The sequence below is a fragment of the Cyanistes caeruleus genome, chromosome Z (genome assembly GCF_971803275.1).
Source record: "Cyanistes caeruleus chromosome Z, bCyaCae1.hap1.1, whole genome shotgun sequence".
In the NCBI taxonomy this organism is placed as follows: Eukaryota; Metazoa; Chordata; class Aves; order Passeriformes; family Paridae; genus Cyanistes; species Cyanistes caeruleus.
This window is the reverse complement of record NC_141732.1, coordinates 31434499-31562314: the sequence shown is the minus strand read 5'-3', so window position 1 is coordinate 31562314 and position 127816 is coordinate 31434499. Positions and strand designations below refer to the sequence as shown.

General features: G+C 41.3%; 3 protein-coding genes across 44 annotated transcripts; 1 reads left to right on the top strand and 2 right to left on the bottom strand.

Moving 5' to 3' along the window:
- Positions 1–11298: 11298 nt before the first annotated feature.
- On the top strand, positions 11299–104903 carry MOB3B (MOB kinase activator 3B). 42 transcript variants are annotated; one of them, XM_086869659.1, is made up of 9 exons: positions 11301–11518; positions 40083–40153; positions 40852–40950; positions 47567–47637; positions 47937–48041; positions 48990–49153; positions 49789–50396; positions 87121–87323; positions 100135–104903. In XM_086869659.1, the coding sequence occupies exons 7-9, from the start codon at positions 49979–49981 to the stop codon at positions 100162–100164; spliced, it is 651 nt and encodes a 216-aa protein (XP_086725785.1). In that variant the 5' UTR covers positions 11301–11518; positions 40083–40153; positions 40852–40950; positions 47567–47637; positions 47937–48041; positions 48990–49153; positions 49789–49978; the 3' UTR covers positions 100165–104903. The 42 variants fall into 42 exon arrangements, with proteins under 42 accessions (XP_086725788.1, XP_086725785.1, XP_086725795.1 ...); XM_086869669.1 differs by having other exon boundaries at positions 11305–11518; positions 49043–49153; XM_086869649.1 differs by having other exon boundaries at positions 11311–11518; positions 48957–49153.
- Positions 18782–19416, bottom strand: LOC147648316 (interferon alpha-2-like). Its single transcript, XM_086869800.1, has one exon. The coding sequence runs from the start codon at positions 19346–19348 to the stop codon at positions 18782–18784; it is 567 nt and encodes a 188-aa protein (XP_086725926.1). The 5' UTR covers positions 19349–19416.
- On the bottom strand, positions 71604–73398 carry LOC147648315 (uncharacterized). The gene has a single exon (XM_086868233.1). It carries the CDS (start codon positions 73107–73109, stop codon positions 71604–71606), a length of 1506 nt encoding a protein of 501 aa, XP_086724359.1. The 5' UTR covers positions 73110–73398.
- Positions 104904–127816: the final 22913 nt, after the last annotated feature.

The window sequence follows — 127816 nt, the reverse complement described above, 5'->3', positions numbered from 1 at the left end:
GGACAGCCTAGTCTTGCTGTTTTGTTTTCTCTGCATGGCCTGCACCATGTACACCATGCTTAGAAACAAAGCACTGTTTGGTGTGGTACAGCGTCTTCTTGAGGAGGAAGAGAAAAGAACCAAGAGCAGAGCAACAGCATCCATGACCACACAGACTGCCACAGAGGAGAAAGGAACCAAGAGCAAAGCCACAGCGTCCGTGTCTACGCAGACTGCCACAGAGGAGAAAGAAACCAAGAGCAAAGCAACAGCATCCGTGTCCACTCAGACTGCCACAGAGGAGAAAGGAACCAAGAGCAAAACAACAGCGTCCATGTCTACGCAGACTACCACAGAGGAGAAAGGAACCAAAAGGGCCATGAGCACCTCCACACAAACAGTCACCGAACCAGAGCAGCCTAAACCGGTAGAAGTTGCCCCCATTCAGAAAAAGAAATCAAAAAGCAAATCAGTCCGCATAGTGACTGATGAGGGTGAGGCAGGACCTTCACACGCAGCGGAGGAGACAGAACCAGAGATTATCACTCGCTCTCTATCCCTAGGTGAGCTGCGTGACCTGCGGAGGGAATTCACCCGCCAGACGAACGAGTCCATCCTAACCTGGCTGCTCCGCATCTGGGACGCTGCAGCAAACGACACCATCCTGGATGGAAGTGAGGCCAGGCAACTGGGATCGCTGTCCCGGGATGTGGTCATTGACCAGGGGATTGGGAGAACCCAAGAAACTCTCAGCCTCTGGAGGCGACTGCTGACAAGTGTAAGAGACAGATACCTCTGCAAAGAAGACCTCCAGGTGCACCAGGGAAAATGGAGCACAATGGAACAGGGTATCCGATGCCTGAGGGAGTTGGCTGTGCTGGAGATCATTTTTGCAGAAGATGAGAGATTTCCTAAGAGCCCAGATGGTGTCCAGTGCACGTCACAGATGTGGCTGAGATTTGCACGGCTTGGACCAGAGATGTACTCCCGTTACCTGGCAACACTGCAATGGAGGGAAGGTGAGGACAGGGTGGGTGTCCTGGCCAATAAACTAAGAATCTACGAGGACACTGTCACTGCCCCGTTTCGCACCCATGTCTCATCTGTGGAAACAAGGCTGGCTGAGCAAGTCCGGAGCTTGATTGAAGAGGGCCATCAGAAACTAAAAAAGGAACTTAAGGAAGAAATTTACCACGTCTCCCCAGAACCAACAAGAGTCTCTGCTATTAGGAGTAGGCATTCCCCAGCCAGGGAGAAAGGATACACTCCACGAGGTAACCTCTGGTTTTTTCTCCAGGAGCATGGAGAAGACATGAGGAAGTGGGATGGAAAACCCACCTCCTCCTTAGCAGCCCGGGTACGTGAACTAAAAAGAGGGACAACTACCACAAGGAGCTCATCTAGAGCCAGCGCCGCTCCGGTCTCTCGTGGCCAGAACATCAGAAGGTATAGAAATGATGATATGAGTAATCCTCTTGAAGGGACATCAAGAGCATATTCACCGGAGGAGAGCAACGTGCACCATGACCAGGATTAGAGGGTCCCTGCCTCTAGCCAGGTAGAGGAGAGGGACAACCGGATCTATTGGACAGTGTGGATCCGATGGCCTGGCACATCTGACCCACAAAGATATACGGCTTTGGTTGATACCGGCGCTCAATGCACTCTAATGCCATCAAGGTATGTGGGAGCGGAACCCATTTCTATTTCTGGGGTGACAGGGGGATCCCAGGAGCTCACGGTACTGGAAGCTGAAGTGAGTTTAACTGGGAATGAGTGGCAGAAACACCCCATCGTGACTGGTCCAGAGGCCCCATGCATCCTCGGCATAGATTACCTCAGGAACGGGTACTTCAAAGACCCAAAAGGTTATCGCTGGGCTTTTGGGATAGCTGCTCTAGAGACAGAAGGCATCAGACAACTGAGTACCTTGCCTGGTCTCTCAGACAACCCTTCTGCTGTGGGACTACTGAGAGTTGAAGAACAACAGGTACCAATTGCCAGAGCAACAGTGCACCGTCGGCAATACCGCACCGACAGAGACTCTGTGGTCCCCATCCATACGATGATTCGTGAGCTGGAGAGCCAAGGGGTGGTCAGCAAGGCTCGTTCACCCTTTAACAGCCCCATATGGCCAGTGCGTAAGTCCAGTGGAGAATGGAGACTGACGGTGGATTACCGTGGACTGAATGAAGTCACGCCACCACTGAGTGCAGCCGTACCAGACATGCTGGAGCTTCAGTATGAGCTGGAATCCAAGGCAGCAAAGTGGTACGCGACCATTGATATTGCAAATGCGTTTTTCTCCATTCCTCTGGCAGCAGAGTGCAGGCCTCAGTTTGCCTTCACCTGGAGGGGTGTGCAGTATACCTGGAACCGATTGCCCCAGGGGTGGAAGCACAGTCCTACTATCTGCCATGGACTGATCCAGACTGTGCTAGAAAAGGGTGAGGCTCCAGAACACCTGCAGTACATTGATGACATCATTGTGTGGGGGAACACGGCAGCAGAAGTATTTGAGAAGGGACAGAAGATCATCCAGATTCTCCTGAAGGCTGGTTTTGCCATCAAGAGGAGCAAAGTCAAGGGACCTGCCCGGGAGATCCAGTTCCTGGGGGTAAAGTGGCAAGATGGACGGCGTCAGATTCCCACTGAAGTCATCAATAAGATCACTGCGATGTCTCCACCGACCAACAAGAAGGAAACACAAGCTTTCCTAGGTGCCATAGGCTTTTGGAGAATGCACATTCCTGAATATAGCCAGATTGTGAGCCCTCTCTACCTGGTTACCCGCAAGAAGAACAATTTCCATTGGGGCCCTGAACAGCAACAAGCTTTCGCCCAGATCAAGCAGGAAATCGCTCATGCGGTAGCCCTTGGTCCAGTCAGAACGGGGCCAGAAGTGAAAAACGTGCTCTACTCTGCAGCCGGGAACAATGGTCTGTCCTGGAGCCTTTGGCAGAAGGTGCCTGGTGAGACTCGGGGTCGACCACTGGGATTCTGGAGCCGAAGCTACAGAGGATCCGAGGCCAACTACACCCCAACAGAGAAGGAAATTTTGGCCGCCTATGAAGGAGTCCAAGCTGCCTCAGAGGTCATTGGTACTGAAGCGCAGCTGCTTCTGGCACCCCGACTGCCGGTGCTGGGGTGGATGTTCAAGGGAAAGATTCCTTCCACGCATCATGCCACCGATGCTACTTGGAGCAAATGGATTGCCCTCATTACACAGCGTGCCCGTATTGGAAACCTGAACCGCCCTGGGATTCTGGAAATTATAACAAACTGGCCTGAAGGTGAGACTTTTGGATTATCTTCTGAAGAAGAGGAGCAAGTGACACGTGCTGAGGAAGCCCCACCATATAATGAGCTACCGGAGAGTGAAAGACGATATGCCCTCTTCACCGATGGTTCCTGCCGAATTGTAAGCACTAACCGGAAATGGAAAGCTGCTGTATGGAGCCCCACACGACGAGTTGCACAAGCTACCGAGGGAGAGGGTGGATCGAGTCAGGTCGCAGAACTTAAAGCTGTCCAGCTGGCTTTAGATATTGCTGAAAGAGAGAAGTGGCCGAGGCTCTATCTCTACACTGACTCCTGGATGGTAGCTAATGCTCTGTGGGGATGGCTGGATCGCTGGAGAAAAGCCAACTGGCAGCGCAGAGGGAAACCCATCTGGGCCGCTGAGATTTGGCAGGACATCGCCGCTCGGGTGGAGAAGCTGATCGTGAAGGTTCGACACGTGGATGCTCATGTACCCAAAAGTCGGGCTAATGAAGAGCACCGTAACAATGAGCAGGTGGATCGAGCTGCCAAGGTGAAAATATCACAGGTGGATCTGGACTGGCAGCACAAGGGAGAATTATTTTTAGCTCGTTGGGCCCATGATGCCTCTGGTCATCAGGGACGAGATGCAACGTACCGATGGGCTCGTGAGCGAGGGGTGGACCTTACTATGGACAGCATCTCACAGGTTATCCACAACTGCGAGACCTGCGCTGCAATCAAACAGGCCAAGCGGGTGAAGCCTCTGTGGTACGGTGGAAGATGGTCCAAGTACAGGTATGGGGAAGCCTGGCAAATTGACTACATCACCCTTCCCCAAACCCGCCAAGGCAAGCGCTACGTGTTGACCATGGTGGAAGCAACCACTGGATGGCTGGAGACATACCCTGTGCCTCATGCTACTGCCCGGAACACCATCTTGGGCCTGGAAAAGCAAGTCCTTTGGAGACATGGCACCCCTGAGAGAATCGAGTCAGACAACGGGACGCATTTCAAGAACAGCCTCGTAAGTACTTGGGCCAGAGAACATGGAATTGAATGGATCTATCATATCCCTTATCATGCACCAGCTGCTGGGAAAGTTGAACGGTGCAATGGACTACTCAAGACTACCCTAAAAGCACTTGGTGGAGGAACCTTCAAAAATTGGGAAGTGAACTTAGCAAAGGCCACCTGGATGGTTAACACCAGAGGATCCATCAATCGAGCTGGTCCTGCCCAGTCTGAACCCTTGCACACGGTGGATGGAGATAAAGTCCCTGTGGTACACATGAGAGGTATGTTAGGAAAGACTGTTTGGATTAATCCCACCTCAGGCAAGAGCAAACCTATCCGTGGGATTGTCTTCGCTCAAGGACCTGGTTGCACTTGGTGGGTAATGCGGAAAGATGGGGAAACCCGATGTGTGCCACAAGGAGACCTCATTTTAAGTGAGAACTGTGTGTAAGGTTCCATTGTATATATATATATGTGTGTGTGTGTGTGTGTGGAGTTTAAGGAAGGTACTGATTTGGAATTATGTAGATGGTAATAGAATAAGGGGTGGATTATGTCCTGGGTTGCAGTATATTCTATCACCATCCTCATGTACTGTTGAAACCAGGTGAGGCAGTGCTCCCTGCCTCCCCCCCCCCCCCCCGGGCTACCTTCTGTTAATGGGCCCATCAATGCCCTGCCCCATGACTCATAGATAACTTCCCCCTGTATTGTCCCCTGTTAATGGGCCCACCACTGCCTTGCTGCATGACTCAGAGATAACTTCCTCCTGGACTGTTTTCTGTTAATGGCTCATCAAGGCCTTATCTCATGACTCACCATCCCATTGTGAGATGCTCCTCCCCGAGGGAGGAGCCAAGCATTCCATACTGGATATAAGCTGAGAATTCGAACACCACAGCAGCCCTTACCTACGGGACTTCCAGAGGACAGGAGCTACTGCTGGACTTTCAGCTGAAGACCAGACCCCCTTTCTTCCAGAGGATCACGCTTCAACAAGACCACCTCATCTGGACGACTACCATCACCCTAACAGGGTTCCAGGCTGTATTCTGACTCTGTCAGTGTTTTTGATATTATTGCATTTATTCTTTTTATCATTTTCCTATTAAATTATAATTCTGACTTGCGATCTCTCACTGGTTTGATTTCAAACTAGTACATCCCCAAAACCAAAACCAAAACAAAAAAAAACCCAAAACAATCCCCCCTAGAAATTAGTGAATATATGAAAGAGCTGATTCTGTGTTTACTTTTGACAGCAAGAACACTGTTTAAAATCTCCCCTAACAAGTTCTTTTGCCAGGTATATCAGTGGGAGATTTCCAGGTTGTGTTTCTTTAGAATAAGTGAAAAATCAGGACTGGTTGCACAGTTCCTAAATATAACAGACAGATTTACTGCTATAGTATTTGTTGTTTATACCAACAACATCAGTGTATGCTTTCCATATTAAAAAAACAAACCAACAAAACAAAACAAAGAAACCACAACAAAACAAAATAATACACAGTAACATGTGAGTGAGGGATTTTTGGAGTTGAGAATTTAGACTTTCTATTAAGAATACATACACCATATGAAAGGAAGGGAAGGGAAGGGAAGGGAAGGGAAGGGAAGGGAAGGGAAGGGAAGGGAAGGGAAGGGAAGGGAAGGGAAGGGAAGGGAAGGGAAGGGAAGGGAAGGGAAGGGAAGGGAAGGGAAGGGAAGGGAAGGGAAGGGAAGGGAAGGGAAGGGAAGGGAAGGGAAGGGAAGGGAAGGGAAGGGAAGGGAAGAAGGAAATTCTGCATCTTCTTTTTATAGGAATGAAACCATTTCTTTCTATCTGTAATCACAGGAGCACATGTGTACGGTAGGGAAGGTAAGTTGTCTATTGGTCCCACATCAATGGGAGGTAGAGACCATGCTTTTGGGTCCAAGTTGTTCTGGCCATCCCTAGAGGGTGGCTAGGGACTAGAAATAAAGCTAGTAATGAATGCGTGGAAGAGATACACTTGTTTTTGCAGAGGGTGTATGCGATAGCATGGTGGTACCAGCTCCCAAGACAACAGCTCTCACTATTGTACTTCAGACATTCCCTCAGCAACACCAGGAACATCCTGCCTTCAGCTCACAAAAGCAGCCACAGCTGTTTGCAGCCCATCTGACTGCCTGTTGTGGCCTTGCCACGGCTGGTGAACACTGAATGTTTCCAGAACTATGTGAGAAGCAACTGTGCTAGATCTGTGTCATACACAGAAATTTCAAAGACACAGTATGGTGTGAAGGATCTGGTATAGTATGAAAGAGCACTCTTGTGTTGAATATGTCTGTGTGACAACAGGCCTTCACTGTGTAGAAAGATGGAATTAAGACAGAACCTAATGCTCAATATTATGTACAGCATGGTCATGCTGTGAACAACGAAGAGCTGTTAAAATCGTGAGTAAACCATGATAGATAGTGATGTGAGGTACCCTCTGGTTACCAACTGAAAGACTGTAGGGAGATAAAGTCCTACAGAAAGTATATTTAGCTTTGCATACATTGTTGCTTGAACGTATTCAGAATTTCATTAATTGATTGTATGCACATGTTGAATTTTTGTCTGCTTTTAATTTTTTATGTTTATCATTTTTCTACAAATAACACAGGGAAGCTAAGTCATGCTGGTGATGAAAAAGGAAAACTCTCTTAAAGATGGACTGAGAAGATGTTCTTTACAGATACAAAGGGTACCTAAAGGGCTGAGGTAGTAAATGCCTTCTAAACATTGCTGTGTGCTTGTGTATCTGGCCCTGCTTGAGTCCAAGTGGACACTGCAATAGGAAGAAGCCAGTCTGGTGCCAGCACATGGACTGAACAGCCAATTCAGGGCTTTCATGTGAAATTAAACCAGTAAGTTTGATGTAGAATGGAGTAAAAATTCCGTACTTTGAAGTTTGTAGTAAAAATTTTCTTTAGGTTCAAATTGGGTGTAACGAAGCCACAGAAATTTCTTGTCGACTCAAATCAAAACCATAAGCTGGCCAATTGAAAAAGGGAGATGAAGTAGGCTCTAATTTTATTTTGCTTTCCCAAGAAAACAGAGTTTATGATAGCATCTTGGTTGAACATATGTTTGCATTCTTCTCATTGTCCCCAGTTCAACTCTGATTTTGCTAGCCCTTTTTGTAAAATCAGTCAAGGAATAAAAATATAAAAAATGTATGTTCCAGCAAATCCTATGCATATTTTTGCCAGGGTAGAAAAATGGATGTACACAAACATTATCAACTACCAAGGAGACAATGTGAATTTATCCCTATCAGGCACAAGACCTCAAAACAATACAAAAAACAGGCAGAGAACAACTACAGGAGAATAATCCTTGTAAGCTCCACTTAAAAAAATTTTGGTTCTTTCAGAGCATTCAAGTACACCTGGCAGTAAACAGCAACACTGCAACATGTTGTTCCTGCTAGTTCAAATTGTTTGTACCAATGTGATTTGCCCAATCTGTGTAATTCTCCTTCCTGTATTTCCAACAGTGGCAAACACTAAGCAGTCCTCAACCATTTGATGCTGAACTAAATTGCATTTCAGTTTGCTTGTACTGACAACAATTAATCTGAAGACCAACCTTTTTTTTTTTTTTTTCTTTTTTTTTTTCCTTGTGCTGTGTATTTTGTGTAGTAGGAAGAGGAAAGAGCCTTAACTTTACATCTTTGCTGCATGAGCTTAGAATAATAGGGCATAGATGACTGAATCGATTCTTGGTTAAATTCAGCTGAAGTAAATTGACTGATTGGGTTCACAGCCCTGGTTTCTGGCTTCTCTCCCAGCAGCAAAGGAACAACTTCCATCAAGCATGCTGGTGAATGTAGCCATGGCAATGATCCAAAGTGCAACATAACTACAGAGAATGGAGAGGCAGGCATCTTTCTGTTCAGAAAGTCAGCTGTACTTGATGTGCCTTTAAGCACTCTAGTAATTTCTGATGGTTAGAAAATAAAGGGATTGTGGACTGAAGCTCAGGGAAAGTATTGTGTCTGTAGCTTGTCCTTTCTGGGTTCTTCTTTTGTCACCAAAAATAGGTTCTTCCAAAGCAAAGATGGCAGGTTCTTGATATGATCTAATTATTATAAGTCACAGAAAAGAAAATGCTGTCCTCAAAGGAACTGTCTGTCCCCGTCCCCCATTTGAGTATCAAACTATACTTACTGCATCTTTTGAAACATCTTTCCATGGAGCATTTAGAGGGATTCAATCTTTTAACTTAGGGAGATAATAGGAAGACAGTAATTTGTTTTGTTTGTCCAGCTGTTTTAACAGGGAGCTTGTCTGAAAATTATTTTACTGTGCCACTGATTTTTTTACCTGGGATTGTCCTAGTATTATGTTTAGGTGTTTCCAAATACATTAGGGAATTTTTAACAGTTTCTCTGTTTTAACCTACTCCTTCTTAGGACTGTGATCCCACAAACTCTTTGTATGAATGTTTTATTGTTCTTAATTTAGTACAGAGAGATATAGAACACAGTAATGTCAGTGTCAAACCTGGCTGCAGGGCAGAAAAAAGAACTGACTCACTGCCTGAAAGCAGGGAATTGGTAATGATCTCAAAAAGGAGTTCTACCAGTGACTTAAACCTGCTTAAACCTTTCTCCTATCAGCAAAAAGATTATTTTTACTGCTATTTGTTCAGATATCTTTGTGAGAAACATCTAATGGCTGCCTCACAAAAACTAGAAAATTGTTTCAAAAAGGGTCCTTTTCAGGGTTTTCTTACAGTGTTTGTGAAGGTGCAGGGTTACTTCTATTATCTTTATTTGCAAATGTTTGGAAATAGAAGTTAATCAGTTACAACTGAGTATTTTCTTCCAAGCAAACCAATCTCCCATCCCAGTTACAACATGCTAACAGCTTCTTAAGTACCCATCCATCTTTTCTTCTCTGGTTTGGCAGCCAGTAGCTCCTAATCCAAGCTGTCATCTAAGAGGCCACAAATTTGGTCCTTCCTTCAGGTGGCTGAGGTTCTGCTTTGACTCTACAACATGGAAGCTGCTACCTCACTTCATCTCCAGTTTGAAGAGGGAGAGAAGTTGGGCTCTTCTGTGACAGTCCAGTTGGGATTCACAGCAGGGCAGGAGGCCACCTTCTTTGCCTTTCATAGTGGGAAAAGAGGCACAGTAGTCTTCAACAAACCTGGTCAATTTGCTGGTATTTTCTGCAAACCTGTGAAGTGGGCGGTTCTTGGTCAATGTTTGCCACACTGCTCTTGTTCACAGAACACCTTCAACTTTGCATGATTATTTGTCTTGCTTCTTTGTTAGGCTGTACCCTTGTGGGTCCCTGCTACTTGAAAAGAGGGGAATTTCGGCTTTGTTCACTCAGTGAAACCAGGATTTCCCAAACTCATTCAGCATTGCTTTTGGGTTTGAATTTTTTTCCACTTAAGAACAGAGACTTTGGCATATAACAACCTTACTTTTAGTTGAGTGTCAGTGAAATGGGTATCTGCTGTTATTCTCTCTCTTCCCTCCCACCTCCTGCCTCTTTTTTGTCTGTGGAAAAGATGGGTCAGATGGGAGGGTGTAAGAAATTTTTGTAGGCATGAAAGGCATGAAAAAGAAAGAGCTTCTTTCCAGGTTGTGTGTGTGTAAATATATATATAGTCAGCTGGGAGAATGTGTGTTATTGTTGCATTTTTTCCCCTTGGAGACAATCAGTTCAGTGTAACTGTGAAGGTGTGTATTGGTATACATATGGCTGTGTATCCCATACTACTCTCATAAATGACATGGGTTAGATAAACCAAAAATCTCATTAGCTGATAAAGCAGTAACATGGATACTGTTATTCATTTATTCTATCTGGCAACCCTGAGATAAGAGACTGTGGTCCATGGTCTATGCTGATGACTACCACACCAGCTGGGATACTGCTATGGAGGGTAAACTCCTACAGAGCACTGTGTCTGTGGGGAGCTCTGTAAAAGAGGGTCATGGGGCCTAAGGTTTTTTCTGCTATTGCTACAGGTTCAATGATTGGTCAAAGTCAAATTTGTTGCCTAAACTGAAGTTTTCCCTTAACACTGCACTGGTATGGCATGGGACTAGGCCTCTTCCCAGAAGCTATGGGAAGTAATTGTCCCGCTCTCCTCTGCGCTGGGGCAGCCTCATCTTGAGTCCAGTGTGCAGTTTTGGGTGTCATACTAGAAGGTATAAAGCCATTAAAGAGGGTGTAAAGGAGGATCAAGAAGATGGTGAAGGGCCTTGAGGGGAAGCCATATGAGGGGTGGCTGAGGTCGCTTGGTCTGTTCATCCTGGAGGAGACTGAGGGGAGACCTCACTGCAGTTACAGCTTCCTTGTGAGGGGAAGAGGAGGGGCAGCACTGATCTTTTCTCTGTGATGACAGTGACAGGACCTGAGGGGATGGCCTGAACTTGGGCCAGGGAAGGCTATCAAGAGAAGGTTCTTCACCCAGAGGCTAGTTGGGTACTGGAACAGGTCCCCAGGGAAGCGGTCACAGCACCAAGCCTGACGGAAGCATTTGGACAAAGCTCTCAGATACATGGTGTGATTCCTGGAGATGTCCTTTGCAGGGCTGGGAGTTAGACGTGATAATCCTAATGGGTCCCTCCCAACTCAGGATACGCTGTGATTCTGTGAGATGAAGGCTGACCCTCGGGTCGGACTGAGTGTGGTGGGCTGGGGCGGTGTGTGCAGGGCTGGGGCGGTGTGTGCAGGGCTGGGGCGCTGTGTGCAGGGCTGGGGCGGTGTGTGCAGGGCTGGGGCGGTGTGTGCAGGGCTGGGGCGGTGTGTGCAGGGCTGGGGCGGTGTGTGCAGGGCTGGGGCGGTGTGTGCAGGGCTGGGGCGCTGTGTGCAGGGCTGGGGCGGTGTGTGCAGGGCTGGGGCGGTGTGTGCAGGGCTGGGGCGGTGTGTGCAGGGCTGGGGCGCTGTGTGCTGAGGGCGCAGGATGCGCTGGGCCTGGGACACCCCGCGCACGGGCAGGGGCGCGATGCCCGCCAGGGGGCGCCCTCCGCCGTGGCAGGGCAGAGCAGGGGCCCGGGGCCGGCGGGGGGTGGCGCCTGGGGTGGGGGGGGGACGAGAGCCAAGCCGAGCCGAGCCGTGCCGTGCTGAGCCGAGCTGAGCCGTGCTGAGCCGAGCCGAGCCGTGCCGAGCCGAGCCGAGCCGAGCCGAGCCCAGCCGAGCCGAGCCGAGCCGTAGCGTTCTTTTCGTGTCCCTCAGGCGAGGAAGGCAGCTGGAGGGGCAGCAGCGGCGCTCACAGCGGTGGGAGGTAAGACGGGGGCGGTTGCGATGGGTCAGGGCGGCGCACGCGAGGGTGGGGTCGGTCCCGCCGCCTACAAACTTCCCGCCGTGAGCGGGATGGGTTTGCGGCCCGGCAGTCGCCCGCCCACTGCCCGCTGCGCTCGGTCGGGGCGGAGGTGACAGCCCCGCCCAGCTCCTCCGACCCCGCGGGGACTGCCGTGCTCGGGGCTCGGCCGGTGCCCGCCCCGCTGGGAGGGGCTCTTGCTCCCCCGCGGCCGCACTGCCCTGGCGCCCCCGGGCCTCCGCCTTCGGCAGGAGCGGGTGGGGGGCGGAACCTGCCCCTGGTCCCGGCCGGAACGACAGGTGGTGGGCGCTGCCTGCGAGGACGGGACGGTGCAGGTGAGCGCGCTTCGCTCCGAGCAGCAGCGGCTGGGCTGCAGCCCGCACGAAGGTGCGCTTTCCCAAGGGCTCCTCTTTCCTTTTTCTTTTCTCTTCTCTTTTTTTAATTTTTTTTTTGTTTTGTTTTGTTTTGTTTTGTTTTTTGGTGGGCTTTTTTTTCTATTTTTTTTTCGGGGGGGGGGGGGATGTTTTTGTTTGTTTGTTTCTTTATTTGTTCGTTTCCTTTTTCCCCATCCCGTCTCTCAGAGGTAGGTCGCTGTGTGCTTCCTCCAGAGCTTCAGGAGCCGGTTCGGTGCTGCCATGGAGCCGCGGGCTCTCTGGACTTGTTGCCCTTGGCGGGTGCCCGAAGGCGGGAGGGACGAGCTGGGCCGGGCTGGGCACAGAGCTCCAGCCGCCTCTCTGCGCCGTGCTCTGGCGCAGAGAGGCGAGGTCCGCAGCCCTGCAAGCTGCTCCTGTTGTAATCGTGTTGAGCAAAGGGATGTTTTGGGAAAGGGAAAGACTCAGCCGGGAGTTTATCGTCTTCCGTGGCAAACGCTGAGACACAGCTTTTTTAAAATGGCAATTTTGCTGCGCTTTCTTCAGTGCTGTGGGCGAAGAGTGTCTCAAGAAACGTGCCATGCAGCTGATCTGCCAGGTCTGTTAGTTGTAGAGACACAGGCTCAGGGTGCTGGATTTTGCATTTAGTTTGCAAGGTTGCTCAAGGAAAAATGGTTTGCGTTAAACTCCTTGTTCCCTAGTGGAACGCAGTATTTGAAATCCCTGAAAGTCTTTGCAATCACAGTGTGACAACCTGGCAGCTAGCCTCTCAGAAGCTGACCTAGGGCTTATTATGGAGAAATGAGTAATTGCCAGTGCAAGGACTCACATGCCCTAGAGGTTCCCGCTGTTGGCTGAAAAGAGAAGAAATGCAGTGCAAGCACAGGCAGAGGCTCCTGAAGAGTCCTGCTTGAAGCTGATTGACCCTGAAGATCATCTGTCCTCTGGCAAGACTGCTGCCAGCTGGCATTCGAAGATGTAGAATCTTCTTGCTCCCATTTGATGGTCAAATCAGCCTGTTCTGGGACTGGTTGTGGACAGCTTTCGTAAATAAAATATTCTGATTGAATAGCTGTGTAATTGTCAAAAGGATAAAGTTGTTTTAGGACCCTTCCTTAAACCCTGCTTATACAATTTATAACAATTTTATATATTATATATAAATATATATAATATATTTAATATATATATATAATATATATATATTATATATATATAATATATATAATATATATAATATTATAATTATATTTTATATAATTTTATAACAATTTCTTAAATAGGCATCAGGATTGCTTCTATTCTACAAGCCTTTTAGTTGTATTTTACACACATATATATAATTTTTATTTCATGGGGGACACTTGAGAGACAATATTCTAGACATACCTAACTGGAGAATTTTTGGGCTGGGTGCGCTGCAGCAGGTAGAGGAGAGCCCATTTCCCTCTTCCACAGCAAAGCATATTATTCAAGATTTGCAAACTTCTTGGAGTGGACTGATAATTGTGATGATTATGCTTCCCTGCTCCATGGGGCACAGAAAAGAGCATTCCTGGAACACAAAAAAAAAACAAACCCAAAATAAACAAAAAAAACAAAGCAACCAAACAAAATGAAAAAACAAACCAAAAAAACACTAGAAGGAGGCTACTGGTGGTTTTCTGACAGACAATATGCACAGCTGAAAGCTGGCTGTAGGGTAGAAAGAAAAGGAACACGAGGATACACGAGGGTACAGTGAAGCAATACTGAATTCCAGAAAGTGCTAAAGAGAAAAGGAGGTGGGTGCAAAATGGCATGATGTTGCTTGGCATCAAGCCTCTTGCAATGATGATTTTATGCAGCTTGCTGGTGTGTTGGTGTTGTAGCTGCTGCTGCTTAGAACGCATTAGTGAGTGATGTGAGATTTGGGACTGGGCCAGATCACTTCAGTTTCTTTGCTGGTGTTTCTGTCCTGAAAAATATTCTTAATATATAGAGCCAGAAAAGTACTTGGCATCATTAGGCCCCTGAGAAAGGTACTTGTGTTCTGGAGCAGAAGCTGAGAGCAGAGAGGTCCAAGTGCTCTGGGAACAAGGATCACAGAGTCATTTGGAATAGCAGTTGTTTAGGAATGTTACAGGACAAACATGGTACTTGTCTTTGTTTAATATTTAGTCTTTATCACTAGTTAGGTAAACTGAGATTTCAGATGGAATTTTTTTAGACAAAACAAATGTTATTTTCATTCTTCTGTTTTAGGGTATTATCTCAGGATTAGATGCTTCAGTACCTTTGACTGATAGATGAGTGTCTTGTGAGCCACGTCTGAGCCAGGGACTTAGACAAGAACTGTCCAGATAAGATGGAGAGAGAAACATAAAATGAGTAAAATATAACTGAAATTTTAAGCTACTACTGTAGAAGCAAATTTATTTCCAGAGATTTATTCCACTAAGATGTTCTGGTGATGGGTAATTAGCATATTATTATATTAAAGGAGAAACACTTGCAGCAAAGGAGCTGCAGGTGTGGCTGAAGATCTGTTATACACCAAGTAACTGAGAGGTTCTTTTACAGGTATTTGGACCAGACAAGAAAAGCAGAGGAGATAACTGCTAACTGTTCTTGTTACCCAGTCTCCCTGCCACTCTACCTTTTCTCTTTTGCACTGGTTCTCATATGCAGTGCATGTTCTTCTCTGGTGTTAAATCTCTACCTTTGAACAAAAGTATGGATTATATTTGTTTGGGTATTTTGGATAATTTTCTGTTGGTCTCATCAGCTCAGGAAAAGTTTCAACAGCTAATAAAGCAGAACAAGGATGTGAAACTGGAAAGCGAGAAAGGGAGGAAGAAAAGATGACGGAGTTTTACATCCTGTCTTGTGAACCATCACTGGTTTTTGATTTACCCTGGAAAGATAAAAGGGGACTTAGCCTAATCAAGTAGATTGACAAGAACACACTTTTTAGGAGCAGAGGGCTCTTTGGCCAAGAGTTTCTAAGAACAGTTTGGTCTGGGAAATCTGTCATCGGTTTCAATTTAAGACATATGCTGCTTCTGCTGTTGAGGGCATTTGATTACCAATACAATCCGATAAATTATACTACAATAAAAAATACCACACCAATACAATCAAATAAAAAAAAAATTGTTTTGAAGGTTCAGCATACCCTTTTGCTGACAAAAGGTGCAGGTTTTTAATCTAGAAAGACTTCAGTAAGTTCTGTGGATAGTAGCATGCAGTATATGCAGGTGGTTGGTAATAGATGACCACTTCTGTCTTAAAAATAACTCTCCTTTCACCAGAGTGAACATCAGTTTTGGATTTTGGATTTTTGTTTTTGTGATACAGCACTAATTACCATTCAGTATAAAAATAAATAAATAATGCCACTCTAAAGTTTTAAAGCAAATTCTAGCAAATAGAAGAGAAGTGCAGTCTATGAATCAGCAGCTGGAGAGGGTGCTGAGCAAGTGTTTAAAGCAGCTTCATGAGCTCTGATACTAAGTCTTGACTTGAATGGTATTTCCAGTGTGCTGAAACTGGAAAAGTGTGACTGGGGGCTGATTTCCTGACGTTTGGTTATTCATTCTTTTATCTTGGCAGAACTGCAGAAAAAGCAGCTCATAACTGTCTATATTTCAGATCATTTCATTGATCAGTACAATATGGTACAATGGATCATTTCAGATCATTGATCATTAAGATGCTTCCCTGCAGAATTTGAACTTAACTTCTTCTTCTTTTAACCAAGAAAAAAAATAATTCAAGAGGATCTTGAAATGTAGTCTTTTATCTTTTCTTAAAAGAAATTTTAAGTGGCTTTGAAATTGTTACTAATTCAAAAAAACCATAGAAAACTATTTTCACTTTCCCATTTTAGTGTCTCTCCACCCCCCACCCCCCCTTCCCCAGCTATCCCCCACTTTGTTCTTGTACCCACCGGCATGGTATTAGAGTGCCTGATTAAGATAGACATTGAAGTGGTGACTCTTCACAGACATTTCAAAGCAAATGCATTTTAAAAAACTGAACGAACAGACGTGGTTGTGTTTCTTTTGTTACAGCAGTGATAAAAAGTTACAAAAAGTTTCATTGCAAGAGTTACATGTAACAACAGTAGTCTAGAATTTTTATATGAATGTTCAGTGTTTAATTTTTAAGTACTCATGTAAAGAAAAAAATAGTCAAGACTTTGGCTTCAAATAGTAGAAGACCATATTTCATTTTCATAGTTTCAGAAAATGCAGATCTTTCCACAGGAATAGAAGGTTACATATTGTTTCCTCAAGGAGGGTTGAGGCTGAATTCCAGGTGAGAAATGTGAAATCAATATTGATTACAGTTGCTTCCTTTTTCTAAGATACATTTAACTTGTAAAAAAGCACAGATTTTTTTACAGAGAGCTAGCCTCGGTAGTTCTTAAACAGCCATGTTCCCTATAAATGCTTAGCTGATATCAGTCAGGTAAGCTTGTGTGGATACCCTAAATTACCATCTAATGAGGTCTCTATTTCCCCTTTTCAAAAAAATACAACCAGCCTGCATCTTGAAAGTGTGTGTCACAATTAACACTGAGGAATACATGAGTTAATAGACATATCTGCTTTATAGTCATGGAAGTAGCTCTCCAGTAGAGCTGATGAAGGAAGCGAATGTTTCCGCACTGTCCAGGGATGGGCTCTTTGTAGGTCCTGACGCTGTCATTACCTAACCATAATGTGATGTGATCCCATGAAGAACTGATAGTATCCTGTTAGAATCCAGTAGGCTGTGCAAGGTTGTTACCAGTCATACTTGCTTTAGCCTGTGCTGACCCTTGGCTTTTTAGAGACTGGAACCCAAGTGCAGAACAGAGCAAAGAAAGTACAATATAAATTTAGGTCCATTGATACAATCTTATATTATCTTGCCTGATACATTATGCCTAGGGAAACATCAAGGTCATGGCCTTCAGTTCCTCAGTGTCCTTGATCTTAAGATCCAAAATCTGTTTACATTAATTCCCCACAGTAACCACAGATTAAAAACAGCAAATTAAAAAAATAAAAAAAAAAAAGGCAAAAAAAAGAAAAAAAAAAAAAAAGCAAGTAAAGTAAGTGTAATTGAACATATTTTGCAGACATCAAATATCACTTCAGTGTCAGCATAGTTATAAAGTGTTTAAATTAATAAAACAGAAACTGACTGAAGGAGTTGGGAATGTTACATTATCCATGTGCCAAACTGCTCGTATGTTCCTTATACAATCAGTTAAGAATTGAGCTCTTCTGTTGATTGAAAGCAGAGTTATATTCAGGAGTTTGAAACCCATTCTTTCCTCCCTGTCTCTGCAAAGTCGGAGCATGGAGAGGGGAATGGGTGAGCCTGATCTCCCTAGTCCACTGTCTAATTTGCCTAAAATTAGGCAGTTGTAACTACCCTGTTGTTGCATTCCTGGAATAAGGAATTCTACCAATCCATTTCAGTAGCTGCATGCAGAGTAAGTTTTCCTTTCTTTTTTTTTTTTTTTTCCCCCAAAGTGGGAAGGGATTTTTAGATATATATTGCATTTGAATAAAGGGAGGAAAGGCAACCTGAGTTACAGTTCAGCCCTCAAAGTTCTAGTATGATGCTGAGATTCTGTCCTCAGGTAATGGTAGCAATACATAATTTTTTTTGGTCAAAATAATCTCTTTTTCTTCCCTAGTTCCAGAATTTACAGACATATTTTAACTCTTTTCTTCTTATATTCAAATTTGACACATTCCGTTTATGATAAAAATATATGAGGCATGAGATATGCTTGAAGATATGTGAAATCTGAGTTGGAAAAAATTCATGTCAGAAGTCTTCCAGTTTTATAATGTATAGGGAGTGATATTGACACCATTGGGTATTCAAGGTATCTTGAGTAACAGTTAAACAGATGAAGATGATAACTTGAAGTACTGTTTGCTTCTGCCTGAATGAAGGAAAGAAAGATGGGAGAGGAATGGAAGAAACTTGTTAATATCTGTGTTCATACAGTAGTTCTTTTCAAATTAATTTTGTTTGCTTATGAACTTGAAGCACAGTAAATGCATACATATTTTACACAGTGTTCTGAATCAACATGCCCTGAAAATCTATGCTGTAATTATTCAATATTCTGTATAGAAAGCTATATAAAAATCTTTTATATATACCATATATATATATAATATGGTGTATATATATATATACCATATATATATATATTTATATTATATATTAAATATATGTGTATTTAATATATAATATATAAATAGATATAAATTATCTCCATAGGCTCTGGAGACAATTATACTTGCAAAATAAATATCAAAGCTGGTAATTCACTTTTCTTGTTTGGGAGGACTATCTATTTTTTTTTTTTTTTTTTTTTTTTAGTTTAAAGATGTCATGCTCATCTTAAGTTCTCCTCTGTTTGGTAATTTAAGATCTTCATGATGTATAGGAGTACAGGAAGGTCTGTCTTCCTTATGCATGCCTGCATCTTGTACTTTTTTCCAAGTTAGTGAAGTAATGCAAAAATAAAATCTAGGCAGTAGTGTATGTAAATTTATCAGGTTGTAAAACGACTGTTATTTTATGTGGAAAAACCACAAAACCTTTTTTAAAATAGTGCAAAGAGACAACGTATATCCATTTGTATTTTTAAAGATCTTCTACAGAAGCAATGATACCAAGTGCCCTTTCATTTGAGTACTCTACATGTTTAACTGAGAGCACTGAATGTTTTTTTTTTTTGAAAACAAGCCCCAGCTGTCAATTTGAAAATTATTAAAATGTGGATATGAAAAGCCTATCAAGAAGTGGGAAATTATTGTATTATTAAAATAAACAAAACATAGAAGATTTTACCTCTTTATGTAGTTTTTTTTTTCAAAAGACTGTCAAAAATTATATGACATGTTCTCAATTCCATTTGAACTGCTTCCCAGGAACAGTGGCTGTATTGCTTATCTTTTAGGAAATTGGTGATTCTTTGAAAGTACTTTTTTATGCTGTATATTGAGGTTTTTAGGATCCACGTTTGAAAATTGTTTCTTGCTTTTGATTGTTCTTCTGACAAACATGTCTCCAGTTCTTCAATTTGATGATGAATTCCATTTTGGAAGTTCTCAATCTTGCTTATATTCCAAACATCAACAGGAAGATTTTTGCTAAATAATTGGAAGATCTGTTGAAGGAATTCATAGATGATCCTTATGATGTTCTTCTGTGTGACCTTAGTAATCTCCACAGGGAATCTGAAATCAGTTGTTTCCCTAAGACATTGCTGAGGAAAATAACCACCCATTTTCCACAGAAAATTGATGATATGATAGTTCACTTTGTTTCCTTGGAAAAGGCAAACTGAACAAGAGATTTTGATGTACAATGCCAGTATAATGCAAATTTGCAGTAAACGTCTCTGAACCATAATGGTCATACTGCTGAAGCAGTCAGCAGTGTTTTCCTTTCCTTTTTGCAGATCCGTAAGCTTGCAGTTTCTTGGTTGTCTTGTCTTGCTCACATGCTTCTCCTTCACATCTCTGAATTTATTTCATCTGTACAACATGATGGGTATTACTCACTGTGTGGGAGTTACTCTTTCTAACAGCTATAGTCCTGCCAAGGTTTACTGTTTGTTTCAGTTTCACACAGTTGCAAAAGTTTTGCTCATTTCTGCTTTGACTGAAAAATGAGTAAATCAGTCAGTCTAGTGATTCAGAGGATATTGGCAGATTAGCAGGTTAGAATGTGGTAGGAGCATTTAATCTTCTTGCATTCTAACTACAATAGGCAGTCCTGCTTGAGAAATTATATATTTATGCTTAAATTGGCAAAGACAGTGAAAAATAATCACGTCCCTGGCTAACAAATATGCAATCAACGCAAGATGTAATTTTATTGATTTAAGAACAAATATATTTTTAGTAGAATAAATTGTTAGGGCAATGGCTTAAATTTTATCAGAAAAATTACCTTGTTGTTGACTTAAGTATTGATTCACTAGGGGCAGATGTTGCTATGACTATGTTTGGAAAAAAGAAGTGTATACAACTCTTGAGAAAGATGTCTTTTTCTCCAAAATCTCTGATAGTTCACTGTTCAGAGAAGCTTTATTCTTTTCCATCACTTGATGAATCAGCCTCAATTTTTACATACATTAAGGAAAGCATGCTTTTATGTAAAAAAAAAGAGGAATTCCTTACATTTCAGAGTAAGAAAACTAGTTCTGAAGCCTCCTCCTGTTGTCCCAAAAGGGGTTTTTTCACCTGGTGTGTGAGAGAGTCTGTCTCTGCTCATTCACTGAAATGCAAAAGAAAGCATTTTTTAAATCCAAACCAGTCAAATAAGTATTTGTCCACAGTTATTTGGTTTCTTACTCTTAAATCCTGTTCATTCTGTTGAGGTCTGGGTCATTGGTAAACTGATTTGAGTCTTCTGTGCCTTTTCTTGTGAGATATATAGAACTTTCTGACTCAAACATTTAACTTGAATAATAAATCTCATCCTATGGAGGACAGGGACATTCTGGCATATAGTAACTCATCAGTCAATTTACTGTCTCCAATTGGCCACTCTGTGAGTTTCAGGAATGGCCATAAAGCTGCCCCAAAAATCAGTGCTGTAACTTTACTTAACCCTTACAGATAGTTTTTACTGAATATGTGGCTCTGCTGTTTATTAAAAATTCATTGTTTCTCTAGTTTTACTAGAACTAGAGGGTTTTGATATTTTCCCCTGGCCCCTCATTCATCGTAAAAAATTCTCAAACATCAATGACCCTTGCTGCCTACAAATACCACATTGATTCAGGCCAAAAGTGTGTGTGTGTGTATGTTTGTGCAGGGGGAAGTAGGGGCCTTTCAGGCCCCAAGCCCCCTGCTTATGGTGTTTCTTTCACCTTTGTAATCCCAGTCCCTTTTCTTTCCACAGTAACAAGGTAATCAATCTAGCCTAAGTACACCTCCAGTTAGGATAACCTAACTGTTAACAGTTTCCAAAAGCTGATACCCTCCTTCAAGATTCTCTCAGTACAAACCAACAGATCACTTGCAATTCAACAAATATGAAATATAAAAAATGACATGTATAAAACCAGGCAGACCCCTATTGCTTGTTTAGAAAATGCCTGAATCACTGGTTGATTATTTCCCTGAGTCTGGCCAGCAGCAGGACTAAAACCTTTACTTCCGATATGCTTATTTATTTTGATCCATATTCTCTTTATTTATCCCCACTCCTATGGTCTATGGTGTGAAAAGGAGGGAAGTAACATTCACACATCTTCTGCCTCATCCCCTCTGCAGCACATGATCTTTGCCTTTTTCTCCTTAGTACGTGACATCAGCATATCTCCTCCCAACGTACACTTTTTCTGAATACCTGGCTCTCTATACAGTGTCATAAAAGCATCAACATAAACCACAACTGATCCCATTACCAAGTCAGCAACAAAACACTGACTCCAAAATAAAACCGCAAAAATCCATTTTACTCATTCTCCAATGTACAAAGTGTCCACCACTGCTTACAATATGTGTTCATTTTATCTTTCGTCATTGGATCTTTCCCAGCTTACTCCAGCTTTTCAAAATAAAACCCCAAGAGCTACAGGGTAAAACTGTGGACTAGTTTGCCAATACTCATTTGCCCAATTTCTTTATCTTTAGGTCCAGACCTCTAATACAAATAATTGTTTTACTCTCTGCTCCAACTCCTTATTGTCAGAGAAAGGAAAAGCACTCTCTCCCATCACACAGTTTTGTGTGTAGCAATTTTAAAGCCTACGCATGCATTTATTTCTCAGTTCTGATCCCCTAACAACTAATCTGTTGTTAGTTACATGCTGCTTTGACCTTGTGTCAGGAAAGATAGGAGGACACATCCCGTCTTTCATACACTGTTTTTGTTGTGTGCAGTGACAGTCACTGTTCCAAATCATCCTTATCCAGTTTACACAGAGCTTGAAGTTTTCAACTACCAGTCCCACTGGTCTGCTCAGGACTGGTCACACAGATCAGTTACAACAAAATGAAATTTGATACTCACCAGTCCAGAAATTCACACCACTTTTGCCCTTGCTCAAATACCTCTGGAGTGTTACCTTTGACTTGCTCACTGCCTTCATGCTGCAGAGGATTTGATGGAATCTCCAATCGAACTGGTCCAAATCCTATCTGATCTGATTCTCCTTTGCTGATGGCAACAAGATAATCTAGGCAAGTCAAGGCTACATAGCTCCCATTTGGGTCACCAATATTGTTGTCCCAAAATGGATTCTTTAACCTGTTAATGCAAGAGGCTGATCCACACACAGAGCTGAGGTATTTGATTTATTTACAGTTCCAAATAGAAAGGGGTGCTGGGTGGCAAACCCACATACCTAGCACACAGACTACCAAAACTTTTTACTATTTCTACATTTTAGCAAACAAAGGCATTAATGTTCATTTGATACAAGTTACATAATCCTGTTATTAATTAGTATTCTGTCTTCTCTTCATTAAATGATTCCCTTGCTTCTTTTGCTAATTAGCCTGCTTGATCAGTCTTTCTCTTCTTTGAGTTAGTGGATTTCTTGTGTCTGTGGTCATTATTTTTCCCTGCCAGAATTACCCTTTACCTGGTTGAAATGTTGGCTTTTTCTCTTCCTTATCTTGGGAGTTCTGCCAAATGACCTTGTGGCCTATAAATTCTGCATTCTTTGCGTCCACTCTTAGTGGTGCCTCCTTCTCCCCTAGCTCTGCTAACCTCCTGCTAGGTCTGTGATCACTGAATCATGACAAGCCCTAAACCTTAACAAGACTATTCTTCAGGCAAGTAATTCATCTTCCTAATGTCTGGACATCACTCCCATGAAAACAAGCTCTCAAGGAGACTGAATACACTTTCATTGTTAGCAAAATTTCCCATCGTCATTACTACTCCAGCTGGTGTAATGCTTAAATTTTTCTCCCAGGGTCTGGCTGATGTAATTCTCTGACTATCAGGTCTTTGGGCCAGGTTGTAGTAGGACTGCAGGTAGCCACCACTGGATGAATTAAAGTGTCTGAACCAATCTGAGCCTTTGATAATGACACTTCTAAGGAAGTGCCACATAAGCACTGTAACTTGAAATTTAAGTGCATGGTTGGTTCCTGAATATCCATTAACAAAGTGCCATGTTTCTATGTATCACTGACATCTTCTAGTGCAGTACCAGCCTTTTGAACTTGTAATCACAATATAGGAAGTCATTGGTGGTTGAAAAGAAAGACTGACTTGAACATTAAGATAAGCAAAAATTACAAAGTATTTAGCAGGCAGACTTGATTTTCTTCTTGTGGTAATCTTTATGGATTGCTAATTCTAAAAGCGAGCCAAAGTGATTTACCTTTATGTTATTCAGTCTGCATAATTACAAGAATATTTGAAAAATAATATGAAACTTGTATAGGCTCATAAATATTTGATGTTCTGATTTTTTCTGGGATGGGGTTGTTCTTTTCCTAATTGTGTGCTGTGTTTTAGATTAGCAGGAGGATAGTATTGATAAAGCACTAATGATTTGGCTGTTGTTATCAGGACTGTTGTTTCCCGTGCCCTGCCAATGAGCAAGTGCACAAGTAGCTGGAAGAAAGCCCAGCCAGGGCAGCTGACCTGAACTGGTCAAAGGGATATTCCACACCACAGAACATCATGTCCAGTATATAAACTGGGGAAAGCTGTACAAGAGCTGCTGGTCTGTCACTGGCCAGTGGGGGATGAGCAATTGTAAGGTTCATCACTTTTCTTTTTGGGTTTTATTCCTCTTTATCACTATTTTTGTGGTTGTGGTTGTTTATCATTGTTATGATGATGATGATATTACATTTTGTGTCACTTATTAAACTGTTCCTATTTAAACCTATGCATTTTACTTTTCTTTTAGATTTTCCTTCCCATTGGGGAAGAGGGAGGAGTGATTGTGTGTAGCTGTGGGGGTTCTTGGTTGCCAGCTGGGGTTAAACCATGACAGATGCGGGCACTGAAGGAATTCCACAATGATCTTGAGATCATATTTTGTTAAAGGAAAAATAAATCGTATTGATGTTTGAAAGCACCTGTTATAGTCTGACAGGGTGAAAATTTGCTATGGATAAGCAGTTTCTTTAGCAAACCAGTGAATAACTTAAGCAGCTACACAGTAATATCCTACTAATATAGGAACTCTACCACAATTATCTTTTGCTTCTGCTGTTGCTAAGACTGTAGTTGTGTTGTGATATTGTCACAAATTATCTACACCCAGAGGTCTTCAGAGAAGTTAGTTTATGAGTGAGATCTGTGGTAGGGATGGCTTTGTGTTTGAAAGAATGGACAGAGAATCAGAAGGGCTATAGTAGATTCAGTGCATTGATTTGCCACAGATGTTTTCTTAACTTTAGTTTGTTGTACATGTGTGTGCATCTTTTGCATTAAATGGAACACTGATTTAAATCCAGTAAGGACCAGTCCTTTCATCTACTAAAGCAATATGAGGAACAACTTAGTGCTGCATGATGAGGTGGATCTAATTCACTGTTCAGTGAATTGCATTCTATTCAGTGGTTGTATTCTATTTATATACTGTTTATACTCTTATCCCTCTTTTCCTTCCATTTCCATTTCCTTCATTTCATAGGAGACCCATTAACTATTTCATTGTTTTAGAAAAAAAATTAAAATTTCAAGGGGAGATGAGGCAGTATGAAGTGATTGTAAGTGATGAAGGAGAGAATGTACTGTGTAAAAACCTTCAGGTCAGGGTAAGGGATCAGAGACCTGTTGGCTTTGTGCAGCTTATCTAAGGACAAGTCAAGACAATTGCTTCTCAGAGTAGCTAAGTTATGTCTACATAATATTATGCATAACTGCCCTTATTCTGGGGACACCTGAGGTACCACATGGAGATTACCATCTTCTAAATCAGAACTCTTCTTCCCTGAAAACAGAGAAGGGAGATACACATGTTCTACATTGTAGTGCAAACCATCTACCCTGTGATCAAGCACCTCACAGTGGTCCTTTTCTCTTCCTGTAAATAAGGAAATACTTTTCCTGTGGGACTGAGAAGAGTAGCTTGAATGAGTAAGTCAAAAGCTATGCATCTGTACTTTGGTTTCATTGCTTCAGGATTTTGCATTTCATTGTGTTCTTGCCTCCTAAACACTTCTCTGAAGTCTGATGGATGAACCAAGAGTTGCTGAAAAAAACATTTTTTTATCTAGTGAGATAGAATATGGCTGTTGAGTTTGGGGTTTTTTGGTTGCTTCCTTTTGTTGTTTGCTTTTCTCAACAACAACAGCAACAATAATTATAATTTTAAAAATCGCTCTTTCACAGATTTTGTATGTCTGTAACAAATATGAGCATCAAAATGTCTTGTAGTTATGGTCACATAACCTGTCATGTTTCAGTGAAGGCTAAAGAACTTTTGGACTGAGGATCCCGTTTTGTGGCAAAGCAGATGATGATACAAACATTTTATGGCTCAGGTGGAAGCTGAAAACAAAATCCAGAGGATAAAGCTGAAGGTCTAGTACAAAGGACTAGGAGTCAGCTGAATGAAACTGAGATCCCAGATCTGGGATCACCTAAATGAATTTGCCTAGGTTCAAAGTTTCATGGTGTTCCTGTATTTAAACTACATCTTTCTTTACAAAGTAGTTATATCTAGTTACTACATGTCTTGGGAGTGTTATAAGTTTTACCCAGGCTATTTGTCAAGATTGTCTAGTGAAAGATTTTTGAAGAATGCTGAAAAAAAAGCAGAAAAAAAAAAAAAGGCTGAGGCCTGAAAATCAGTTTTGATTTTGGACAACCCTGAATTCTGAGACAGGTGCTACATCAGCTTTTATATTGTCTTTGTTTCCCTCAGCATTGCCCTCTTTTCTTGCTTAAGAAGTAATAGTGATGAAATGTTAGTTTATGTGATAATAACTTGCCTGTGCTCCACAAGGTAGTGGAGAGAAACATTGGCAGGAGCCTTAGTTACCCTTTCCGCAGCCCTGTTCCTGGATCCTATCTCCTCAAACCCAGAAGAGCACAAGAGAGCAGGCAAAGATGCAATGTAAGGATTCTGAGGAAAGGGCCCTTCCAGCATTGTCCTGGGGCAGCGTCGTCCCCATGGCATGGGAGAGAAATGCATCAACATGAGTTAGTCCTGGAACACCTCGCAGACTTCCTGGTTTTGCTGCCTGGAGATTGAGGACACATTGCAGCATACAGAGGAAGACTTTCAGGATTACACAGGACTTACTATGGGATGCTTAGGAGAGAAACCAAAGTCAGGGAAAGGAATAGAACTGGGTTGCTTGGGAAGGAAAAAGCATGTAAAAATAGAGGGATGAAAAGGACTGGTCATGTTTAAACAGCAGTTGGTCAAAAACTCTTCTCTGTTGTGACCTGAAGAGCATTATGCCCTCCCAATAAACTCCATTTCTAAGTATTTTCCTGGGTGAGGGACAGTTTGACTTTCCAAAGGAATTTACATCTGGCTGCATTGTCCAACTCTTTGGATTAGATTTTTGTGACTAATGTTCTCATCTGCTTGCAATCAATTGTAATAAACAATTAGACTAACATTATTCATCTGTCTGTAAGAGGTCATCTTGGCAGCTAGTGAAAGAGTGGTTATGAAAACACTGTCCCAGCAATAGGAGATACAAAGTTCCTAATACTAAATTCCTAGTGCTTTCTCACTAGTATGAGTTAGTGCTGGTCAAATGAAAGTTGAGGTGTCATGTGGTTAAATAAGAAACCAAAATGCCAGACTAGATTTGCTTGGTTTTCCTGCTGAGCAGTGATTTTGTTTCTGGGAAGAGTGCATGCATCACTTTGTTTTTCCTCTGGAAGACCCTTAGGCCTGAATCACAAAATCCAATAAACGTGATAGTGTAAGCTCCACTGACTTGTTTATCCCCAGCTGCAGAAGAAGTATTTTACACTGAATGTGTTTTAAGAGATCTCTCATCAGCCAAACTACTCCCAGAGCAAGCCTCTAATAAGACATGAATGATGCCATGAAGTTCTACCACACACCACCAAATTGATCTAATGGCTAACTCCTACCCAAAGAGCTGGTCCATTTTGTCTCCTGTTTAGACTTAATACTGTTTCAACTTGGAAAAACTGGTGTGACTGGAAAGTAATCACCTTTCCTTTCTCTGGGCAGGAATGATTTGTGATGACAACAATTTTTTGCCTGTTTTTCTACCTTGAACTGGCTAATCAGGGTAAAGCTCATAGCTGGTACACAGGGATGACCAGAAGAACATGTCTGTTAGTATAGGAGCAGGATCTATTTTGAAAAGAAGACTTGATACTAAAAGGCTGGAAACCTGGAATTCTGAGTTTAGGAGCCTGCACTGTGTACAAGGCAACCTGAATTAATCATGTGGTCTTGTCTCATTGTCACATCCACAGAGGGAAGTGTTAGCTTGTATTGCAAAGTGTCACAGCGCTTCATCTTTAGTACTTGGATGTGAGACTGGCTACAGAATGTAGAACAGACCAAAGCCTTTTGAAATTTTTCCATATTAGCATCATTAACATAACTTTATTCCACAATACATGTATGCAGTGATTCTGTAGGCAATCTTGTATCATCCTTGTAATTACAAATAACAGAGTATTTCTGGTCACTCAGGTGGATAGCAAACACTATTCTGATAAAATGAGGACATCTTTGTATTGCTGCAAATCCTTTTTATGTCAGCATGGCAGTTTGCTTTGAGAAATGTCTTAACAATGCAGCATGGCTGTATGGAGACTATTAATTAAATAGTGATGCAGAATTGCCCTGTCATAGTGAGATGACTATTTAATTATACGTGCCAGGCATGTTTATAAACTTCAGAATTTTATTTGATGAACTAATGAAACCTGGTTCCTGACCTCTTTCACTTTATTCTCCCAACATCTTTTCCATGTGTCTTGTTAAAGAAGGTAGGGCAGAGGACATAGTGTAACTAGTTTCCAACTCTGCATCTTTCTGTGGGGTTACAGCAGTGATGGATGAGGGAAAAGCAACAAACATCACCTCCCTGGACTTGTGCAGAGCATTTGACATGGGCATCCTTTTCTCTAGACTGGAGAAACATGGATTTGACCCTCAGATTAGCTCAGCTAAGTAGAGCAAGGTCATGGTTCAATCCCTGTAGGTCAGAGCTGGACTTGATGATGATCATTTTGGGTCCCTTCCATCTCAAAATATTCTCAGATTCTGTGATTTCATGAGTGGACTTGGTGGATAAAAAATTGGCTGTATGGTTGCTCTTAAAGAGTTGTGGTCAACGACTCATGGTCCAAGTGGAAAGCAGTGATGAGTGACATTCTTCAAAGGCTGGTATTGGGACTACCACTCTTTAATATTTTTGTTGGTTACTCATGACAGTGGTATTGAGGGCACCCTCAGCAGGTTTACTGATTATACCAAGCTGAGTGGTGCACACTGGAGGGAAGGAATGTCATCCAGAGAGACCTTGGCAGGCCTCAGAGGGTGTCCTGTTTGAACCTTGTGAACTTCAACAGAGCGAAATGCAAGATCCTGCACCTGGGTCAGAGCAGTCCCAAGCACAAATACAAGGTGGATGGAGAACGGGTTGAGATTCCCTATAGGGAAGGACTAAAGGTATATGTGCCTAAAAAGCTCAACATGATATGGCAATGTGCACTTACATCTCAGAAAGCCAAATGTGTCCTTTGCTGCATCCAGAACAGGATAGCCAGAAGGAGTAGATTTTGCCCCTCTGCTCTGCTCTGCTCTGCTCTGCTCTGCTCTGCTCTTCTCTCCTCTGCTCTGCTCTGCTCTGCTCTGCTTTGCTCTGGTGAGACGCCACTTGGAACACTGCATCCAGCTCTGGGAGCCTCAACACAAGAAAGATGTGGACTCGTTGGAGCAAGACAGGAGAAGAGTCACTAAGTTGATCAGAGGGATGGAACAAGTCTCCTATGAAGACAAGCTTCTTGAGTTGGGACTGGAGTTGGCTCAGTCTGCAGTGGAGAAGTCTCCAGGGAGACCTTGTAACCCCTTCCACTACCTTATAAGAAGAGGAGAGGAGAGGGGCTTTGCACAAAAGCGCGTGGTGATAAGACAAAGAAGAATGGCCTTAAGCTAAACAACAGCCAGTTTAGGCTAGATATTAGGAAAAAAATTTACTGTGAAGGTAGAACAGGTTGCCCAGAGAGGTTATGGACTCCCCATCCTTAAAGGTGTTCAAGACCAGGCTGGATGGGGCTCTGACAAGCTAGTGGAAGGTTTCCTGCCCACAGCAAGATTGGAACTGAATAGTCTATAAGGCCCCTTCCAATCCAAGCTGTTCTATGATTCTATGTGCTGAGTGATTAGGTTTGTCCTTTGTTAGTCAGTAGACTTATTTTCATCATCATTCAGCTGCTGATTTTGTGTGCTCTGGAGGACTGAGTCTATTTTGAGGGGTTTTTTTGAGGTTTGAATGGCTTTTTCTATTTTTTCTTTCTATTTTTTTTTTTTAAAGAAATCAGTTTTAAAAATGTAATAGATAAATAAATGTTTTCTCTTAAAAAGTTCTTAAAAGTTAATAGCATACATAGAGAACTAAGCAAGTCTAAGCAAGTATTGTCAAATGTCATGTCTGTGGACTTTTAATAAAGTAAGGTGGGAACCAAGAATATTTACGTCAGCTTGGTTTGACAGCAGGAATAATAACTATGCCAAATTCTGCTTATTTATTGGGTTTTTTAGTTGTTGTTTTGTTTATTTGGGGCCTTTGTGTTTGGTTGGCTTTTTTCTTTCTTGTGTACCAATCTCATTGTGTCATTTGTGTCTGTGTTCTGCTCCTCCCTCAAATGTTAGTGTTTCAGATTAGCTTTGCATCCCCTGGGGAGCTGGTCACATATGAAAATGGACATTACCAGCAATTCTAAAAGCCTGCCTTGCTAATGATCTTGGCAAAAGGATGATAAATGGTTGCAGGAACACTTCTCTCTGTGGTTGATATATTACCAAGTAACATAGTTGTTCTGAAGGCTCTGATAAACATTGCTAGGAATGTATGATCAGATAGGTTCCTGTAACAGGATGCATTCCAGGCTGGGAATAGGTCATGTAGCCCCATGAAAATATGACTGCATCTGTTCTCCCATGTTCAGAGAAGTTCTTGCAGTACCATCCATTCTCACAGAATCACAGAATGGGTAAGGCAGGAAGCGACCACAGTGGGTCCCACATCTGGTCCAACTTCCCCTTCACACTATATCAGAAACAGTTCAGATTTCCTGCTTGAAGACCCTCAGTGAATCCAGAGATATTCAGTTCATCATTCAGTGTAGACTGTGACTCCAGAGTGAAAACTATTGGTACTGCTTGTTTCCTACTTAGAATTTTGCAGAAGTCTGTCTGTGGAAGAACTTTCTCAGTACCTAGAACTTAGATGGGTTTCTAAGCCCTTTCTTAGTCTTTGCTAAGTAAGCAGTTGGACTGTATGGGAGATCACTTTTGGAACTGGCAAATTGGCATGAGTTTTAATTCTGTGACATTAGTAACTGGTCATTGACACCCATGCTTATTTTGAAATTGCTTAGCCACACACAACAGGCAACTGAAGAGGGTTGAACATGACAGATCAATGTTTTGGGCAGCTTCTGAACACAAGAACTTCTGTTATGCTGAATCCATGAACCAGTTCATGGTAATGCGTGTTTCAAGCTTATATTAATGCTTCCTATTGGAAGGAAAGCTCTAAAATGCTTGATGAATAAAGAATATACGTGTAGAAGATGACAGCTTTGTGCTATCCATTTTTCTGACATCATAAAGTTCAGATATTTCATTTCCACTGTGAAATTACTAGGTCCAAAAGACTCTGTTATACAGTGGAAAATTGGATATATGTTGTTTTGTTGAGCAGGTTCAAGCTGAGTTAAACACAGGGGGCCAAATCTGTTTAAAGAATGTGCTTGGAGTCTAGCTTTATGAACAGATGGCAGCTCCAAATGAGGCAACTGTGCTTTCCTTCCTTGGTATTCTATTGGCCTGGTGTGTGGTCTTAGACAAATGACTTGCTCTCGTATTTCCTGCTTTCATCTGTTGTTCCTAAAGCATTTGAGGAGACATATTTTTTACATGAGACAATGATTTTGATAATTTTGATTAATTACATTAATTACATTAATGACTTTTATAGAATTAAAAAGGAATAAAATTTCTCTTAGATTGTATATCTCATTATGCTTGCAGGTGTAATTTCTTAACTTCTACATTTTCCTAGTGCTTTGCACTAGTGATGTACTGGTTTCTGCAGTGTCATCAAATATGGCAGATTGCAGGGGCAGCGTGCTTCCATTGGGATGCACAGAATGGGAGAATCCAGAAGTGTAATATTTAGTATGTAAGATATTGCTGGCATGCCACTGTAATTCCTGAACAAAATCTTGATTTCACATTACCTTTAAGAGATCTTGTCTTGCAACAAAAGTGCTTAGTTTGAAAAGCCTCTGCTGAAGCATTTGTCCCCTGTAATGGAGGAAATTAATAGGATGATCTGCAAAAAAACAGAATCACAGGGTGTCCTAAGTTGGAAGGGACCCACAAGGATTGTCAAAGTTAACTCCTGGCTGTTATCTGTAGAGTACAACACAGCGGGTATATGATTTAATTCCCTTAGTATTCTTCTTGCAAAATCCTTTGCAAGTAAAGGGATTTTGCATTCCTTCCTGGCTATACATCTAAGCAGCTTCTCCCTCTTTTATGAGGAGTCTGAAGGGTGCAGAACTTTCTTCTTTTTGCTTCTGGCAATCTTGAGTTCTGGTGTGTGCTGCTTTACAAAATACAATCACCCAAATGCAATCCCCAGGTCACATATTTTTTTTTAGGCAGAATTGCAAATTAAGAATAATCAATTTCTTAACAGTACAACTGGAGCACAAGCTGGGAGATGCCTTTATAACCCAGTTCTCTCACTCAGCCAGAAAGGTTTCCTGCAGTCTCCAGTCCCCAGAATTCTCAAGGCTTTTCCTTTGAGACAGATGGCAGAATCCACATAGCATGAGGCATCAGAGTCTGCTATGATAACCTCAATAACTGATAACCTCCTTTCAATGCACTGTATTGTGCATCATACTGTAAACTAACATGTTAACAAAACAGAACTTAGCAAACAAATAAAGGCCTGAGAGCTTACATCACCAATACAGCTTCTGTTTTCCAAAGTCTTTCCTACTCATGCTCTTATCTAGGAACCTAGCTAGGATTAAAAGACGGTGTCATGGGTTGACCCTGGCCAGATGCTAACTACACACCAAAACTGCTCACTTACACCCTTCTGCAGCTGGACAGAGGAGAGAAAATTTAACAGAGGGTTTCTGAGTTGAGATTAGGACCAAGATGGAGATCACTCATCAAATAATGTCACGTGCAAAGCAGGTTCAACTTAGAAATATGAGTTGAATTTATTATTGACAAAATCAGAGGCAGGATAATGAGAAGTAAAATGAGCCCTTTACAACACCTTTCCCCCACCCCTCCCTCTTTCCAGCTCTGCCTCTGGGGAATGGGGGTTATGGTCAATTCATCACCCAAGCCTTCTGCTTCTCAGGGAGAGGATTCAACCCCCTGCTGCTCCCTGGGGTCCCTCCCACAGGAAACAGTTTTCCATGAGCTCCTCTGATGCAGCTCCATCTCATGAGCACCAGCTCCCTGTGACCTGCTGCACATTAATGCTTTCCATGGGCATCAGCCCCCCTCAGACTGCTGCAGTGTGGGTCACTCTTCCACGGGGTGCAGCCCATCAAGGACGGGCTGCTCCAGCCTGGGAGCAGGGCCCCTCTCTCCACCAGTGTCCCATGGGGACACAGCCTCTTCCAGGCATTCTCCTGCTCCACTGTGGGGTTCCTCCATGGGCTGCAGGTGGATCTCTGCATCCCCCATGGGCTGCAGGGCGCAGCTGCTTCACCATGGGCTGCACCAGGGGCTGCAGGGGAATCTCTGCTCCCATGCCTGGAGCACCTCCTGCCCCCCCTTCTCCACTGACCTTGGTGTCTGGAGCATTGTTCTTCTCACGTCTTCTCATTCTGCTCTTCGCTGGTCACAATTACAACTACATGCCCCCTTTTGGTTTTTTTTTTCTTAAATATGTTAACACAGAGGAGTTAGCACCATACCTAATTGGTCTAGTCTTGTCCACAGGCACATCTGTCTTTAGAGCCACTGGGAACTGGCTCTGTAAGACATGGAAGAAGTGTCCAGTATCTTTTCACCAAAGCCATCCCAGAATCCCTCCCTTTCCTTCCCTCCCACCCCTGCCATTTCCAAAACCAGGCCATGGAAATCCAATGCAGATGGTCATAACTCAATGTCTTCTAAGACAAAGTAAGGTATAAGAAGTTAATTTACAGCACAGTAGAAAGCTTCACATTATAATAGGGATTTATTAATGATAAATGAATGATTTATTAGATAAAGAATTTAGCTTTGAGAGTCTGAATTCCACTGGTTAGAGCCTTTTAATTTAGAGCCTAGTGCTTCATGGCAACATACTCAATACAGTGAAAATAAAATAAGTTGACTGATAAGAGCCTGTAATGTCACAAGGGGAGGCCACATAAGATTGTTTCAAGCTGCCAATTGCCTTGGTTCTAACTGTAATCCCCTGTATTTTACCACTATCCCATGCCTTACCCAAGAAGAAACAAATACTCCAGGTTTATGTACTTTGCTGTGAAAATAACCCACATAGTTTACATGAAAGCTTTAGCTTTTGCCATGTTCTACTTTCTTTTTTGCCATGGCAGTGGCAGCTGCACTTGGTCCTGCAGTACTGTATTTATTTGTGCCAGAGCCACAATGTACATTGTTGAAGCATTGATTTGCATGAACATACTGCTGGACCAGTGTGCTCCAAAGGGCCAGAAGCCTTCCCTGGTTTTCATGCTTTGAGGAGCAAAATGTAGTGACACATTGAGAGCTGGGCTGGGCTGGGCTGGTAACTAGAAAGTCAACACATCTTTATGTCCTGGGGATGCAGTGGTGAAGCATCAGTGCTGGCTTGGGTGATCAAGCTGTGTTCACTGTGGAATTGTCTATCTGGCTGGTAATGTCATCCCTTCAAATCATACAATCAAAATTTGTTCACTCCTATGCCTTTTCAGAATTTAGTCCATTTTAGACCCTGTCAGTCCAGACGCACAGTTGTCTTACTTTCTGTTCTTCATGAATGGTTTCCTACTGAATTAACATACTAATAGATAACTGAGTTTCTGGAATTGCTTCTTAGGAACTTTGTTCATGCGTTTATTTGTTGTCATATGTGTGATTGTTTATTATGCCATGCAATTTGACATACAGTCCAGAAAAGTGGAGTTGCTGAGTTACTGTTTGTAATCATTTTATTTCTGAGGCAGGGCCTTTAGCTGCTCATAATATGGACTTGTGCTCAGCAATGCAGTAAATTAAGCTGATGGATACTACATTGAGTTGTTGAGTTGTTCATATTGCTCTTTCATTTGTAAATTGTGGGATTTAATTATGCCCTAATGATTTTTTTTTTATATAGCTGCAGTAATACTATCAGGCATTTGTCCTACATTCACCACAATCTAACTGTTTTTCATGATCAAAGCTAATTTTCTCTTTAGACCGGTCAGACTAGTTTTATTTGTTGAACTAGAGGAAGAGACATGCAAAAGTCTGGTATAGTTCATCTAATGAGAGGAATGTTTTTTAAATATGTCTCAGACCCTTGAATTCCAAGATTTATTTTAAAAGCACCTCATGGGAAGCACACACAAAAAAAATCAGATCTACTAAAATACATTTTTGACATGATTTTTCATATTGGAAGGCCAAATCTTTGTTTGCAGTGAAGACTACTTTTTTACCTCTTATGTTCTGTAGAAAGATGATAGCAGAATTTCCATTAGTGGATTGGTTTAGAATGATATTATAAAAATAAGCAATTGTGAGCAATTCTGAAGTGCTAAATCCTCTTTGAGAACTGTTTCTTAAAGTGTCATAGTTACGAGATCCTTAACATCCCATTTCATCTCATGATTGACAGGTAAAGTATTTCCAGAGGGTTTTTGTTTTTTTTCTTTTTTATTTTCCTTAAACAGAAATAGGTAAAAGGGACTGTTACTACTTACATTCCACAGGGTCATCAACTCTTTGTCTGGAACTAATGTTCCGCTGCTAGCAAATATTTTTTGCAGATGTGTAAGCATGACAGAATGTGTTATGGGTATGATAGCAGAGAAGACTGATACACAGTCTGCAAAAACAGACATGAAAAATTGATTTGAAATTTTACCTAACATGGAAACATGTTTACCCACAAAAAGACTTCTGGTTTACTTTAAGAAGGTGTTAACTGGCTCATAAGTTTAAGTCTTCATGAGACAGTTTTGTACTATTCTGTGCTTCTCTTTACCTCTGTCTTGGAGAAAAAAAGCTTGCTTCAATTCTTGTTCTCTGCTTAGAGCACTTACAACTTAAATGAGAAGTTGTCTTTGTACTCAAAGTTTATTCCTGAAGATATTTCTGTGTGCATGCTAGTGTTTAAATTCAAAAGTAAATAGTAGGATAATAGTAGGGATCATTTTCATTTTCTGGGATACTGGGGCCTGGATTAATAAGGTGATTCTTTGTATTCTTCATAGGCATCTCCTTTCCTGGGTCCATTTCATTATACCTTCATACAAAAAAAAAGTGCAGTTGAATTCACTTTTTTTGGCTTGCTGCCTTCGCTTTGGAATATGTTCCATCAAGGCCTCATATTTTGATGCTCCTGTGAATAGTAGTACAGCAGTGCACCATCTGCACCCTAGACTAATTCATCTGATAATGCCTTAGAAACCAAAATATTATGAAGTCTTAAGCAGACCATAAGCATAAAGCTTGACATGTTTCCTGCATTTTTTTCTGTGAAGCTGTTTTGTAACATCTGCTTGATGCTGGAATAAACCATACAATTAATCTAACAGTTCCAATGACAAAGGGATTTGAGAGATCAGAAGTGAGCATATAAGGTTACCCCTTACCCTTTAGCAGCCATATGTTGAAATCTCTTTTGTTAAAGGCACAGTTTAGGCATGGAGTATGCAGTTTCACAGTCTAGGTACAGTATCTCTGCCACGGAGCTGAAATATGAGTCAGTTTATTCAAAGACTGCTGTCAACAGATACGTTTTATGTGTCCAGCGTACCACAGATGGCATCTGTTCTGTGGAGTTTTTCAGGGTATTGTGTCACTTGGCATTAGGGGTGTTGGATGAGTACCTGTGTTAAGGTTTATGTTCCACTTCCATGGGTGGGTCTCCTGAAAAACTGGAGATTATATCAAATTTAAAAGCTTTGAATGAAATTTATAGAATTGAAAGGCACCTGCCATATATCTGTGGGACAGGACAGCTACAAGCTACATCTGCATGACTCACTATAGACAGAATCTGCTTCACTAAATTACCTTGGAATGATACAGTTTGCATGGGGCCTGCATATTTCCAGAAGCACCTTTACTTTACATTTTTATTGTATTCATAGGACTTCTCAGTATGTTTATAATAAAGTAAATCTCATTTGACCCATTAGGGAGGTCTGGGTGGACTTCTGAATATTTTTTTTTGTTGAAATGTAGACATGACCATTTTACTGCTGTGAGCCTTATTTGTCTGCTTCTGTTCAATACATTGATTTGAATCTGAATGTATGCTTGCATTGCAAGTAAGGTTTTTATTTTTCCATATTTAGAACATTGCAAGTTTTCTCTGTTGTTTTGCCTACTTTTTTTTTGTTTCAGTAAGTAGTAGAAAATACAGTGCCAATGTCCATATTTGTTTTATAATAAAGAAGTTGGAGCTGAAAGAAATGTAAGAATAAAACTTAGCAGAATTTTGAAAATCCTGATCTTCTGGCAATAGTATATTTTCCATTAAAATTATAACGGTGTTTTAATTTCCTGTGTTTTATCATGTTCCTTTATAGTGACCATGTTCTCTAAATAAATATTTCACTTATACCACATTTTTCATGCCAGTTTAAGCGGGTGTATTAAAGAATGAATAACAGAATGAGTAGTGTTTTTTATCTTGAATTCCCATGTATTTCACACCAGTATGGCTCTGACCTAAATGGACCTAATGTCCTTTTATTTTAGAGCAAGCAGGTGAAGAATTGCATGATAGGTTCTGGTCTTACAGGCTGTCTAACTTGCAGTATGTTGTCTTGCTGTTAAAACAGGAAGTCCACAAGAATAATTCTCTAATTGCATGTACTCCCACATACATGCAATAATTTAATAATTGAACCTGTCTGAACATGATTATGTAAAAGGCAGCAAATGTAGGTGGTTTACACTATCTTTGTGTATATGCCTGATTGTTTTCCGTAGTTGAACCTAGGGTTAGGACTCAATAGAGACAAAATGGGGTATGGCCAACAGCCTTTGCTTTAGCGCTGCTGTTTAGCTGACACTTAAACTAATGTCTGATGCAGTTGCTGGGTGAGTAAAGAAGAGAAGAAAGAAAAAAAATAGTGTTAAGGCATTGAAGAGGGTCGAGGATGATATGAAATGAAATTAAATGAAAGAAATGAAATGAAATGAAATGAAATGAAATGAAATGAAATGAAATGAAATGAAATGAATAGAACGTATAGAAGTTTCTCACAAAGAACAACAGACAAAAGCATTTCAGAATTTGGCCTGATCTTACAGCATCAGTGAGATGTGTGTTTTCTGTGTGTGAAACAGTGTGTCTATTCATAACCATCTGAGTGGCTGTAATCGTGACAACTGCAGATACACCTCCTGTGTTTTGCACCTTGGTACTCAGGTGTTATTGGTGGCTCCTAAAGAAATACCCATAGATGAAATTTCCATCTTGCTGACACCAGAGTGATGGTCTTCAAGACAGTGACAGTAGCTCAAAAATTGCTTGCTTAGAAACTTGATTTTGTGACTTGTTATCTTGGATTCTCACTCATTTTTCTAAAAAAAATTTGGACTTCACTCCCTGCTGCACTGTCATGGGGATTCAGTCTTCTCAGTTAGTCACCTGGGTGGCTTTCTTTTCAGAGAACAGATGTATTATTATTTGGGAGTACTCTTGGGATCTGTGGTGATTGATGCCTCAAAAATTCTGATGGCACCTGCCTCTCTAATGGCAGATCTTGTGTGTGATACGGCTGAGTATATTCAGATAATTTGTGACTGTGTCAAAACCATAAATATATGGAATGTGTGAGTGGCAAAAGATGTAATTGAAACGGGATAAAGAATAGCAAGGTAGCAATGCAATTTCCTAAGCATTTGTTATGTAGCAATTAGAATGATGAAAGCATGCTAGAGGGAAGTAGGTCTAAGGTTTTTTTGGGGTTGTGCCAATTCAGGAATAAATTACAAATGCTAAAATCTGTGTGAATTTAATCAGTATCCTCAGTGTAGTTAAAGATTCCACCTAATTCTAATGGATAAAATAAAATGTTAGACTAAATATAATACAACTATGTAACAGAAGTGCTAAATATATAATGAAAAAAAGATCTAGCACATTATTTTATGTGTTGAAGAATGTTTGTTTCTGGCAGGACAAACATTCCTCTCCTCTGGCAGGAGAGGGAAGGAGATAAAAGAACCTGGGCAAGAGGACATTCAAAAATACAACAAATGCTCTTGATTCTGTCATGATGTGAAAGAGGGCATAGCATCTAGGCCATGGTCTGGATGAAGGGGTGAAAAATCTGTTGCTGATCCAAGTGCTTCCCATTTAGAAGAATGCACAGATGTGAGGTGAGGACTGCAGCAGGGTAGAAACTTCAGGCATTAATCAAGCAATAAATGATATTTTGGGAGGATATTTTTTGTTGTTGTTTTTCTACAGCTAAATGCAATTACATTGAATGTATGAATTACTGTTTATATAAGGTTCTCCAAATGATCTGCAAAGGTTGTGTTTTGAAGCTATCCTTGCTTTTCTTTTAACTCAATATTTCACCAGTAGAATCTGAAGTCGTAATAAAAGTGCCATATATTCAAATTCTGAAATTGGAGATGGTCTGTTAAAAGATTAAGATAGAAGACTCAGACTGAGTACAGATAATGCACATAGAAGAGGGCTGTTTACACCAATGACTTCTTCACAATTTTGGTGACTTTTCCTGCTGATCTGACATGTTTTTTCTCTTCAGTGATCTTCTGGCTTTTGGACTTTTTTTTGGGTTGGGGTTTTTGGTTTTTTTTTGGGAGGGGGTGGGGAGTGCGGAGACAATATCTTGGGGGTTTTTTTTGCTATGATTGCTTTGAACTAGCCTCTGGTTCTGATGTCTTTAAGTGTCATTGAGTGTGCCAGTCTTAAGAAATCTTACTTTGAGAGAATAGGAATCTTACTGGTGAATTGGTTATTTGTATGGTTTAATGATACACTGAAGATGCTATGAATTCCTCCACTGCTGTTATCACAGTAACCACCTTTTGTTTTGGATGAGACTTTGATAAGATAGTGTGTCCTGCAGTATATTTTCCCAGCATGTGCTCTGTCTTGGAAAGTGCTAAGATTTCAATGCTTTTAACAGTTCCCACTAAAATTCTTTTGTGAATCCAGGGGGTGAAATATGGTGGAAAGTGGCGTTAAGGTTTCAAGGGTTCCTGAGAAAACATCACCACAGAACCCCCCAGTGACCTTTTAATTAGAGCAGCAAATAAAAGTTTGTAATGGTGTTCTCTGATTGGGATCTGAGACAAAGACCTTCCTGTTGAGTCACAGCATGTGCTGCACACAAATGTACAAGTAGAAACAAGAAGCTACCAGGCTTTCCTTTTTCTGGGTCAGAAATTGTTGGGGATATAGTGTGGGAAACATGCTGCATAAATGAGTTCTGTAGGAGGAAGCTTAATCACCTGACAACTCCTGCACTCAAACTGTGCCACTTTTACAGTCAATTTTTGGTAAAAATCAGCAATTGACTTTTGTTTAGAGCTAAACTGAGCGCTGCCAGGCTGTGGGGAGCCAGTGTAGTGCAATGCAGATGGCACCTTCCAGAGCTTGTCAGCTATGCTTTCCCTGTGGCCACACACTCAAGGAGCACTCATTTATTTTGCTTCAGCGTAAACTGCTTGCTGTGGTCATAGGAGAAAGAACTCGACCCTTCTTGCTGGTTATGTCCATATGCTATATGAATAATGAGTTTTGTTCCTTTTTTTGTAGTATTGGATATTTATTGGCCGCAGCTGTGGACAACTTGGTTTGAAAAGCAAGATCCTTAAATTGCAGTGAAGGTAGCTTTCCTCGATTTATACCTTTTAAGAGCTTGGTGCTATAACTCTGTTACAGTAAATTTTTTGTGTGTACGGTTAGAAGGAGAGCTCATACTGTGTGAGAATTGCTCTGACCACAAGCAGTAAAGAGTAATCAAATACTGTACTTCTGTGTATGAAGCGCTTTACTACATGGATAAAATTTATATAGAAAAAACTACCCAAACCCTTGTTTCATATCAGTTTGTGATTAGTTTTGTTTGCTTTGTTAAATTCCCTCTGAACACACCATGGGTTAAGCGGATACAGAAAAGGCTTTCAAAATAGTTTTGTTCACTAGAAGGGTAAAGCAGAGTCATAAACTGGGAAGTTACTTTTCAGTGTGTAGGGGGAGCAAGGCAATTCCACAGTTGTTCACTAGAGCATACTGTTATGGCATTGCTCCTCTAGTGCTGTTACTTTATAGCCTGTGCAGAGCTATGCAGTCAATACAATGCTGGCTAGTCACCAATGCTAAACTGCATTAAAGGGCAGCACATTTTTGCTATCCTAAACTCTCCCCTGTTAAAGCCTTGTTACAGCAGCAGTTAGTTGTATTGTCATTGGAGAGGGGTCTGGCATTCTGCAGAAGAGGTAGATATAATGCTTAAGTGTTCTTTCTAATACTGTTTTTTGATATATGATGTTTCTGACTTCCTTTACTTGCTTTCATATTTCAGGTTTCACAGATGGCAAGGAAAACAGGTTTTTTCCTCCAAGTGAGTCTTTCAAAATGGCTGATTTAGAGCTCTGGAGTGTGGATGGTTGCTCCACCCCAGGTATTGTTTCCATCTAGCAAATTCTCTTTTTTTTTGCCCTATGTAGGTCTTTTTGCCCAAATATTAAGTTTGAACATGCTGAAGTTTACATGGTGGGGATCAGAATTATTCTCCAGAAAAAAAAAAAAAAAATTTCTCCAGCCGTCAATTCAGTTCGGTCCTGCAAGTTAAGACTGATGTAGAAATCAACACTGTGGATGATTTATTTCTTTGAATTTTGAAAGCATAAATCTCACAACTACACAGTTATGAACTCACCACCACTTGCAGAGGCTATGCCATGTGACTGCATGCTGCTGAATCATCGTGTCACATGCCAAATTGCAGGCTCTGACTACACCATGCCCTCAACCTATAAACTGTGAAATCATAAATCTGTGATATCTTCATCAAAAAATATCTGTACAAATATCTTGCCCTTGTCGCTTTGATATAAATTTTAAAATGTCCATCCTGGTGTGCATCAGGCGCAGCACCACAGCTGGGCAAGGGAGGGGATTGTCCCACTCTGCTCTGCCCTGAGGCTGCCTCACCTCAAGTTCTGGGGACAGGTTTGAGTGTCACAGTACAAGAAAGACATTGAGCTTTTAGAGAGTGTCCAAAGGAGGGCATGAGGATGGTGAAGGGCCATGAGGTAAAGCCATATGAGGAGTGGCTGAGGTCACTTGGTCTGTTCATCCTGGAGAAGACTGAGGGGGGACCTCACTGCAGTTACAGCTTCCTTGTGAGGGGAAGAGGAGGGGCAGCACTGATTCTCTGGAGTGACCTGTGACAGGACCTGAGGGAATGGTCTGAACTTATGTTGTGGCAGGTTTAGGTTGGATGTCACGAAAAGGTTCTTCCCCCAGACAGCGGCTGGGCACTGGAATGGGGTGCTGATCACAGCACCAGGCCTGACAGAGCTCAAGAAATGTTTACACAGTACTCTCAGGGTCATGCTAGGACTATTGGGCATGTCGTGTACAGAGCCAGGAGCTGGACTTGATGATCCTGATGGGTCACATCCTACTCAGGTGATTTTGTTATAATCAGCTGTAGTTGCTGCTACTCTGTGTATTGCCATATTGGGCACTTTGATCCAAACTATGGAAAGTAGACTTCTGCTGTTATTTCATACACTTAGCTTTTCTGGTACTCATGCAGAGCTGTGTTTTAAAGTTAATGAGTTAATGAGTCCTATAGCTGCTGGAGGTCCATTTCAGGAAAAGATTACAGATTTATGGTAAAACTAATTGGAAGATATTCACAAGTAAATTATCATTTTTTAGTTATTTGAGGGGCTGCACTGACTCCCACATAATTTTAGGTGAGTTTTGTTTCTTAGCAACATGGAATTAAGGGTAATTTTTTGTAACTGAAAGTCATCATGTTCATGTTCAGATTTATCAGTGTTTAAGAAAGGGTGCAGTTTAAGTAAGGATGTCATAGCCTCCTTGAAGATCTTTACTTCAGAAAATACCTCTGATATAATGAATTTCTTAGGACAGTTGCTGAAGGTGCTGTGTCACCAACAGTTTGTCTCTACTGTCCATCCTGCCACATTAACCTGAGCTTTGGGGGGAAAAGCCAGACTAAGGCTAATGGGTCTGAATGGGTGTCAGCTGAAGTTTTTACATCTTGTTTTCAGTGTGTTTGCTTGTGGGAAGTGCTCTTTTCACCATGGAGTGTTAGCTATTTGTCTCTGCCAGCATAATGTTTGTAACTTGACTCTGCCATGGTATCCCTGGTTTTTTGCATGCTTTGTTTGGACAAGAAAATGAGTGGCTTTTGAAATGTCACTGAGACGGAATATATGAATGAGACATTTTTCATAAAGTAGAACACATACGTGGTTTCCTAAAGCTAAGATTTAGTCCAAAAATAAAACTTGAGTTTGGCCAGGGCATGCAAACTAGGGTATCTGAAGTTCTAGGGCACATAAACTGCTGGCTTCTAGCAGATAGGCCTTGTACAGAAAGGCTCTGACATGAGGTCTCAGATGACATTTTTGTGTGTGTGCATTTTTCTGCTCCCTATAGCTCATATGAGCTAACTAGCATTTTTTTCAGTGGAATTGAGTGGACTCGGTTTAAGGCTTTCATATGGGAATTGTGTGGATGATCTGATAGTGTCGGAGAGGGCAGGATATAATATTTTAACTCTCTCAAAGTTTACTCAGTTGTAATGTAGGTTTAGGATTTAAGCTGAACAGAACAGATATCAAACCACGGTTTGATAAGGACACCTTATTGTTTCGTAAAGGAGAGTTTTCAGAGTGTAACAGTAAAATTTTAGCTCTGTTTTCTGAATTCATTATCATAGCTCCCACTGAATGCATATTAGTCAATGTTTCATCATCAGAAATGGCTTGGGATCAGGAATTAAGCAATCTGGGGGAAACAAATGTTATAACAGAGAATCAAACTGTAATTTAGTCTGTGTTCTCTTTTTCTTCAAGGCTATTAAAATGCTTTTACTTCTTTCACCTGATCTTAGTATATTGATTTTGAAGGAATGAAGGATAACTGGTCTCTGTTGCAGAAAATGCTGCAATATGCATACTACAAAAGCCTAAAAATCATCCACTGTTGTCATGAAGTCTCTGTCCACAGAGACTGAGAGATTTTGGCTGAAGCAGGGTGAGCTGGCTCTATTGGTCTTCATAAGGCAGTTAGTAAGCTGACCCACCAAGTCCAACAGTATGGTCAGCTGCATACAAAGCACATGCAGCTGTAAAGGCTTTGCTTTATTGGTGGTGGAAGGATGTAGCAGGTAACAGGGGCTTGATAACAGAGAGCAGAAGCTGGTTCTGTAGTTAGAGAATGTGGTTTAGTGATTCAGGATTAGTGGTGCAGGATTTACAGTGCTTGCACATATGCTACCAACAGCTCAGACCAGTAAAAAAGCCTGTGAACCAGAGAGAGAGCTGGAAAAACCTGTGTGCAATGAAGAAAAACAGCATTCAAAGGGAATGGCAGAACTGCCTGCTCCACTGTGATCTGTCACTCTGTTAGTAGCCTGAACTAAAGGGAACTAATAGGAGGGAGTTCCCAATCTACTTGAAAGTTCGGGAGGTCTGAAATTGTCATGGCAAACACTGTAATTCACTTAAGTGGCTGTGGCTAAATAACCACTCCCATGAGGTTTTAGTCCATCTGTCTCATCCTCTGCCTTCCATACATCTTTTCTTATGTTGTACTTTTCCCTGTCCTGTGTGACCAAATGGGATCAAAGAAGTTAATTGGGATGAAAAATCCTTTTTTTTTTTAATTATTACAGTTTATGTGTGAGTCTCATACAGCTACCTGCAAGGGGATGTATGAATGCCTGGGCCAGGTATCACAGGGGAGATGTCAAGAAGGTAGGAATATGAAAGGAGAGAAGAGGAACTGACTTTTCAGAAAAAAATATGTAGCCGTAAATACCCCTGCATGACTATGAGTCTATAATGAGTCAAGACCTCATATTCCTGGATAATAGGAATTTCAGTGTAATCTAAGTTATTTATTTTTTGTAGTTTCTTTGCTGTAGTTCTAAGAGATACTTATTTCAGTTTACCTTAAATTATAAGTCCACATTCCTAACTAGAATGCCATGGAGTCTGTAACCAATATAAGCTTGTAGTGAGTAAGTGTCAGGGTACTTTTGGTACCTTTGTGGTGATCAGTGTAGTCTTGCAGAATTTCAGAGGAGATGTAATTGGATTTAAGATCTGTAAAAGGCACTAGAATGGTGCTAGTTGAGCAGAAAGTCTTCTGTTAAAACATAGACATTTATCCCCATTGAGAAAATACATGCTTCAATTTGCATTATTGAACAGCAATTACCATCAAAGATTTGAGCACTCATACCTGATTCTGCTGCTGTTGAACAGCTGATGCACTTCATCACAGAAATTATTGCTGCTTAAGTCAACTTCTAATTGTTTTGTGCAACCAATTTGAGTGAAAGGAAAGGCGGGCTTTTCCATTTGTATAGAAAGGAACTTACATAAATGAAATAGCTCTACCTAACATGACCTAACATGCTCATGGGAAATATGATGCTATGGTTAAGGGCATTAGTCTAAAAATTACTAAAAATGTCATGTATTGTGCCCTAATCCAAGCCATTCCTACTCAATCATGGCAGTGATTGTGTTCCTTAGCCAAACAATAATCTTCAATTTTATCCCTATGAAAACCTCAGTATTTTTGCAGAATCATAAATTATTTATTTTAGGCTGATCCAATTTAGCAACTGTTTATCTCTTGTTACATAGCTGCACACTATTTTTGTAGGATATTTTTAAAGCACACAGTTTTAAAGACAGCTATCTATTGTATCTAGCTTAGCCTTTCCAGTCTTTTACATTAGAAAAGTATCAAAGGTTATTTACATTTGCTCCATTGGGCCTTAACACTTTGATTACAGAAACACTATGCTGATTCCTGTGATTATTTACAATTGTGGGTTTTTGTTAGTCTTGCAAAAATCACTTGCTCTTTTTTTTTTCCCATGCCCAGACAAAGCAAAGGGTAGTTATTGCATGTCAAATGAATGGATAATGTTATTTGTCAGGAGTGTTTCTGACTGTGAGAAGGCATTTTTCTAATCCACCTGAGTGTCTTGAGTCTGCAGCGTCGTTATTGTAGTTACTAGCATAAAGTAATCCCATCAGCCTTAGAGGAAATGATATTGCCACTCAACCACTCAGTATCATTCCTGAAAGAATGAGGAACAGAGATTTTAAAAAGAAAATATAGAAATTTAGAAGTCAGTTGATGCAGATGGTGTTCATATTGTGTATCGCTGGATAGACATGTCTGTGTGTGTTTTTTGTTGGGGAAGTCATGTTTCCTCACCGCCTGGTTTAATAAAACAGGATTTATATCAGCTACCTTCCCAGCAGACCTCTAAAGCTTGTGTAACTCTCCTTAGAATATCATGATGAAAGGTACGTGTCTATAAACAGTGTGTCATTTAACATTCTAGTTACCTGTGATTTAGTAGAAAATGCATGGGGAAATGATAGAGTATGCTTTTAACTCAGCAGTGACTCTGATAGGATGCTGGTCATGATGTGTTGTTTGTTGTGGGTTTTTTTAATGGTATCTTCATGGGTAGGATTGGTTTATTATTTCCATATGTTGATACACCTGATTTTAGGCCAAGTTTTTATCTCTCTCTGTGCACAAACTGGAAGACAGTGTTGGTCACTGTGGTGCTGATGCCATGGATGAAGCTTATGAGGTCTGGTTGTCCTGAGATCATTTCCACGTCTGTGGTTACCATTCTCTGCATGGCTCTTCCAGTAAGGGAATTCACCCAGCTGCATTATATGTGCTGTGGAATAGTCCATCAGGAAAAGATTTTGGTTACTGTCCCAGAAATACATTGTTCTTAGAAAGAAAGAAGAGAAACTGAGTCATTGGGAGGAATTACCTCTCTGAGCTGTCCATACCAGAACAGTCATTTAGTTCAGAGGGACGTGCAGGACACTGCATTAAGCCAAATGCCATGAGTGATAATATTATTCTTTATACCTTTATGTATAGTCAGAACCTGTCATAAAAAATTAGAAGGCAGTTTTTATCACTTTTGACACAAGTGTAAGACAGGAGCAGTTCTGCTAGCATTACTATAACTGTAAACTACAAGGTATCTCTTATCAAAAGACAAATTTAGTTTTATATGGAATGAAGGTGGGTGCTACTGTACCACAGATTTCAAGGAGTTATGACTTAGTCTGATCCATACTACATTGCCCACAGTGTTTCAGCTCTGAAGCAATTCTCCCAAGACCAATTGAGATAATGAAACTCAAAGCACTTTTCATGCTTGTAAGGTGTAAACTGTCATAGAAGCAAATGTGATGACTGGCAAGGCAAATTACATTCTCAGTGCTTTAAAAATGGTGAGATTTTGTTTATCATTTGTTGTTGAAGCTATCTGATGAGTTTTCATTTTGCTAATGTTATGCAATTTTAAAGCAATAGCTTTGATTTTTAAGTTCCCCCATGCAAGGTTTTAAATGACAGTATGTGATTTGTGATGAATGAAAAAACTGTTGTCATGATTGTTGATTTAAACACAGTACAGGAAGTTGGAAGTCTAAAGGCAATTGAGTTCCTGCAAGGGATTAGTGATTCAGGCCTAAGCAAAGGAGTGGCCACTATTACCTACTACCTACTACCATTAACACCTGCCACTTTATTACCTAAGCAGAAAAGATGCTCATAGAGCCCAACAACTTTGGCTAGAGTTCTCCCATTAGCGTCAGCCTCAAGGATCCAAACCTAAAATGTCTGTGTTTGATCTCTACTGAAAATAAGGTATGTTCCTTTGTCTCCTGTGAGTAAAGGGAAAGCTTCTTTATTCCAAGGAGGTAGTAGTGATGTTGTTTGTAAATGTTTAGACAAAGCCTAAATTCTTACTTCTTTGTTAATTTCTGCTAATTTTGAGTAAAGACAATGGTTAAGTAGATAGCAAATACCATGAAAAACCAGGATGCAAAAAAAGAATTTCAAAGGGTTGATTCACTCTAGTATTTTCTTGAAGGTCAGGTCTTAGAATTTTCTATTTTTCATTCTTAATTGTGAGAATACATGAGAAGGCAAGTCTTCATCCCCTAGCATTGCACATCCTTTTATTGCAGGATACTGAACAGAAGATTTTCCAGACCCAAAATATATATAGGAAATTCTTGCTTGTTCTGATTCTGCCCTGGTGAGTTAAATAATTTAATCTAGCGGCACAGTAGAGTAATCTTTTGGATGAGTCTTTGAGGTGAATTTAAGCAGAATTTGTGTGTGCTTCCACAGAGACTTTCAACATCAACATAAGACTTGAGATGATGTGTTGTTTGCTGGATGTTTTGATTGAATTTTCTCTGAATTAATTGATTTTATGCAGATTTCCTGAATATATGGAAAGGAGTGGGAAACATTATTTAATGTGACTAATTATGCTTGCGTATTTAGTAGAAAACAGCTTACAAAATACAGTATGTTCTGTTTTTCTTGAAGGAGCTTTAATTGCAGTGAGTACTGTGCTTCAAAATGTCTCTTTTGAAGATGAGTTTTATTTGCTGCTCAGCTTGTTGTTTTAAATAAAACTTCTTGCATGTTCTGGTGAGTATTTGCAGGTGATGGAGTCAAACTACAGAAGAACACCAGGTATATTAATGTGGGGAAGTTACCTGAGCTGTAAAATTCTGGACTTAACCTGCTTATTATTGCAAACTGGGACACTGGCTCCCTGCCATCTCCAAGTGCGTCAGTCACAGGCTCAGTCTATGCAGCACTACACACCTATATTTTTAAGGGCTTTTAAATAAACAAATACAGATGGCTGCCACAGAGTATTTGAGAGCTGGAAGTTTTAAACAACAAATTGTAGGGCAAAGTTGACTATTTAAAAGTACCTTCATTTCCTGCCAATGACACTTAACTGTTCTAAGGCTACTTTTGTTTAAAATCTTCTTTCCTTGACCTTTGTCAGGGAAAGAATTTCTGGACTGGAATATTCAGTATCTCTGTCTTTGAATATTACTCAAGGGACATGTCAGATATGACAATAATCTCACTGGAGTTCATTCCAAAATTTCTTGGATTTGCAGATACAGAAAAAAAATGACTGTTTATGAGGTCATGATTGGAATATTCCTCTATCATGCCATCAGGAAAAGTTGAAGCAAGCACTTCTCAGCTGATTCTGTGTGACTGCTGCTTGACAGCAAATTAGCTTGCATGCTAGTCTTTCACATATTTGGAAGAGGATTTTTTGATTTAATTAATTTATTTTAAATATTGCACAGAATGAAATGTTTACTCTCTAAAATTGTTAATAAAATCTTCAGTACTGAAACAAAAGTTTATTTGAAACAGCATCTATCTATCTGTCTATCTATCTATCTATCTATCTGTCTGTCTGTCTATCTATCCTGTCTCTCCTAAGTGTATATATTTAATGATAATATACTATTTTTCATGTATAAGTATATATAAGAGCAAATAAAGCTCTAATGCAGTAATTTATTTGTTCAGTCAGGCTCTCTGTGGAAACCATTCAATTGCCAGCTTAGGTTAGATGGAACAACACAAAGTCTGTGCTCTTGCTTTTGTAAGAACAGTACCAAGTATTCCCCTGCAAAGAAGATGAATAAAGTTATAAAAAAGTGGCTTCACGATTGCTAATAGTTCCACACAATCCAATAGAAATCTAAGTCCACTAATTTCTGAAGGTGAGTCAATGAAAGTAGTAATCTCTATACAGTTTTGTGGGAAACAGGAATTATTTCTGCGCAATACTATAGTTGTCCTTCTTACTAGGTTCTATGTGGTTTGCAAAAGCAAATACCTCAATAATTTAAAACAGAGAACAGATATGGATAAGTTTTTCTTGCTGATTAATTTTTTTCCCACAGAGATGAGCACTGAAGCTATAAAAATACTTAGATGCCCCGTTGGTAGCTCTAGGAGCAGTTAGATCAAGATTCTAAATTGTCACATAGTATTTTTTCTACTGAACTTATATGCACATTTTGAATGTTAGGCAGTGATTATAAAAATGTAGTAACGTGAAAAAGTTGGTTTTAAATTTGAAGATCATACAAGATGTATTGAATTTTCATCTTTAAAAGCTTCTATTTGGGTAGATATTTAAAAAGAACAGAGAAGTTAATTCCCTAATACTTCAAAAAATGAGACACTTAAAAAAAATTAAATCTTCAAATTAGGGGTTGGGCAGTTTTTAAGGCTTGCTTGTTATATATTATTTTTCCTGTTGTAATTGCTAGAAAATTCTGGTAAAACAGTAGCAAACTGACAAGACCAGACTTGAGCTTGCCATTGATGTGTATCATTTCTATATCCTTAGGGAAATGAAACTCTCAGGGAGGCTTTCAAGAGGAAGAGCTAATAAATTGCTCTGAAGTTGATACAAGCTTCTCTGGGAAAAAGAGCAGGGCCTGGAAAGCCTGTGATAGAGAGCAGCTGTCTTCAGATACTTGCATTAAATCTCAGACGTGCTTTCCTGCCAGCTACTTCAGTGCAGAAGATTAGCAGACATGTCCATAGCACTCAAGCAAGTCTTTAATAAAGATAAGACTTTCCGCCCAAAACGCAAGTTTGAACCTGGAACCCAGAGGTTTGAACTTCACAAACGAGCGCAAGCATCTCTCAACTCAGGCGTGGACTTGAAAGCAGCTGTGCAGTTGCCCAGTGGTGAAGACCAGAATGACTGGGTGGCTGTTCATGTTGTTGACTTCTTCAACAGGATCAACCTCATTTATGGAACTATCTGTGAGTTCTGCACGGAGAGGACCTGCCCAGTGATGTCTGGAGGCCCCAAGTATGAGTACCGGTGGCAGGATGACTTGAGGTACAAGAAGCCCACAGCATTGCCAGCACCCCAATATATGAATCTTCTCATGGACTGGATCGAGGTGCAAATCAACAATGAGGATATATTTCCTACAAGTGTAGGTAAGTGTAAGGAAGAAGTCATAAAGCATAAATTGCCTTTCATTCTTGGAGTAGGTGTGTTCTCTTCCCACATATTTAAGGACATTAAAGCTGTTGAACAACAGGTGGGGAGGAGGAGGGATCAGAAATAGTATGCAGTGTATGAAATATTAACTGTGGTTGCTTGGTATGTTAGAGTTTGTTAGCCTTAAATGTTTGTCCCTGATGAGCTCCTCAGGTTAATCGCAGAGAGTGATCAGCATTGCATTATTACCTTCTTGAAAGCTAATCAAATTTGTATGACTTCACACTTTGTCCAGCTACTTAGACAGATACAAAATGGATGGAAAGCAAAACTAGTCACTGCTCTCCTAGTGTGTACATTTATGTTCAAGACAGTGGAGAGTCGGGAATGCAGTGAGCTTAGCCCTCCCACCTTCTCTTGATTTCTCATCCAAAACTCAGAAGTTGTGAAGTGAATTATTCTCCAAAGTATTGTTTTCAGTACTACATAAAACTAATAAGAATTGCTGTTATTTAAGCAGACAGCCCAGATGAGAGAGTTGTTAACAGCTTCACAAATTTCCTTTTATAATATTCTCTCTGAAAAGTGGTACAAGCAGGTTGAAGTATCCTTGCTGAAAGTGGAAGAGTGCATTGTGCAGTGTAGACAGCATAAATATTCAGCTGTGACTGCATGCAACAACAAAAAAGTTATACTTTTGAAATGTCATGTACTTGCATGATTTTAAGCAGTTTTAATTAATGGGTCCTGATTTACTGCCTTCAAATGGAAAAGCTGTGAGCTTGCTGTAAGAAATGTAAGTTGTAAATTAGTTGGCCCAGATAAGTAACAAACAAGAAAAATGCCATACGTTTAGATTAGTTCAGCCCAATATTTTGGACTTTATAGGCAATTAGGACCTGTGATTAATTGGTAGATGGAGGCTGTGTCTATCAGTGTTTCCAGACCTTTGAAATACCTTACTCTCGGACTTAATGGCTATTTATCTGGACAAATCTGTGTTTTGTTTAATAGTTTCCATGACTTTTCTGTTCTACTCTAATATGTAGAAAGGATGCATTAACTACATTTTTAATCAGGACTTTGATAATATGGCAAGAAGAAGGAGGATATCAGAGGAAGCAGTGTGATATATTTTGTGTAGTGAAAAATGGGTCTGATTCCTCAAGCATTGGCTGCTTTTTGTTTCTTCAGGGTAAATGATTTTTGGAGTTGATGATTGGTTGAAGGTGCAGAGAGAAAGGTGATTTTTCTTACACTGGTATTTCTGCAGGGTTTTATTATACCAAGTTTCTGCCATGGAGTATTGTTGTACAGTATTAGGAATGGCAGAAGTATGACACAGACTCTCCTGTCGTGGTTGCAAAAGAGAGCAAGTTTTATTCTTCCTGATCTTCTTTTATGGACCGTCCTGAGAAGGTCCAAAAGGTGAAACTTTCATTGGTTATTAAACTAACACATCACTATCATTGGACAATTGGGAACACCACCCCTTGACTGTTTCTTGCAATTAAACAAAGATCAAAACAACACCTGCAGAGGTTGTTTTCCTTCTCCAAGGACTGTTTGGATTCCTCCTTATGATTTCTCAGGCCAGAGTGAGAACCTTGTGTGACTTAATTTCACAAAGGCTCAAGCTAATGCCTGAAGCCTAAAAAATCTCTTTTTTGACTATTGTCAGTTTCCATGGAGTATTTCAATATTGTTCTGTTTTCTTGTGGTTTGCATATGAAGAAAGTGTTTTCTGTCAGCAGATATGGGGAGCAGGTAGCACAATAGTGTGCTGATGGGTTTTACTGAACCAACTAATAATCCCTAACACACAAGCATTCAGCCCTAGATGCTCCCCCATTGTATTTGTAATAAGACACTTGTGAAGGAACTTATATCCTGATGGTTAGCCTATTGTAAGCTAAGAATGAAATCAGTAAATACTCTCAGTCTACTTCTCCTCCCAGCATATTCTGTTGTTGTCAATTAAATCAAACATGAAGAAACTGCAGAAGGGGAAAGACATCTGGTCTCTAAAATGCTGGACTCTGATAAAAGCCAGAAAAAAGTCAATGAGTCAAAGCTCATTGTTCACGAAACCTTTGTCTCACTCTGAATTGACAGGAAAAGGAAAGGGACAAGTCTACTTGTGTTGGACTGTGCCGTATTCATATTACATAAGAGATGATTGGACAGTCCCATAAAGAGATGCTATAGATACCTTTTGAGCATTATTAGAACAGGACTTGTATACCTATTCCTTTCTTGCCTCCTCTTCAACCTTTGTTGCAGATAAAGCATGCTGGCCCACACATGCTTTTCATTGTCTTTTCTATTTACCACTTTTTGTATGAAATTGTTGATAAAATTGTTCAGGAGGCTTTTGATCTTGCAGTTCAGGAACAGATATATGCTGTGTTGAATTTGGTGTTCTGAGTATCTCTTAGGTGAGCAAGTCCCTACTTAGGGATCTGTTCCTGGGGTCAGTTGCCTTTCAAAAGAATCCTTTTGACTGATTTTCACATCAGTCCCATATTTGGATGTGATACTACCTCATACTATCTGAGTACTGCTCATAAAGCTGTTGAATGAAATGCAGTCACTGAACATATATATTGTTACCTGTTCTGCATCTCACAAGTGATCAGAGAGGGAACCTTTGTTGCTGTGTTAGGTACTGTTTATTCCTACCTGTTCTGCAGCAGCCTTTGGTTAGATTCACCATAGGCATAGTACTAATTAAAATCTCTATTTTCATTCATATAAATTAACGACAACAAATATGACAATTGTTCATTCTTCAAAGGAACTGAAATAAATCTTGAAAGATGATATACTCAGAAAACAAAACAGCCCTATGTATGACCTTACTAATAGGACAACAGCTTTAAAGTGTTAAGTGGATGAAACTTAGAAATTCATTCATTGCTTTGAATCTTTCTAGTCTAAAGATAGGTGTTCTGGGGATAAAAAAACAACAAACAAACAAAAAAAAACCAAAACATGTCCAGTGGATGGTATTTGGGCTGACTTTACCATTAGCAAGTAAGTTCAATGAGGAGATCCAGAGTTGGATAAGTAAGACCTGTTCACAGAAACCCTGAACACACTCTTCTCAGCTTAATCCTGTTAATCTCTTCCTCCTTCATTTGCCGTACCTCATTCAAACTATCTAAAGAAGGATTTCAAGAGCTGTGATTAAGTGCAGCTTTCACTGAGGAGCTAGTTTCAAGGAATATAATTTCAGAGTAGGGATAGCCAGGTTTAGTGGGATCTTCATTTTGTGGTGTTGGTGTTCCTCTATGGTTTAAAAGGGAAAAAAACCCCAAACAACCAAACAAACATGAATGCAATTAAGTTATATATTGTTAGAAATATTATATTTAACCTTGTCTGTGTTGATACTGGCACAATGGTCTCTGGCCTCTTACCAGTCAACCTGTAGTCTGGTATTCCCTCTCTGCTTTCCCCTGTCTTTCTGGTTTATTCATTTTCTGGTAAAGAGCCTCTTCCCTCAACCACTCTCCCACTTACAGGGAGCTGGTTGTATGGAAATAGAAGAACTGTCAATAATTGTGTATAACTGTTATAACAACTGTTTTTGTAAAACAACCTCACAATCTGTAGAGGATTGCAGACATGGTTATGTTCTTGTTATAATTTCCATTATAAAAAATTTATTTATCTATTTAAGTGGGTTTAAGACATTTAAGAGGCTGACAGCTCTGGAAACAAGCTCTATAGGTAACCACTTAGAGATCTGTCTCACTCCTCAGTGAGTGAGAAGGAGGTTACAGAGGAGAGTCTGTGTGCCTGCTCAGCCACTACAGTGAAGCTATCCACCCTCAACGTGATTTTTTGTGATGTGCTTGTGGTTTATTTAGCTTTAGAGTAAATTCTGTGGTAAAAGTTGCTCTATAGGGCACCTAGTAGTCTCACTATTTAACTTTTCAAAGAATCTATTTCTCAGCTTTTGGTAAATAGTCTGAAGAAATAATTTGGAGTGGAAAGCAGTGGATCCTTGGAACAGATGGAGTGTTTGTTGAACTGTAATTGTCAGCTTTCACCATATGAGTTTTGGCAGTGTCAAAAAAGGAGCTAAGAAAGAAAGTAGCTCTGTTCTTCTGTGCTCCCTTTAAATCTTGATTCCCAAACATGATAAATCCGTTTGCTTTAGTTTTTTTCCTATACTCATTGTAGCCTTTAAATGAGAATAATTATGTCTTGTTTGGATTTTCAGTGAATGGAATGCTGAGGTTTTTTCTGTTGTAAGAAATACACAGAAATTTAAGGCCACAGGGCATTGTGTCACTTATTCTAATTGGAACTCCAGCATAACACAGGCCATAGAACATCACCACATTATTCCTTCATCAGATCCACAGATTGAAATGAGAAGATGGTCAAACAACAGAAAATGTCACTGAAATTAACAGAAAATTAGCTTCTTTTCTGACTTGACATAATTAATTTTTTTCCACAATGAAGAAAATAAAGCAGTTGAGAGAGAACACAGGTTGTGATATCTCCCTCCTTCAGGGTTTTCAAGACTAGGCAGAATAAAGCCCTGAGAAATCTGATCTGATGGGATGCAGACTTTTAGCAAAATCAGTGCTAGCTTTAATTATTCTTTGATTCTTAATTCCAGTTTCAGCACTGCCAGGCTGCCTAAGGAACTAAAAGAGCTAGATTAAAACCTGATTAAACAGTTTAAGAAATCACAGTTTGACATTTAAAGGAAATACAAAATCACTTTTAAGCTATGAGAGTTTCTATATAGAAGGATTTAGAAAGTTATTAATGTAATCAAATAGCCTAGTTTTGGCTGATAGTAAAGTAAAAAAAAAATAAAAAATACTTAGAGCATATTTAAAGCCTAGGACTTCAGCTGAAAAATTAATGTATCTTTATCAATACTTGGGCAGTTCCATGTTTGACTAGTAAATTTTGGTAGCTAGCAGCCTCAGTTTCTGCACAGAGCATGTGTGTCATGCTGCTTCCAAAGAAAGTAACCCAGTTTGTCAACACAAGGCTCCTATAAAAGCAGACCAGGATTCCTGAGAGGCTTGGGGACATGATTCAAATTTTTCAATGGTTTCCTACTAATTCTGTGATAGAATTTTTCTGGATCTCTATCTAGTAATAATGGTTACTGCTTGAAGCACTTTTCTGCAGGGGTAGGAAAGCAGATGACTGTTGGATGTGAATAGACCATGCTCAACTACTTTTACTGAGCTTGATTTTCACTTTACTTGACTTTTAAAGGTGTCTGCACAATACAGCCTGTAGAAATGTGGGGACCATGTTTGACATCACTGACCTTTTCTTACAGTTATGTCTCTCTTATGCCTCTTCCAAAGTATGAGGAACTGGCCACAGTGTGGGCAAAATTGTGTTTGCTGGGATTTCCTCCATATACTTCTTTATTTTTTTGCAGCTGTTGCAATTACACTATCTAGGAACTGCTATTGTTTCATACACACCCACCCTGCAATAAGAAATATACAATCTCTATAGCTGGGATGTTTTCTTCTTTTTGAGACAAAGCTTTGCCAAGGACCAAAGGTAGGGGTCAGATTGCTGGCTGTTAACTGTTAATCCAGTCACCCAGTGGTGAATGCCTATAGCTGTGGTCTACCACCTGAAGGCTGTAAAATCTGTAAAATCCAAATAATCCTTCCTGCTTGATCTTTGCACCTGTCACACTATTGATGAATTTGGTCTATAGAAGTTTTATAAAGCATATCTGCTTGCCCCTGTTGCTGTTTTTTCTTGATCACTCCTTCAACATGGATATGCCGGCCAAGAGCTTTGAATTAATCTTTGTGCCAGTGAAATAAAGAAAATTCTGCAAGACACAGATTGTTCTATGACTACAGCTTTTTTCCAGTCGTCACACTTTATTAATTCTGTGCCTATATGTATGTTACAGCAGCAGCACAGCTACTGTCTTAGAGAGTTTAGTGACTTGAAATATACATGTTTGGAAAATATCAGGTAGATATTTTACCACTAGATTACACATCTGAGCTTCCTCTTCCTTGCACCTTTTTTCTGCCCCTGTGGTTCAGGATCTAACAGGTGATTCTAAGTAACCTAAGATGGCAGATGAAACAGCCCACAAACCTAGCATGCTCCAAGAGTACCATCACAAAAGATTGATGAAAATTGCATTAAGTCCATCTGAATTGTGAGTGTTTAGAAGCTAGCTATCTGGTCTTCTTAGCATTGTATTACTTTCTTGCTGACTGATTGTATCTTGGAGGAACTTGATTCCCTATTTGCATCTGATATCTAAAATGCTTTGATTAGTTTAAGTATTCTGCTTATACTATAAGAATAGGGACTGAAGCTTGGGAGTAGTCTAGACAGTCCTCAAGCCATATCATTGTTATCCTTTCCATGTGCGTTGCTCAGTGTACCTCCTTGGTCTGTTGCTATGTGTACCATTAAAGTTATATAAAGGTCCACTGCCAGCTTAGATATATGAATTAACTGATTCTTCAGCCTAGTTCTGATGATATGTGCAGAAAGTAAGAAAGTAAGTGCAAATCTATTAGTGTATGGTCTGCTTTTCCATGAGAAGGATTTGGCACTGCTGGTATGAAGGAATGCTGTCTCACCTGGAGAATGTGCACTGGTAGTCTGATGCCTTGTGTGATGTGTTTTCAGTATTATGGTAGTCATTAAGGGCTAAAATGCATTTTTGCTAACAGACTAAAAAGCAGGTCTTGGTGGCTTTCTTCCTCCATTCTCCATTTCTGAAACTTGGGGGGAAAAAAAAAGAAATCAACTTAAGTGGTAGCATGAATGGTGGTGGAGGGAAATCTTGAGAGGAGAGGGATGTGTTAACTAGCTCTGTAAAGGTTTCAGGATCTTTGCTCAGTCTGATGCTGTTTTTGGAGGAAGAAAGTACAGGATACCTGCAAGTAGTGGCATCCCATGTGGGAGCTGGGGTGGTTTGTACAGTATCTGCCATCTCCCTTGTTCTTGAGGAATGTTGTGGAACAGTACTTAAATTAGTCTCTCAGAGAATCAGCAACACCACAACCACAACTTCTACCCTAATTGAACTTGTGACTTCTTCTCTTTAACTACTTTCACGGTACAGCTGGTGTCTACAATGTCTAAGTAGGCATGCTGAGGTTGAGCTTGTGCCCGGCTCAAAAAGTGTGGGAAATGTGATACCTTGAACGTGCTTTACCTTGGGAAGTGGGTTTTTGTGAACTGAGTACTCTGCATTCTGCAGTGGTGTGTGAATTCCTTCCTCTGATGAGCAAGAAGAATAGCTTCTTATGTGAGACCTTATAAAAAAGACTTTGTGTCACAGGCTGCAAGGCAGAATGTGTGTAGGAGAAGAATTTACATGTCATAATGACTTTCCTGATTCATTGTTTGGAACACAAACAAAATAAGATTCACAGGAACAAAATTTCTTAGTGATTACTTTTTTGCTCATGTTTTTTTGTCAAATTAAAGTGGTTATTTTATCTCAGAAATATTGTGGAAAATTTATGGTAGTCCCTACTTTGAGAAATGTATTTTCATCCTTAAGGTCAATCTTCTGAGGACAACATTGGTACTTTGGGGCATGTTTTATGCAAAGTCTGGCCAAGGGAAGAGATGTATGATGGGGCATCATCAGCTGCACCAGATATATGATAACAATCACCAGAATGAGGTGTGGTCGTACAGGCATGAAAATAAAATAATCTAGTCCTAATTTGTTTAAACTACAATCTCAATTTGACTTACCTGTTGAATAGCTGGAGTGCCCCTTAGTGTGTGTCTCTTAGGGGACTTCTGGAAGGCCTAAATCTAGGACAAGATCTTTGCTTCAGCCAGAAACATCAATACTATCTTTAAGTTCCTCCATCCTCTTTCAAATAGAATTTTGACCTTCTAAATTCACATATAGTATGTAAATGGAGCAAAATCAGAAAGTATAGGAGGAAAAAAACTTATTAGTTGTTTTTAAATGAGGTTCTCATGTCTTTTATAGGTATTTTTTTTAAGCAAGTCAAATATATATGTAGAAAGTACATGGATAAAAAAAAAATGTCGTGTGACTAAAAGCCATGTGTGAACCTTTGTGTCAAAAATGGTGTGGCCAGCAGGATCAGGGCAGTGATCTTCCCTCTGTACTTGGCACTGATGAGGCCCACCTTGAATCCTGTGCACAGTTCTGGGCTCTTCCCTACAAGAAGGACACTGAGGTGCTGAAGTGATTTCAGAGAAGGGCAACAAGGCTGCTGAAAGGCCTGGAGCACAGGTTTTATGTGGAGTGGCTGAGGAAGCTAGGGGTGTTTAGCCTGGAGAAAAGGAGTCTGAGAGGGGCCTTGCTCTCTACAGCAATCTGACAGGAGGCTGCAGCCAGATGAGGGTCAGCCTCTGCTCCCAGGTAGTCAGCAACCAGACAAGAGGAAATAGACTCATGTTGTGCTAGGAGGAGTTTTGATTGAATATTGAGCAAAATTTCTCCATGAAAAGCATTGTTAGGCATTGGAACAGGCTGCCCAGAGAAGTTGTTGAGTCGTCTGGAGATATTTAAAAGACATGTAGATGTCATGTAGAAGGCACTTAGGCACATGTCTTAGTGATGGACTTGGCAGTGTTAGGTTTACAATTCACCTTGATCTTAAGGGTATTTCAAATCTTAAGAATTTCATTATTCTTTTAGCTTAAATGCAAAGCCAAGAATTAAATACTCAGATAACCTGAAACATTTGTAAATACAGTGTTCATTCTGATAATGCTACAGAGAAAACCATCAAACTTTTTTAACATGATTATTTATAAGTACAATTAAGTCACCTTTGTGTTTACCATTAAAAGACAGCTGTATTAGTACATTTCTGTGCCTAGTTCTGCATAAGTTCTCTGCCTTGAGGAGTTTCACATGCTCCTAGTAAAAAAAGTCAGCAAGAGATTATAGGAAGAAAAATTATTTCCAGGGAAAAGCAGTTTGGTATGGCTTCTGCTAGGATAGATTTTTCTGCATCATATTAGTTTGGTCAGTGCTTTCAGCTAAGCACTCACTGGTAGTGCTGCACAATGACATGATTAGTCCTTGTCTACATGAATGCATCTTATGTAGATCTTTTCTTCATGGATGTGTTTGCATGTGTTAAGGCCATACTTAAAAAGTGAAAGGTAAGGTGATGGGGTTCATTCTGAAGGGAGTTTATTTCAGAGACTCTGAGAGGCTTCCCTTTAGCTCTGTGGTTGTTGCATTCAATATTTTTGTGGTGTGTAGGCCACTGTAGTCCCTCGTGCAGAAGATTGTCAATATTCTGTTCCTTAGCTAATCAGTCTTTTGAGGTAAACAACTTGAAATCTTGACTATGATGTGCTCTTGAAAAAGATAGCTGTATTTTTTCTAGTGTGTTCATTATTAAGGGTTGTGAGTGGCCTGGAACCTTAACAGAAAACTTGAAATAGGAAGGACAGCAGTATCCTTCCTGTTTTTGAAAAATGTAAGTGCATGCAGCCCTGGCCATGAACATATAAGGTTGCTTAGGAGTTAAGAGGAGAAAAAAAAAGAAGATGTCAGTCTTGCACCATTTTCAGTCTTTGAACTATTAAATACAATGTTAATTTTATTAGAAAACTTTTCTACAGTACACACAAACCTCCAGCTTATTCACTGTCCATTGGTCCTTAGCAAAGGGACCCAAGGCTTGCCATATATGTTATGCAAGACTGTGACAGAGTAATTCAGCCATTAGTTAAAATGGAACAGATTTAAGTTTATGTGCTACATTCAGGAAAAACTGATTTACTCTTGAAAGCAACTTTGAGTCATCATTAGTTCGCTATGGGAGAAGAGTTTGCTTGTGTCTTTATCATAGCTTCCAAACTATTAGCACTGCACAGGATTCACAGCTGGTGTTGTGTACACAAATACTAGTGGCACTGCTGTAAAACACATTTATTCGCTTAATGATCCAATAATGAGTAAGGCATGTTTAAATGGATAATTGTTTTCCTGTCAAAATTGGGGTTTAAGCATAGAATTGTTCATATCATCTGGTTGTAGTGTAGTCCGCCCAAGACATGTTTTCTACAACATCCTAGCTAATGGAAACTTCAAAAAGTAAATATCAGAAAAGTTTTTGGAGTGTACATAGATCCACGCTAAGTGGTAGAAATCAAAGTAACTGAAAACAAAGAACAACTCAACAAAAATGGATACTCGCCAGCTTATGCTCTATGCTTCAATAGGGCAAATATTTACTCTGGTTCTAGCATGGAAAACTGTTTCATGCTGGGGAACTGCCTGAAGGTTCAGAAAACCTAAACAAAACTTAGAAGCTTTGGTAGGTTATTCCTACCTGTTCCAATGAGTCTATCCAAGAAAGCACAAAATGCTCTCTTCAGTCTTTTCAATGTCCTGGAAAAATCAAAGCACAAGCCTTGGATTTTCAGAACTGCAATGCAAACACTTCCATGAATATGACCAATATAAGGCAAGTCTGTAGGTGGAGTGAGTCCTTGATAATTGTGAGTTGTGTTTTCTCAGTTCACCGGAGCAGGCCTTCCTATGGGACTTGCTTGCTTGCTTCTTAAACAAACATCCTGTGGCTGTTCATGGGAGGTGTACAACTTTGCAGGTTCATGGTTTTTAAGCCCTGTAGAACTTCATCTACATCTCCAATCTGTCCATAAGTTACCTCTGTGCAGAGCTGTTACTCCCATGAAAATCTGCTTTCTCTTTGACTGGAATTGCACAGATATAGAACAGAATCTGGAATTTAATCGTTCTCTTTCATTGTCTTCTTAATGTTGTAACTGATTGTAGGCTGAGCAGTTTTTACTGAAACCCATTAACCAGCACATTCCAGAAACTGCTTGCAGTGGAACAGGAAACAAAATGTGCATCCTGCATATGCCTTTTGGTGTTCAAAGACAAAAGATGAAGGCCAGTCTTATAAATGTATCTGTGACAAGGCAAGTGCTTGAACTACAAACATATCTCATGAGTAAAAGAAATAATGTAAATAGTTGCCTTCTCTGTTACCTTCTGCTAGCCATGTGGCTAGCCATGTGGCTGCATAAGCTGGCTTGAAGCAATAAACTTTACTTATCCTACCATAATGGTAAATGTAGGCCCCATGTACCTAAGCAGTGACTGAGAGATACCAGGCAACTGTTAGTGCTGTAACTCACATTAATGACAGATTCCTCAGAGAAAGGCTCTTCAGCCTGACAGTCAGCCTGACTCTTCAGGCTCTTCAACCTAAGTAGTAAGCTCTGTGTCACAGGGATAAACAACCCTTACAGTAAAAATTCTTCAGTTACAGTGCCACAAAACTTACATGTGTATTGTATGGACTGTGGAAATATAACTTTTGGTGCCTGACACTGTTTATATGAAACCCCAAGTCATTACACAATTTTTGATTACACATTTAGCCTAAAAGACTGTTTAGATTTTCAAGTCCAAAATACTGTTTCTCTATTGTTTCCAAGTAGAGAAAAACCACAAAAGTCAAGGCCTAAATTGTTCCCTTTTCCCTGAAGACTGACTCAAGATGCTGTCCAGCAGATGATTTACCACAGCAGTTGGCTCCTCCGTATGCAAATGGATATGGGAATTTCCTAGAAGCACAGATCTCTGTAGTGTTTCATGTGTCTCCCTTTCCAGAAGTATGCTTCACTTGGAAAATCCTCTGAGTCATGCTTAGAATCCTTGGAAGACAGGGTATATGTGATACCTGTTCAGTGACTGTTATATATGACTGAGCAGAAAATATCACTTGCAGGAAACTCAGAGAATGGAAAAGACCTGGAAAATGCTCAGAGCATCTCAGCAACAGTGTGTTTCATAGAGTGAAACAGACTTTACAAACAGTGCTGACACAGGAGAATTTTTATTTCTTTCCATCTCACAGTGAATCATGTCTAGGAATTTCAGGAAGGCAGTGCCATTTCATATGCTTTAAAACTCACAGTGGAAACTTGTATTTCCTTATCATAATGTGAATCAGTTTCACTTACACTCCTTTAGAAACAAAAGGATGGTTGCTGAGTAATCAGCAGGAATCAGAGATAATCAAGAAGGGATTAATCAAAGTCAATCAATAGTTTGAGAAGGGAAGGGAGAACAATGAACAGCATGTCTTAGATATGCTATGATAGACTAACCTCTCATCTGGATATGGAAAGAAGTATCTTTTCTTTTAAAAAGCTGATGTTCAGGTGAACTGAAAAACTTTACAGTTTACCAATAGATCTATACTATCAACATTAGCATGGTGAAATAATAGTGATTGTTAATTGTACAGCATTGACTCTAACCACACTTAACAGAAAAAACTCAGTCTTCTAGTAGACAAATCTCTGAAGCTGGCTATAGCATTGAGCAGCAAAAACATGTCCAAACCACATGCTGGATGACATAATATCTTTTAGAAAAGAGCCAGTGAATATTTAGGCATTATAACAATACATCTGTTTAGAATTTATATGCTTTAAAATTAGTTACGTGCCATGGCTGCCTTTCTTTTGGATTTTTAGGGCTTGGTTTTACTTGTTGTTTTTTTTTTAATGAGGTGTAATTTTTCAAGAGCCCTATAAGGCATGGTAAATGTTTCACTTGTCAAATTGAACAGCAAATCTCAGGTACTCAAAGTAGTCTACATAGTGTATAAGTAGCTGTTCAGGTAGGAAATTCTAAGTAAAAAATATTTTTCTTGAATTGGTCAGTGGTTTGTTTGTGGACCCAGAAAGTGGTCACAAACACATGGTAGTGTCAGTGTTGCCAAGTGTACTCTTAATCTGTTTGTAAACTCCTAACTCTGTATATGCATTTAGATGAAAGAGAATGCAAACTGAAAGGCTTTAGAAAGACTCCCAATGCCATGCATTTCTAGCCCTCCAGGAGAATGCTCGATACAGTTTCCAGGGGATTTAAAACTGTAGATCAAACAGAAAGGTATTGCCTAGCTGTTTGTTTACTCAGGACCTACAAGATTACACTTCTTTGAACATTTGTTTCCAGATCCCTGGCTTTTAAATAGTCTGCAGAAGCAAGGCTGTAAAGGTCAAAGCAAGGGTCCATTCAGCCAAACAGGGGATGTTCACTGAAGAATGTAAGAAAAGGGAAAGATGCAATTTTCCCAGTTTCCAGCAATCCACATGATAGAGATTGTCTCAGAGGAGTAAAAATATTCTCTGACCTGGGAGATTCTGGTAAGAATGAAAATATCACAAATGACAATCTTACAATTTTATCTTCATGGTGACTCCCTGTTTTATGCATTTCAATTTCTACTGTTTTGGGTTGCATTGAGAATTTCTGCCCATGAATTTTCCTGGCAAAGAAAAGAGCAGTTGATAGATTGTCTTTGGACAGGCATATGTTGAAAATGTTTCACATCACAGTAGCAGTCACATCCAGACACAAAATTTTTGAGCAAAAAGTAATGCTAATTTTAGTATTCAGGTTGTGTTGTAACTGGAGCTGGTTGAGTATCAGTTAACTAACAAGATATATTTTTGCCACAGAGATTGCAGACATTTTCAGTTGTCTCAAGGCATAGCAAAAGGTGCCAAGAAAACCAACAAAAAAACCCAAACCAAACTTCTGAGAAACCAAGAGCAGAAAAGGATAAAAGAAAGAAAAAACCTAAACACAGCTGAAGTTTGTTGACTCAAAGAAACTAAAGTTATTCACTCATGTGGATATTTGCCACCAGCATTGTGATAAACTTTTGGTTTTGCATAGTTTATGCCTCCTGGAGATAACTGGGTTGCAGACACTGAGGATGTCTTTGTAAAGATTCAGCTGCTTGCATGTGAGTTGACAGTAAACCAAGCAATGCTGTATATATTCAAGACAAAAAATTATCACCTGAAATATAGCCTTAGCTAGAATAAAGGTTTTCCTTGTTAATCTCTCCTGTCATCTGCCCAAGCTTACCCTAGCATGTCTCCTATTATAAGGCCTCAGCTATTAAAGTGCACAAAACTTCTTTTCATTCCATTTGCCTTAACAGTTCCTCTTTAAATAGACCACAAAAATTTTTTAGTTCTCAAAGTGAATGCTGGTAACAACAGAACCTTCCTTGATTCTTTTGAGCAGGCTTTTCTGCATGTGTAGTTTTTTATAGGGCTAATTAACAAAAGCTGTATTTATTGTCTCTGGATCCTATTTTGTTTGGTAGTGCAACTTCCCCTGACATTTTTTATCATCAGGCTTGGTTTCATAAATACAGGAAAAACAGAATCAGGCTCTAAATATCATTGACTTTCAGTGAAATTTTTAATCTAAAATCTGACTCATTTATAAAACCTTTCTAAGACAGGCTGATTCTTTATGGCATAACTAGGAGCATTAAATTAATGATTTCTGTCATAGGAAGTTTTTCAGAGTGTGTAGACCAAAACAAAAAATAGATGAAAAAAATGGTAACAGTTTTTCCAACACTTGCAGTCAATGCCAGTTTACACTTTGGCTAAGTGACTACTAAGCCAAAACTGTCCTAAAGGTCACAGAAAATTTCTTGAACAGGTGGGATCCTCAGATGTACACCAATACTACTGTAGTGCATCAAACCGTGTTTATGCATGGGACAACATGACCAGATTTCTGCTTTGACAAAAAATTCTGTGTCAGGCAGCTGCAGAAATCATGAAAAAAAATACAGCCACCTTTGAAATCTATTTCAAGTCTTGCTTTATTCTGCAGTTAAACCCATAAAAGCTCACTGGAAATAGCAACAACTAATGAACTGTAGCTCCTTTCAGCATTGTGGGGATATATAGCTATGGAGGCCACAAATGGATTTAAAGGTCTTATTGAAAAACTGTTCCTTTAGAGAATTCAGAGTCCCCATTTCTTTTAATAGTTTGACTTTTGGTGTATTACATTTCTGAGCTAAACAAGTCCTTTTCAGTCTTACTGCATGTTACATATTGTATTAATGTGAACTGTCACCTGCTAAATTTCTGGCCCCAGACTACAAGATAGATATTCACAAATGTTTCTGGTTTTTAGCAAAAACTAATTTTTTTTTAGCAAAGCTTTGTGCTTCTTTAGTAAAAACTAGCTTTTATTCTTCCAGCAATGAGAAAACAAACAGTCCAGTGTCAAAGACATACTCTGTCTTCACCCAGGTACCTGGCTGAGCATGTACCTAAGCTGTCTGCATCCCTGAATCTGTTACCAGTCTCTGGACTGTGCTGTTGGATGGAAGTCAAGTGTGTGTCCATTCCTCTCTTGCTGTTGGGGAAGGAATTACTCTGTGAACCTGTCAAGATACCTGCAATCAGTAGCATTTGGTCTAGGTCTGGTACCTAGGTTACTTTGTCTATCCTCCTATAGCCATACAAGTCCAGATGGGAGCTGTACTGTACAGCTCCAGGTTGGCTGATGTGAGCAGGCCTCCTCACCTCCTAAAGTGATCATGTTTAAACCACATCCTTGCAGCTCTGGTGTAAAGGTGTTCCTTAAGGGCTATGAGTGCATTGTGGTAAGACAGTATCCTGCCAAGATCCTCACATTTGGGGCTGTACGGGACAAAATTAGAGAGTCACAGAATAATTTGGGCTGGAAAAGACCTCTTGAGGTCATCTGTTCCAACCTCCCTGTTCAAAACAAGGCCATGTGGAGCAAGTTGTCCAGTCCATGGATGGAGATTCCACAACATTTCTGGGCAACCTATTCCAGTTCTTGACCAGCTTCAGAGCAAAAAATCATTTTGCTGTGGTCAGGTGGTATTTCATGTCTTAATTTGTGCTGTTTGCCTCTTGTCCTGCCAGCTGGACTATGGAGAAAAATCTGCCCCCTCATCTTCATTCTAGTTCATCAGGTACTCATAAACATGGATAAGATTCCTGGATCCCATTTTCAAAGTGAAGAGTCCTACCCCTGAGCCTCTCTACATATGAAAGATGTTCTAGTTCCTTTATTCGCTACCTTTGGAGTCATGCACTTGACACTTTTCAGTTAAATCCATGTCTTTCTTCTACTGAGGAGCCCAGAACTGGACCGAGCACTCAGGTGCAGCCTCACTAGCCTCACTACTAGGGCTCAGTAGAGGGAAGGAACATGCCTGCTAGTGCTCTTCTTAAATGCAACCAAGGATGCTGTTGGCCTTTTTCCTCCTGAGAACATACTGCTTGCCTGTGGTCAGCTTGGTCTGCCAGAACCCAAATGTCCTTCTCAGCAAAGCTGCTTTCCAGCTACTCAGCTGCAGAATGTACTGGCATCTCAGTTCTTCCTCCCCAGGAGCAATGCTGTGCATTTACCTGTGCTGAACTTAATGAGATTTCTCTCTTCCCATTTTTCCAACCTGTTTAGATGCCTCTGAACAGCACTGCAACCTGTATGATTTATCAAACATTCCTCCCAACTTTATGTCACCTGCAAACTTCCTGAGGGTGTTCTCTGACCCAGTATCCCAGGTCACTGGTGAAAAGGTTAAACTGTATTGGCTCCAGTACTGATCCCTGAGATACACAGATACTGACTTGCCTCCAACTGGATTTCAAGACACTGGTAGTAACTCTTTGGGCTCAGCAGCTCAGCCTGTTTGCAATCCCTGCCCTTGTCCACTTTTCTAACCCTCACTTTGTCAGCTTGTCTGTGATGGCAGAGGTAGAGTGACTTCACTGGAGTCAAGTTAAAGAACATCAGCTGCTCTCCCCATTTTATTTGCCTAGCTAGTGACCTCATTGTAAAAGCCATCAGGTGGGATGAGTGTGTTTTCCTCTCATAAATGCATTCTGACTGCTCTCAATAAACTTCCTGTCCTTCATGTGTTTGAAAACATGTTTCAAGAAGATTGTCTCCCAACGGCTTCCCAGAGACTGAAGTGAGGCCTCTGTATCCTGGAGTTCCCCACGTTTCCAACTCACCCTTCTTGAAGATAGAAATGATCTTTGCTTTCTCCTTGTTTCAAGGAACATCCCTCAATCACCCTTTCAAAGGTAATCAAGAATAGCCTTGCAGTAACAGTGTCCTCAGCACTTTTGGGTGCATTCCTTCAGGCCCCATAGATTTCTGCATGCCAAATATGCTTAACCTTACCCTAAGTCTGTTCTTCTCCACTGAGGGTAATTATTCTTTTTTCCATATGTCCTAGTTTAGGGCAAATTTTGGAGAAAGCCTCCAGTGGGGCTCCCCCCCGGGAAGCAAACCCACGTGGCCCTTTTCTCCCCACCCCCCAACCGGTTTGGGAAGAGATTTCTCTGAGAGAAGTGGAAAAAACCTGTTTATTTCACAGGCACAGCACTACCCAGCACAAAAATGAATGATATCAAATTACAAAACCTCTCGCCCTTCAGAAGAGATGACAAAATTCAGAGGGTCTCTTTCCTGTGGATGTTTGCTCTGTTATCAATCCCTCTGGTGCTGCAAAATGCCGCTGCCCAGACTGGGCTCCCGGTAGTCCAAGGGTGCAAGCTCCCGGTGCTCCCCTGAGTCCCCAGCCCAGAGCAGGTTCAATCCGTTTCAAAGAAAAGGGAAAGAAAACGGTCCAGGAAGATCTCTCTGTTTTGGCTAGCTGGAAAAGCCAAGGCGACCTGTGCCTTGTTGTCTGTCTGTGCTGTAGTCAAAACTCCCGATGCGGGGGGAGCAAGTACAGTCTGATAACAGACTTGGTGCTTCTTTTCCACTCACTTTTACTCTCAGATGGAATTTTAAGAATACAGAACCTGTGTCTGGGTTAGGTGGACGAATGGGGATACAATTTAACATCATAATCAACCCAGGACATTCCACCCCTTATCCCCATATCGTCGACTTACTGCCAAAACTAACATTCCAACTCTGCACACATTTACATACATAGAAACTTCCCCTCCGTTCCACCCAAAAAATACAAGCAGTATATCCATCATGCCCCTGTCAAGCCCCACAACAAGCTACTGAATCCAGACCCCCGCCACGCTGGAGAGCTGCAGGATTCCCCACTCTCTCATTTTACTCACTCAAAACACCATCTTTCACCTGCTCATACCTTCAACACTTACACACTTCCTTCTGTTTCATGTCTGTGTGGTTTAAGGTACAGACAATGGCAGTAACTTTTTACCCAATGATCAGGTCTCCCTGAGGTACACATCGTGTTGTTCCATCTCTCTGCATTATCCACCATGTACAACCTGGTCCTTGAGCAAAGACAACCCCACGAATGGGTTTGTCTGTGCCCGAGGTAGAATTGATCCAAATGGTTTTCCCTAGCACACCTCTGACATGTACCACTGGGACTTTGTCTCCGTCTACTACATGCAAAGACTCAGACTGGGCAGGACCTGCTCAGTTGGTGGAACCTCTGGTGTTGACTAACCAGGTGGCCTTTGCTAGATGTTGCTCCCAGTTTTTAAAAGATGCTCCACCCAGTGCCTTTAAGGTGATTTTTAATAGTCCATTGTACCTCTCCACCTTCCCAGCAGCTGTTGCATGGTAGGGGATATGGTACACCCACTCAATGCTGTGTTCCCTAGCCCAGCTGTCTATAAGGCTGTTCTTGAAATGAGTCCCATTGTCTGACTCAATCCTCTCAGGGGTGCCATGCCTCCAAAGGACCTGCTTTTCAAGTCCCAGGATGGTGTTCCGGGCAGTGGCATGAGGCACAGGGTAGGTTTCCAACCATCCAGTGGTGGCTTCTACCACTGTGAACACGTAGCACTTGCCTTGGCGGGTTTGGGGCAGTGTGATGTAGTCAGCCAGGCCTCCCCAACCTGTATCTGGACCATCGCCCACCGTACCAGAGGGGCTTCAGCCGCTTGGCCTGTTTGATCACAGCACATGTCTCACAGTCATGGATAACCTGAGAAATGCTGTCCATAGTTAAATCCACCCCTCGGTCTTGTGCCCACTTATAGGTGGCATCTCTACCCTGATGACCTGAGGCATCATGAGCCCATCGAGCTAGGAACAACTCTCCCTTATGTTCCCAATCCAAATCTATTTTTGACACTTGTATCTTTGCAGCCTGATCTACCTGCTTATTATTTTGGTGTTCCTCGTTATCTCTACTCTTGGGGACATGGGCATCTACGTGGCGGACTTTCACTGGTAGTCTCCCTACTCTGGTAGCAATATCCTTCCACTCTTTAGCAGCCCAAATTAGTTTTCCTCTACGCTGCCAATTAGCCTCTTTCCACCTCTCCAACCATCCCCACAGAGCATTGGCCATCATCCATGAATCCGTGTAGAGGTAGAGCTTTGGCCACTTCTCTCTTTCAGCAATGTCCAGGGCCAGTTGAACAGTTTTGAGTTCAGCAAGTTGGCTTGATCCACCTTCTCCTTCAGTGGCCTCTGCGACCTGTTGTGTGGGGCTCCATACGTCTGCTTTCCACTTCCGGTTCATCCCTACGACGCGACAGGAACCATCAGTGAAAAGAGCATAGCGCGTTTCTTCTGCTGGCAGCTGGTTATATGGTGGAGCTTCTTCAGCCCTTGTCACTTCCTCTTGTTCTTCATCTGTGGGACCAAAATTTTCACCTTCAGGCCAGTTTGTAATTATTTCCAAAATCCCAGGGCAGTTCAGTTTACCAGTACGGGCGCGCTGCGTGATAAGAGCAATCCACTTGCTCCATGTGGCACTGGTTGCATGATGGGTGGAAGGAACCTTTCCCTTGAACATCCATCCTAGCACTGGTAGTCGGGGTGCCAGGAGGAGTTGTGCTTCAGTGCCAATCACTTCTGAGGCAGCTTGGACTCCTTCATAGGCTGCTAAAATTTCTTTTTCTGTTGGGGTGTAATGGGCTTCGGACCCTCTGTAGCTTCTACTCCAAAATCCTAATGGTCGGCCTCGAGTCTCCCCAGGCACTTTCTGCCAAAGGCTCCAGGACAGACCATGGCTCCCGGCTGCAGAATAGAGCACGTTCTTCACATCTGGTCCTGTTCTGACTGGGCCAAGGGCTACTGCATGGTCAATCTCCTGCTTGATCTGAGCAAAGGCTTGTTGCTGCTCAGGGCCCCAGTGGAAATTATTCTTCTTCCAAGTGACCAGGTAAAGAGGGCTCACGATCTCGCTGTACTCAGGAATGTGCATTCTCCAAAACCCTATGGCACCTAAGGAAGCTTGTGTTTCCTTCTTATTAGTTGGTGGAGACATTGCTGTAATTTTGTTAATGACATCAGTAGGAATCTGATGCCACCCATCTTGCCACTTTATCCCCAGGAACTAAATCTCACGAGCTGGTCCCTTAACTTTGCTCTTCTTGATGGCAAAACCAGCTTCCAGGAGTATCTGGATGATTTTCTCTCCTTTCTCAAACACTTCTGCTGCTGTGTTCCCCCACACAATGATGTCATCTATGTACTGTAGATGTTCTGGAGCCTCACCCTTTTCCAGGGCAGCCTGGATCAGTCCATGGCAGATGGTGGGGCTGTGCTTCCACCCCTGGGGCAGTCGGTTCCAGGTGTACTGCACTCCCCTCCAGGTGAAGGCAAACTGATGCCTGCATTCTGCTGCCAGGGGAATGGAGAAAAATGCATTGGCAATGTCAATTGTGGCGTACCACTTCGCTGCCTTGGACTCCAGCTCGTACTGGAGCTCCAGCATATCCGGCACGGCAGCGCTCAGTGGTGGAGTCACTTCATTCAATGCACAATAGTCCACAGTCAGTCTCCATTCTCTGTCAGACTTGTGCACAGGCCAGATGGGGCTGTTGAAGGGTGAGTGGGTTTTGCTGACCACCCCTTGGCTCTCCAGCTCTCTAATCATCTTGTGGATGGGGGTCACAGCATCTTGAGTTGTTCTATATTGTCGGCGGTGAACCGTTGAGGTGGCAATTGGTACTTGTTGTCCTTTCACCTTCAGAAGTCCTACTGTAGATGGATTCTCAGACGGTCCAGGCAAGGTGTTCAGTTGCTGGACACCCTCTGTCTCCACAGCTGCTATTCCAAATGCCCACCTGAATCCTTTTGGGTCTTTGAAATACCCACTTCGGAGGTAGTCTATGCCCAAAATGCATGGGGCCTCTGGGCCTGTCACAATAGGGTGCTTCTTCCATTCATTTCCAGTCAGGCTCACATCTGCTTCCACCAAGGTAAAATCCTGCGATCCCCCTGTCACACCAGCAATAGAAACAGATTCTGCCCCTACGTGTCTTGATGGGATTAGGGTACACTGTGCACCAGTGTCAACCAAAGCCTCATATCGTTGTGGTTCTGATGTGCTGGGCCAACGAATCCACACAGTCCAAAAAACACAATTTTCCCTAGCCTCTACCTGGCTAGAGGCAGGGCCCCTCTAAGCCTGGTTATCCTGTCCTTTGGTATATGTCTTGGATGTTCCTTCAAGGGGGTCAGACATGTCATCATCATCATACCTGGCAGTTCGGCTACGTGCAACTTGAGCTGCTTCCCTTTTGGTGGAGCTTCCTTTGTGACTCTTCTCCTCCTTCAGTTCATGCACCCGTTGTGCCAGAGCTGCAGTAGATTTCCCATCCCATCTCCTCATGTTTTCTCCGCAATTACGCAGGAAGAACCACAGCTCAGCTCGTGGGGTATACCTTCTCTCCCGATCTGGGGAACGCCTGCGTTGAGTGCCAGGACCTCTGATCTGTACTGCTGAGATTTGGAGAAGGTCCTCTTTAATCTCATCTCTAAGTTTCTTGTGATTCTCCTCTATCTTATCTTCTAATCTCTGCAGACGTGTTTCCACAGCTGCGATTCTTGCATGTGTGGGGCCATGCACGGCATCTGCGTATGCTCGAAGCTTCTTCGCCATATCCAGCACGGTCTCCTCCCTTTCATCCCGTTTCATCATTGCTAACGCAGATGCATATTCTTGTGGCCCAAGTCGTACCAATTTTCGCCACATCACGGATGTACATGGCACCAAGTCTGGATTCTTAGTTGGTATGTCGTCTGAAAAAACACTCTCTGCCACTGCCATTTCTCTCAGTCGTTGGATCCCTTGTTCAATGGTTTTCCATTGTGTTTGCTGCATGTAAAGATCATCTACACACAGGTATCTTTGGGCTACACTTTCAAGGACCCGTGCCCAGAGACTGCAAGGGTTAGCCCCCCTCATCATCCCCTGGTCAATAACCGGATCGTGTGACAGGGATCCCAGATGCCTCGCTTCAGTGCCATCCAGAACTGTAGCTTCACCTGCGGCGTCCCACAGACGGACTAACCAACTAATTATAGATTCATCAGGTCGTTGAGTGTAGTCCTTCCTTAGGCCACGAAGATCTTTCAGGGAAAAGGACTCAATATTAGCCTCTGATCTTGTGCCAGTTGCTTTGACTCTTGGTTTTGTGTCAGGAGGCGTTGAGGGTCCTTCTCCCTCATCATCATCCACTGGTCGATCGGTTTTGTCTGTGCACTTTCCACTCCTTGTGCTAGTAGCAACAGCCATGGGTTGAGGCTTGCTGCCTGGTTTAGCTACCACCTTTGTAACTGGGAGGTTGGCTGCAGCCTGAGTAATTGGGGTAACTGTTGATTTCTCTCCCTGTCCCCTTTCTCCTGTCTGCTGCCCTACAGTATCCAGCAATGTGCGATAAGCATATGCCAGGGCCCAGCTTACTGCAATGATCTTTTTTTCTTTGGAATTATCCTGACACTTCTCTTTCAGGTATTTCCCTACCTCAGCTGGATTCAGAATTTGCTCATGTGGAAAGTCCCAACCTACAGGGTCAGAAAATTCCTTCAGGATTTGGCCCATATCCTCCCATTCTCCACCCCACTCAGGATTTTCCATTCTTGGTTCTGGGGTCTCATCAGTCCCTCTAGAAATCTCAGCCCTCATTCTAGAGAGGCTGAAGACTGTATAGAGGAAACTTACCAGATTAAATGCCAGAAAGATGGTCTCTTTAACATTCAGGGGAAACTGAACACCCTCCAATAGTGATGTAACCAATTCAGAGGAGAAGAAGGAAAGGAAAGGTTGAAAAGCCTCATTCCCTACTCCTCCTCTAACAAACTGGGTGCATAACCATACCCATGAATCCTTTATATTTGGAACAGACTGCAGCACTTGAATAATCACTAGGCCCAGCCCAATAGCTATTCTAATCCGTGCTACTGTAAAAGCTATGTGTTAGGGACAATACCAGGGCTAGTTGTGGATAAGAAAATAAGCCAAGGAACCATAAAGGTATTAAAACCTCAAAAAAGCCACCAGAAACACATGAAGGCCTGCACCCCAAAAGACATTATTAATTCAAGCAGCATGGCTGGATGGCTAGGGACTGCTTTATCTTATCACAATACAAAGTAATTGCCACTTCAGTACAATCAGTACAGGGTTTTTCCACTCTCTCGTGCCACGCGCTGGGCGCCAATGAATGTATTTGTCCTAGTTTAGGACAAATTTGGGAGAAAACCTCCAGTGGGGCTCCCCCCCCCCGGGGAGCAAACCCACGTGGCCCTTTTCTCCCACCCCCCAACCGGTTCGGGAAGAGATTTCTCTGAGAGAAGTGGAAAAAAACTGTTTATTTCACAGGCACAGCACTACCCAGCACAAAATGAATGATATCAAATTAAAAAACCTCTCGCCCTTCGGAAGAGATGACAAAATTCAGAGGGTCTCTTTCCTGTGGATGTTTGCTCTGTTATCAATCCCTCTGGTGCTGCAAAATGCCGCTGCCCAGACTGGGCTCCCGGTAGTCCACGGGTGCAAGCTCCCGGCGCTCCCCTGAGTCCCCAGCCCAGAGCAGGTTCAATCCGTTTCAAAGAAAAGGGAAAGAAAACAGTCCAGGAAGATCTCTCTGTTTTGGCTAGCTGGAAAAGCCAAGGCGACCTGTGCCTTGTTGTCTGTCTGTGCTGTAGTCAAAACTCCCGATGCGGGGGGGGAGCAAGTACAGTCTGATAACAGACTTGGTGCTTCTTTTCCACTCACTTTTACTCTCAGATGGAATTTTAAGAATACAGAACCTGTGTCTGGGTTAGGTGGACGAATGGGGATACAATTTAACATCATAATCAACCCAGGACACCATACTTTCCCTTTGGTCTTAGAGGCCTTGAATTTCTGATGGCCAATCTTATTAGTGAAGACTGAGCCTAGAAAGCCTCTAACTTTTCTGTGTCATTTGTCACCAGTTCCCATGCACCATTCAGCAGCAGACCCATATTTTCCTTTGTTCTCCTTTTGCAGTTTATATACTTGTAAAATCCTTTATTGTTGCTGTTCACATACCTTCCAAGATTCAGCTTCCATGCAGACCTCCTGGAAGATTATCCTGCTTGATTTCATGTCTGGACAGACTTTCCTTGAGCTCCAGCAGGTGATCCTTTCACATTAGCCAGCCCTACTGGAACCTTCTTCTACATGGGATTTTATCCTTTGTCATTCTTCCAAGCAGACCCCTGAAGAGATGGAAATGGCTTTTTGTGTTATCCAAGGCTGTGGTCTTGATTTTTGCCTTCCTATCTCCTTTGAGGATCTGCTGTCCACTACTTTGCAGTCACTGCAGCTAAGACAGCCCCTAACTTTTTTATTTCCCAACAGTTCTTCCATTTTCAAGTTTTAAACTTGGCTGAGTACCTTTCCTTCTTGGCTCATGCACTATATGTTCCAGTAGGTCACAAGTAGGTCACAATGCATTCAAGACGTATACTAGATTATTTGAGTCCTACTGTCCTTCCAGCAGATCTTAAGTGTTCAGGGTTCCCTTGAGGACTAGAGGCTGTGAATCTTAAACTTCTGCTCGTTTACTCAAGTCCTTACCTACATTTTCCTGAGTGGGCAAGCCATAGCATGTTCCCACCATAACAGTTCCCATGTTGGTCTGCCCACTAATCTTGATGCAGAAGCTCTTCACTGACTCCTGTCCTGTCCCAAGGCAGAGCTGTTTGCATTTCAAATGTTCTCATGCAGCAGGTTATTCCCAATATAACCTTGTCAGTAATCATTGCAGTCCTCTAACCAGTCCATGGACATTTATAATGTAGTCACTTAGAAAAAGTGTTACAATTTCTGATATTCATGTAACTATGTTTTAAATGTCATTTTGTGGTACAACCCTAGATGACAAACTAGCCTGAATCTGACCTGCCAAAATATTCTCTGCTGTATCTAGTGGATGTCAACCTCTTTCTTCCAAAACCCCTTGAGACAGTGTAGCTAACAGCTGCTGGGAGACACAGGCAAGTGGCTCTGGGGATGGGTAACTGAAGGTGCGGCAAGCAAAGTCTGTTTCGTAAAACTTCTCAGAGTGTAGCTACTTATGCACACTTATTTGTTCAGTAAATATATTTGAATGATACGTCTTGTAGGCAAAGAGAAAAAGATAGGATGGAAATATAGGTTATAAATAAAATCACTGATAAATTTTAAATTATTTAAAACTGAAAATTGCCTTCACTGTAGTATGGCTGACTATGAAAACTAGAATATTGAAGATCAGGTTTACTAGTTTCAGATTATTTTTCTTTTCTTTTTCTTCTTCTTCATAATATTTTCTTCTAGAATAGAACAAATAATATCTTCCTCTTGTTTATATTTTCTTTCTTCTTGGTTGCTATATGATCCCAGCATTCTCCTCTGTAATGTATATATTCATCTGGTCTAGATTTATTCAGCCAAATAGGAATTTATGGCTTCTATCTTCTACCACAAATTCTGTTACCCAATGACTAAGTTTTGACTAACAATTTATTTGTCAGAGTATGATCCCAAAAAGGCAAGTAGTTTGTCTTCCTGGAGGAAATTCCAATTCCTTTTGCAGAGTGAAGTGGACACTGCTTTCTTTTTTAAACTTCCTATTGCTAATTCCCGTTGACTGAGACAGACGAAGACATGAGTGTGAGGCCTCTCAGCTGCAGTTCCCAGCCACTAATTCAACCAGCCAACCTCTGCAGGCTTTGGCAGATGGTTCTTTTTTAGTACTGCATCTTTAATGGCCCATTTCCCCTTGATGGTCAGGGACAGGCTGTAAAATTACCTAATGGTGCTTAAAGACACCTATTAAACTTATCATCTGCATACCACATTGGAGCTCCGCACAGTGCTTTTTTTCTAACATGGTTATTTCAAGAGATATAGCCACAAAGCTTCCAATTAATATTTCACTTGCTTTTTAAAGTCATCCACATTTTTAATTGGGTCTTTCCTTTTTTTTTTTTTTTTTAAGCAGAAGCATGAAACTCTTAATGTTTACTTTTAATGTTGGTGGCCTCAAAGGAAAAGGAAAAGCTTGGAGTAGCTTTTAAATTTTCAGAAATTATTAATGATTTGATCATGTGACTGCATGAATGACAGAAACTCAAGATTCTTTGGATATGCCTTACAGTGGATTCTGGGAATGTCTAAGAAGCAGCACATGATTCAGGGTCCATTGTCAATGGACAATCTCAGTCTAAGGCCATACATAACATTAACTTCCAGGAGTGTGGTGAAACTTGACTTCCTGAAGCAATTAAGTAAAGGGCAGCAGGAAAGTTTTAAGAGTTTTCTGTGATCTTGAGAGTGGAACTTTTGCTTACAAAAGTCTTATACACCAAGGGCACCAAATTATTCTTGGTGATGCAATACACCTGAGCACTAAGTTGAAATAGCAGAAAATGTCTGAACTGCCAAATGAATAACTTCCAAAGAGAGTCAAGTAGACCAAGGTGTTATGAGTGTGTGAGTTAAAAGAATAAAGAGCGAGAACCCAGAGACTACTGAAATTGATTGTACTCCAGCTTCAGTGGCCACTCAAATTGACCATTGAAGAAAAATCTAAGCATTCATGTTAATGAGGTGCTACTGCAGGGAATGGAACAATTAACTTTCTTACTGTTGTCTTGCTTTAGAATTGGATGATGGATGCCAGCTTAGGGAAGGACTCTGGCTGTATTAACCCTGTAATTAATCTGTAAAAGAATAAAATTTACTCCAGTGAAATCAAGATGCCTCACTTTTTCAGCTGTACTTGATGATAGAGCAAATCAGCTAATTTTTGGCTAGTTATGTCTTAAAATATCCCTTCTATTTGTTCTCTTCCAAAACTTTTGGAAGTTGAGCATTTGATATTTATTTAGTTATTTTTCTTCAAAATTTTACTTAACCCTGAATGTGTTTTACAAAACTCATTTGTGAAGGTCAAGTTATTGCATCTTTTGAAATTGTTTCTGTAAATGTCCTTTGCTAATGACATTAATATATTATTATTCTGCTTAGGTTTGTTTTTGGTTTTTTTTTTTTTTAAGAGGTAGGATACTTTTGCTTATTGATTTTCCAGATTCATTTTCAATTAAATCAATGGCAAAGCTTTCTTTGATTTCCAGGTACCAGAAAGACTCCTGTGTTATCTGAAGAGTCAGATCTTATCTATTGATGACATGCTGGAATAATCTGTTTAAATGATAGTAACTCCTTTTGCACAGACAATTGTAGGTTTTGAGTGCCTTAAAAATCCAAGTGTCTTTGACCTTTACTTTAACAGTAAACTTAAGTCTTATGGGGCATATGCAATCAAAATATTCAAATTTTATTTATATAGTTTTTGGTCCTGGTTTGGAATTATGCTGGATCCAAAACTTGTCCGTCTATGATAGCTTTTCTGCAGCCTTCCCTGTATCCCTGTGTGTGAATCTGTGTGTGTGTGTGCACGTGTGTGCCTGCTGATATAAGCTGAAATTTCTTGGAAAGTGCTGTCACTTGTGAGTCTAAAGTCCAGGTTCCTTTTCCAGAATAATTTGAAATGTCTTTCCTTTTATGAAACATCTCTTGATATTAATTGAGAATATTCTCATGCACATACAAGCTTCCTAAGTCAGCACAAAGAGTCAGAAAACATGTTGCATTAGAGGACATAAGGGCTGCAGTGTGAGGAGTTAGAGTTGCCTATTTCTTCTAATGGCTGACTGAAAATTAATTTAGCACAGTAATCATCTTAAGAACAAAATTTTCTTTTGTGACATTAACCTGTCAACTACAGCTGCATAATGTCATGCTGAATTTTGTCAGATGTGGGGCCTGTGTTTTTCAGTTAACTGCCAGAATATCTCCTCCTGCAGACAGGAGGTCTGGTCCTGAATGCATCACTGAGATTGTGCTGCTTGCTACTTCTGATAATGTTTCATTTTGCTGCCTCTTGCAGCCCCTCTGGAGAACATGCCCTTAGAATAGCATGTGTCTTCCAGTGTCCCTGTGAAATTAATGGGCAACCAGAATGTTTGTTTACTGGAGACATCAGGAGTTAAGGAAAGTAAAAGCCGTGCTGAGCATGGAAAGCCAAAACCATATCATTGCCCAGAAACTGTTGGTTCATGGTAAGTATTACATGAGCAAGACTATTAACAAGTAGGGAGGAATGCTCTTCCTTTGATAACTTGGCAAGGCTCCAGTGTTGTACAAACATACATACTTTTTCCTTATGTTCATTCAACGGGTTAATAAATTCTCTTTTCACTTCCTAAGCTGTTACACTGCCAAATGGCTGCTATATTTTCTGTCCCAGAAGGGGCTGCATTTTGTTCACCTGCACTATGGCTTCTGGTCTCTGAAGTATTCTAGTGGTTTTACAAGCTAATTTAGAACATACATATATATGTAAATTCCATACAGGCTTCCTCAAATGCAGCTATCCAACAAAATTAATTTTGTTACTATGGTCAAAATGGATCTTCCATGGCAGATGATTTATACTGATCCATAATCATGATTCTGCAGCTTTTTATGTCAGTATTCTCTTTGCCTTGAAGAGTTACAGAGCTTTTCTAATGGATTTATCAGGTTGATTATTGTCTGGAGTAAAACCACCTTTGCTTGGAACAGGCAGCAAGAGTGTTCTGCATTGTGGCATTGCAGAATTTCTCTTCTGCTCTTCTTAAGCAGCAGCAGAAGAAGTAATCAGTAAAGGGGAGGAGTCAGATTGCAGCCAAGTCACAGCCACTGTAAATTTGCTTAAAGTCCATGGGATCTGGTTTATGCAGTGCAGGAAATTAGGTCTCTGTAATCTGATTTCAGGGAGAGTTTTATTCAGATGCTTTGCATACTGTTTCACAATATCTGCATTATAAGACTGGTCTTGTGATGAAATTGACAATTAAATGGCAAGTTTTAGTGCTGTCACCCATTTCTTGAAATCGAGCAGCAGAGAGAGCTGTTAAGGATGTTCAAATATTGCAATGTTTTCAACAATTTTCTGATTTGTAACCTGTTCCTTTAGAGCTCTCTCCAAGACAACATATGAATACTTTTGTTAAGAACTAACAGTGGACCTGCCTGCTGATTTATGTCACTGAGGAGTAACATTGCCAGGGGTTATTCCCATTTAAAAAGAAAGTTTCTTTGCTAAGAAAGCCATATAATCTCAAGAGTGTTTTCCTTCCTTCTGCTCCTTCTGATTTGACAGCAGAAGGGAGGGTAGTATCATGATGATGTAGGTGCATGGTTGTGTATTTTTGTACAATATTTTGCAGCGATCTACTTATTTATTTGCAGAACAAAATCCAGGAAAACTAACATTGTTTTCATTGGCCTTTGAGACAGACACTTCCTTGACTAACACACTGTGACAACATTACACACTGGCTTCGCTCAGGATAGATGCTTTTGCAGCCAAGGGCATCTTTTGCAAATTTCTGTGCTTTGGGTGCATTGGAGGAGTAGGAGTGGAAGGGTTTGGTTCAGCTAACTTCTCAACATCGTTGGAATTCTGGTAACATTGTTTTCTTGCTAGTTACTACAAAATTGAAAACAGTTCTTACTTTACCAGGTTGTTACATTTTAAAGCTGTGTTTGCAATAGGATAGTGCCAGTGCTTTTGATAGAAGAGAATGCAATCTTTTTTTCCCTCACATGTATTTTTAAAAAAGAATGAATTATGATTGTGGCCTGTAAAAGGATTTTCAAGTGTGCATCAAAATTTCTGTGCACAACTGCCAAAGGACTTAACAGCTGCTCTTGAGTAAAGCAAGACTTCAAACCACACAAATATAGGAGGTAAAATTGGTAAAGTGTGTCTGGATCACTGAAGGTTTAACTAGGCAGTCATTTTCCTTGCATGTTACAGACAGGAGTGTGGGCAGTTGAGAACTGCAGTTAATATGGCAGACAAAAAGGCTAGGTTGTTCTTTCTGGCTCCTCAGCATTGTCTTTCTGTGACCTTATGCATTCTGATTCTTGCCTAGAGAAAAACAGGCAACAAAGACCAACTGTATAATGACTTTTCTTCTGTTTCATCTTTAAGCTATGCAATTGACCTACTCCAGGGACACAGTGATGCATATTGAAATAAGAAAATTCAAGATTATCATCTGTCAAATGAGATAAGCTGTTTGTGGCATTCATCTCAGACTTTTAGTTACCCTCCTTTATCCCCACCTAATTTAATTACTTTAATTCTTAATCCATCTTTCTTTTTTTTTTTTTTTTCCATCATGCAAAGAACAATTTCTGTATCAGCAGGATTTAAATTAGGACCTTCATCATGACATTAAAATATCTGTGTTTTAAACCAGCAAACCATTAGCTTACTGGTAGTCATTGCACAGGATACTCAGCATATATTCACATGTGATTGTGATCAGCTTTTTGAGCAGACAGGAGTTGTAATTGTTCCTTTGGAGAGTGAGTCACGAGAGGAAGGCCATGACACTCTCTGCAGTTACGCAGGTGGAATATGCAAAGAAGACAAAAGATTAATGTCATGATTCACTTTTTTAGCACTGAGCTGTATGTCTGTTTGATGATGGATAGATTAGACCTGGATCCTCACTCCAGCACAGGAGCAGATCACCTGACAGGAAATTAAGAAAATGTAAGGAATGAAGTTGATAGCCACAGAGACTCATGGATACATGGCTGATTTCAAAACAAAAGGGAACATCCCTCAATTTTTTGATGACCTATGAAAAACCTTCAGTCTTTCTTAAGACTTTCAGAAATGTATGGGGGCATTTGAGTTTTGTAAGTTGTAAAGAGCCCTGCTTTATGTAAGAAGTAGCGTTTCCAGCAAGTCAAAAGAAGCAAAAAGATCAAAAGAGTATGGGGAGATTGACACACAGGGAAAACAAAACAACATGGTTGTTCTACTGTGCTGGTGTGATGCACAAACAGATATGGTGCTTTAAAGGATTTGTAAGTCCATGAGCAAGGCAACAAGGAGAACCTCACCAGCAGCACTTTACTGTAAAAAGAAACCAGAATTGTAGTGGGTGACTGCCTGTTAAGAGGCACCGAGTTGTCCATCTGACAGCCTGATAGAGTTGTGAGTGGTATCCTGCCCTCCAGGAACGGGATCCATGGTGTTGCTGACCCTGACCTGTCACAGACCACTACCCCCATCACTTCTTCATATGGATACTAATGACACCACAAGCCAAAATATAGGTGGGATCAAGGAAGACTATAACGCCATGGCAAAGCAGGTGAAAAACATCCCAGGTCATCCCCATGCCCAAGTGATCTCCTCATCTGTCCACCTTTTCAGAGAAATCAGGACAGCCAGAGGCAGACACTGTGCAGATCAATGTCTGGGTTGGTGACTGCTGCCATTGAGAAGGTTTTGGCTTTTATAACTGTGGGTTGTGTTTTTATTATTTTTAGCCTGTTATGGGGGAAGGGTGTCTCCCTTGCTAAAATGAATCATGGGCAGCACACTGGCCAGTTTGGTGAGATGGGCTTTAAACTGAAGGACTTGGGAGGTAGGATGCAAATGTGCCATTGCATCCTCCTGCAGAGCAGGTCATAGCAACCAGTGCAGAGATGGATGTTCCGTAGCTGCTCCTGGAGCTGAGGATCAAAGCACAACACACATCATGGGTGCTTATTGCTATCCTTTTACACCCTTCCTGGGGAACATGGTTGGTTGATTGCTATATTTGTTTAGATTGATATATTATTTTATATACATAAGATATATATGTATTAGTGCCTGCATACAAATGGATGCAGCATGAGGGTGACGTGCCAGAGCTGGTGCAATGGACAGCCGAGCTGGAGTGCACCTCCATCAATGCACGTGGATAACAAGCAGAAGGAGCTGGAAACCATTGTGCAGTAGGAAAGCGATGATGTATTTGCCATCATGGAAGCTTGGAATGACTCTCATGACTGGAGTGCTGCAATAGATGTCTATAAACTCTTCAGAAGGGATAAGCAAAGCAGAAGAGAAGGTGGGGTAGCTCTGTACATTAGGGAGTGTTTTGATTGTACTGAAAGTGATGATGATGAAGATTACAAGGTTGAGTGCCTATGGATGAAGATCAGGGCAAAGATCAGCAAGGCAGGTGGTGGGAGTCTGTTAAACCACCCAGCCAGGATGAACAGACTGATGAGGCATTCTACAAGCACTGGCAGAAGTCTCACAGTCTCCAGCCTTAATACTTGTGAGCAACTTCTGCTTGCCAAGTGTCTGCTGGAAATGCAACACGACAGAGGGAAAGCAGTCTAGAAAGTTCCTGAAGTGTGTCTGTGAATCTAAGGATGACAGCTTCCTTACGCAACTGGTAAATGAGCCTACTAGAGGAGGTGCCCTGCTAGACTGGTTGACTGTAAATAGAGAAGGACTGGTGGGTTATGTAGTGGTCAGGGCTGTCTTGGGCATAGTGACCATGAATGTTAGTTTTCAATACTGAGTAAATTAAGGAGGAGCACCAGCAGAGCTTTCACCTTGGTCTTCCAGCAGGCAGACTTTGGCATGTCTAGGAGATTGATTGACAAGAGTCTCTTGGGACTCAGCCCTGAAGAGCAAAGGAATCCAGGAAGGCTGGATGTGTTTTAGAAAAGAACTGTTAAATATTCAGAAGCAGACTGTCTCCACATGTAGAAATACAAGTTGCCAGGAATAAGACTGACCTGGTTAAACAGAGAACTTCAGCTGGAACTTAGGGAAAAAAATCTATTGTCTCTGGAGGACTAGGTAGTTTCACAGGACTATCGGGTTGCAATGAGACCATGCAGGCAGAAGATTAGAATGGCCAAAGTTCAGCTAGAACTTGATTTGGCCTTCAGTTAAGGACAATGAAAAAACTTTCTATAAATACCTTGGCAACAAAAGGAGGGCCAAGGAGAGTCACCATCATTTGTTAAATACAGAGGGTGGTGTATTGACAAAGGATGAGGAAAAGACTGATGTACTTAATGCCTTTTTTGTCTCAGTCTTTAATACCAAGATCAGTTGTCCTTAGGATATGCAGCCCCCAGAGCTGGAAGTTAGGGACAGGGAGCTGAGTGAAGCCCACATAATCCAGGAGGAGGTGGTTAGTGACCTGCTTTGCGAGTTAGACACAGGTTTATGGGCTCTGATGGGATCCACCCCATAGGAATGAGAGAACGGTGGAAGAACTTGCCAAGCCCCTCTCAATCATCTATCAGCAGTCCTGGTTAACTGGAGAAGTTCCTGGAACTGGAACCAGAAGCTGACTGGACATTGGGATTGGTCAGTCCCGCTGCACCTGCAGTGAGAGGACAAAAGGAAATGGCCTTAAACTGAGATAGGGGAGGAGGTTCAGATCAGTAATTAGAAAAAAAATATTAACTGCAGGGTTGTCAGGCACTGGAATAGGTTGCCTGGGGTAAGTAGTGGAGTTACCATCCCTGGAAGTGTTCAAGAGGCATCTGGGTCTGGTGCTGATGATGTGGTTTAGTGTTTTAGAGACTACAGTCATAGTTCTGGGTGGAGAGTTGGACTTGATGATCTTGTAGGTCTCTTTCAACTTTGATGATTCTAAGGCAAAGACTGCTGTGGCTGAGATGAAGGACAGAGAACAGGCCTCTTAACAAATCAAATGATCTATATCTAAGTTAGTCTGTTCCCAAGAGTCACTTATAATTACTCTGTTCTGTGGCTGATTTATTTATAACTTTAGACTTTCAATGGGAACAAAACAGTAGGCCAAAATCTGACCTCAGAATATAAATCTAGAATCATTTTGTTCTGATTTTTTTCAATTTTGATGGCATTACTTTGTGTTCATTCTATTGTAATTGAGGTCAGAATCTATTCTCTTTTATCTAATTTTGAACACAAAGAACAGCAGGATGTACATTCAAAACAGGGCTGCAAGCACCTCAATATGTGTATTTGTGCCTTGAGGCTGACCAGATTTCAAGCCTTTTCTGTGTGCCAGGGAAAGACAGACAGGCTGACAGGCTTTTCAAGGCTGAGGAGTATAGGTAGCTCACTACACAGTTATCAGTTGCTTTCAATGATACTATGAGATGCTTTTTAACTCTTTAAAACTGTGTCAGTTTGTAAATGAGTTTTGCTGGAATAGGAAAGAAATCAGAGAGCCACTACCAATTCTGCTGTGCCCAAATGATATATTTGTGATAGCAGCAATGTTTCTTTAAATTTTATTATTTATTTAAGAGAAAATGAATCAGATACAACTCCACAAAATAGGAAAAATTCTGCAACAGCAAGTGAAGGTACTCAATTTGTCTGAAATCTTGATTCATGTGAGGAGCAGAGGGAAACACTGCAAGTTTGTTACGAATCGTAGGCTGTTCTATACTATTTTTTTAATGTGTTGTTTACATGTTCTCAAATTGACTGTATAATGCATCTAAAAAAATGTCAGATGAAAGTCCTCTCTTGCAGCAGAAACAGTGTTCTGTGGCTTTTGCACTTACTGCCTATAGCTGTGAAGTGGGAACATGGCCTGAAGAGAAGGTAAAGGGTCTGTCAGCTTGGTTTATCCAGATTGTTTTAGTCAGTTAATACAGAAGTAGGAATGTCTTCATTACAGCAACATTCTTCAGTAACAACTATTTATCAGCCCTTGGAAGATGAAACTAATTATCCTCCATTTTGGAACATACCTGGTCTGGATTAGAAAATACAGGGCTTTCAAGAATTCATCTCTCAGTTTGGCAAACTAGCTTGCAGTGAAAAGAGCCAGTTATTCATCTTCCCCCATTTTTAAGACTTCACATTTTCTTGGGTATATTTTTTAATTTCTGGTATGGGTAAATTTTACAGAAATGTAAAGCAGGTTGCTTCTGTAATCATTCTTGAATTTAGCCATGCTCTGATGGCTGGAATGAGAATGTGATCCCCCTGGTTAATGAGCAGTTACTTGGAGTTTCTATTAAGTTTTTGATAGATTATATTCATTTTGCCCTTGGAAATAGCAACAGTTGTCATAATCCAGGTGCTTGGCTAACTGTGTGGAGTTGTGACTTAAACAAGACATCTGTACATACTGTCGGTTCTGTAATTTACCCATGTCTTGAGCATTCAAACTTTCTCCTCCATGACCTTCCATAATAGCTTTAGCACTTAAATGAATGTATCTGACAACAAAAAGCAAACCTTTCTTAAGAAAATAATGTAGCAGTGCTTTGATAGATGCAGCTATTTTTCTGATCCTTGGTTTGTACATCAGGAATAAGAAGGACACCATTGCATCTCTACAAGCTACCTAAAATTATTTCAAAAGGATTTTGAAATATCTGGTGAACACAGTACAGGCCAAAAAAAGCAAGACATTTCCCAACATTATCTGCACTTCAGCAGTGGCAAATGTAGAAGTATACTTCTACAGGCTGATACTTCTGCAGGCTGATGTGTTTCCAGACTCATATGCTGATGGACACACCAGTGTTCATATCCACAGTGGATATATCCTGGTACGTCCTTGGCCAGGGATTCCAAAATAAGATAAATGTTTATATTGATCAGATGGAGACTGGTTACAGCCACAGTTGATAATTTATGTCATCTGTAATCAAAAATCTGGGTTTGGTATGGAAATTCTCTCTGTATGTCCTCACATCACCTTCAGTGAAACTGGTAAATTTGTCCATTAATTCACCATTCTTGTGAATGCTGAGCAATATTTAGCAGGAGACTAAAATCTGAAAACTACAAAGCTCGCAAAAGTGTTTATTTATTATCTCCACCTTCTTTCATAATAAATGTTTATCTTGTTCAGTGCATGAACTGGGCTTTTAGGCAGTATGAAAATGCTTGGCTGTGAGGTTTTTTATTTTTTTAAAAAGAAAAAGCTGCATTTATGTCGTTCAAATCCAACTAAAACATGAATTAGATAACTAAAAAATCAGGAAACTGTGCAACAAAGCAAAGTAGCGGTAAAGTTCCAAGCATGGCACTAAAGTCATTATGTCTGAGAGACAATTATAGAAGGAGATGAAACTTGTAAGATTTTGGGGACAGTTTAGTGGCACATAACTCCATGCAAAATCAGTCCTTAATGGAGAGTTCTGAAGAAATTATTCATGCCCCATTATTGATGCCTGACAATATTAGTAAATGGTGCTCTGCTTTGGAGTCTCCAGCTGCAAAGTAGTGTAACTTTAAAAGTTGAAAGAGCCATTCCTGTATCTCTTCAAGAGATTTTTTATTAAAGGAGCAATCAGATTGGTACATGTAACTGGGAAGAAGTTGAAAGCAAAGGAGTCCTTTGATCAGTTATTTTTAACTTTTTATTAAATTTGGTGCTGTGAAATGCCATGTTGAGCAACATGAGCAGGAAGAGTGTGTTACTTCTAAGAAGTATCTGTATGTATCACTTTGGCAAACAGTTATTGCATTATGTAAATCCATTGATGGTAATAGGTCAGCGTGCACTTCAGTGAAAATCACCTTTCTGAATGTTACAATACTGGAATTAAATTATACACTGGAAAAGAAGAATCTGTTCCTGTCAATCTTGATTCATTAAAGTTGTTTAAGTATTTGGGTGTCTTTGGTGCTAGCTGTCAAATAAATGTATGCATAAAGTCATCTTCTGGATTGGAAAGGAGGCCTAGGAAGTCATAACCTAGTTTGCAGTTACAATCTCACACTTGGCTGTAAAGCTTTTGTGTTGGGAGGATGACAGGATGGTAATGATAACCTTGCCTTCTCTATTCACAGGTGTTCCCTTTCCAAAAAACTTTCTGCAGATCTGCAAGAAGATACTTTGTCGGCTTTTTCGGGTATTTGTTCATGTCTACATCCATCACTTCGACCGTATCATCCTTATGGGTGCTGAGGCCCATGTCAACACCTGTTACAAGCATTTTTATTATTTTGTGACAGAGCTCAACCTCATAGACCGCAAAGAACTAGAGCCTTTGGTAAGTGTGGGATCTGGGCAAAAGCTGTAGGAGATTTTCCTCCTCCCTTCACCTTTCTCATCAGACTTTCTCATCATTGTTGCAGTGAGTTTCCTTTAGGAGCAAGGTCTGTTGTTCAACAGATGATTGAAAGAGATGAACTCTGCCTCTCTGCATAGACCCTTCTGCTGCAGTATTTGTGACATCCTCAGTAGGCTCTACAGAAAAAGTGCAATGTAAATTGTATGGAAAAATACAAGGTGGAAAATCCTGACATTTGAAAATAGAAGTTAATTTGTCTTCTGCTTCTTCCTGTACCATATATTTAGTATATAGTTTTATTCTGTCTGTTTTCACTGGTCAGTGACTCATAGCAGTCACTTGAATGCATATAAAGGGAACAGTTATCTATATAAAGGTGAATTGTGAGGGTTTTTTAAGTCTTTAAGTAGGTGTTTGTGAAGGTATGGAGTGTGCTAGATCCAGAGGACACTCTGATTCTAAGTTAGATGAAGTGAGACAGAGGTTCAGATAATTAGCAGTGTAACAAAACCAACATTTCCTTGTAGACTGAAATAGGTTAAAATTAAAGTCATTGTTTCCAGAAGCAAGGGCCCAGAAATGGAAATGTTTTTGCTGTTGCTTGCAAATGCAAATAAAAAAGTATAAGCAGAGAAGGAAAAGTTAGGGACAGTTCAGAAACCAGTTCAAATCCACACTGTGGGTGTTTAGCCAACTTTGAAAGGCATGAGGGAGACATTTGTCCATAAGTCAGAGTTTGGGATATACTGTATCCTGCAGCCTATTAAGAAGTGCTAGAATCACTGGGTTTTGTTTTTTGTTGTGTTTGTTTGTTTGTTTGTTTGTTTGTTTTGGGTTTTTGTGTGGTTTTGTGGGTTTTTGTTGGTTTTTTAGGGTTTTTTTGTTTGTTTGTTTGTTTTGTGGGTGTTTTTGTTATGGTTTTGTTTTGTTTTTTTTTAACACAGAATCCCAGGACAGCTGAGATATTGGCTGGCACCTGTGGATATCATGTAGTCCAAATCCCTGTGTCACCTAGAAAGGGTACCCAGGATCACATCATGTTTTAGTTGTTTCACATAAAGGCACATTGCAAGGATGTGTATAGCACAGTTGACATGAAAAAATTCTGACAATGTAGCAAAGTGATGCTTGCCTGTGTTTCTGCAGGAACTGGAGTAGCTGCACATGTGGTTTTTGTACATACTTACACTGATTGGAGGAGAGTCTGTGAAGTAAGAGAAAATGTATCATCTTGTTCTCAGCAGTTTGCAAGGCCCACTGAAAGACACTCCATTTGGCATGTATTGATAAGCTGAAATGTATTTATGTTTTTTCCTGCACAGGAGAATTTAATATGCTCTATAAATATGTCCTAAGGGGTAGAAGGCAACCCTGCTAAAGAGAGTTTTTCAGCCAGAGTAGTGATGCTAGGTTAGCCTGTAACTATTAAATACTGAAGTTGAATCAATAGCAATATACAAATCAGAGTATCTCAGAAATAGGAGATCTTAACAGAGGCGACAAAAATGGTTTAATGCTGCAGTTAGTGGGTATCAATATCCCTGCACAAAGCTGACACATGGAGGTTTGGGGCCAGAGTGGTGCAGGAGGTTACTCAAGTCCAGCAGCAGAGCAAGATGGAAAATGTGCTCCAATTTGTGTGTGTTTTCCTTTTGTATTCTTCCCTTTACAAAATTATTCTTGGGATCATTGTATGATTATTAACTTTGCTGGGATTCACCATCTCCCAAATAAATGTTTCACTTGCTTCCCTCTTCCTGTCTTTGACGTGGGTGGGTATGAGCAGTGAAGTGCAGAAAAAAAACCCCATGCCTGTATTTTTCTCTTCAGCTGGGCAAGGGAAATGGAAGGAATGGCCAAACAAAGCAGGCATTACAAATAGACTTGAATTTTAATGTGGGAGTTGAGGTCATTTGGACTAAGGACAGCAGACCTGTGGACTATTGTCAGGTTCACCATGACAGGAAATGAGCCTGCATTATCTCCCTTAATTAGAAAATGGGCCTAGAGATGATTGAATAAACAGACTGCCACATGCTTTAATAAATGGGAAGACAACTGATTTATCAACATAACTTTAAGAAGGGAGAATAATTGGGGAAGTTGGCAGTAGATGAATCATAATATTAGTCTGCAGGACTTATGCTCTATGTTTAAAATAGATTTTATCAGCCTTTTGCAACCCAGTGCAGCTGTTATAAAATCAAATGAAGAAAATAATTCAAACAGGGTTCTCCCTCCCATCTGCAAGTTGCATAACTTGTCCTTTCTGCAGTCAAAGAAGTGGTTATAGTTAAAAATGCTACATGTCATTTTCCCATACCCATCAGTAGTATAATTTGACAGATTCTTGAGTCTTTCATAGAGTTGCTTTATATGGGGACAAAAGAGGAAACTGACGTGGTCACTGACCCCACTGACCCCCTCAGGGGGTCCTGAGGAAAAAAACACATGTCCAATTGGTTAATTTAGGGAAAAAGAAGATGTCTGAAAGCATATGATTTCTTTTTTGCAACCAGCAGAGAATGCAGCACCATGAGAGCTCTCAGAAGACTTTTAAATTATGCCTTCATGGGGAGGCTATGGGGAAACATACCTAGCTTTAAGATGTGTTATTTGTTTGGTGCCATTTCCCTGTGTGACCAGCATTATTTCCCACTGTCAGTAGTTCACCTTAATTAACTTCTGAGTCTCTTCCAATGGTCAAAACACCACAGACATGGGGGTGCCTATTACCCCAATCCCACCCTCAGCCCTTGTAGGTGACAGCTTGTCAAACTTCAAACACAGCATCTAAATATATTTTTTTAGCGAGAATCTTTATGCAGCTGCCTTAGCACATAAATTTGTTCAAACATTAGCAGAACTACAGCAAGTATTAGCCCCTCTGCTTCCTTCCTGTGAAGCCTTTCCTCTGACAATGTATTCTACAGTATGTAGGACTTAAGAAATATACCCTATAACTTCATAAGCACATCATAAGTAAAACTCTCATTGTTCATGAAGTTTACTTAATTTATTACCAGGTAACAAAGCCTTTGATTGCTGATCTGTGTATTAAAGAGAAAAAATATAATTAAACCAAACAATTGGCAAAGAAACGCCTTTCTTCATTGGGTTCTAATTCAGTAAAAAACTTCTCCCTGCCTGCAGGTCTCCACTTACCTTGAGTTTGCTAGGTTACATTTGGATACTCCTAATCCCTTTGGTGAAGTGAGGGGCAACGCCCCACGAAGACTGGGGCGTGTCTTTTGCTTCTTGCTTCTTACTTGTGTTCCTCCACCCCAGTGTGGGTTTTCTGTGGGACATAGTCCCTCCACAGCATCTCTGCTCTGGTGTGCACCCATGACCCACAGCCACTGCAGGGCTGTGTCTGCTCTGGCACACCTTCCTTCCAAGAATATGTCTCCAACAACACCCCAACAGTGCCACCATTTGTCTTCTCTTAACAGCTGCTGTTTTCTTAAATATTTGTGAGCAGAGGCACCGCGTGCTTCTCTAGTGGAAATTTTGGCACACAGTGGGTTTTTTGCAGTGATGTTAGGGCAGATGGAAGTAGCTGGATGGCATAGGACAGTATGCCACCATATATATGGTGTGTATATATATACATGGTGTATATATCCACTTTGTGCCACCATAACCCACCCTGCTAGCCCCCTGCCACCAAAACCTTTCCAGTTAGGCCCAGTACAAAGCATCCTCTTCAAAGTCATATGTGATCTGTTGGTTAAAGACTTACTTTCTGTTTCCAATTTTGTTTTAGGTTTTTTGCCTGTCTTTGGGTAACAGTCTCTTCATCAGTCTTCTTATGTGAAATATAAAAATATTTATCATTTGACAGAAGTCTTGTGAGCCTGAATTTAACAGTGTTTGCAAAATACTCTGGTGCCACAAATAAGAGTTGTACCAAGAGAAGAGCTTGCTCCTAGTTCTACATCCTACCTTCAGCAGCAAACTGGATCTTTGCCACATACAAAAGAAATGGGAAGACCCAAGCTTTCTGTGTTCCTTAACTTGGTATTTGCTGATATGCTTTGCTGAGTTGTTCTAGGAGTTACTCTGGTGTAAATGGGAGTGAGCAAGTTTTTATGAACCTGGTCTGCTAGGGACTGATAGGTCCATCTGTCAGACGGGGAGAAAAGCATCTCCGTGATAGGCCTGCCAAATGTGGTGAGGAGACCTTTAATCTAAAAGTGCCAGTGGGAGGGGAACCTCAGTCCATCCTACTCCTACTAGTTTGATAGCAGTGCAATCAGTTCATTTCCCAGCAGATTCCTAAATAAGTGGAAACTATGGATGGTAGCAAAATTTTCTTCTGAGGTCAGGGTTAATAGATAGCAGAATATAGTAATCTGCTTTGCTTATTCTTCTCAAGTTTTTCTTTTTTTATAAATCACATACTATGAAAACATTGAGCTTTTTTTCAAAGTAATTTTTATGAACATTTTTTTCATAAGGACAGGAAGTATTAATTACATTTGAATGACAAAAAGTAGAGATGGTTATACCTTACATGCACTGTTCTGCTTACTTTTGAAATGTTTGTTTCATTTATATGCAGAGACTATCAGCTTTGGTAGCAACTGGCTAGAATTGGGGCTGGAAGTGGTGACCATCAGTGGAGTTGGGTGTATCAAAATGGTGAAGCTGGTAATTGCCTCCATGAGCATGGACTTCATCTGCAAGATAAACAAGGACATTAGGATTTTCTTGACTCATTATTCTCAGTGTAAAAGCCTCCATTGGCTACATAGCATGACTGGTTTCTGAAAACATTTTCATCTTACATTTGAAGCTGCTTAAAAGTTATTATAAAATTGAAGTCAGGATAACAAATCAAGAAGTCTCTGTTTTCACACAGATTCTGCCAAGTCTCCTGTCTGTTTCAGGATGGGCCAATTAACAGTATTGTAGTCATACAGGGCTCAGGTGAACAATTTAGAATTTCTCTTTTATGCTTTTTGTATTTTCAGGGATACAGACCTCATGAATATCAGTCCCCTAGCTCCATAACTCTCGTCTTTCTGTAGCTTGTAACTTGTAACTCTGCCTCTGTGCATGAAGCCAAAGTAGCTACAGGTATATGTCTTTTTCACTAAATAATTAGCAGCTTTGCTGCATCTTTGTCTATACCACAAAAAAAAAAACGTTTGCCTATCAGTCAACTGATTGCCAGAAATGCCATAGATGTAGTAGAAGTACTATAAACATAACACTTCTAGCACTAGCTTCATTCAATACTCACAGTGGAAAACTCAGCTGTTGCAGGTTTAGCAAAACATGGCTTAGTACTGGCGCTTTTGACACAGGGTGCACTCAGATGAAGCACAGCTGAGTGAAACAGGATGATTAGAAGAGACTATTTATGCAGACAAAATTTTCAAGCATATATTTTAAAATAAAAGGATTCCTTTTTTAATTCACTGGAGTGTTTTTCCAAAATGTTGCTTTGTCTGCTTAGGTTTTGGGTTTTTTAATGTCTATAGTGAAAATTAGAATTTGCACTTTTCCAATCCATATTCTTTGTATATCCACTTAGCAGTGAAGGTATCCATGAATCAGTAGATTCACGGATACAAATTATATTATATATATATAATATATAATATAATTATATATTATATTATATATAATATAATATATATATTATATATATTATATAGTATTATACAAATACAAATTATTTTCCAGTCAGCAGGGGACAGTTTGAGCTCCAGAGTACAGAAGAACTGATTTCATTATAGTTACTGTGTTCTTCTTGTCACTATTCTTTATAGCTGCCCAGTTTTACTTTTATACTGCTGCCCATCAAAGTACAGCCCTTCAGATCTTTTCAAGGTGTCCTGTGTTATAGCACTTAGAAGAAGCAAGGCAACAGCAATATTAACACATTGTTTTAAAGATATCTTTGGCTGCTTATCCTTCCAAACTTCCCAGTGTGTTGTATGTGCTGCCTGGATGGTTTAAGCTTTGGGCAGGGAACATGTAACAGTTTAATCTTGTTCGGACTTGTTCAGTCACTGCTGCCAACTAGAAAACAGTTGTTTTTTATCTTTTAGAAACTCAAAAAACCCAAACAATCTTGTGTTTCCTGCCCCCAGTCCAGTTATGATGTTAATATCCAACAGGATTTTCTTTACCTTGTATAAACAGTGAGAATTTCTCAAGAAATAGATCTGATCACTAACTAAAGATGAAATCACTTATAGGTAAATGCTGTATTTTTCATATCCTGCAGGAAATTAGAAGGAAATTGAGAACTCTAGGACTTAACATTGCTGAAAAATAGAATTCTCAACTCTGATGCTCAAAGAAAGCAGAGCCTTAAGGGTCACTGCTGTGCTGGATTTTCTGAGTATATCATTTCTGCACACATTTTTAGTGACTATTTCTGTGGCATCAGATGCTTTGCTTGCACTGGACTCAAGACAGAAGGACTTTCCTAGTGTGATTTTGGTTAACTGTCAAAAATTGCCTATAATTTAGTTTCTTTAGCACTTAACAGCTCCCTTCAGTAGTCTGTCATCAGGCAATTATGAAGTCAGTATTAAGAAGAAATTTCAGAAAAACTACTTTACTTAGATAAAAAACATGTATTTTCTTAATTTGAGCAGTATTTGGTGAGTGACTCTATTAGTTTTAATGAGTGTTGCATTGGACTGTTATTATTCTTTCTAAACCTGCAAGAACCAGAAAACTGAGAAACAGCAAGACCACTTTTTCTAATTTTCAAAGAAAAAAAAATCTCATGTCACATGAACTTAGTTCTGCAAAAGAAAACAGAAAGGAGGAAAGATGTATTTATGTCCCATTTAATTAGGTTAGTGTATAAAATAATTTATGCAAAATACCTACTATATGAAACTGTATTGTAGTTCATAGTAGGGAACTAAAATGGCTTCTGATAAGTGTTATGCAAAATTTATGCTAAAGATAGTTGAAGTAGTAGTAATTGTAATATTTGCTTATTGATTCTGCATTACTTCAGTGTGAAAAGCAACATATTTCAAGCCCATTTAAGGGTAAGGTACACTAAATTCAACTTTTATTTTATTATTACAGAAGACAAAAGCATGCAGAAGGTGAAAATACCTCCTTGGAATATGACTATTTTAAGCAAGTTAGTCATCCAAATGCACGTTCTTTGTATCTAGCTGGGTCTAACAGCTCACAGGTGTATTTGGCAGGGTAATTTCCTGATCCTGTTCCTGCTTGCAGTCAGTTGACAAAATACTTTTGTCATCAGTGATAAGTGGTTACATTTACAGACAGGAGTATTATCTGTGTCCTGCAAACATCACCAAACAAATTCAGGAGGAACCAAATAAGATTATTGTCAGCCTGTCCTTAGCTTCCAAATAACTACCCTGAAGCCGGAGAGGTTAATTTAATGCTGTGCATCATGATAATTGAGTCTCATTCAAGTGGAAGTCATCGTGAAACCTAACAAAGGAAGTACCTGAATGATGAATATACCCACTGGACAGCAATTACCATTCTGTTGGGGTGTTTTTCAGTCAGGATACAGAGAGAGAGACAATGGAAGAAGTAGAGGAATTTTTTCTACTATTTTGGAGAGAACAATTTCTAAATGAATATTCAGGGCATGGTTTTAACTAAAACTTCCATTAAAAAAAAAAAAACAAAAGACAAAAACGGAGTTTTGTAGATTACTTTACTGCTACAATTCTGTTGTCAGCCTTCCTATCCTGATCAATCAGCAGTCTGAATACAGACCAGTTGTGCCGAACAGGATCACAGACCTCATGATCGGTATTCTGTTGTAAACAGCTTCCTTTGTCACCAGGATACAAAGAGCTTTGTCCACATGTTAATTATTTGTTAACTATTGAGAGGTTTGTGAAGAAAGCAGCAAGAAAAAGTTGTTGATGTCATAGGCATTTGTGCTGTGAAGGACAGATCTTTCTCTTCTTCCTCTGCTTATTCTGCAGCTGTGATTTGAACTATGAAAATACTGTGAACTGGCTGCATTGGTGCATCACTGGGCCTCTCTGTATGCATATGGCATTCCCTGTGGCTCTGCCTTGTTTCTCTGTCCATGAGAGCAGGGAGGAGAAAGGTGTGTCCCAGTGATGCTTGTGTTTGCTCAGTAGAGCCTTCTAGTCATGAACCTCAGATCAGATTGGATTGGACTGCTATGGGTCCATAAACTGAAAGGCCTGTTTGTGTATCGCCTTTCTGCCCAACACTGTGTATTACTTCACAGGATGGTTGAATAGATTATAAGTTCCTTACTTGTGAGAATGTGATTAATGCTCAGCAATGCTTTTTGGTTGTTTGGGGTTTTTTTGGTCACAGTATTTGGAAATATGAGTGTCTCCCTGTAGAGTCAGTAAGCTTGGCAAGTGGATTTGGCATGGTGCCCACTGCTGGCATGTTCTTCTTCTTCCCCACTTGGTCAGGTCTTCCAGACTGATGGGTGCCTCCAGATAAGGTGTCCCTGCCTGTCAGCAGGTAGTGCTGTTTCTCTATCCACTTGTCTGCTGACACACTTGTCCATACATTTTAAAACCTCACTGTGTTTAAAACAGTTATCAAAGCATTAAAACAAGATGTTTCCTTGATGAAGGAAAGGATGATCATCCTTAAGTTTGCTAACTGGCAGCAGGAGGAGCTGATGAGAGGGAATGTCAAGCCGTGTTTTGCTTCAGTTTGGAGAACTGAAAGTGAGGATGGGATCCAGGCACTGAAGGAGGATTTGAGTCTTGAAAACAACACTGGTTTTAGTCATTATTGCATTTATTATTTTTTCTGGTATTCTTATAGAATACTATTATTTATACTGTTTTTTCACTTCATCTTCTTTGTCATCAGCTTTTCCATAGGAGGGGCCTCTGGGTTCTGTTATATACTGGTACAAAGGTGATGCTTGTCTGAAAGATTTTTACCTTGTGTTTTGCCAGCTATATATGACATAAGCACAGAAACACAATTTTCTTAGAAGAACATCATTCTTTATGGGAAATTCATTTTTGTAAACCATTCAGATACAATCAATATCTTAGCACAGGTAAAATTGTCATGTTAAAAAGAGATTTCCTCAACTACTCCTGGCTATGTTGCATTTTTTCCATTCTTCTCCTGCTGCATTTAAAGGTGAACTGAGGACTAAAAATTAAAATAGTTAGGTGTAGATTTATGTGCTGAATGTATCTGAAATTTATTTTGGAGCATTATGGAGGAAAGAAGACTAGACATTCTTCAGATATAAATATTGGTTACCTTTTTAAATATTTCTTTTTTCCCTTCATCTGTGAAATGAAGTTGGTACTCCCTGAAAAACATTTAGAAATGTGTCCTTCCATGAAATCACAAATATTAACAAAACAGGTTACAGAGTGGATTATTAGGATTAATTCCAGTGAGTAAGTAAATACTTCAAGGATTTGATAAAGAATAGCAAATGCTTCTCTTTATGTTCCTTAGAAGTAAGTTCCATGTTATATTCTCCATAGTTACTGGTTTTGGGCATATTCAACACATAGAATGGGTCCAGGCTTCCACTTTGGATTTTGGATTTGAAAAATAGCGTCTACTTCTGCCTTCATTTTTTTGAGTTAACAGTGCAATCCAGAATAGAGAGCAGGAACAAGCCTGAATGTAGCAATGCACAACAATATTCTGAAGTGTCTTGCAAATAATTTTCATGAGGAAGTGCATCTGCTATCAAAAGCTCTGGTATGGAGAGTTTCTGCTAACGAACACAGAAGGACTTTGAAATTTTCAATATGTTTTCAAGTGCTCATGTGTGTCTATCTGTGTCTCTGTGTTTGATTTTCTGATTCCCTTGTCTGTGTAGCCTTTATATTTCATTCAATATCCATAATATATATATAATATGGGACTGGCTATCACAGTACCTTAAGGCAGAGTGCATTTCCAGTCTTCCTGCTTCCTCAGAAGACTCAGTTGATGGCTAGTTGTCATTTGCTGTGTTTGGGAAATATTCTTACGTACTCTTAATTGGTAATTGTTAGTCAAGAACATACTTCTACAGCCTTCCCAATTTAAAATGAACAGTGATGTTTCAGAGAAGTACAAACCCAAGACGCAGGAGACACTGAAGAACATTCAGATTTTTGTTAAAGACAGTGCTCACCTAAGGCTATGCAGCCACAGAATAACTCAGGATCTGATCTTTGGTGAGGTTTGAGGGGGACTGTTCTGAAGACTTAGGTGGAGGGGGGACTGTGTGCTAAATTCTCTGGTGCCCATCAGAATCAGTGAGATATATGCCAGCAGGCTCTGTGAAGAGTGTGTGGTTAATTTTTAAAGGTAAGTATCTCAGAGGGGGCAGAGTCTGGCAAGTAGGAGCAGCTTGTTTGGCAACAGGCTCAGCAGCAGGCTCTGCAGCACACAGGATGCCTCATGCTGCCACCCAGCCAAGATTGGACACTGGGTTTGACCCTTCCTCTCCTCCTCACCAGCATTCTGAGTGAAGCTAACTTTTTGTTTGCCATCATCCAAATTATATCAGTCTCTTTGAGAGCACATTTCCTGGTTGTTTTGTGAATTCCTCTAAGAAAATAACAAGTAGAAATGGGTCACTCCCACAAAGCTTGCACCAATTCACTAGCACTGGAATCATGGGATTTTTTAAAAGCACATCTAATTCACTCTCATTGGGTAAAATCAGTAAAAGCTCAAGCACATATATGTAGGAATGCAATGTGACTGTACTTGTGTCTCCTTCATTTACCAGCAACAATATGGATCAATACAGAGAATGTTTCTATGCATCAGAGATGTCAATGCTTTTTAAGGTTAAACATTTTTCTGACTTTACAACTCTGGTGAGATTTCCAAAATGTAGCCAAGCAGCTGTTGGGACAGAAGGCCTTGCATAGAGAAAGATACAGAGCCATTTGCAGCAATGGTCTCCTAACATGGTGAGGAAACAGGATCTACGGAGAAGACTGCAGATATAACTGTATAACCAAAAAAATTCAAAAATTAAGGGAGAAAGAGGCTTGGGATGAATTTATATTACTATAAAAAATAAATTCTGCCGCTAGAGAGAAGTTAGAAATGGCATGATAGATTCATGCTCCATGGCTGTCCTGGCAAACTGGTTTAAAAACCTCTGGTTTACATCTTATGCACAGATCATGTAAGCTCCGACTCTGCCCTTTTCCTGAACACATTTATCCATATCTAGACTCCTACCTCTCATGCTACTGCAGTTTGTCTCCCACTGTGTCTGACGGAGGGTGGCCCAATTTACAATGGCTCTGGTATGCTCCACTGGACTGCTACTCCCTGGACTGCTTTTATAACAGGGCAAGATGATACAGTCTGACTGAAAATCACTGTTCAGCAGCAGTTGCAGAAGGAATTTGCAGTGTTTTATCTCACAGATCTATTAGCCTTGACTGTAAGAAGTACACTAGGAACATGCAGATACTGAGTATGTGTAAAATTAGGGGCCAGCAAAGATAAAAACTGCCTTGAAATACATTAACACCTAATTAATGCTCAGTAGGAAGCTGTCCAACACTGTGCTGAATATTATTTAGTTCTGCATTTGGTATTTGTTGCTCCAATGAAATAAACCTAATCACAGCTTTTTAAGAAAAAAACAAAACAACCCCAAAAAACCCTCTACAAAACATTTAAGGAGAAAAGGAGACAGATTTTTCCATGAACAGTCAGCTTTGTCGAATTTAACAAATTGGAGGAGAGGCCGCTACTAGTCCAGCTTACTATATATATCACTGTGAAGATCATATAGATATAGATATAGAAGACATATAACTGTATAAATTCCTGTACTAATTACCATTGTCTTTATAACAAATGACAACATTCCCTTCTGTTACATGCATAGCAACAAAATAACAAGTAATGCAAGATAAATATACAAGAAAGAAAAACTAGTCAAAGGTTTGGAAAGGGAGAAGTCCCACGATTATGTGTACGATTCTAGGTGGAAAAGTAATCTGTTAAACACAGAGTAAGATACAGTTACAAAATTGTCATGAAGCTGTTTGCATTAGATCTTATTAACCTTATAAATTCTAACAAATTAATCAAGCAAGCTAAGAGATTTTTCAGAGACTTCTGATAACTTGGTAAATCTCAATTGATTTTCCAAGGTAAATGCTGTGTGGTCTGGTGTATGTGGATGGCTGTTGTTCAGATAATGCCTTCCAGAAAATCTGCTGACAAATATGAGGTTTTATGTTACCAGACAGTTTGTATCAGAGCGCTTGTAAATTGGATCAAATAAAATGGTGGATTTTATTTGTGGATCCCAAACCCCAGTTCCTAATGAAGTCTGTGAGTGGTCCAAAACCCCACCATAGAGAAGAATGCCACAGCTCTGGTCAAGTCCTCAAAGTTTGTATTCCTATGCCCTTTGTACCTGTGGGCAGGCAGAAATAACTAGGCAGAGAAGGTATATCTAGGACTCCTTTTGGCTGCAGGTTCAACGAGAATTCTTTTTGAATTCTTTTTCTTACATTAAATTAAAAGGTTTCTGCCATTTGCATTTGATTTATTTCTTTGGGCAGGGGGATGTAGCACCATTTACCTGACATGTCTAGGGATTTATTAGGTTATTAAAGCTGTCAAAAGTGACAAAATGCTATTTTTTATTTGCCAGTTATGTTAATTGTCCTTGCAAGTGACAGAGGGGGGCAGAAACATGGTGCCATATAAAACCACATGAATTTGCAGAGTTGCAGAAATATTAACAGGGAAGGGGACTGTGCACACTTTATTATAAATGCCATTTGTTTTTTTATTTCCCCTTCTTGTTTTACAGAAAGAGATGACAACCAGGATGTGTCACTAAAAACTACCTGCTGAAGAAAAGCAAAGTTCTATTTCCTTCCTACTGCAGAGTTCAAGAACATGACAGCCCTTGTGGACTGAACCTGCTTGTAATTCCCTGAAAGATGGAAAGTTACTGTCACAAATGCTTCTCTCAAGTGTCAAACTTGTTAACCCTAAATATGCTGCTAGGAACCTCATCTGAGCAGCATGGATTATTGAGAAAAAGAAGAATCATGTCAGTTCAAGCTCCTTTATCAGGAATAAGAACCTCTTCAGCCACAAACAACAGCAGACAGTGCCCCTGCTGCCAAAGCTTTACTGAAATTCAAGTCCCTGGGCTGACCTCCAGACTAGTTGTTTTGAAATTAAATCTGCAATCTTGCTTTCTTTTTCTTTTGTTTCTTGGTATGTGTTTTCTTTCCTAACTGCAACAGACAATTAAGAGGTTCTAGAATCAAAGAAGACTTAGCCTTTAATGCCCCCTATCCTGCTCCAGGCCACCCAAGACTTGGCCACCATTCCCAAAAGCCAGCAAGCCTTGTGTTCCAGGGAAGACAGCCATGTCCTTCAGCTGAACAGGCAGTTTATGCTTCATTGTGACTCATAATTTAATGACAGTAGGAGGGTTTCTGATCTCAACTACATGAACAGGGATCCAGATAAGGCTCTGCAGTGCTGAGGTATTTTCCTTGAATTTATGCTCTGACTGACAGCAAATGATCTCAGTATCTCCATATTACATAAAAAAAACCAGCTACAGTCATCATTTTCCTGAAGTACCCTAGAAAGTACACCAATCTGTCAAGTAATTTCATATCTTTCTACCCCCTTAGGAAAAGGATCCTTCTCAATCACCCTTAAATATCATCTTTTTAGAGAAAAATAAATTTAATTTGAGTAAATTAAAACAGGAAGATACAGTAAAGATGGGTAGTAAAAAAGTTAAAGCAGGAGGGACTAATTGAAGGTCTCTGTTGCAGTGCCCAGCAATGTGACTTGCTTTATACATCGGGCTAACACAATACTTTTTTCCAGAACTTAATCCAAGTTAATTAACACATGTATGGACAGCCTGGAAGGATCCTGTGCAGCAAATCAAGTCTTTTAAGCCAAATACGCCCTGAGGAGACTTTCTTCTGTAAAAAAAAAATAAAAAATTAGAGTGATACTTAACAGAGGTATCACAAGAGAAATACTCCTGAATAAATGGAAATCAAGTGCAACACATCTATGTTTTCTGTGCCTTGTAATGAATTTTGCACACTTGTGTTACTGCAAAAAGTTTCCTTTTCCTGAGTAAGTGCTGAACCCTGTTGCTGCCTTCTCCTCTAGTAAGTTTAGATATGTTTACATCTTCTGAGACAGAAACAGAAGAAAATTTAATGGAGTATCCAGTGGTTTGAACATTCGAAATAGAGGGGTAGTAGGCACTAAAGAAAAATAGCAAATATTTTCTAGGTCAATGTTGTAGCACATTCTGATTTACTTGCCTGCTTGCTTAAATCAGGGCTTGTAAAATGTCAGTGATCACATTCTTGCTTGGAAAAAGTGCTTTTTTCTATGAACATTTGGTGTACCTACAATGGGAACTTTTCTGTATCTCTTTAGAACTACGTAAGCAGCATTATCCTTTGCTTTCAAGGGGATGCATCTAAGTGTTCCTACCTCCTTTGGTAGTCTTTGCAATCAGATTAATTCCTTGGGGATTGGAACGCACACACAGATTCCTGTTCTGCTGGCACTTCTGCAGGATATAACTAGCTTCTGGAATTCATTGCCACAGCTACTCCTGATCTTGCCTCATTTTAAAGATGAAGAACATAACTTCTTTGGGTTGGTTCATGTAGCTGGCGACTGCCTGGAATTATAATTTCAATTGCATATAAAGGGTTTCTTGAACTCTTCAAAAGTGCCTGGGCTGTGGCACTTCTTGAGATGGAGCTCTAGCTGATGCAGTGCACTTGAATTCCATGGCTACCATGGACAGTTGCCATGCGGTATTCTCAGTCTGGGCAGCACTGTATTTGAAAGATTGACATAAAGATGCAAAGGTGTGGAATTTAGTGCATAAAGATCAATGTCACGACACAAATTGAAAATCTTGGATTTTTGTATGCATAATTTAGTCTTCATTTTATTATACTACTTACCATATGCTGTTTAGAGACTATTCACTGCATCTCAGTCTGAAGATTAGGCAGAATTTTTTCTCAGTAATCTTTTTGTGGATGTATAAATTTTGTGAATGCAAAACTTACCAGTTGGAGTGTTTTTATCTTCCTTTAAACTGTTTTTCTCACAAAACCTTACGTTTCATTTTCTGGTATGGCACACCATATGAGGCAAAAGAGCTGAACCCTAGAGGATTTGATTTTGACCTGGCCAAAATCACTGCAATGGTAAAAGCCTGTTATTACACAGGAGATGAACCAGCTGCAAAGGAGAGAAAAGTGTACTTGTTTTAGTTGCTTATTCTGCTAGAAAGTACATGGAGTTTCCTTCCTCCACATGACAAAGTGTGGCCTTCTCCTGAGTATATCCCAACAGGTACTCCTCCTTCTGCAGCACAGCCATTCAGCCACCACCTGGCCATCTCATGTCCTGGGCCATTCCTCCTGTTCCACTCCATGGTAGCTGATAAGCAAATACGAATGTTTGGAATGTGGCATCACTTCGTAGAAGTACCATTTTACCCCTTCCCATAGAGAGAGAAAGGCAGCTTCCTCTTGAATCCTGTGATCAAGTATTCCAGCTTCATCCATAATTTGCTCAGGGCCACTAAAAGAATCGATTTTTGCTTGCTAATGCTTTTTCTACCTGATCATATTATTATGTATGTTCCCAATAATGCCAGCATTCCATATTGTTCTGGGATTGGGAAAGGTGGAGAGAGGAGAGGGAGAGAGGAGGTTATTGTTTGGATTTTTTGGTTTGTTGTGGGTTTTTAATCACTTTTCTAGTTCCTCAGCAAGGTTTTGTTTTTCTTACCTATTTTTTTTTCCTGATGCTTACCTTTAAGGATGCTGTTGTGTTAAACTTCAAGGCACTTTATAGAGTGCCTTTATAGAGGACTCATTTTGTAGTGAACTTCTGTTTTGTGTGAACATAGAATTATTGACAACTGTAATATGAAACAAATCTGAACATAATCTCGCTTTATGAAAATGGAGTCCCAGGGTCTTTTGAAGGGTGGTTTTGTTTTTTTATTATTAATCTACAACAGTGAAACTGATGATTTCTATCAGATTTGAGAGAAGCTGGGGACTTACGAATCCTGCTAGTTTTCTCCAAGACCTCAGGCTCTAAGCCGCAAAACTTACATCGGGCAAGTTATTTGATTCCCCTGATGAATGGATTCATTAAGAGCAAGGGAGGGAAAGAGGAGGAAAACAGATAATGTGAAATTCCACAGGGACCTACAGACAACAACTCAAGATGTGCAGAAACTTAATTGGTGAACATTGTCCTCAGTGATCACAAATTCCTTGTCTGTGGAGAGGATACAGAGAATGATACTCTTTGTAGTTGGGAAGCCACTTTTGTAAAGTCTCTATTAGTAACATACTAAAAGGATCTTTTAGCACCTTTGGGTTAAATAAATTACATATTTTGGAGCCCTCTCACAAAAAGCCATTCTTTCCTGTCACTTTTCACCTTCTCTGTGTGTTCTCATTTTCTGGGTGGGAGGTCTCAGAGCCAGCCTTCATCCTTTCAGTGTTCATTTTGCTTCCCCAAGGACAGTTCTGTTACAAAAAGTAGCTTTCTCACCTCTCTCTGTGCCTCCAGAAGGGTCACCTCTCACTTGTGCCCTCTTAAGAGAGACCATCAAGGGCTGTCTGTACTTCTCAGAAGAACAAAAACAAGAGAGCAGGAGGTACCTGCAAGAGCAGCAAAACAGGAGTCACTGCTTGTAAAACAGCATTATGATTGCTATAGTAAAGCATGCTCTATGGCCTTTAGAAAGGGGATAACACTGGGGCACCCAGTATAGACATGTGGTCAGTATTCAGACATTTTTCCTATATATTGGAAGAAATTTTTAATAATTGTGGAGACTATTCCAGTGGCAAAGCAAGCCAAAACAGCACTAAGAACCTGGTGATGGTGTACATTTAAATAAAAAATTATGAAAGTTGATTTTTTTAATGTATTTTATGCTAAATAGTTAGTGATTTCCAAGGTTTAGCTAAATATGTTAGAGTTCTTAAAGTAGTTTCTGTTCTGTGTTTTAATAAGTTTTCCATTTTAAAGACAGATGTAATTAATATAATTAAAAGATGTAATAATTTTTTCCTGGGAAAAAAAATTAATTACTTTTCTGGTCTAATACATACATGTGTATGTGCATGTGCACGTATATATATGTGTGTGTGTGTGTGTGTTTGGGGATATGGATGTGGAAACATCAGCATATGCACGTGTACACTAACTAGTCTTTCCTATAAGATACATTTTTTTAAATTTTGGTAATATTTAAGGGGAATGCCTCTTTCTAAGAAACAAGTGGTTAATTCCTTTTTGTCCTCCATGCATCAGCTTTGTTGGGTGTGTTAATTTTTTTTTTTGATGATGTCACATTTGTCTTAGACTTTTTTAGTTCTATTTGTTATTAAGTGATTTTTTCAACTGAATGGGAAGAGAGACCGACATTAATTGTTGTAGTCATTAAAAGAAAAAGAAAGTTTACATTACAAACCAATCATAATGGATGAAGCAATGGAATACAAATATAAATAAAATAAACATAGCCATGGAAAAGTGTTGTGAAGTTATTTGTTATCTAACTCTTCAGCAAGAAAAATGCATATGGTTTTCATACCAGAGAGCAAGAGTCCCTGGACTCCTGTCAGAGTCCCTGGACTCAGAGGTGAGATCCATCACTGCCAATGCACCAGCTTCACAGTCCTCCTGTCACCAGTGTGACATCAAGAAAAGCTGACCAAATGTCATGCCAATGCAAAGTGGCCAGCCTCTCACAACACTGTAGGATCAGATAAAGCCTGTGAGTAGCTGTTCCTTAGCTAAGCTGGCCTGCTCATTTTTACCTGTCAAGGCAAAGTTCCCTGTCAAGTTACCCAAGGGCTTGGGTAACTCACCGGCTTCCTGTCCTTCAGCTGATTCCTGATCAGACACTTCAAGGAGTGTCCAGAAGTGACTTGTAAGCAACACCAAGCCAGTTAAAGGCAAAGTTTTGTCTCCTGAAATCAAAACTAAAGAGCCTTGGTTTGAATTTGGCTTCCACAGAGGGAAAAGGTCTAATAGGGCAATAGAAACTATCTCCAGGATATGGACTTCAGAGCCCAATGCATTGTTCTCTTTGCCCTCATTCCTGAAGCACAGATAAGCACATATATGTGCATAATTAAATGTAAAATTACTGCACCTAATCCGAGTCAGGTACAGAGCTGGAGAGGAGCAGAAGCATTGGGGCTAAGAATGGCACTGTGGAGAAAACACCTAGCAGGAGAGCCGATGCTGGACTTTGGATGTCTCTCTGTGGCATGGGGAGGATCTGAAGATTAGTGCTGCTGGGACTAATGGAGTAACTGCAAAGCAGCTGCTGAGGGAAGCTGAGGAACTTGGCAAACTGAAAGGAGCCCAATGGCAAAGGTAGCAGGAAGTTTTGCAGGGTGGCATGTGCATCTCTGTACACCAGAGGGCTGTGCCAACAATCAGAGGACACTCAAAAGTTTATAGAAAAATGCCAAGAGAAAGCTCATGAAGCTGAATAAAGGGAAATGGAAATTCCTGCAATTGCGAGGGCCAGACTCAGCCTGTATGTGCAGGAGCCACCCAGCTGGAAAGCAGTTTGGCAGGGAAGGACCCAGGGCCCCAGTGGACACCAAGCTCACCACGACCCAACAATCTGCCCTCACAACAAATATGTCAAATAGCCTTCTGGACTGCATTTATAGAAATGTTACCTGCAGTTCAAGGGCTGATCTTCCTTCTGTGATCAGCCCTAGTGAGACATGTCAGGAGTGTTAGCTCCGCTTCTGGGTGCATCAATACAAGAGATAGTACAGACTGGAGGAATGCAGAAAAGGGCCACAAGTATGATGAATGGACTAGGGCATATCTCAGACAGGCTAAGCTGAAAGAGATGGGACTGTGTATCCTGTAGAAGGCCAATGGGGGATATTATCTCTATGTATAAACATTTAATGAGGTGAGTGAAGAAAACAGACTTTTCTTAGTGCTATCCAATGACAAAAGCAATTGGACACAAAGTACAGGAAACTTCTATTAAACACATGAAAAATCAGTTCAAAGTGACTCTGTTCTGATGTGGCGTTGGACTAGGGACTGTCAGCAGTGCCTCCAGTCCAGTGGTGTGGTGGCCTGTGACCACAGCAGCTTATCTAGGCTGTCCAGCAGTGATGAGGCTCTGCAGTCTGCTGTTGACACCCCCCTTGTCAAGGCCAAAAGAGACCTTTTCTGTCAGGGGAAAGCACTGTAGGAAACCCTTTCCTATAGAATATTGTTGCATGCCTCCTTCATTTTCCCTATCCATACAGCAGTGAAAGCTGAGCAGCAAGAGGAAGGCAGCCCCCTGCATCAGCTGAGAAGCAAAGGAGTGGGGCAGAAGTGATACTGGCTATTAAAACCCACATGCTTTGCTACACTGCACAAGCTGGCTCAGCTGTTTACTTACCTTACCACCATAACAGGGATGATTTTTTCTCACTGCTGCTCAATTTGGCAAAGCAGAATTCAGCCTCCCTTCTCTATTCCAAATTGTTCTTCACAGTCCTTGGAAAGAGCATAAAAGTGCGGCAAAGCCAGAAGGTGATGGGGTGAAAAACAAGCAGATCTTCCTGATTAAAAAAAAAACTTAGATGGCACGGAACAGATGGCACTCTTGGTTTGAAACTTTAGACTGTGCTTAATATGTCATGGCAATTAGAGTAGTTCAAGTAAATTGACAGGTCATCTGAAGTTGTCACCCACCTGGTGCATGCATTTTGGGAAGTGGAGCCATTCTGGAAGAGTAAAAGTCATACATTACTCACACTGCTAAAAGCCATATTGTAGATAATTACTAAGCATTCAGTAATAAATTTGGCACAAAGGGTAGCAGTATTTAGGAGGGAAGGTGCATAAACATTAGGGTTCTCTTGGTGTAATCCCATTCTATCCATTGAAAAGTGAAAAAAAAAAAACAACCAAAAAACAAAAAACCAACATAAAACCAAAACCAGACCAGTTATGAAATTTCACATTTATAATGTACAAACTGCATCACAGAGTAGTCCTAGAGCACCACAAAATCTTGTCAGGCTAGCCAGCTCTGCAAATCAGGACAGAAATACTTTTTTTTGTTCAGTCTTAAGAACGTTTCATGTTACTTTCTGACTTGCGGTGCGCAACAGCCACCAACTCATGCACTAGAAAGGTCTCATAGCATAGCAAAAGACTGGCTTCTAAAAAGTGACATCACTTTTCCTTCCAAATGAAGGAAGGAGCTTGCTGAACACACCTAACTTTATGTGGATGGAGCAGCAAAACATCAAAATGTCTGGGAACGCACTGAGCAAAGCTGCATCCTTTATAGCTGATAGTCTCTGGCTTAGGGACACTGTAATTTTATACAAATTGTCAATTTGTTTTCTCACACTGGCATCAAATTTCATTAGTAGAAAGAGAATCAGTGGATGCAGTGATAGTAACAGAATTCTGGCAGAGGTTTGGAAGATCTCCTGAGTCTGCAGATAGGTCTAGGGTCAGCTGTGAGTGATTATCCAAGCCTTGTCTCCCTATGCTGTGTTGGAGTGCACATCACTCGTGGTTTCTGTCTTTCAGCCTCCCCTGGTCTCAAGCTGTAAAAATCAGTTTCCACAAACTGCTCCATTGTGTTCCCAGAAGACAAGTATTTAGTAAGCTAAATGTATGTGCACTCTATACTATGTTAACAAAATAAAGAAAACTATTCCACTACCTGTTTAAACTCTCTGAGGCTTTATCTTAGAAAATAATCAGAGAAATAAGCTAACAGTGCACTCCAAAATCTCTTATAATAACCAGTGGCTTCAGGGACACACACAGGTAAGACCTGCAGTGTTAAGTCCAAGCATTAAGTCCCCTGATCCCAGTTGCCACTCCCGGCCATACCAATACCATGGCCAATTAATCTATCTACTTGATTGCCTAATTTTTAGGAAGCTATGGCATGACTAAGTGTGAAGAGACAAATGAGATTTACTAGTCAAAAAACTCTTTAAACCCCCAAAATCCTAATGATCTAATATACTGTGTTTGTCCTTCTCAAACAGGGTGGTATGAAATACCTAAATGGGACCTACAGGAAAACTTTTGACAAGGAATAATCACTTTAAACTGAAAGAAGGCAGGTTCTGTGAGATTTCGGAGGCACTGGAACAGGTTGCCCAGGGGTGCTGTTCAAGGAGCAATTGGATGGAGCTCTGAACAACCTGCTCTAGAGGGAGGTGATCCTGCCCATTGCAAGGAGGTTGCAAGTAGGTGACATTTACAGTTCCAACCATTCTATGGGTCTATAATTTTGTCAATACATTTCTGATGGAGTGCATGTGCCTAGGAATGAGTGCAGATTTTCTTAAATAAGAAGGTCTCACTGGCAGGACACACTTCATTAAATATTCCCATGCTAGATTTTCCTAGCAGAAAAAAAAAATCAGTATAAAAAAAAAGAAAATTGCACAGAGCACTGTTTTGTTTTAGTAGTGGTGTTTGGAGCCCATTGATCAACCAATCTGCTGATAATTTTCTTTGAAGATGATTATCCATGGAAATAAAATCAGACTTGTCCAGTCTGTGTTTCTACCTCAGAGTTACTTGGACATGACATATAGCTATAAAAATGGGAGGAATGTTGAACTAAAGGCAGAGTCTGAGTTGACCCAAAAAAATCAACTTTTCGTATCACCAGTGCATGATCTTGAACTTTCTGATGTAGGTCTGACCCTCAAAATGCCTGTTCCAATTAACACAGAGAAAACTGAATTTTACTGGTAGATGAATGTCTGAGTGTCTGCCAGGGTTTCTATCTCAAACAACCTGAATGCTCCAGCAAATGAGCAGGGACTGTGATAAATTACTACCTTAGTTTGACATAGCATTTTGATGCTTTTAGCCAGCATTTCACAAGTTGATTTAATGGACCTACATTAATTATTCTTTATACCAGCCCATTGGAAAAAAAAACTAATTCCAAAATACAAAGTACAGCAGAGACAAAAACCAGCAAAACAACTAAACAAGCTGATGGATTTATTCCTCAGGCCTTGCGTGTGAGGTCAAAGGCCTGGCTGTACTGCTGTTGTTTCTGACACTGCCAATTCATGTGCAGGGGGAAAAAAAAGTCTTTAGTTTGTTACCTTTGATTCGTGACATCTTGCAGTTCCACAAGTTGCCACTATCCAAACTGGTCTCTGAGAAGTGGCCAAACTACTGTAACAGGAACATAACAAAACACAAAATTCACACCTGAGATCAAACTCATGGCTTAAAAATTGATCTCTATAAAGTAAGTGGTGTAAGAGACTCTGAAGCAAGTGGCTCTTAGAGCCCTTCACTCATTCACTGACTGGAATGACAAATGGGACTGAACTTTACTGTCACTTCCTGTTCTTAGTTTGGAGGTGGTTTTGCAAGATTCAAGGTGGACCTATTGCATTCATTCAAAACAGTTGCTCTAACAGGCTGGCTATTTCCTGCATCTGTGGCACAGCCAAAGGTTCATTATTTGATCCAGCTAGCCCAGTTATAGGCCTTATTCAGAAGGATGAAAGAAACTTCCTTGAGAGGAACCGATCTGATTTTTATTTATGCCTCAACGTATGTTACACATGAGGCGAAGGATTCCTGCAAGGGCTGTACATGTGCAACAGCCCAGTCCCAGGAGAGGCTTCTCCTGACAGCCCATCAGGGCAGAGAGAACGTCCAGGAGCGGACTGTGAGCGAAGTCCCCCACAGGCAGGTGGGGGCAAATGCCATGACACCCGCAAAGAAAGCCCGTCAAAAATGACCGTGAAGTCGGGCTGCGGGAGGAGCCTTTGCACATAAAAGCAGATAGCTGCAACACCACGCCAGCTATTTTTGCTTTACATTTCTTGGAGTCATCACGGGCTGACTCGGAGGGTTGTCTTGCCTCTCTTCCCCCTCTCTCGCTTTTTCTCCCTGGGGTCCTGCTTCCCTACCCGCGCCTGCTTTGCCCTGCTTCACCTTTTCCACGAGCCAGCTCACCACCGGGACGACCTCGCACTCCGCTGCCTCCCCGAGGGAGCGGGGCAGCCGCAGCCAGCCCAGCCCGCAGCTGTGGCACCCCGACACTGACATCCCGCGGCTGCTCCAAGAGCGCGCCCATAGCCACAGCACATCCTGCTCCCCGCCGATGGAAGGGACACACAGACTGCTGCTGTTTGGAAATCATGCCCAGCCCGCCATGGGAGCTACGGAGACGCACCACGGTTCGCAGCAGGAGCGCCCTGTCTGCCAGACAAGCCGAGGCTGACAGAGCGCCAGGGCTCCTACGGTTAACGCTGTCCCTCTCTTCTGTTTCTTTCTCTGTCTCTCTTTTTCCCTCTATGCTTCTTTATCTACCCCCGTCAGGTAGGAACACCTACCTTTTTTTGTACTAATAAACAGTTCTCAGATATAATATTGCTGCATTTGTGTTTTATTTTCATCCGATGTCTCGGTTTTGGTGTCTGCTAGGGAGGGCAGGAGCCTCCCTTGGAATGAAAGAATGTAGACCCCCTCCCTCAGAATTATTATAATTCTGAAATCAAGGGGCTCTCAGGCAGAGGTTTGGCGATAGGTGTAACAGTTCTTTACTAGCACGTAGAACAAGGCAAACAAACAAACAATAACTACGGCGTTAACAACAAATCAGAACCAGGGGCCCCGTGACAGCTTTCTCGGCTGAGACGGGAAGGGATGGAGGAGAGGCTTTGCTTCACAAACCCCCTCGGGCGGGCAGTGCCGGTGCTCCTGCAGGGCTCTGAGCAACACTCAGCTGGAACGGCCGGGATGAGCGGAGATCCCGGGCCGGTGGCTGAGGGCTATCAGCAGCTCTGCAGCGGTGGCTGGCACTGCCACACGTCCCGGCAGGTCAGGGGTGTGAGGCCACCAACGAAGAGGGAAGAAGCAGCAGCAGCTCTGTCTGGGTGATGGCGAATTCCCTTCTCTAAACCACAACATCTCCACGCCCCAAGTGTCCTTCTCCGAAGCTGAAGAAGCCCGCCAAACTGTTCCCACCCTTCCCTTTTTCTGCCCCTTTTCCCTCCCAGGCCCAGCCGAACTTTTTGTGTTTCTCAAATACCCACCAAGTACCCACAGTCAGGTTTCTTTTTTTTCTTGCAACTAATGGGTAAAAATTCCACAGGTAAACCAGAACTAAAGAAGGACACCTAACCCAAAACATCCAAGAAATCTACCGAAAATATCTGTCCCTGACCCTGCCTTTTATAGCGGAACGGGACATTCTGTTTTTCTCAAAAGGAAAGCGAGATGTACAGAGCAAAGAAACCCACAGCACAAGTGAGTAAATGAGAAAGGTCTTTGTTTGAACCAGTAAAAGAATAAAAGACAATAAACAGAGATATGGTATTTAGCTTTTCCTACTGAACGAGCTGGAAACTGTTACTAATCAAATATTTTCAAGTCTAAACTCCGAAACACTGTTTTTTTACACTTCTTGTTTCTATGTGAAAATAAAAATATCTGCTGTTGCCCGTGTAGTTTTATATTTAAATAAAGGAAAACAAGAGTGTCTCTTCTGTAGTTTTACTGTACAGACTTTAAGCACTTCAGGTTGGGTTTCTTTTGGTTTTTTAAGCATCTCTGCTGCTCTGCCTTAGGCTTTCTGTCCTGAGTCTAGGGGGAAGCAAAAAACATCAGGAAATGTCCAATCCTTTTGTCTTATTCTCTCTGTAGGCTAAAGTCATTAAGCCTTTTTCTTGGATGTCAAACCCAAGTCCATAAAAGTGAATTAGTAAAATTCTGTTCAAAGTAAAGCTGTGGCAAGGAATCATCATGTTAGAAATGGCACTGGCCATTCCTTAAGGCTGCTGTGTAATCACTATATATATTTTTAGTTATGAGATGGAAAAATCTGTTTTCTTTCCAAGTGGTATGCCATTTGCTGCCTTTAACCTAAAACCTTATTCTGTAATTGATGGACAGAAAGAAAATCATGAGGGGAAATTAGTTCCTGGACTGGTATGAAGTGCCTCGTATTTTATTCTGTTCTGGAGTTTTGTTTTATTCTGTTCTTTGTTTTTGGGGCGTGTTTTGGGCATTTTGTGTGTGTTTTTGTGGGGATTTTTTGTTAGTAACAGCCTCCTCTGGTACTTGTTTTAAGGAAAAACAAGAACAGAAATAAAATAAAATCATCCACAGGCAGGAAGTGTTGGATTTGGATACACCAAACTGGTTCCCTTCTGGAGCACTTAATTAGAGCAAAGAGAGGAAAAGATAATTCTAAGTAGAATACATGTTTATGTGTGAAACATAAAGCATGACAGGAAATTAGCAGGATGGATCTCATTAACTTTATTATTCTAGCAATGTTTATTCATTAAGATGTCAGGCAGTATAATTATTCGTTGAAAAATTAAAATGGAAGTGAATCTGTGATCTGTGGTAAAAGGAGAAAAGTAAATAAGACAATTAGACTTTTGTAGATCGGTTGCAAGACAGCTAAGAACTAGTAGCCTGAAATTAAAACTTTTATAGGCTATCTGTATAATACAGATGCACACATATCTTTTAATAGTCATTGTATGGAAGCAAAATATATGCATAATGAATCTGAATAATTTCAGTGTCATGTTGTGGGGGCTTTTTTCCATAGCCTCTTGTTTATCATGTGTATAGTTCTGCAAATTCAGCCTCTCAGCTCAAAATCACATTTGCTCATGTCTCGTGATACAAACACCCCGGTAGTTCTTAACACTGCTATTCAATAATGAGTCAGTCATTCCTAGACTGCTTTGGATATGAATCCAAATCTTTAGTGTCACACACACTATGTTTAATCTTCGCTTGAATTCCTTGTTGACAGATCTGTGCACTGCCTGCACTGACTATGCAGGGGGTGACTACATGCCAGTTGCCTCTGTCATTTCATTCCCTTGGAGTGAGGGATTTATCACTTGAATTCAGTATACTCGGTCAGAGGCTTAACCTTTCTTTTCCTCCAGAGAGAGATGCACTCATCTCTGATGATAAAAAAGATGTGACATTGTCCACCACAAAGAGTTCAAGCGCTCATGTCCTAGTGTAAGTTTGGAAAAGCAGTGACTGCTACAACCAAAACAAATGCCTCTGGGAACAGAGATGGCTATAGAATCATGATCAGTGGACTCAGTTTCACTGAGACAAAAGCCTTTTTACTGAATTACCAAGGGTTGCAGGCTGGATCCAAATGTGCCACACCAGAAATGCTCCTCCTCATCTTCGCATTATTCTGTCAACTTTAAAAATCTTGCTTACATGAGTAAAGTGAGTGAACGATTATTCAGCTAACAAAAGTGCTGGTTAAATCAATCTTTACAAACTGTGGACTTCTATTGTCCTAATATAGTTGTGTTGTTTCTTAATTGCTGGATTTTATTCATATTTTTGTTCTGTAACTCTCCTTTCTCTCTTTTTTTTTTTTAGTTTTCATTTTAAAAATCTGACTTGTCTCTCTGTAGTCAGCAGAGGGAGCCAGATCATTTACTTATATGAGACATTGACACTTCAGATCTTAATTTGCTTTTTTTCACTTCAGCTAAGCTAGAAACATTCTCTAACCTTAACATATCTTTAAAGTGTTCTGGCAGAGGGGCAGTCAGTTTGGCAGACTGTTACAGACTACAAACAGGATATATTTCCCAGGTGTTTGATTTAATGTTAACCATGCCAAAAATTACTAAGAATCTACACTCTGCATTATCTTAAAAAAATAAACTGAGGTTTGAAATAATTACATTTTGAAATGAAAAGCCTTGTAATCACAAGGATATTTGAAAGAGTTGTAGCTTACAGGCAAGCAAAAATAAAAGGAGAGGACTGAAAGTCCACATAAGTGAGGCTGATCTAGAATATGGAGACTGCTGAAACACATAGTTGCAAGTAACTCCAGTCTGCCCAGTTATGCTTTTTCATCTCATCATATTTGTGCATACAACCGAGTGTGTCTGTAATGAACATGAAGTTCCAACTATCTCTGTTTCTTTATCCATGGAACAAGCTGATGGATGTCTCTTTTTTCATCCAATAACTATTTTTATGAGGAAAATAAAGATATGTGGAAGAGAGTAGAGCATGGCTGGGACTTCATCTGGAAATCTCTATTCCTCTCATCAGGAGAGACAGCTGAAACAAAAGCGTTTGCAGACACTGGAGCAATGGGAACACTTCCTGGCAGAGGTGCAGAGGGAGCAGGAGAAATAGCGGCTTCAGATGAAGCAGGAAGTTGCCATCATTCAAGCTACCAAGAAGAGGTATGAAGCAGAGCCAATCAAGAGGCAAAGGGTGTGGACAGAGAGTTTGCGTGTTGTTTTGGACTCCTCTGGGCTCCTAATGGGCACAGTTTCTCTGGACACTGACTGTCTCGGGGGGGTGTTTGTCTCTTAGCTGGCCCTTGGCAAACAGTGCCAGAGAGAGCTTTGTGCTCTGAGAGGGAGAGGGCCTTTCAGGTGAGAGGCTACCAGAGTGCAGATCTGAGGAAGGCAGGAATGGCCTTGCTGGCCTGAACAGAATGGGAAGGCCAGAGCTGTCTCTCAGAAGCAGGGAGGTCTCACAGGAAGGCACCTGCAGAGCCAGGCTGGAGCTGTGGGAGAGGGCTGGCTGGCAGGCTGCTAAGGGGGTGCCTGAAGCTGCTGAGGTTGTCCTGTGCACTCCTTGTCAGATGGAGCAGGGTATTCTAGTGTGCGTGCTTCAGAATGAGCTGTACCACATGTTCCTCCTCCCTCTGGGGTCACACACACACTTTGGACTCCCTACAGAAGCCATTGTTGAGCTTGCAAGCAGCCAGGGAGCACTTGGGACATTCATTTTGTGAGGGCAGCTGGGAGTGGGAGGGCTTTGCCTGAGCTTCCTTCCCTGGGCAGTAAAGGCAAAAGCAGGGATTGTTTCCTGAGCAGCAGAAGGCTGCCACCCAGCAAATGGCCCAGTCCATGTGTGTGTGCTGCTCTGGCCAAACTGATCAGAGCAGATGGCTTCCTAGATTGCCTTTAGACTCCTGCCTTGTCACCAGTCACTGGAGACCAAATACTCCAGAGAAATGGATTGGCTGTGTGGCTGGTACCCTACTGCTGCTGTTTTTATGACTTCTAGTTAGTACTTCTGCTATTCCTTCTACAGATCACAAGGGCCCCCACCACATAAATCTCCACTCCAGGTGCTTTTCAAATGAAAATGAAGGAAACTTGCAGGGAAGCAATTGATGAAGCAGAGAAGATGACCAGTGTCAGGAAAATTAATCCACAAACACCAGAGGTTTATGTCCAAAAAAGAGACAGAGGAGTCCTTCTTCTTTGTTTGAATAAAGGGAGAGGCCATGGGGCATTTTCCTGGGGTGTCTCCAATTTTTGAAGGGTGCAGCCTCCTTTTTATCCTAATTCCCAGAACGCTTGTCCCTTCTCTCTTTCTCCTTAGGTTGAGGTACTTGAGAGGTACAGACTTCCTGGAACACCTGATACCTAGGACACCTTCCCCCCCACCCCCCCACCCCCCAATGCATAATCCCTTCTTAATGCTTAACTTTTGTGGAATTCATAGTGCTCTTTCAGTGCCTCTTTCATCTTTCAGTGGAATCCATCCCATTGTTTCTGTTGTCTCTCACTGATAGATGCATCTTATCAGCAGACCCACAGCTTATTTGTAAAGACAAACTTATAATTCCTCTCAATCCCTCCTCTTTTAATTTTTGTTAATAACTGTCTTTTCAGACTTCAGTTATCATTGACTTAATTTCTTGTTCTTGGGTTCTTTTTGGCTTTGCAATTATTTGCAGGGGTATCACTCTCTGCCCTTTTGTAGCTATCTCTGGGTCAGTAGGCATGGCTACTCCCTGCATTCCTTTGATCACATGTTGAATGAGTTGTATTAAGCAAGGGATCATGCATGGTAAAAATATTAGACTTGCTACAACACATAAGAGGAAAAAAAAGCGTATGTTTGACCCATAGGCCACCAAGTAACCATGAAAACATGTCCCATTCCCATCCTTTCCAAATTTGGACCAGTACGTGTGCTAAGTTTCTTATTCCTTTTGTTATTTGCTTTACCACCTGCCCATTGTCATCTATTTGCAAACAGCAGTTTGAGTCATTAAATTTTCCACACACTCCACCTTCTTCTGATAATAAATAGTCTAATACCATCTGATGTTGAAATACTGCATTTCTCATCTGAGTAGGCTGGTCAGCAAGAAGGTCAAGAGCTGTAGCTGTCTGGTGGATTATTATTTCAAAGACAGCTAATTATCTGATTTCAATTATGAATGGGTTCTCTGGCACCTGATATTAATTCATTTGGGTTCCAGGTAGCTGGTCCATAGTGTTGTATGATTCGTTCAGGTGGCCATTCATCTTTGCCCCACTTCTGGGTGCTCCCTCCAGCCAGGGATGTATCAATTGACCGCTTCTCTCTAATTAGATCATCATATACTTGGATTCCTAACTGATTTCCTTGAACTTGTGTAGCAGAAAGAACAATGGTCTAATATACCCCACATAACATATCCCTGACCAGTTTGGGGGTAGCCTGTGGTAAGCACATTGGCCACAAATCCAGCAATGCCCCTTTAGAGCCCAGGTCCCATTAGCAAAGGGACCTTTCCAATTTTCATCATCAACTGGTGGGTTAAAATACAGCTTGCTTCCAGGGCCTAGGGGTCCACCAACAATAGTTGCCTCGCCATAAGAACCACAACATTTGCATTTCCAAGCTCTTACATGAGCTTGCAATTACATCCCACTTGCAATTACATCCCAGATCTGTTTTATTAGATCTGGACCAGAACTTACTGAAAAGGGTTCGAGTTCCATTCCGGTGCTGCCATTGCCACTGATAGTCTTGGACAACATGTGTCTGACTTGTGGAATTATCCCAGGGGCAGCTTAAAAATAAGGGGTCAAAAAACTTATCCTTCCCCACTGCTTTACAGCCTTTAAAATCCTTTTGGTAATTATGGAAGGAACACCTTATCCAGCTACCATTAGTGAGCTTAACATGCGTTTGATTCCATCTGCCTCGATATCAGGGAACAGTCATAAGGAGGGCAGTTGGGGCTCCAACAATCTAAACCCAAAGATAAAGTCCAGTCACAAATGCTCTTTCCCACATATTTGCTTCCTGTTCTATTTAGGCAATATATGCCTCTTTCAGAAGAATGAAGCTGCCATGGACTTCCTTCTTTGTCCCAAAATCCTATTCCATTACGGACCTCACTCAGGGTGCTAACCCAGCATTTAGGTTCAACTGGGCTGGCCACCCATGGCCAGCTTTCAGATCCCCTGGCCCGGCCACCCGTGGCCAGCTTTCAGATCCCCCTGGCCCTCCATAGAACAATTTCTAAGGTTAAAGGTTTTTGCTACTTGTTCTCCTAAGGTTAAAAAAATATTTTCTCACTTTAGACCTCAACTTAACTGAAAATATAAAGGTAAAATTATTAAGAGAAACATTCTAATAGTGTTATAATCTAATTTCTTAATCTAATTTTCAATTTCACATTGTCTTCTACACCACCTGTGGCAAGTGAAGGCACAGAAACAGCTTAGCATAAAGAAAGCATGACAGCGTGGATTGGCTCCCAGTGACTGGAGATCTGAGAGTAGGGATGCCCATACAGGCTATTTCAGCTGGCAGTCTGTGGGTAGGCACTCAGGGCTTCCCCCGATGTCGACGCACCAGCTACTGCTCCAGTCTACTCCTGCGGAAGTCACGGCTTCCCATCTTTCTCTTCCAGCGGAGAGGTCCAAATCTCTGGAGCTTTAGAGACCTTGACCTGAGTTTGATGGGTCCACCCACGTTCAGCTCTCTTGACGGCTGTTTCTGTGGTCAGCAACACCTGGAAAGGTCCACGCCACTTTGCCACCAGTGGTGCTTTTTTCCACTCCTTAACTAGGATCCAGTCTCCTGGTTGGATATTATGCACAGCAAAGTCCAAAGGCAGGGTCTGTGTCAGCTGAGCTTCCTGTCGAGGAGATATCACAAGAGACAGCATCTGACCCACATACTGCTTTAGATATACATCACTTATCTCTGCCCCCGCCCCAGGCTGAGAATTACAAGGATAAGGAATTCCAAACATCAATTCAAAAGGAGATAGTTGAGTATCTTCCCTGGGTCTGGCCCTTATTCTTGCTAAAGCCAGTGGTAAGAGCCGCAGCCATGGCATTTTCGTTTCTATCACGAGTTTCAGAAGATGTTTTTTTATTTCCCCATTCATCCTTTCAACCTGGCCTGAGCTCTGGGGATGCCAGGGAGTGTGGAGGTTCCATTGTATCCCTAAAGCAGTCATTACTCCTTTAAGAATTTTCTTGGCAAAATGAGTTCCCCTGTCTGAATCTATTGCTTCCACCATCCCATATCTTGGAATTATTTGTTTGATGTAGTGCATCTAGAAATCTTGGTACCTCCCAAGGGTAAAACTCACCTCTGGTTTGTGTAATGTTAGTTCCTACCTGAAAACCTTCTTTCCCTCCCCCCCCCTTCCCATTGGCTGTGACCTCCCTGCATCCCCTAATCACCCCTGCCCCCTGGTATAAGAGATAAGACCCAGAGGAATTTGGTCTCTCACTTGCCCCGGATAGACAACAGACAATAAACCCGGGATTATTCCAGCAAGTTTGAGCCTCCTGTGTCTGGATACTTTGAGTCCGTGTTGTATCCGCTCCAGGACCCCCTCCGCCTGTGCCCAGAGACGAGCAGGCTCGCACCACGGGGGGTGGGACAGAGGGGTCCCATCAGGGAGAAGAATTGCAACATTTGTTCTAAAAATACTTTAATAACTGACCCTGTAGTTGCTGAAACAGCTGAGAACACTTCTGGCCACCCTGTTAACTGACATACTATTACCAAAAGATATTTAAATCTCCCCACCCGGGGCATCTCAGTAAAATCCACCTGGCATCTCTGGAAGGGACGTACAGCCCAAGGCCTCCCTCCCCTGGCAAGTTTCTTTGGAACTTGGTTATTTGTCTTAGCACAAATCAAACAACCTTCAACAGCTCATTTTGCCGGAGTAAAAAGACCCACAGCAGCATACATTTTGAGGAAGGCTTCTGCTATCCCTTGGGAGCCTCAATGACTCCCTTTGTGGAGTTGTTTTAACAACTGTAAGACCAGAGCTTTTGGTATCCACTGCTTACCATCCCTTGTAAAACAATTACCCCTCTTTCCTCTGCCCCACTCTTTTTAACTATCTCAAGTTCTTCTGGCCGAAAAAACAACTTCTCTGGCAGCGGGGCAGTTACAGGGAGCAACAGTAGTAACTTAGAGATTTCTGGCAACAATGCAGCTTTCTGAGCTTCTTCATCAGCCAGTCTGTTTCCTATTGCCTCTTCCGAGCACCCTGCCTGGTGTCCCTTGATGTGTATTATTGCTTCCTTTTTTGGTAAATTCACCACCTCCAATAGGCGGGAGATTAAATTCTCATGAGCCAACGTTTTTCTTCTGCAGGTTAATAAACCTCTCTCTTCCCACAGTTTCCCAAATGCCTGTATCACACTATATGCATATTTAGGATCAATAAAAACATTTACTGTCTTGTCTCGGTATAATTCACAGGCTCTCACAAGGGCATACAGCTCGGCTGTCTGGGCTGACCAGGTGGGTGGAAACCTCCCCCCTTTCCTTTAATTGCTTTCCATTCACGACAGAGTATCCTGTAAATCATCTTCCTTCCATCACTCTTGAAGACCCATCAATAAACACATTTTCTCCTTCAGGCCATGGACTGTCTCACAAATCATTCCTTGCCCTACTTTGCAGATCTATTACTTGAATACAGTCATGGAATTTGCCTTGGCTCCCCTCTTCAGGGCCATTCAAACAGGAGGCTGGGTTAAAACTTTCCCCGCTTTTAAATTCTAAATCCTCCTGTTCCAAACAAGACTCGTTGCAATAACGGAGAGCTGGTCATCCACTTAGAGGCTCTCTCAGTTAACAAAGCTTTAATCTGGTGTGAAACTTTAACAACCAGGGAACCCCCCCTTGTCAGCTTTCGGGCCTCAGCCACCATCAGAGCTGTGGCTGCACAGTCCTGCAGACAATGGGGCCAGCCTGTGGCCACCGGGTCTAACAGTTTTGAAAAATAGGCAACAGGTCTCTGTGTTCCCCCATGCTCTTCAACTAAAATTCTTTATGCATGACCTTGTTTAACATCCACATATAATTCAAATTCCTTTTCTGTGTCTGGAAAAGCTAGCACTGGGGCAGTAACCAATTTGTCTTTTAATTTTTTTTCAAAGCTTTGCTTTCCTTCTGGTGTCCATACCACACCATTAGGACTGTCTTGTGTTAAAAAGCCATATAAAGGTCTGGCCACAACAGAAAATTCTTCTATCCATACTCGGCAGTATCCCACCAACCCTAAAAACTGCCGCAGAAACTCCCTTTTTGTTTGGGGTAATGGTACTTGTAGAATTCCTTTAGTAGTATTACTCCTGTAGTATTCTTTCTGAGTCAATACACCATAACCCTGCAGTTAAAATATGTCTCAAATATTTGACCTTTTTCTCTACCAATTGTGCTTTCTTTTCGGACACTCTAAGTCATTTTTTAGCAAGAAACTTTAGCAGTTTCACAGTAGCTCTTTCAACCATCTCCTCCTGTTCCCCTGATAAGAAGCAAATCATCCACATACTGCAACAACTTAACCCCTGAGGGTGGAGCAAACTCTCCTAACATTTTTTTTTTTTATGAAGTTTGCCCAAACATAACAGGTGACTTTGTATAAACATGATCTAGTTCAGCAGCAAGTAATGCTACTACTTCAAGCCAATTACATCACATTTCCTAATTTTTTTACTAACTAACCACTCCCCACCTCAACTTTTGCATCAAGTCCATCCTAGGCGTAGAGAGGTTACTAACAAATTAACTTCCATTAAGGAAACTCTAGTATTTAGAACATTTTATAACCTTTAACATTTAAAACTTTTATTAAGGAAAGAAAACAAAATACTTTCCTTTAAAGTTTTCCCATAACTTCCACAGAGGAAGTGCATGACAAATACCCAGGCCTTCTATAGGACACTATCTTCACAAGGTTGCAGCTACAGAATTTGCTTTAGGGCCACAACAAACCACAGACTGGTGGGTGTGTTCCCCACAAGGTATGACTTGCAGCATTGGCTTCATAAGTGGAACTTGCCAATTCTGGCTTTTTACAACAAAACATACAAAAAACAGAGGGGTGTGTTCCCCTCCAAACTGGAGCTATTCAGTTCTGCACAAAACCTCATGTAGACAAATGAATTAAATCCCCAAATTAATTTATGACAATTTTTACAATTCTTTTAGAGAAAGATGTATTCAAACTTCTGAGCTCACAGAAGAAACCACAATTTTCACAACTCCTTTGGAGGTAAAAAAAATTCTTTAGACAATTTCCCCCCTCAGTGATAAAAATTAAGGTGAATCAAGAGGTCTTTGTATTTACTAAGACACACACCTCTCCTCGATCCAGATCCACTTTAAAAGTTGTCAACGGCTCTAGGTTGGTGGATATAATGAGAGCCTTCGACACTCTTAACAATCCATTTCCCTTATCTTCTGGACTTTCTCAACAGTCCAGCTGCTTTTGGCTTTTTTTTGCAGACACTGCTGTTTTCACTGTCCCTCTGCCCTGCAGACAGCACACTGATCCTTTCCCAACCGCTGTTTGGCTTGGGTCTCCCCTGCTGGGGAGAAAAAGCCTCTGCCATTTTCTTGTGGCTGATCCCGGCCCCTCTGTCCCAGGGGACCCCTTGGATCTTGCGGTTTTTTCCTCTTTGGCCTGAAAAAGCCAATCACCTTCACCTTTCCTCGTTGTGTTCGCTCTATTTACCGCACACCGAATACCAGAGCCAGTCCCTGTCCTGCCACATTGTCCAAACAGCTCCTCCCCGCTCCAGTGCTCCCGGCGGGCACGGCCGGCAGCACCACAGGTGGCCAGGGCGTCCTGCAGCCTCAAAGGGCCGGCAGCTGCTGCTGCCCCTGCCCGGGGCCGGTGGGGTCAGGCACTGCACAGTGCTGAGTCCCAGCAGCCCCACAGGCCCCCAGCCCGTGCTCCTGGTCCTGTACCTCCACTCTTGGTCCCTGCTTCAACATATCTCTCCACACTCTTCATTAACCAATTCTGTTCCAGCACACCAACACAATCCATCCATCCATCCCCTGTTGTCAAAGACTCTTTCTTGAGTCTCCTTATTGCCGCCCCACCCCAGGCGTGGATTCTCGAGATCTCTTCTAGTTCTAGGGGGTGATATGATTTGCTGCTCCCCTCCCCTTACACCACTATTATTCTCAGGTGGAGCTGTAGGAACAGCATTTCCCTGATCCCTTTGCTCTGGAAGGTGAGCATACAGGGACCTGCAGCTGGCCTTGGGTCAGCTGGTAACACCAGAGGACAAGATGAGGAAAGGTGCTGGAAAACATTTTAATCTTCACTGTTTTCTTCTTCCCTCCTTTTTTCCTCTTCTCCTTTTTTTCTTAACACATAGATTTCTCTTGTTGTTTGTTTAAACCATATCAATCCACATTCCCTTTCAATCCATCTTTTCCAATTCTCCTCTAAATACCTTCACAGAACTCAACACAAATGAATTTTGCTTTCTAAGGTGGCCATATAAGTCCATTTGGCAACTTATACTCTGGCCAAACATAATAACAATATTTTACCACCATCTCCATAGTTACCTCTGTGAGGATGCATAATCTGTCCCAAGATTTCAGCATTCTCCCCAAGGGACTCTCCGGGGGCATTATGAGATCGTCATTCCTTTTGCCAAGACCCCTTCCAGGCTGTACCCTTGCAAACCTCCATGGGTGCCCTGTTTAGCCTGTGCTACCCTCCATGGGTGCCCTCCCAGGCTTCCTCCCCGAAGATCCCATTTTACTCACCAGTGAGATCTCAGTGGTCCTTCCCTGTGGACTCTTCACGGACCCCCCTGGTCCGCCACTCGTCTGTCTCCTGGACAGTCTCGGGAACTCAGTCGATCACCCGGTGCTGGCTGCCACCAAGGGGAGCTGATCACTGAAACTGGGTGAGGCGCGCCTTCAGCTCCGCTCGCTGCCCGCTGCCCCGGACGGTGGAAATAGCCTGGACCGAGCCCCCAAAAATATTGTCAGGAAAATTAATCCACAAACACCAGAGGTTTATGTCCAAAAAGGAGACAGAGGACTCCTTTTTCTTTATTCAAATAAAGGGAGAGGCCATGGGGCATTGCCCTGGGGTCTCTCCAATTTTTGGAGGGTGCAGCCTCCTTTTTATCCTAATTCCCGGAACGCTTGTCCCTTCTCTCTTTCCCCATAGGTTGAGGTACTTGAAAGGTAAAGACTTCCAGGAACGCCTGATACCTGCGATACCTTTCCTGCTGCTGATCCACCTCATCCACCAGCCCAGGATCCCAGCTCGTCCCTGCTGTTCCAGCCGACTGTTCCTCGGAGCCCTGCAGGAGCACCAGGACTGACTGCCCGAGGGGTTTGTGAAAACAAAGCCTCTCCTCCATTCTGTCTCAGCCGAGAAAGCTGTCACGGGAGTGCCTGGTTCTGTTTCCTTGTTAATGCTGTAGTTATTGTTTGTTTGCCTGGTTATACTAGTAAAGAACTGTTACTCTTATCCCCAGATCTCTGCCTAAAGGCCCCTTGATTTAAAAATTATAATAATTCGGAAGAAGAGGGTCTACTTTCTTTCATCCCAAGGGAGGCTCCTGCTCTCCCTAGCAGACACCTGTCTTCTAGAACAGAAGAGACAGTCCAATCAGCCAGGCTGGACAGCTGCTGTCCAAACTGAAAAAAGACAAGACCCAAACCAGAAGGGAAGCATTGCGGCTTCCCAGGCTGAGCTCCTCACAGGCGGAGGCAGGATTCCTCTGCTTCCCAGAAAGATGCAGAAACGGGACATCAGGCCACTAGGTGCCCCTTACCTTCATGGCCAGCACCTTGCCATTGCAGGCCAAGGTAGCTCACAAGCATATTTACTTCTTTACATCCACAGTCTTCAGCTTGTTGGGATTTTCCCCCGAGAGCAGCCTGGGAATGCTGCTTGCTGTCACAGGGCTTCTTCCTTGCAGCAAACTCCAAAGACTCACTTGGCTACCTCCTTTCCAAAACATGGCCCGGGTCAATTGTCCAAATGATGAGCAGTGGAAGCTGTTCCTCAGCAAATGCCAGTCCTGCTAAGAAACGCTGATTCCAGTGGGATTTAGGAGGAAGCGGTGTTCTCCAGAGCACTGAAGTTCAGCGTTTCAGCACCAGGACAAGAGCGGGCAGCTTGGCAGGCCTCCAGCATCTCAAGCACTCAGCTGCTTTGCAAATTCCTCTGCTTCCAGAAGCCATGGGCTGAACTCCTGCTCTTGACCTGCAAGCCTTCTCCTGTTACCCGTGGCACTGGCGCCTCTTTGCTCCTTCGTGTGGCACATTACAAGGAGGTCCAGAATGAAATGGCGGAGAATTCCACAGAACATGCACTTTGTATTGTTTCCCTGCTTGGTGCTTGCAGCTGTCCCCAGCAGACATGGAGTCTGCAGTTCTGTGAGCTATGCGGTCCAGCAAAGAAAAGACCAAGTCAGCTCAGGAAAGCCAGGATCAATCTATGCAGCTTCTGCAGACCAAAAATTGGAGTGAAGCAAATGACTGAAAAATGCAGTATACTATGCAGCACATATCCACCATGGGCAGCGTTGTAAACAAGGTCGATCACTTGCCCTTTCAAAAGTAAACTCGTTTATTTAAAAAACCCCAAGAACGGCTGAAGGCGAGGCCCTGGGATAAGCCCAGCAGCCTGCACCACCAAACTGGCTAACAAGCAACCTGGTACAGCCTGCATACCACCGCGGCTGTGTGCTCCTCAGGACTCGAGTTCCCTCGGAAGACCCTGGTGCTGGGCACCCCGGGGGTTTGAAAGTCTCTCACAGTGTGGGATTGGTGCGTTTTTCAATCCGCACTGTGATTGGTCTAAATATGGTCCGTTGATTGGTCGTTAAGATCGTGCAACCTCCACCAATCATTTTTGAATCTCGACACTCCATTGGTCCGTTCCTTCCGCCAATGAGGATCTAGAATGTTCCATTCTGTTCTGCCTTCATTACCCTCATCGCCCACTCCAGCGTTCAAAAGCGGCCAGCACATGTTTCTGTACAGCCGTACAATCACACACAACAAGCAAACATCATTAGAACTTTTACTTTCTTAACCAACCAGAGAATTGCGTGATTTATAACAGGCAGGAGAGAGATTTCCAAGCCACATCCATGGAGGAATCTGACCTCGCAGGTTTCCCACAAGCCAAAGGCAGTGGCTTTTTGCAAAGCTCCGTGCTGGACAGAGCTCTTTGTCAAGTGAAGGGCTGACCTGGGAGCCGGTGGGAGTGGAGAGATCGGGCAAATGCACCCGTGGGTGCACCCACACTGTGAGGGCCGCTCTGTTGCAATTCTTCTCCTCGATGGGACCCCTCTGTCCCACCCCCCGTGGTGAGAGCCCTGCTCTTCTTGGGACACGGGCGGTGGAGGGGGTCCTGGAGTGGATGCAACACAGACTCAAAGTATCCAGACACAGGAGGCTCAAACTTGCTGGAATAATCCCGGGTTTATTGTCTGTTGTCCATCCGGGGCAAGTGAGAGACCGAATTGCTCTGGGTCTTATCTCTTATACCAGGGGGCAGAGGTGATTAGGGGATGCAGGGAGGCCACAGCCAATGGGAAGGGGGAAGGGAAAGAAGGTTTTCAGGTAGGAACTAACATTACACAAACCAGAGGTGAGTTTTACCCTTGGGAGGAACCAAGATTTGTAGATGCACTACAACACCTCACCCTTTTCTGTTACACAAAAATGAGAAACATGGATTTGAGTTAGAGGTAGGTTATTTCTAAAAAAAGGAAACAGAATTTTTTTAAAACACATTCACAGCCAAAGTATGCAGGTCAGAGGCTAGAAAGGTTTCTTCTTGCTCTCTCCGGTGGCGTCTTCTCTTGGAAGCAACAGCCACTTGCTTCTCTTCTCTTCTCTTCTCTTCTTGCTGGTGCTGGATTCTTTGGAACTAAAGGTTTTACCCATTTCTGAGGAATCCATCGGGGGCCTGAAGGGGTGGATACACACGCGTAACCTCGCCCCCAGGTGACAAGTTCATAGGGACCCTTGGTTTGCCAAGTTTCAGGGTCCCTGATTAACACCGGTGGATGCTGTGACAATTTAAACTGATCACCACTGTTAAAATGCCGAGTTACAGGAGGATTCATGTTTTCAAATGAGCAGTTTAGGAAGCTAATGGTAAACAGAGCTTTACAGAGTTTCTATTGTGGAGACATCCACACTGCCTCGCTATCTTGCCTGGCTAGGACTTGTTTGAGCGTCTGGTGTGTACGCTCGATTACAGCCTGACCTGTGGGGGAGTGGGGGATGCCAGTTTTATGTTCCACTCCCCACTGCTGGACAAATTCCAGGAACTCCTTGGATTTATACGCTGGGCCATTATCTGTTTTACTTTCTTTAGGGATTCCCGATACGGAAAAGGCCTGTACTAAGTGTTGTTTAGCACGTACAGACTTTTCTCCTGCATGAGCAGAGGCATACACCGCTCCTGAGTATGTATCAATACTCACATGTACATACTTAAGGCGACCAAAACTGGGGATGTGATATCTGTTTGCCACACCTCACAGCTCTTAAGGCCTCTGGGATTAACCCTGATGCCTAATGATGGCACTGCCTGGAGCTGACAATTGGGACAGGTAGCCACAATGGCTTTAGCCTGACCCCGTGTCAGCTGGAACTGACGAATCAGTCCTGGCACATTTTGATGGTATTGCTGGTGACTTATCTTTGCCTTTTGAAAAACATCTGGGAGACATACCTTTTCAGCTGAGGCAGCAAGGGAATCCGCCTTCCGGTTCCCCTCAGCGATTTCACCTGGCAATGGGGTGTGCGATCTTATATGCTTCACATAGAAAGGTTATTCTCGATTTGAAACCAAATAAAACAGTTTTGAAAGCAATCTAAAGAGATGTTTGTTCTCAATGTCCTTGAGAACTGCCTGTTCCACTCTGGACACCACTCCTGCTACATAGGCTGAGTCAGTAACCAAATTAATCGGTTCTGAAAATTTCTCAAAGGCTCTCACGACTGCAGCTAGTTCAGCTATCTGGGGTGACCCCTCTACAAACTCAACAAAGCTGAGTCTGTGGATTTCTCCAAGTCATCATCGACTTGTGGGATGTCCCAGATGCATCAGTGAACACTGTGAGAGCTTTGAGTAGCCTTCGGCTCCTTTTCTCACGAGGAATGAGGTGGAATTCCTCATTAAACAATTTGTGTGACGGTGCATGAACTGAAGTTTGCCCACTATAACTGTCCAGAGCTAACTGGAGGTTAGCATTGCTGTGCAGCAGATGCTCAAACATCTCTTTGGTCAGTCTCTCAGGGGAGTTTTTGCCTTCTCCAGAGAGCCTGACTGGGAGGTGAATACACATAAAGTCACAACCTGCCAGTTTCTG

What these genes read in the sequence shown, in the direction of transcription:
- LOC147648316 (XM_086869800.1), bottom strand. Translation starts at nt 19,348, where the DNA reads ATGACCATTATGGTTCAGAGACGTTTACTGCAAATTTGCATTATACTG.
- MOB3B (XM_086869662.1), top strand. Translation starts at nt 49,979, where the DNA reads ATGTCCATAGCACTCAAGCAAGTCTTTAATAAAGATAAGACTTTCCGC. An exon ending in TATATTTCCTACAAGTGTAG is followed by an intron (nt 50,397 to 87,120) that starts GTAAGTGTAAGG and finishes CTCTATTCACAG; the next exon opens with GTGTTCCCTTTCCAAAAAAC. An exon ending in GCAAAGAACTAGAGCCTTTG is followed by an intron (nt 87,324 to 100,134) that starts GTAAGTGTGGGA and finishes CTTGTTTTACAG; the next exon opens with AAAGAGATGACAACCAGGAT.
- LOC147648315 (XM_086868233.1), bottom strand. Translation starts at nt 73,109, where the DNA reads ATGAGGGCTGAGATTTCTAGAGGGACTGATGAGACCCCAGAACCAAGA.